This window comes from Suncus etruscus, chromosome 3 (genome assembly GCF_024139225.1).
Source record: "Suncus etruscus isolate mSunEtr1 chromosome 3, mSunEtr1.pri.cur, whole genome shotgun sequence".
Classification (NCBI taxonomy): Eukaryota; Metazoa; Chordata; class Mammalia; order Eulipotyphla; family Soricidae; genus Suncus; species Suncus etruscus.
In genome coordinates, this window is record NC_064850.1 from 9,240,863 (window position 1) to 9,384,120 (window position 143,258).

A 143,258-nucleotide genomic window follows, 5' to 3' on the forward strand; every position below is an offset into this window, starting at 1 on the left:
GCAGAGCCAGGAATAAGGCCTAGCAGTGTCAGGTGTGACCTCCAAACAGAACAAAACAAAACAAAACAAAAATAGGGGCCAGAGTGATTGCAGAGTGGTAGGGTGTTTGCCTTGCATGCTGCCAACCCAGGATAGACCTGGGTTTGGTTTCTGACATCCCATAAGGTCCCCCAAGCCTGTCAGGAGCAATTTCTCATTGCAGAGCCAGGAGTAACCCCAGAGCGTTGCCGGGTGTGGCCCAAAAACAAACAAAAATAGTGACATGTGAGACATGTTCACCCAGACAAACAGAAACCACCTCAGATCTGTAGTGCTGGTGCCTCTAATGTCCAAGGCGACGTGATGGCGCTGTACTGAGCTCTGTAGGGAAGGGAGTGACATCCCCTAAAGGAACAAAATTTTTGACATCTTGGGTTGCTGTCAGAGCTGGGCCCTGAGAATTTCAAGGACAGTTCCTGGATCTCTGATGGCCCTGTGGGCCCCGCAAACCTTGACCTAGTTCAAAGGAAAACAGACAAGTCCAATGAGGAACCAAGAGGAATGTGGAGCTTTGCTGATTTATTAGAAAAACTAGTAAATGGGTTTCCTCTGGTTGGTTTAAGCACATTTGAGCAGGTGGAGGACGAGGCCCAGTGGCCCCAGGGCCAGCCCCAGTTTGCATGGTCTGTGCCCGACAAGGCTGTGGCCCTCTGCAGCCGCCTCCTCCCAGCATCCTCCCTGAGCTTGCTTTTCCAGTGGACTGAGCCTGGAGGTCCTCTGGGATTCTCCAACCACTCCTATGGAAGAGTGGGCGTGAACCCAAGACGACCTGGGAGACCCTAGTGGCCCTCTAGGCAGGAAGGAGAAAGGTGAGGGGATGAAGAGCCCAAGAACCCTCTCTGACCCCCCCCCCCAGCTAGTAAGTAGAGGTTGGGGGGATGGAGGGAGATTGGGATGGGAATGGGGAGCGCCTGACATACCCAGGAGATGCTTCCTCTGAACTGCCCTGGGAGGAAGGCTCTTATGCTGGTGTGGACTGGAGCTCTGTCAACTTCTTTTGGGACTAGTGTTCGAGAAACAACTGCCAAGTAGAGATTGGAAAGAGACGATCCTTGCTAGCACACTGGGAAGCTTAGACCTCGCGTGGTGTGTGTCCCCAAGCCGGGCAGTTTGTCCAGCTGGCCGAGTCTGGGACCCATGTGAGGGAGGGATGCGTGGGAGCTGGCCATAGACAGTGGGCCACATGCAGCTGGCTGCCCTGTTTTGGGGACCTGGGTTGGTAAGGTCCTAGTTCCTGTCTCGGAGGCCCTTTCACCCTTAGATCTGTGGAATTGTTTGCTGTGTGTTGCTTATCATAGATGCACTTTTGCCACACACATCAGGGAAAAGATGGTCCTTTTGACCTTGGACTCCCTAAAGACTGCTTGTAGCTGTTTAGACCCACCACCATCTACTCCTCAGTGGGGACCCTGATGTCTTCTCTGATGCACCTCCCACCCTTGTGTCCACAGGTGAAGAGGGGTTTTTGGCATTGTAGAAGCTCCCTGCAGAAGCAGAGCATTGTGGGGTCAGAATTGACACCACCTGTTCTGAGGGTGTCAGACACTGCGGAACACCTCCCTCATCTCCCATGTTTCTTGATTGCCAAAGTTGGTTCACCTGAACATGGTGGTGTAAAGCCCTGCTTTCCGGGAAGGTGACATCTCTGACAAAGGCCCCTTCCCGTGTGCTGGGAAGGCAATGGGATCAGAAAAGGCAGACTTTAGGCAGACTGATTGCCCTCGGGGAGATGCCTGCAGCCCCCAACTTGACCTCTCTTTGGGCCTAACCCCAGTTAGGAAACTGAACTGGAGTTGTATTGCTTTCAGAGTGGCTAAGGAAAACCCTGTAGCACGAGGGGCTTCTTCCAGACACATGGGGAAGACTCCCAGGGAATCTGAGCAGCAGTGGAGGGTAGGGGAAACAGAGGGTGTTTGGTCACTTCACCCAATGGAAACCCCCAAGACTCAAGGTCAGGACCTTCAGGAGAAGCCAAGGTAGGTGCCACAGCTTCATGGGCTCAGGCCCTCGCTGTTGTCTCTAGTGTGAGCATGTTTGACAGCCCAGAGTGACTGGCCATAAATTGGGCATCTGTCTAGCAGATACTTTCCATTGGTGGTGACTGGACGTTTGGTTTCGGGGCTCTTCACTTCAGGCGCTGGGTTTACTTCCTGTTCTGGTCTGTCTCTCTAGGAAACCCTGGCTCTGTGGGTTTGGCAGCGACTGGAAAGAGGATTGGGAGTTTTGGTTTGGGCAGGGTGGGGCTTGCTCTGCCTCTCTGGGCTCAGTCCCGGGCCCTAAACTCACTGACCTGTATAAGAGGACCAGCTAAGGCCATCCCCACCTTCCTACCCCATGGTGACTGCCAGGGGTGCCAGAGGTAGCAGGATGACCTTTGGTCATGACTCAGGCCTTCCAAGGTGCACCCCTCCCCCAGCCCATTTTGGGGTGACAGGTGGGAAGGTTGCCCCCTGAGATGTCTTAGCTCTGAGAAAACCCGTTGGGAAGAGATGGCAAATTCCCTCAGTATGCAGCAGCACCCACAGCCAAAGCTAGACTCTCATTCCCGAAACATCCTCTTCCCTTTTGCTTTGGCCCGGAGGCATCCACTGGTACCTGGCCCCAAGCAGAACCTGCCTAGGAGGTTGGAGGACCCCCCATCAGCCTTCCTTCTCCAGCTTTCCTGGGGTGGGAGTGGGGGGCTGGCATGCCCTCAGCCCAGCAGGGATGGGGGAGGAGGAGGGCATAGTGTGCCTGGGAGAACCTGTTCCTGTTCCCAGGCCTGGGGAACCAGGAGCCACTGTGCCTGGAGCCCCCCCAAGCTAGCCCTCTGCGGTAGGACTCGGGCTGCAGGAGCAGGGCGGGCCAAGACAGCCAGTGCAGCGCAGCAGGAGCCCCCCTGGCCTGGTGGCTGGAGGCTCTTAGCAGGCAGGGGCAGGCAGTGGGCAGCCCGGGAGGCAGGCGTGAGCAGAACCGGCCAGGGCCAAACCAAGGTCGGACTGGTCAGGCCTCTCCAGGCGGCGGGAGTTGCTCCTTCCCGCAGTTCTCCACTGGCCCGGCCCAGCCTAGTCCACTGGGGGGGCCACCAGAGGCTATTTCTTCTTGGGGAAGAAGCTGAATCTCTTCTCCTTGTCCTTCTTGCCCAGGCTGGCATCCTGGCTGGTGATGGAGGGCAAGGGCAGACTCTGTGCCTTCACTCGGATGCTCTGGGACTCATTGATGGCGCTACTGACGCTCTGAAGCCACGACAGCATCTCCTCCTGCAGGACACGGGGGTCAGGCCTGCCCTGGCCATTCCACCATCACCCCCTCTTAGTCCTGTCCCTGCCCAGCCCCTTCCCAGAGAGTTCTGCTGGCTTACCTCATCCTTGCCATGGAAGAGCCACTCACTGCCATTGCTCAGCCTGGGAGGACAGACAAAGTGTTTTCCTGACTTAGCCATCTCCGGGGCCCTCTGTCCAGTCTGCACCCACAGCCCCACCCAGAAACCTCAGGATCCAACACAAACCCTGGGAGCTCACAATGGGACCATGTCACAAAGCCTGCCCCTCCATGGGGCAACATAAGTCTAGGTTCATAGTGTGGCCTTGGTAAGCCAAGGCTTGGGGAAGAGGTACTGGGCAGAGGGGGCCTTACCTCAGCTTGAAGACGTGTTTCTTCTTTTTGTAGTTGGCAGCGATCTCACAGATGGCATGCCTCAGGGCCAGGGGCTCCTCCCCATGGTAGGGCACCCCCAGTGCCAGATTCTTGGCATCCTTGTAGAAGGTCAGCTGGCTATTTCTGAGCACACAGTATAGCTGGTTCCAGGACCTGCAACAACACAGCAGAGGATCACCCATCCCACGTGGTGTTAAGAGCGACTCTGTAAGCTATTGCTAGAGGAGGGTCTGGAGAGAGAGAAACCTGGTGGCACTCAGGTTTCATCCCTGGTATCCCTTATGATTTTCTGAGACCCTTTAGGAGGGATCCCTGACCAAGGAGTACTGTATTTTTTGTACCATAAGACGCCCCCCGCCCCCTTTCCCAAGATGGTGGGAAATGTCTGTGCGTCTTACGGAGCGAATGCCGCCTGGAGCTCAAGGCTGAGTGCTGGGGAGAACATGGATTAATCACTTTGATATCTGCATCGTGATGCCCTTTATTGCACAAACGTACCACATAGGATGAGCAATCAGGTTAACACACTCTCACCATCACATTTAAGACTTTCATTTAGGACTGTTTGATCACTGCTGTTACTTTTATTTTTTCTTGTTTTCCTCATCTAAAACTATGCTCGTCTTATGGTTAGGTGTGTCTTATAGAGCAAAAAATATGGTAAGTCCTGAGCACAACTGGGTGGGATCCCAAAGGCAAAAATAAAAAACAATAGAGATTACCAGAACTCTACTAACTGAACTATCTGAGCATTAATAAGTTATAGAATTTTATATTAAAATATTAGATTTTTTATTTTATTTTATTTTTTGGTTTTTGGGCCACACCCGGCGATGCTCAGGGGTTACTTCTGGCTGTCTGCTCAGAAATAGCTCCTGGCAGGCTCAGGGGACCATATGGGACACCGGGATTCGAACCAACCACCTTTGGTCCTAGATTGCCTGCTTGCAAGGCAAACGCCGCTGTGCTATCTCTCCGGGCCCAAAATATTAGAATATTATTAAATAATAATATTAATTAACAATAATAAAAATGCTAGTACTAGCTCTACTACCGTGAATACTAGCAATCCCCCCAACCATGGACTTTTCTAGTCCTTTTTTAAAATTTTTTTATTTTTTATTTTTGGGAGGGTCACACATGGCTGCGCTCAGTGGTTACTCCTGGCTCTATGTTCAGAAATCGCTCCTGGCAGGCTCGGGGGACCAGATGGGATGCCAGGATCTGAACCACCGTCCTTCTGTGCCTAAGGCAAACACCTTACCACTGTGCTATCTCTCTGGTCCCTTTTTTCTATTCAAAGAGTCTTCTGTTCACATACATAATTAAATTTGATTAGACTATTAAACTATTAAAGTAAATTTTAGTTTAGTACTTTTTAGTTTACTATTACACAATGAGTATTCACCCATGCCAACTTTTGGCGGAGAGGTGGGGTTTGGGCCACACTTTGGTGCTCAGGGGTTATTCTTGCCTCTGCGGTCAGAAATTGCTTCTCACAGGCTTGGGGGATCAAATGGGATGCAGGGGATCAAACCCAGGATGGTCCTGGGTTGGCCATATGCAAGGCAAATGCCCTACCTCTGTGCTATTGCTACAGCTCATCAACTGTTTTTTGAAAATAATTTGAAGGAGCTATATGGTGTTTCATCATACTCAGAAATGTGCTCAGAAATCACCCCTGGCTTGGGGGGACCATATGGGACGCCGGGGGATCGAACCACTGTCCGTCCTATGCTAGCACTTGCAAGGCAGACACCTTACCTCTAGCGCCACCTTCCCGGCCCCTATTCCTGTCTCTGCGCTCAGAAATTGCTCCTACCAGGCTTGGGGGACCATCTGGGCTGCTGGGAATTGAACCTGGGCCCATCCCAGGTCTGCTGCATGTAAGGCAAACGCCCTACTGCTGTGCTACTATCACTCCAGACCTATTTCTAAAGTCTTGACTGAACCTAACACTAACACTGTAGACTTTTCCAAATATTTTAGATTTGGTTCTCAGTACGGAACCAAGCAGGGCTTGGTTCTGGACATTTCTACTGTGTCTGGGATACTGAACTAGCATCCAGGACAGATACATGTATGCATATCAAGGCTCGTTGCAAATGGTACATTTGCAGAGGGCAAGAAGAGAAGCTTAATGTGCAGCACCCAAGCTTGCTGGCAACATGCACTTCGCTAGCAAAGAGGGCTGAGAAAAATATCCCCACCCTCTGCTGCTCTGACCTCCCTCCCTCAAGAGAGCAGAACTAAAGGGGTCACAGCCGGGGAGGGGAGGATGGGAAGATCAGAGAGCTGAGCCATATAAAGCAGGTTAACCTACAAAGCAATTTTGGGAGCCCTGTTGGGGTCACCCTGAGCCTCCAGCTTCCAGTCCAAGTGGACGGCTGCTCAGGAGCTGGCTCTGGGAGTACAATCCCTCACCTTTAACAAATGGCCAAGCCTCTCCTGAGGTCTTCACCATGTTGGAAACAGACAGCTCAGTATCTCAGGATACTTGTAAAGATGGTATCGCCTAAACATAATATCTGACACATAGCTCCATAAACCAGTTTAGCCTCACTTTCTATTAGATTCTCTGAATAAACAAGAACCCTTGGGATTAAAGAGATAGCACAGCGGTAGGGCATTTGCCTTGCATGTGGCCAACTCAGGATGAGCCCGGGTTCGATTCCCAGCATCCCATATGGTCCCTCGATCCTGCCAGGAGTGACTTCTGAGACCTGAGCCAGGAGTAACATCTAAGCGCCGCTGGGTATAGTCCCCAAACCAAAACCAAACCAACAAACCAGAAAACAACAATAACCTCTTCAAATCAGCTTAACCCTTCAGTTCATCCTTGGAATTTGTTATTAGGGATACATGCATCAGTGCTTGGGGGATCACATGGTATTGGGGATCAAGCCCAGTACCCTACACATTTGAGGTATGAGTCAACATTCCAAGTGCTCCTGTTTGCCCTTTCAAAGGCTTTGATAGCTCCCCCGGACTGTCTGCCACCTGCTGGCTCTGGGCCTGACTGTCTTCATTACTGCTGCTGCTGCCTGCTGCCCTTGGACTCTGGGCACTACCTGAGGAACCTCCTCTCAGGGATGGACCCAAAGACAGAACCACTGAGGGCTAGGAGGGATCCCAGGGGCCACTGGAGGATTCCCTTGAAGGCCTTCAAGCCATGTCTACTAGATAGCTGAGGAAATGGAGACTCCCACTGCTTAAAAGTTGGGATTCATGGGGCCTAAAGTGATACCACAGCAGTAGGGCATTTGCCTTGCACGCAGACAATCCATGACTAACCCGGGTTCAATCCCGGCATCCCATATGCTGAGTCTGCCAGGAGTGATTTCTGAGTGCCATGCCAGGAGTAACCCCTGAGCACCACTGGGTATGGCCCAAAACAAAACAAAACAAATAAAAAATTGGGATTCAGCCAAGGACTGTAGGTGCAAAGATTTTTCTATCTGTCCTGAGAGAGAACAGCAGGGCTCAGAGAGTGACTCTGGGCCAGACATGTTGCCTGCTGACACAGTTCTCCCCAGAAAGAGACTGAGTGACTTGTTTGAAGGGCCAGGACTCTACTGAGGGGGTGCCTGAAACCTCAGGGCACTGGTAGAGACTCCCACCCCGACACTCCCCACACATGCTGGCCCCTGGGAGCTGCCCTTCCTCCCTCCCTCCCCACGCACACACACACCTGTTGGATGCTTTCTTGTTGGGCCCTTCGAGGTCATGTTTGCGGCCCAGGTAGCCCTCCATCTGCACGCTGTGCCCAGGGTCTCGCTGCACAGGAAGCGTAGCTGGCTCATCGCCCTCACTCAGAGGCGTGTCCAGAACCTTGTACGCAGGCTCTGTGTTCTGCCTCTCATTCCCGCCGCCTTTCTCCTCCAGACCCTGGGAAGGTGGTGGCTGTGGGTCCGGAGGCCTCTGGCTCTCTTCCCCCTGCTGCAGGGCAGAGGAAGGAGACCCACTGAGTATTGATGATTAAGTATTGATTCCAACAGAGCTGGAGTGTCAGTGCCAACTCTCACTGCCCCTGGTTTCTGATGGTTTGCTTCAGGCACCCCACCCACCTGCTCCCCTACACTGTTCCTGCTGCCACCTTCGTGCACACCCTTGATCCCGCCTCAGCCACAGAAAGTTGTAGAAGCAACCGAAGGGGTCTGTGCATGTGATGATCTCATCCAAAGGGGTGGTCAGTGCTGCTGGAGGTCCCTAGGGGGCTGCCCATGCTTCAATCAGGCTCTTTGACAGCAGGTCAGGGCCCTGACAGGACTGCAGAGCTAGAAATTCTTTTTCAGATAGGTAATGAATACTCATCTTTCCTGTTATCTCCAATTGTGTTTACATTGTTAAAGTCACTAGGTTGTGGCTGGAGAGATAGCACAATGGGTAGGGCATTTTTCATGCAATCCGCTGACCAGGGTTCAACCTCCAGCAATCCCAAATTATTCCCGGAACCCACCAGGAATGATTTCTGAGCTCAGAGCCAGAAAGTAACCCTGAGCACCCTAGATGTGCCCCTCCCCGCAAAAATCACCCAGCAGGCCCTCTACCTTCTTTTTCTTTCTTTCTTTCTTTCTTTCTTTCTTTCTTTCTTTCTTTCTTTCTTTCTTTCTTTCTTTCTTTCTTTCTTTCTTTCTTTCTTTCTTTCTTTCTTTCTTTCTTTCTTTCTTTCTTTCTTTCTTTCTTTCTTTCTTTCTTTCTCTCTCTCTCTCTCTCTCTCTCTCTGTCTTTCTTTCTTTCTTTCTTTCTTTCTTTCTTTCTTTCTTTCTTTCTTTCTTTCTTTCTTTCTCTCTCTCTCTCTCTCTCTCTCTCTTTCTTTCTTTCTTTCTTTCTTTCTTTCTTTCTTTCTCTCTCTCTCTCTCTCTCTTTCTTTCTTTCTTTCTTTCTTTCTTTCTTTCTTTCTTTCTTTCTTTCTTTCTTTCTTTCTTTCTTTCTTTCTTTCTTTCTTTCTTTCTTTCTTTCTTTCTTTCTTTCTTTCTTTCTTTCTTTCTGTTTTTGGGTCACAGCGCTCAGGGGTTACTCCTGGCTCCGTGCTCAGAAATCTCTCCTGGCAGATTCAGGGGACCATATGGAATGTTGGGATTCGAACCACAGACCTTCTGCATGCAAAGCAAATGCACTACCTCCATGCTATCTCTCTGGCCCCTACCTTATTACTTTCTAAAAGAGTTGGAAATAGAGTTTAGAGGTAAAGGTGCTCACATGTGCCTGGGTTTGATCTCCCAAGCACCGCACAGTGGGTGGGGGGAACCCAAAACACAGAGCTGCGAGTAGCCCCTAAACATTCAACCCCCTACCTCCCCAATACAGGGAGAAGCCAGCCTATTCCAGCTCACAGCAAAGGACCCTGGCCTGCTCCTATCACAGGTACTTGGTGGTACAGCTGTGAGCTGTGGTGTGGGAATGGCCTGAGGAGATTTGTGTAGACCATGTAGGTCCTGTCCTCCAGGGGTGGAGTCAGCATACCGACAACTTCCATCTCTTGTTCTGCTCTTCTGCATGGTCTTGGGTTGGGCCATTACAGGGAGAAAATGGCTCTCCCACCCTTGCACTCCCTTCAGATTAGGATGTTCCTGACTCCTGCCTAAGCCAAGTCAGGCCTCCAGAGCAGGATGATGTGTCACATGCTTGGGAAAAGAAACTGCAGTGCCCTGTGCCCAGCTGGCACTTCCTTATGCAGAGATGGCCCTTCTGCTGCAGGACAGGCAGAGATTGCTGCTGGGGTAGCACTGAGAAGTGGGTGTCTCGAAAAAGGCTTCTTGGTGGCTTCAGAACTCTAACCCAGCCTGATTGTGACAGATCAGGCTGAGGCTGAGCCTGGCAGGAGGGTCCTAAGCCCTCCTGTAGCCCCAAGCATCCCCCTCTACAAGCAAACAGGCCCAGGGCATCAGCAGTCTCAGAGGAGTTCGACACCTCTGCAATGGGGAGAGTGGCCCATTTGTTCCCTGAATCCACAGTGGAGAAATGGGGTGTTGAAGGGTACTGGCAGGGAGCTGTAGGAACAACCCCCCAGGCTCCCTGTTATGGGGTCCTCAGGCCAGGGTCAGGCATGAGAGAGGTGGGGATGGGAGGATGTCAGAATGAAGCTTTACATGAAACCTATCATGGCCCAAGAAACCTATCAGCTCACAACAGTCACTGCCTGCCTGATATGGCACCATAGCAAATGGGAGGTGGGCTGGGAGGCCTTAGCTGTGGTTGAAGGGGGTCATGCTAGTACCCACCAAATTTGAACTGACCAGTCACAGGTGATAGGCTGGAGTGTGATAAGATCTCACTTAAAGAAGGGTTGTGGAGGACCATAGGGTGTTTGCCTTGCAATTAGCCAACCCAGGATCAATGGGTGTTCGAATCCCAGCATCCCATATGGTCCCCTGTGCCTGCCAGGAGCGATTTCTGAGCAGAGAGCCAGGAGTAAGCCCTGAGCGCCACTGGGTGTGGCCAAAAACAAACTAACAAAAAAAAGAAGAGTTGTGGGGCCAGATAGAACGATGAGAGGGTGCTTACCTTGCACAGGCCAACCCAAGTTCAATCCCTGGTATCACAGGGAACACTTTTAGGAGTGATCCTTGAGCACAGAGATGGGAGTAATTCCTGAGCACAGCCTAATCTGGCCCAAAACCCACTTTCCACACCCACCAAAAAGGATTATGTAGTTGGAAATATTTGAAAATTACTGAGTCGTGTCCTCAGTCTGAACCCAGGCTCAGAGACCTAAGTGCCTCCTCACCTGAGGCTACACAGCAGTAAGAGCATTAAGAGCAAGACCACCTGAGTGTCAGTCATATTTTTGTTTGTTTGCTTGGTTTTGTTTTTGGGTCACACCCAGAAGTGCTCAGGTGTTACTCCTGGCTCAGTGCTCAGAAATCTCTCCTGGCAGGCACAGAGGACCATATGGGATGCCAGGATTTGAGCCACCATCCATCTCTGTGCAAGGCAAACGCCCTACTACTGTGCTACCTCTCCATCCCTGTCAGTCATATCTTGAAGACTCTCATCTCCTGCCTGCCCAAGGGCACCAGCTACGACCCAATCACAATTGTTTTTTGTGCATTTGACAGGCTCTTACCTCTCCTAGTGTCTGGGTTTTGTTTGTTTGTTTATTTTTTTTTGTTTTGGTCATACCTGGTGGTACTCAGGGGTTACTCCTGGATCTGTGTTTAGAAATCACTCCAGGCAGACTCAGGGAACCATATGGGATGCTGGGGATCAAACCACCATCCATCCTGGGTCAGCCGCGTGCAAGGCAAATGCCCTACCGCTGTACTATCTCTCTGGCCCCTTGAGAGGCAAATTTTGAATGCAAGGGGTGCCTCTTGATCCCCTACTTCTCAAACTCAAGTCCAGAGTCACTCTTTCCCCAGGAGGGCATGGGCCAGAGACCCACATGTCATCCCAGGGTCTGTGAGAAGAGAACCCACCCATCTTGGGTGGCCAGGGCTGTGGTTGCCTCACTTGTTCAGCCTTTACCTCCTGGCACAGGTTTTGTTAAAAACTCTTTTTATTTTTATTTTAATTTTTTGTTTTTTGTGCTCACTTTGGCAGCACATATACTAAAATTGGAACGATGCAGAGATTACATGGCGCTTGCTCAAGGATAACACGCAAATTCATGAAGCATTCCATTATTTTTGGGCCACACCTGTGACACTCAGGGGTTACTTCTGGCTCTGCACTCCAAAATTGTTCCTGGCTTGAGGGAGCATATAGGAGCCAGGGGATCAAACTGCGGTCCATCCTAGGTCAGCCGCGTGCAAAGCAAACACCTTACCACTGCACCACCGCTCTGACCCGTTAAAGACTTTCTTGTCTTGTCCATTGCCTTCCTTTGGGGAATTAATTACCCTTGGAAGAGAAGGCAGGATTTGGCCAGGACCAACACGCAGCTTACTCTCACCTTCCTTCTGCTTCTCCCTAATAGTGTCTGACCCACATGTGCCAACAACCTGAGGTTTTTGAAGTACGGAATCAGATGGTGATAAGGTCATGGGATGGCTTTGGAAAATGGGATTTTCCAGTAGTGTAAAGATTTCTCCTGTTGGGGCCGGAGAGATAGCACAGTGGTATGGTGTTTTCCTTGTACATGGCCGACCTAGGACAGACCCAGGTTCTAGTCCTAGCATCCCATATAGTCCCCCAAGCCTGCCAGGGGCAATTTCTGAGTGCAGAGTCAGGAGTACTTTTGAGTGCTCCTGGGTATGGCCCCAACAAAAACAAATAAAAAATTTCTTCTCCACCCTGGAGATGTCTGAAAGCACAATACAGGACTCTCCTTTATACTAAGGGCAAGGCCTGAAGAGCAGCAAAAGAGTGAGGACAGAAACCAGATATGAGAGGCCGGAGCAGTGGCACAGGGCGTGAGGCCTTGTGCCTGCTAGCCTAGGGTGGACTGCGGTTCTATCCTGGCATTCCATATGGTCCCCTAAGCCAGGAGCAATTTCTGAGAGCATAGCCAGGAGTAACCCCTGAACATCACAGGCGTGGCCCAAAAACAAAAAAAAACAAAATAAACAAAAAGAAACCAGATATGGCTGGCAGGATTCCTGGGCTGGGGTAGGGGACATGGATGCAAAGGAAAGGAGGTGACAGGGAGTGGCATCAAGAGGACTAGAGGGGTCAGAGAGATAGCATGGAGGTAGGGCATTTGCCTTGCATGCAGAAGAAAGGTGGTTCGAATCCCTGCATTCCATATGGTCCCCCTAGCCTGCAAGAAGCAATTTCTGAGAGTAGATCCAGGAGTAACCCCTGAACGCTGCCGGGTGTGACCCCAAAATAAAATTAAAAAAGAAAATAGGAGCAGAGGTTAGGGGTTTAGGTTCTGGGGGAAGCTGGTGGGGTCCACAGTGTGAGCAGGGAATGGGGGAGGACAAGGTATTTCTACAGGTTCTGTGAGTTCCAGACACCCTAGAAGCCCCCTTGGTGTCCTCCCACTTGGGACCACCACGGAAAACTCTGAAGTTGCTCCTTCCTGGTGTCACGATGAGCTTGTGCACACACCCTATAGGGGTCAGAGCCCACCTGTGGGGAGTTTCCTTGCCAACTGACTATTATGACATCTCCCCTTCCTGCCCCAGCTCAGGGACTTCGTGGTGATCAGGGGGAGGGAGGGAGGGAGGGAGGGAAGATAGGAAGGAAGGAAGGAAGGAAGGAAGGAAGGAAGGAAGGAAGGAAGGAAGGAAGGAAGGAAGGAAGGAAAGGGAAGGAAGGAAGGAAGGAAAGGGAAGGGAAGGGAAGGGAAGGGAAGGGAAGGGAAGGGAAGGGAAGGGAAGGGAAGGGAAGAAAAGGGAAAAGAAGGGAAGGGAAGGGAAAAGAAGGGAAGGGAAGGGAAGGGAAGGGAAGGGAAGGGAAGGGAAAAGAAGGGAAGGGAAGGGAAGGGAAGGGAAAAGAAGGGAAGGGAAGGGAAGGGAAGGGAAAAGAAGAGAAGGGAAGGGAAGGGAAGGGAAGGGAAGGGAAGGGAAGGGAAAAGAAGGGAAGGGAAGGGAAGGGAAAAGAAGGGAAGGGAAGGGAAGGGAAGGGAAAAGAAGGGAAGGGAAGGGAAGGGAGGGAAGGGAAGGGAAAAGAAGGGAAGGGAAGGGAAAAGAAGGGAAGGGAAGGGAAGGGAAGGGAAAAGAAGGGAAGGGAAGGGAAGGGAAAAGAAGGGAAGGGAAGGGAAGGGAAGGGAAGGGAAGGGAAGGGAAAAGAAGGGAAGGGAAGGGAAAAGAAGGGAAGGGAAGGGAAGGGAAGAGAAAAGAAGGGAAGGGAAGGAAGGAAGGGAAGGAAGGGAAGGGAAGGGAAAAGAAGGGAAGGGAAGGGAAGGGAAGGGAAGGGAAAAGAAGGGAAGGGAAGGGAAGGGAAGGGAAAAGAAGGGAAGGGAAGGGAAGGGAAGGGAAAAGAAGGGAAGGGAAGGGAGGGAAGGGAAGGGAAGGGAAGGGAAGGGAAGGGAAAAGAAGGGAAGGGAAGGGAAGGGAAGGAAGGGAAGGGAAAAGAAGGGAAGGGAAGGGAAGGGAAGGGAAAAGAAGGGAAGGGAAGGGAAGGGAAGGGAAGGGAAAAGAAGGGAAGGGAAGGGAAGGGAAAAGAAGGGAAGGGAAGGGAAAAGAAGGGAAGGGAAGGGAAAAGAAGGGAAGGGAAAAGAAGGGAAGGGAAGGGAAGTGTAAAGGGAAAGGAAGGGAAGGGAAGGGAAGGGAAGGGAAGAGAAGGGAAGGGAAGGGAAGGGAAGGGAAAAGAAGGGAAGGGAAGGGAAGGGAAGGGAAGGGAAAAGAAGAGAAGGGAAGGGAAGGGAAGGGAAGGGAAAAGAAGGGAAGGGAAGGGAAGGGAAAAGAAGAGAAGGGAAGGGAAGGGAAGGGAAGGGAAGGGAAAAGAAGGGAAGGGAAGGGAAGGGAAGGGAAAAGAAGGGAAGGGAAGGGAAGGGAAGGGAAAAGAAGGGAAGGGAAGGGAAGGGAAGGGAAGGGAAGGGAAAAGAAGGGAAGGGAAGGGAAGGGAAGGGAAAAGAAGGGAAGGGAAGGGAAGGGAAGGGAAAAGAAGGGAAGGGAAGGGAAGGGAAGGGAAGGGAAGGGAAAAGAAGGGAAGGGAAGGGAAGGGAAGGGAAGGGAAGGGAAAAGAAGGGAAGGGAAGGAAGGAAGGGAAGGGAAGGGAAAAGAAGGAAGGGAAGGGAAGGGAAGGGAAGGGAAGGGAAAAGAAGGGAAGGGAAGGGAAGGGAAGGGAAAAGAAGGGAAGGGAAGGGAAGGGAAGGGAAGGGAAGGGAAAAGAAGGGAGGAAGGGAAGGGAGGAAAGAAAGGGAGGGAAGGGGAAAAGAAGGGAAGGGAAGGGAAAAGAAGGGGAAGGGAAGGGAAAGGAAGGGAAGGGAAAGGAAAGGAAGGGAAGGGAAGGGAAAGGAAGGGAAGGGAAGGGAAAGGAAGGGAAGGGAAGGGAAAGGAAGGGAAGGGAAGGGAAAAGAAGGAAAGGGAAGGGAAAAGAAGGGAAGGGAAGGGAAAAGAAGGGAAGGGAAGGGAAAAGAAGGGAAGGGAAGGGAAGGGAAGGGAAGGGAAAAGAAGGGAAGGGAAAAGAAGGGAAGGGAAAAGAAGGGAAGGGAAGGGAAGGGAAGGGAAGGGAAGGGAAAAGAAGGGAAGGGAAGGGAAGGGAAGGGAAAAGAAGGGAAAAGAAGGGAAGGGAAGGGAAGGGAAGGGAAGGGAAGGGAAGGGAAGGGAAGGGAAAAGAAGGGAAGGGAAAGGAAGGGAAGGGAAGGGAAAAGAAGGGAAGGGAAGGGAAAAGAAGGAAAGGGAAGGGAAAAGAAGGGAAGGGAAGGGAAAAGAAGGGAAGGGAAGGGAAAAGAAGGGAAGGGAAGGGAAAAGAAGGGAAGGGAAGGGAAAAGAAGGGAAGGGAAAAGAAGGGAAGGGAAAAGAAGGGAAGGGAAGGGAAGGGAAGGGAAGGGAAGGGAAAAGAAGGGAAGGGAAGGGAAGGGAAGGGAAAAGAAGGGAAAAGAAGGGAAGGGAAGGGAAGGGAAGGGAAGGGAAGGGAAGGGAAGGGAAAAGAAGGGAAGGGAAGGGAAGGGAAGGGAAGGGAAGGGAAGGGAAAAGAAGGGAAGGGAAGGGAAGGGAAAAGAAGGGAAGGGAAAAGAAGGGAAGGGAAGGGAAAAGAAGGGAAGGGAAAAGAAGGGAAGGGAAGGGAAAAGAAGGGAAGGGAAGGGAAGGGAAGGGAAAAGAAGGGAAGGGAAAAGAAGGGAAGGGAAGGGAAGGGAAGGGAAGGGAAAAGAAGGGAAGGGAAGGGAAGGGAAAAGAAGGGAAGGAAAGGGAAGGGAAGGGAAAATAAGGGAAGGAAAGGGAAGGAAAGGGAAAAGAAGGGAAGGGAAGGGAAAAGAAGGGAAGGGAAGGGAAGGGAAGGGAAGGGAAGGGAAGGGAAGGGAAAAGAAGGGAAGGGAAGGGAAGGGAAGGGAAGGGAAGGGAAAAGAAGGGAAGGGAAGGGAAGGGAAGGGAAGGGAAGGGAAGGGAAGGGAAGGGAAGGGAAAAGAAGGGAAGGGAAGGGAAAAGAAGGAAAGGGAAGGGAAGGGAAAAGAAGGGAAGGGAAGGGAAAAGAAGGGAAGGGAAGGGAAAAGAAGGGAAGGGAAGGGAAAAGAAGGAAGGGAAGGGAAAAGAAGGGAAGGGAAGGGAAAAGAAGGGAAGGGAAGTGAAAAGAAGGGAAGGGAAGGGAAAAGAAGGGAAGGGAAAAGAAGGGAAGGGAAGGGAAGGGAAAAGAAGGGAAGGGAAGGGAAGGGAAGGGAAGGGAAAAGAAGGGAAGGGAAAAGAAGGGAAGGGAAGGGAAGGGAAAAGAAGGGAAGGGAAAAGAAGGGAAGGGAAGGGATGGGAAAAGAAGGGAAGGGAAGGGAAAAGAAGGGAAGGGAAGGGAAGGGAAGGGAAGGGAAAAGAAGGGAAGGGAAGGGAAGGGAAAAGAAGGGAAGGGAAGGGAAGGGAAGGGAAAAGAAGGGAAGGGAAGGGAAGGGAAGGGAAGGGAAGGGAAGGGAAGGGAAGGGAAAAGAAGGGAAGGGAAGGGAAGGGAAAAGAAGGGAAGGGAAGGGAAGGGAAGGGAAGGGAAGGGAAAAGAAGGGAAGGGAAGGGAAGGGAAGGGAAAAGAAGGGAAGGGAAAAGAAGGGAAGGGAAGGGAAAAGAAGGGAAGGGAAAAGAAGGGAAGGGAAGGGAAGGGAAAAGAAGGGAAGGGAAGGGAAAAGAAGGGAAGGGAAGGGAAAAGAAGGGAAGGGAAGGGAAAAGAAGGGAAGAGAAGGGAAGGGAAGGGAAGGGAAGGGAAGGGAAAAGAAGGGAAGGAAAGGGAAGGGAAAGGGAAAAGAAGGGAAGGGAAAAGAAAAGAAGGGAAAGGGAAAAGAAGGGAAGGGAAAAGAAAAGAAGGGAAAGGGAAAAGAAGGGAAAAGAAAAGAAAGGGAAAGGGAAAAGAAGGGAAAAGAATAGAAAGGGAAATGGAAGGGAAGGGAAAAGAAAAGAAAGGGAAAGGGAAGGGAAGGGAAGGAAAAGAAAGGGAAAGGGAAGGGAAGGGAAGGAAAAGAAAGGGAAAGGGAAGGGAAGGGAAGGAAAAGAAAGGAAAGGAAAGGGAAGAACGAAAAAGAAAGGAAAGGAAAGGGAAAGAAAGAAAAAGAAAGGAAGGGAAAGGGAAAGAAAGAAAAAGAAAGGAAAGGAAAGGGAAAGAAAGAAAAAGAAAGGAATGGGAAGGGAAAGAAAGAAAAAGAAAGGAAAGGGAAGGGAAAGAAAGAAAAAGAAAGGAAAGGGAAGGGAAAGAAAGAAAAAGGAAGGAAAGGGAAGGGAAAGAAAGAAAAAGAAAGGAAAGGGAAGGGAAAGAAAGAAAAAGGAAGGAAAGGGAAGGGAAAGAAAGAAAAAGGAAGGAAAGGGAAGGGAAAGAAAGGAAAAGGAAGGAAAGGGAAGGGAAAGAAAGGAAAAGGAAGGAAAGGGAAAGGGAAGGGAGGAAAAGGAAGGAAAGGGAAAGGGAAGGGAGGAAAAGGAAGGAAAGGAAAGGGAAGGGAGGAAAAGGAAGGAAAGGAAAAGGAAGGAAGGAAAAGGAAGGAAAGGAAAAGGAAGGAAGGAAAAGGAAGGAAAGGAAAAGGAAGGAAGGAAAAGGAAGGAAAAGGAAGGAAGGAAAAGGAAGGAAAAGGAAGGAAAAGGAAGGAAGGAAAAGGAAGGAAAGGAAGGAAAAGGAAGGAAGGAAAAGGAAGGAAAAGGAAGGAAGGAAGGAAGGAAAAGGAAGGAAAAGGGCAGGGCGGGAGGGGAAGGGAGGGAGGAAAAGGGCAGGGCGGGAGGGGAAGGGAGGGAGGAAAAGGGAAGGGAGGGAGGGGAAGGGAGGGAGGAAAAGGGAAGGGAGGTAGGGGAAGGGAGGGAGGAAAAGGGAAGGGAGGGAGGGAAAGGGAGGGAGGGGAAGGGAGGGAGGGAAAGGGAGGGAGGGGAAGGGAGGAAGGGGAAGGGAGGGAGGGGAAGGGAGGAAAGGAAGGGAGGAAAGGAAGGAAGGAAAGGAAGGAAGGAAAGGAAGGAAGGAAGGAAGGAAGGAACTCAGGTACCAGGCAGAAGGCCCCACCTCCTTCCTCAACCATTTATTTCCAATTGGGTCCCTCAAAGCTCTGGGTGTTGTCCTGAGGCCCACTGCAATGTTTGGGAGTAAATAAGGGTTAGGATTCTGAAGTGCAAAGTTCTGCAGAAATATAAATGGATTTTTTGTTGTTGTTGTTTTGTTTTCGGGCCACACCTGGTGACAGTCAGGAGTTACTCCTGGCAATGTGCTCAGAAATGGATCCTGGCTCAGGAGCACCAGGGATTGAACTGAGGTCTGTTCTGGGTCAGTGGCATGCTAAGCAAATGCCCTACCACTGTGCTATTGCTCCAACCCCTATAAATGAATTTTTATAAAAAGATTACACTTCTTTTTTGGGGGGGGGCTCACACCAGCAGTGCTCGTATTACTCCTGGCTCTTAGCTCAGAAATGGCTTCTGGCAGGCTCAGGGAACCATATGGGATGCTGGGGATAGAACCTGGGTCAGTCTCAGGTCAGCTGCATGCAAGGCAAATGCCCTACTGCTGTGCTATTGCTCCAGCCCTGGGACTATTCTTGACTGTGCTCAGGAGACCTTCTGCAGTGCTCAGGATTCAACCTGGGTTGACCGCATGACAGATAAGCTCCTTTCTGCTGTATTTTCTCTTGTCCTAAAATTTTGTTTATTTTTGCTGGCCTTCCAAGTGGCCAACTGAGAGGCAGAAGCTGAGAAGGTATCACTAAGAGGGTCAGGGTGCTAGAGGTGGGTGGGGATTAGGGGCCCTGGGTCATGCCTTGAGATGAGTTAACATTTTTTTTAGGGGTCACACCCGGCAGCGCTCAGGGGTTACTCCTGGCTCTATGCTCAGAAATTGCTCCTGGCAGGTTCAGGGAACCATATAGGAAGCCGGGATTCGAACCACTGACCTTCTGCATGCAAGGCAAACCTCCATGCTATCTCTCTGGCCCCAAGAATTGACAATTTTTTTGGTCACACCCTGCAGTGTTCAGGGGTTACTCCTGGCTCTGTGCTCAGAAATCACTCCTGGCAGGCTCGGGGGACCATATGGGATTCCGAGATTCGAACCACTGTCCATCCTAGGTCGGCTGCATGCAAGGCAAACCCCTACCGCTGTGCTATCTCTCTGGACCTAGGAACTCACAATTTTGTAAAGACAAGATGTTAAAGAACTCTATCTTTATATGGATCTGGATGGTCAAATCCTTTTATGAAGTAAAAATATCTGAAAAAAAAATAACCTTGGGTAGGGTCTTTGCCTTATATGCAACTGACCTGTCTGGTTCTTTGAACATCATCAGGAGTGATTCCTGAGTATACAGCCAGGGGTAATTTCTGAGCATTAGTGTGATGCTAAAAAAACTAAAAAAAAAAAAAAAAAATTGGCGTTCGAGTTCCATACTGATAGGAAGTAGGAGGAAGGTAGGGGAGAGCCATAGCACAGTCTTGTCAAGGTAGGTGTGTGTAAAGCCATTTTGAAAATGATAGAAGTTAAGGACTTTTCTGGGTGACCTTCATGCCAACCGGGTCTCCAAAGGGGCCAAAAGGGGGAAGGTGTGTAGTAACAATGGATGAAGCTGAGGGGGAAGGATTTTCAGAATTCTAGAAAGGAAAGAACCTGATGTCAGTAGGGCCAGTTCCGCTATTGAGTGTTTGGAAAAGTGTGTTCTAGAAAAGCTCAGACTTATCTGTGGCGCTCATATTATTCCCACAGCTAAGTGTGGGTTCTGAAGCAAAGTCACCACCTGCTCCCTGGTCCACAACATGCCTTTAAATCTGACAAGGAAGGATCAGAGATAAGACAGGAGGTCAGGCACTGCCTGTATGAAATATGTCTGGGTAACACAGATGGTCCTCAAACCCCGCCAGGTGGTCAGTCCTGTGCACAAAGTCAAAAATAGCCTCTGAGCACCACCAGGCATGGTACACCCCATCAATCAACCTGAAAATGGTGCATCATAGGACAGCTGGTCAGGGCTGGGCACACGAATTTCTCAAGGAGGGATCCAAGGAAACCAAGGGGCTGGGCAGAGAGCCACCAGCCACGCATCTCCAAACCTACTGTACTGCAAGTGGACGTGCACTGGGCCCCACTTTCTAGGCTAGACCCATCAAAGAATCCCCACTGAGCATGGGCTTTCAGCAGAGTCCCAGGGCCAGGCTGGCAGCATGGTTTGGGCAGTGCCCCCAGCTCTTGGCCCTATAGCTAAATCAGCCATGATGACTTTTAAGGGGGAGCTGTGGGAGGGTGGAGAAGGAGGCACCAGTTCTGGGCCTCTTAGACCTTCCTATGCACTGATACAAAAAGTTTGCTTTGGCAGACAGGCCCAGGGAATATGTACAGGCTGGGGGGGGGGGGGCGGGGAGACACAGAGTAAGGGGCCTGGGTGCACAGCTGGGGCACAATGCACAATGGGTGATGCACAATGGGTGGAATGAATGCACAGTGGGGGTCCTGGATGCACAGCAGCAGTCCAATGCATATCAGGTGGCCTAAATGTACCATGTATGGGTAGGATCCTGGATCCACAGTTTGGGGGGTGTCCTTGCACAGCAGGGATTCTGAAAGCTTGCTGGCCAAAAAGCCCAGAACTGGTGATGGTAGGGACTTACTAGTTCTGCCACAGACCTGGCTACCAAACCAGTCTCACAATCCTTTCTCTTGGCCACTGCCCTGGATCTCCACCCCTCATGAAGACACACTGATGATGCCTATGCTGCTGAGGGAAGCTGGATCCTAGCAGCTGGGGTTCACTCTAGGGAGACTGAGTTGCTTGAAGGAGTTCTGAGTACTTGGGCAGTCCAGAGTTTAGAGGAGTGAAAGCACCAGGGAGATCGACCTGACGGAGCTAAGATGTGCCAAGATGTCAGGTGGGCAGCATTTAAGAATGCATGGTTTGGAGGCTGGGACCCAGAGTCAGGAAAACAGAAGACAGAGAGCACTGGCTGTCTGGAGGAAAGTCACCAATAGGAGAACCTCTTGAAACAGGCAACTCCTGATGGAGGGAGGTGGCTGCTCCAGTTCCTGCAGAATCTTGCAAAGCAAGCCACAGTTCTGTGAGGCTGACTTTTAAGGGTGCTTGTTTCCCGGGGAACGGGCTTGTGCAGGAGAAGCAGCAGAAGTTGAAGGTCTTCTCCAATAAGAAGCGTCCAAAAACTGGAAATCGAGCTCCCATACAATCCAGCTATACCACTCCTAGGAATATACCCTACAAACACAAAAATACAATACAAAAATCCCTTCCTTACACCTATATTCATTGCAGCACTATTTACCGTAGCAAGACTCTGGAAACAACCAAGATACCCTTCAACAGATGAATGGCTAAAGAAACTGTGGTACATATACACAATGGAATATTATGCAGACATCAGGAAAGATGAAGTCATGAAATTTTCTTATACATGGATGTATATGGAATCTATTATGCTGAGTGAAATAAGTCAGAGAGAGAGAGAAAGATGCAGAATGGTCTCACTCATCTATGGGTTTTAAGAAAAATGAAAGACATTCTTGCAATAATAATGTTCAGACACAAAAGAAAGAAGGGCCGGAAGTTACAACTCACCTCATGAAGCTCACCACAAAGAGTGATGAGTTTAGTTAGAGAAATAACTACATTTTGAACTGTCCTAATATTGAGAATGTATGAGGGAAATGGAGAGCCTGTTTAGAGGCGGGGGTCGGGTGGGGAGGAGGGAGATTTGGAACATTGGTGATGGGAATGTTGCACTGGTGATGGTGGTGTTCTTTACATGACTGAAACCCAAACACAATCATGTAGGTAATCATATATAAATAAAATAAATAAATAAATAAATAAATAAATATAAATAAATAAAAATAAAATATAATAAAAAAAAATATATATATATATATAAAATAAGAAGGGTCAAGAAGCCAAAGGTAAAGTTCCAGGGCTAGCCAGTAGATGGCAAAAGGGCTCAAACATAGACTAACTGGAAGAGAAGAGTTCCAGAAGCTTCAGCAGTTCTAGAAGATGTTCAATGCATCAAGACACATCAGCTAACAAGGGACCACAGAAGAGGAGCTTCCCTCTAGATAATGCTGTGAGCAAGAACCAGAGTCTGAGGATGCACTTAGATGGATGCGGGCAGATGCTGGCATTCCCTCAGGGAAGGGGAACTGCAGTGGAGGGGGTGGAGGGCCTCCAGGAACAAGGCTTTGCCAATGGATGTGAGGTTTAATGCAGAAGGCATTTCCTCTCAGAACTGAAGGGCCAGAGTAAGGAACGGAGGAAACCGAAGACAGAGACACCCAGAGACACCAGTTCTCTCCTACATGCTCTTCCCTTCCTCATGCTCCCAAGCAGACAGACACTGTTAGTCTCCTGTTTTATAGATGAGGAAACTGGGGTTCAGCTATAATGAATCACCTTCCCCAAGCTACATGGCTCATGGGTGCACAGTTGAGGCAGAAAGGGTCTGATCCCTGAGTTTGATCTCTTCCTATTACTTCCTGCTGCAGGGGTGGGGGCAACTGCCCCAGAGGATAACGTCACCCACAGCCTGCAAAAGAGGAACCTACTGGAGTCCAAACAGCCTCCACTTGCCAGTGTCACACTGGAAAGGATCGAAAGGAAGACTGGACAGGGTCTACTGTTCCAAGTAACCTTATAGTGGTGTTGGGGGGTTGCTGGTCATTTTTGTAGTCAAAGACTGTCCCCCTCCCTTGGTGCCTGACACTGAGCTGCTCTGGGGTGATGGTGAGGACGGGGGAAGACAGACTGGGAAGGCTGCTCAGAGCACAGATATTTGCAAGAAGGGGGGGGGGAGGGAGGGAGGGAGGGAGAGAGCGAGGGAGAGAAAGAGGGAGAGAGAGAAGAGAGAGAGTGGAGAGAGGGGAGAGAGAGGGAGGAAGGAGAGAGAGGGAAGGAGAGGAGAGAAGAGAAGAGAGAGGAGAGGAGAAGAGAGGAGAGGAGAGGAGAGGAGAGGAGAGGAGAGAGGAGAGGGGAGAGGAGAGAGGAGAGGAGAAGAGAGGAGAGGAGAGAGGAGAGGAGAAGAGAGGAGAGGAGAGAGGAGAGGAGAAGAGAGGAGAGAGGAGAGGAGAGAGGAGAGGAGAGGACAGGAGAGGAGAGGAGAGAGGAGAGGAGAGGACAGGAGAGGAGAGAGGAAAGGAGAGGAGAGGAAAGAGGAGAGGAGAGGAGAAGAGAGAGGAGAGGATAGGAGAGGAGAGGAGACAGGAGAGGAGAGGAGAGGAGAGCAGAGAGGAGAGGAGAGGAGAGGAGAGGAGAGGAGAGGAGAGGAGAGAGGAGAGGAGAGGAGAGGAGAGAGGAGAGGAGAGAGGAGAGGAGAGGAGAGGAGAGGAGAGGAGAGGAGAGGAGAGGAGAGGAGAGGAGAGGAGAGGGGAGAGGAGAGGAGAGGAGAGGGGAGAGAGGAGGAGAGGAGAGGAGAGGAGAGGAGAGGAGAGGGGAGAAACAAAGAGAAGAGAGACAGAGACAGAGAGAAGAAAGAAGAGGAGAGAGAAGGAGAAAAAGAGTGAGAGAGAGGAGAGAGAGAAGAGAGAGAGGAGAGAGAGAGGAGAGATGGTGTTGTGATGAGAGTTGCCATAGGGACAAAGATGGCACTGAGTCTGCATAGAGACCAGTGAGTGCCTCTCCTGGGCACAGAAGCAGCCATGGAACACCATGGAGCATGGAGAGGGAGCATAGTGCAGGGTCCTGGGGCTGGGTGGGGCTACTGAGGGGCTCTTGAGAGAAGTGGTTGTAAGGTACAGAGGCTCCCCATGATCCACCTCTATATGAGATGCTGTGGGGGCCCAGAAAAGACAATGGGAGAGCAGGACAGAAAGCACCAGGTCTGGTGAGTGAGAGGATGTGGGGTGTATTTGTGTCCCCTCAGACAGGAGGACAGCTACTCTTCCATGCCTAAAGGGAGTCAACACAGTGGTTTTCTTGGAACTGTTCTAGAGCGAGCTAATCTGCACAGTTCCTCAGTGACACACGTGAGAGAAAGACCGGAGAGCAGAGAACTCCGTCCCTCTGAACACACCAGCCAATAACCAAGTTGTCAGCTTTTAGCCCCACTTCTGAGATTGTTAGTCGATAATAGTCTCTCTCCGAGTCTCTAAGCACCTCCGAGCACCTGAGATGATCCGAAGCACAGCTTCAAAGGAAGACATTTGGAAGAGCCGTGGAGGCAAGGCCAGAAAGCCTACATCTGAGAGATGATATATAGAGAGAGCTGGTGCCTAGCAGTGAACAGGCATCCAGAAGACAGGGACATGCCCAGGTTTGGGAAAAAAAGATGCTCTGTCCAGGTCAGATAAATCATATACCCACTCCCCTCTCACCCACACACAATGCCCGAACCAGAAGCTCAACATGGCCTCTCCATGGGAGAGGAAGGGGCACTGGTGGTGGGAATACTGCAATGTTGCACTGGTGAAGGGGGGTGTTCTTTTTATGGCAGAACCCAACTACAAACATGTTTGTAATCATTGTGCTTAAAGGTATTTTAAAAAAAATAGAATTTGGCCAAAAGGCACATGAAAAGATGCTCAACATCACTAATCGTCAGGGAGATGCAAATCAAAACTATTATGAGGTACTACCTCATGCCACTGAGATTGGCACACATCACAAAAAAGGAAAACAAGCAGTGCTGGCGGGGATGTGGAGAGAAAGGAACTCTTTTTCACTGCTGGTGGGAATGCCGTCTAGTACAACCTTTATGGAAAGTGATATGGAGATTCCTTCACAAACTGGAAATCGAGCTTCCATACGATCCAGCTATACCACTCCTAGGAATATACCCGAGGAACACAAAAATACAATACAAAAATCCCTTCCTTACACCTATATTAATTGCAGCACTATTTACAATAGCCAGACTCTGGAAACAACCAAGATGCCCTTCAACAGACGAGTGGCTAAAGAAACTGTGGTACATATACACAATGGAATACTATGCAGCCATCAGGAGAGATGAAGTCATGAAATTTTCCTATACATGGATGTACATAGAATCTATTATGCTGAGTGAAGTAAGTCAGAGGGAGAGAGAAAGACGCAGAATGGTTTCACTCATCTGTTCCAGGGTTTTTGTTTTTTTTTTTGGTTTTTGGGTCATACCTGGCAGTGCTCAGGGGTTACTCCTGGCTCTATGCTCAGAAATCGCCCCTGGCAGGCACAGGGGACTATATGGGATGCCGGGATTCAAACCACCGTTCTTCTGCATGAAAGGCAAATGCCTTACCTCCATGCTATCTCTCCGGCCCCTGGTTTCACTCATCTATGGGCTTTAAGAAAAATAAAAGACATTTTTAACAGTATCTCAGAGACAAGAGAGATGAGGGCTGGTAGGTGCAGCTCATGACATGAAGCTCATCACATAGAGTGATTAATGCAGTTGGAGAGATGACTACACTGAAAACTATCATAACAATGTGAATGAATGAGGGAAGTAGAAAGTAAAAATGTCGAGTACAGGTGTGGGGGGGTGGGGAGGAGTGAGATCTGGGAAATTGGTGGTGGGAATGTTGCACTGGTGAAGGGGGGTGTTCTTTACATGACTGTAATCATACAACTATAGTCATATTTGTAATCACGGTGTTTAAATAAAGATAATTATAAAAAAGAAAAAAGAAAAAACACAACAATATATCAGATGATCTGTTTTTAACTGAATGAACCCTCAACTACTATCTAACTAGCTTATATTTCCAGGTTCAAATAACCTGATTATTGTTCAATTGAAAATTATGTGGCTCTAGTTTTCTTAGTTCCATTATTAAAAATAAATTCATCAATAGTAAAAAAAAAAAAAGAATTAAAAGGGGTCTGAGCGGTAGTGCAGCAGTAGGGCATTTAACTTGTATGAGGCTGCCTTGTATGAGGACGGACCTGGGTTCAATACTCAGCATCTCATATGGTCCCCCAAGCGAGGAACGATTTCTTTTTTGGTATTTTTGGGCCATACCCGTTTGATGCTCAGGGGTTACTCCTGGCTAAGCGCTCAGAAATTGCCCCTGGCTTGGGGGGACCATATGGGACTCCGGGGGATCGAACCTCGGTCCTTCCTTGGCTAGCGCTTGCAAGGCAGACACCTTACCTTTAGTGCCACCTCTCCAGCCCCAGAGGAACAATTTCTTAGCACATAGCTAGGAGTATCCCTGAGCATCACAGGGTGTGGCCCCCAAACAAAAACAAACAAACAAACAAACAAAAAATAGGATTAAGATTAAAATAAGGAAAGGATGAACTGTGAACTGGTATCCCCAAGAAGATATCCAGCTCCATCTCCACACTGCCAAGCAGGAATGTTAGAGCTCACTAGCACTGAACTTGCATTTCCAAGGGGATGATGCTGCCACAGCCAGCCAAGCATTGGCTGCAAAGTGTCCAGGCCAAGCACCCAGCACTCATTCAGCCCTAGGGACTGGCCATGAACAGTCCCTGTGCTGGTCCCTTCTCTGAAGCCACTTCTGCCTCTGACAATGGGATTCAAGAACTCCGATAGTCCTTGTTCAGCTCTCATGAGTCCCCTGCCCTCTACTTTTTCTTCTTTTTTTTTTTTTTTTTTTTTTTTGGTTTTTGGCCACACTCAGTTTTACTCCTGAATGTGCTCTCAGAGGTTGCGCCTGGCTTGGGGACCATATGAGACCATATAGGGATCGAACCGAGGTCCATCTTGGGTCAGCTGCATGCAAAGCAAATACTCCACCACTGAGCTGATAGATCACTCCGGCCCCTTCCCTACCCTCTTCTAAGGCCGCCAGCAGCTGGCATCTGAAAAGGACCCATGTAAGAATGTTCTCTGGGAGCTGCTGTAGGTAAGATTGCAGGACCTGGTGGGGCATGCTCTGGTGAAAGTGCCAGGCATGTGGTGACCACACATCACCTTTGGAGTGACCGTGCCCAAGTCCTGCCTGAGCAGGGACTGGAACTGGCTTTGAGTTTTGGAGGCAGACAGGCCAGGGTGCCCCAAATGCCAACACTGAAAAGACCTTTTGCCTCAGCGTCAGAAGGCTCTGCCTCCTTCTGCTCTTAGCAGTCTTGGGGGTGGCTTCCTAGAGCACCCCAATTCCTACCCTGAAGCCAAAGATGAGAGTGTAGGGTAGAAGGTGTGACCTGAGGTAACTCAGGTCCTCTTCAAAGCCATTTCTTCTCATGAGATCAATCTCTGCCTCTCAATATGCAACAATTCCCTACAATGCTGCTCAGGGCATAGGACCCAGGGCTGACAAGTCCTTGGGTATTACTTGAGGCTCCCAAGCCCCTCCCAGCCCAGGGGGGCTGAGAAGGGGTTTGGTTCTGCATGTCACCAGAACCCCAGCAACCCAGGATGTCTTCAGAACTGAGCCCCCCCCCCCCACTTCTGCCTCACTTTCCCAAAGGCAACAAAGCCCAGTTTGTGGCCTCCTCCCCTGGTCTCATCTCACACCTGAGATCTTACTGTGGGAATGTTCTGGACTTTCTGGAGCTCTACACAAAGAGTTGTGTCTGACCAGGAACTCTTGGTGATAGTTCTAAATCCAGGCAGGAAGGTTCTAGCAGAACTGAGGACTAGAACCCAATGTACTGACTTCCATCTTGTTCCTTCAGCTAGGCCCGTCTGCACGTATGCACTTACCTGTGTGAGCATGACTTGCTTTTTCCCCAAACACACACTAATGGTCTAATGTGACAGTGAGAATGGAGGGAGGCCACAGCATCCCCAAGCATGAGCTCAAGGGAGGGAAATATGAAAGCAAGGAGTCATGTCTGCATGGAAACACGCGTGTAGACGCACCAGGAAGGGGAGGCCTGGACTGGGACCGGCAGGAGGTAGCTCTACTGGAGGGGTCTTGTAGGAAGCCGGCATGCACAGATGAAGGGCTGGATGTGAAGCGACAGCACGTGAGTAGTAGCATCTGTGGGCACCAACACCAGAGCACACATGGGGGGGGGTGGCAGGGAGCATGGCATGGGGGGTAACTTCCAAGGGGGTGCTGGGAGGCTTTTCCAGCTCATGCAGTCATGGTAGGGAACAAGCAGACTTCACAAGCTGCCCTTGGAGCTCTCTGGAGCCTTGAGAACGCCACAGAAGTGGAGGAAGGGGCAGACGCAGTAGGACGTGTGTCTCCACGAAGCCTCAGCCCGTATCCATGTCACTTGCCGTCTGGTTTCTTCCAGGCATGGGCCAGTTTTTCCATCTGGGGAGCAACTCTCAGGAAAGGTCTCCCATCTCCAGAGATTGATGCAGGTCCACGTGGGTTCCCCCTTCTCCCCATAGCCACCCACCCAATCACCGCTTTCAAGTTTGGGGTGAGGGCAGCTGTGAAATCCACATCAATTACAGGATTACATTTGCGCACAGACATGATATAGGGAGGGTGGGTGCACAGGGAGGGGGGTCGCATAGGAACCCACACACCAGGGACACCGCAGCAGGCAGACATGTGCATTACAGAGCCCAAGCACAGGTGAGGCTGGAAGGCAGGGACAGTTCCAGCCCAGGAGTCCGCAGTCCAGGCCAACCCCTGGAGTTGACGTCTCCTTCCAGGGCAGGGGCTGACGCTGCGAATAAGGAACTGAACTGAAGTCAACCAGAGACCCCAGCAGACACCAGGAGTTAGCAGGCATTTCTGAGAGGCACCACCGGACATGCAGGGCCAGTGCAACCCAGATCAGGTGGACAGCAGAGGGCTCAGTACCTGCGTGTACACGTCTGCTTGTATACAGGTATGCATGCGTGCATGTAATGTAGTGCAGGGAAAATGGAGATCTGTGGTTAGTATACAGGAAACTTACACCTGGAAAGCCAAACCTTCCTAAATCCCTGGGGGGCCTGGTAAGGTGGGGTGCATACAGTAAGATCATGCAAGGCACATGCTGAATTCTTGATTTCTTCTCAGGCAGCGGCTCCACCTGGCTTAAGCCTCCTGGGCTCCCTGGGGCCCTTTGGACTGTCCAGCCAGGTTTCCAAGCTCATGTATCATCACCAGCCTGCTCCACCGTGGGCTCTTTCTTGCCACGTTCTTGCCACCTTCTTCCCCCAAACACTGACACATCCTTCTTTTCTACACATCGAGGGTCCTTGAATCCATGACCCAAGCCTGGCCTCCCCCTTGCTCCTGCAGGCTCCTTCAAAGCTATTATTGCCAGAGAACCAGCTTCTAATGCCATTTCACTGACTCATGGGCCTGAGACCAAAAGGAGGGGCAATTCTGCCCGAGGTAGGGTATCCCCTCTGCATAGCCTCCAAAGCTGGTAGCCGTGTCAGGCCAGACTGGGAGGTCTCGGTACCTTTGTGAGGGAATATGCGGGGCTGTAGCGTGAGAAGGGGGACTGGGGTTTAGAAAATGATAGGAAGGATGGTGTAGCAAAAGGCACCATCTTGCATAGTTGATCTTTCCTGAGGGAGAGGATGAAGTATTTATACAATAAAATTTATTAAACTAGATAAAACCAAATGACAGTCATGCCAGTGCCTGGCATATCAGCTTCTTCTTTCTAGGCAGAAGGTGGAGGGTTGGATCCCAAACTAGGAGGCCCTCAGTGAACACAGAAGAGGAGTCTGCAGGAGGGGCGGGCTCAGGGGCGCCCTCCGCACTCTCCTTCTACCCTGGCTGGGCCTAGAAGGGATGCGAGGGTTCTGGTAGCAACGATTCCCAGGAACCAGACCAATGGGACAGGAAACTGACCGGGGACGTTCTCTCGGTGAGCGTGCGGTGGGGTCGGGGAGCCTCCCCTGCCGTCTCGCCTTCCTCCTCTTGAGGCCTAGGGAAGAACAGCCCCTCCTGGAAAAGCAGCCCCCACTGCCATGCCAGGGAGCCCCGATGCAGGCCTCTCTCCAATCCCAGCCATGCTCAGCAAGGAACCAACCACGAAAGGCAGATGCTACAGGAACAAGTCTGCTCTCTGAAGGGTGGTTTCGGCCTGAGCAGGGATGGTCCTGTGGGATTGTCTGCTAGTAACCCCTATTTTTCCTGCGCCAGCTACCCCTGAGAGTGACCTCTATTTCTCCTGCACTAGTCCTCAGGCACCCAGTGGCTTCGAGAATATGGGTTCCCTATGCTTTTTTTTTTTTTGGAGCCACACCCAGTGGGGTTCAGGGGATACTCCTGGTTCTGGGATCAGAAGTCACTTTTGGCAGGCTCGGGGGACCATTTGGGATGCTGGGAATCAAACCCAGGTTCATCCTGGGTTGGCTGTGTACAAGGCAAATGCCCTGCTGCTGTGTTATCTCTCTGCCTCCCTCCCATTTTTTTAGGTCTGATTCCCTTTGCTTTTGAGCTCTGACTAGTTCTGACAGGAAACCCCCCCCCCTTCCTGTTTCTTCTCTCCCTCCCACCTGGTTCCAGGTCCTCCTGTACTTACCCTGGCTCCTCGGCAGGTTTCTCAGGGGTCTTGAGTTCTTTTAGCTCTAGCTGAGGAAGGAAAAGGCCACCAGGGGTCAGAGAAATTGCAAAGGGGAACAGACTCTAGCCCTTCTCCCACTCCATTCTTTGAAGATAAACCACAAGCCTAGCCCATAGAGATTGGGAGGCTACACCTTTTCCCACCACCCCCATATCCTCTGCATTCCAAGGCCAGATTTTTCTACCTCTCCTGCTCCTTCCTCCCATTCTCACCCAACCTCAGAACTGGTATCATTCTGGCCTTGAGCTGCCAGGCCTGCCCACGGCTCACCGTAGTGGGTTTTTCCAGGGCGGCAAAGCGCTCTGCCCAGCTGGCTGTGGACTTCTCAAAAGCCTCGTGGCGTTTGATGAGCTTCTCCACGCTGTCCACGGTGTGCCCGAAGTCCTGGCTGGCCAGGTAGGGCTCTTGGGCAATCAGCCATGCTTCGGCCACCGAGGCATCACGGGAAAACTGACACACTTCCAGAACTGCCATGGAGAAAGAGCCCCAGGGCCCCCAGGGACTGTTACTCCTGGTGTCTGCTCTCACCAGGATCTGGGGGTGGCACAGAAGACAGGCAGGGAGGAGGCCTGGTGCAAGCCCTGTGGGGCCACCCCAATCCATCCACCTCACCCTGAGCTCTGTCCTTTCCAGCCATGGTTCTCCTCTGAATAGTTTTTGGTTGGCAGATTAAGGGAGCAGCCATTTGCCCTGAACATTCATCCCTACCCTTGGCAGCACCCATGTATCAGGTATGTATGGTTGTAGGACACGTATGTATCATGTATGTATCATATATATATATATATACACAGTTGTAGGACATGTTCAGTCTGCCCATTCAAAGCCCCAATCTGGAGTAGGATTTTGTCGTCTCCTGACCAAGTGTCCACAGGGAGGACACTGAGCCTTCCATGGACCCAGTGCCCTCAGAGTGCCTGTCATGCACTGCCCTAACCTCAGGAGTAGCAGCCATATGAGGTGGGGTTAGAGGGGAGGCAGGGAGTTAGAGGGGAGTTTCCAGGGGTCGGAGTAAAAGCACAGTAATAGGGCATTTGCCTTGCACGCAGCCAATCATGGACAGATCTCAGTTCAATTCCCAGCAACCCACATGGTCCCCCGAGTCTGCCAGGAGCAATTTCTGAGCTCAGAGCTAGGAGTAACCCCTGAGCGTCGCATGATGTGACCCCAAAGCAAACAAATGAGGGGGACTTCCAGCAGCTCTCTCATAGGGACTCCTGAGGCCCTTAGCCCCAGAAGTATCCTGACAGGAGACACTGTGAAGGCCTCAGAGCTCCAAGAATTTGAGTGATGGAAAAATACTCCATAGTGGTGGACAGGAGTCTCCCCATGAAACACCCAGCCCAACCCCAGACCCCCAGCTCCTAGGCGGCACTCACGAATGCGGAGCTCCTTCCAGCGTGTATCCCACTTCTCATTCATCTCTTTCCTCCTGGACGCTAACTGCTGTAGTTTCTTTTGGATCTGCAGGCAGGCAAGGAAGGGAGAAGGGCTCAAACTGGGCACCATTTTGCCTCTCACTTTGAGGGAGCAAGTAAGTATGAGGATTTGCATCTAGACCCTAGACTTGACTATGGTTGGACACATTGCATGACACTTTAGAGATGTGGTAGCTGCCCCAGAAAGAAAATGGTCCTGGCCAGCTCTGAACTGGGAGCTGTACCTGTGGGGGTGAAGTTGGGGGAGGAGAGACGCTCTCCCTCCCAGATCCTCATGGGCAGGGACAGGGGTTTGGATCCCAGGACTGGCATGAGACCCAGTGCCCCAAGTGATCGAACCTCCATGAATGCCCACAGCTCCTTCCTAGGCAGTGGGGGGCAGAAGCGAGCCCCCTGCCCAACTTGCCTCTTCCGAATCCTGATGCTGCCGCTGTAGTAGTGACTCGCCCAGTTTCTTGCAGTCACTGAAGTTCTCGTCTCGGGTTTCAATCTCGGCGCTGATGCCCTGGTGGTACTTCATGAGCAGTTCCACGGAGGAGACGTCCCTGGTGGGGCAGGAGGGACACATTGAACACTGGTTCAATGCTAGGTTTCCACCTGTGAGAGTTCCAGGAGTCTGGCCCCACTCCCTCCTTTCTGGACAGCCAGGAATACTAGAATCCTGTGTCCTTTTGAGCAGACATGGGGCATGGGGTGGGGGAAGTTGCAGGACTCTCCATGCAGTCTGGGAACACTTTGTGGCAGTCTAAAGGAACACATCTGACTCCATGAGGGACTTGGAAAGACTCTGCTACAGGAAAATGGGCAGCACACAAGAGCTTGGGGGCTCTCTCCACCAATGACTGCTGAAGTGAAGAAAGAAGCCTGTCTTGGGGGTTAAGTGGGGCTGGGCTAAAGCACCTGGGGAAAGTAACTGGTAAAGGGGTCCAAACTTTCTCGGCAGAATGATGATCTCTGAAGTTTATATTGTGGTGAAGATCTCCTGAATTTATATGTGACTTTCTTTTTGGGGGGGGAATCACATTTGGTGGTGCTCAGGGGCGAGTTACTCCTGGCTCTGAACTCAAAAATTACTTCTTGCTCTGCATTCAGAAATTGCTCCGGGCAGGCACGGGGGACCATATGGGATGCCGGGATTTGAACCACTGTCTTTCCTGGATAGATTGCATGCAAGGCAAACACCCTACAACTATGCTCTCTCTCCAGCTCCTATATGTGACTTTCATAGGAAACTTATTGCCTGATGCAATAGTTGGGCATGTGGATTTCCTCTCCAGGAGGATATTCAACACAGAAGCAGCTTGCTCAGACATAGTTCCCATGGCAGAAGGCTCCAGATGGCTATCAACACCATACTCATTTCCCAGAGAGTCCTGGGCTCCATCAGGCATAGTGAGATGTCTTTGAGTTTGAGGGGAATGCTCAATCTATCCCCCAATCCAGCACCAAGGGAAGGAAATCTCAGCTATTCAGACACACCCAGTTTTGGAGGGGTGAACTGTATAGGTGGCTTACTTCAAGGGGGATCAAGAATATTCTGGTTTGATTGGATTGGATTGGATTTGACTCAAGACCTCCCTCAGCAGTGCTTGGGGCCACCAGGATTATTTCTACATATGTGATGTAAGCATGTGATATGGGCAGTCCCATACATGCCAGGCATGTGCTTTAGTCCTGGGAATCACCACTCCTGCCCCAAATCACTCATTTTCTGTAATCATTGAGGTCGCCGGCCTTGCTGGTGAGGCTGAGTCTCTCGTGCTGCTCTCAGGATTCCCTCACTCTCTGGCCCAGGTGCCCCTCCAGTTTAGGAGAGTCCCTCTGTGGACCCATCCTTAAGTTGTCCCCACCCACCTGGGCCTCTCCTGGGTCTCGATCTGCCGGATGATGCTCTCCATCCAGGACAGGAGGTCGCGGACCATGCTAAAGAAGCGGAACTTGTCGGCTGTGTCCACCAGCTGTGTGCGGCGCCCGGCACAGGCATCGAGCAGTGCCTGCCACGCGGCCGACACCTCCTGCTCCTTGTTGTGGATTGCGTCTGCCTTCTCTCCTGCATACGCTGTCTGCAGCCGGGTGGCCACGTCCTGGAACTGCTGGACCTGGGATGGGGCAGAATTGGATACTGTACCCCAGACTGGCTGGAGTGTTCTTCTGCTCCATCTCCCACCTCAGGACACAGTGAGATCTTGTCTCTCATCCCCCCCATAGGGATGGAGGAGAAGCTGCCCTCTTCTCCATGTCCCTGTGGACCCTAAGCATCTCTCAGGACTTTGCCTGAGGAGCACTTGCAAAGAAAAGGACCAACAGTGCAATGGATACCTTTTGCATGCTGTCCATAATCCCCTCCTTGTGCTCTTGTCACCCTGTCTGAGACAAGGAAACTGAGGCACAGAGAGGAAGTGGGACTGGCTCAATTGAGGTCATTCTTGTGGCCCCATCCCCCCATTCTTCCTGTGCAACTTGATCTTACCTGCAAGACCCCTCCCATTCTTGGGAAGGTTAGATAAGGCCTTTGATTGGAAGGGATTAAGGAATTTGCCAACATGGAGGTTGGAGGAGACATGGATGAAAGAAGTTAAGATGCAGGGCAAACTAAGAATGGCAAATGCTTAAATAGGTTTATGATATAGGCCACACATGTGATGGCCAGGGCAAATAAAACTGATATTTTCTGATGCCTGTCTCTGGATGAGTTTTCTACCCCCCGCGACCACCTGAAGTTGCTGACCCGCCGGTTAATGGGAGATGGAGCCACATGGCCTGGGATGGCAGAGAAAGGTCTCACCATCCATCCACCACCATCCAAGCCCATCCTAAGGGCTGTAACTCTACAATTCTCAGAGCTGGAAGTGTGGCCCAGTCCCTTTCTACTCAATGAGGTGGCAGCAGTGTCCTCAAGCTGACCACTTCTGAATACCCCTGGAGGACGATCTAGGAAGCCCATCTTCATCTAGGAGACCCATCTTGGAGTCTAGCCCTGCACCCCACTGAGCTGGAGGAGGGCTGAGCAGCTGGGCTATGACCCCTGATCCCCTGGGAGCCCACATATCAGAGAGGGGCAGTGGGGAAGCTGGAGATGGGCTGCAGACTGTGGTCTCCTCCCAAGGGGAAACAAAGAGGCTATGGCCAAGGGCAAGATCTACAGACAGACTGACAGGTTCTGGATTCTGGTCTCCCATTTCTTGGGCAGCCCTGACCCTCGGTGCAGTGTTCTTATCACCCACAATATGGCCACAGAGAAAATCATCCACCTGGGCAAGTACAGCCTGGCTGATAGCACCTCTGCACAACCACAGCACAGCTGTGTGATGTCACTTGAAAGAAACTTGTTTGGAGGGGCTGGAGTGATAGTAAAGTGGTAGGGCGTTTGCCTTGCACGAGGCTGACCCAAGACACATCTGGGTTTGATTCTGGCATCCCATATGGTCTCCTGAGCCTTCCAGGAGTGATTTCTGAGCACAGAGCCAGGAGTAACCCCTGAGCACTGCCAGTGTGGCCCCAAAGCCAAAAATCAAACCAAACGCCAAATAACAACAAATAAAAAAGAAACTTGTTTGGAGTCACAAGCCATGCTCAGGGGTTTCTCCTAGGAGATTCAGGGGACTCTGTGATGCCTGGAATGGACCCCGTCTTTTGCATCCAAGCATGTCCTCCGGCCTATTCAGCTCTTGGGCCTTACAGAACAACTCTGGGACTTAAAACAATGTCTGGTAGTTGTCGCTCCTTAAAAGAGCCGCAGCCTCTAAGGAGGGGGTGACCTGTGCCCATCCTAGGGGTTCCCCTCGAGATGCCAGGAGAGGCCCGGCCTTCCCCCTGCTCTAGGCAGCGAAGGACAGTTTACCTGCACGCCGAGCAGGTGGAGCTCCCGCTCGAAGGCCGTGTGCACCCTGTTGAAGGACTCGGCCGTGCTGGCGTCCAGGCCCACGTCCTCAGGCAGCTCGTGGTGCTTCTCCTCGATGAGGCCCAGGATCTCAGCGCCCGTGTAGAAGTAGCGGTGCAGATCGTAGGAGGCAGCCAGCAGCTGCATGCGTGTGTCAATGAGCTCCAGCAGGTCGGCCCACATCTCGTTGAGTCCATCTTTCCACTCAGCGATGGTGGCTGCCTCGCTATGGCCAGCGTCGATGAGCCGCTCAATGATGGCATTCACATTGTCCACTCGGTCCTGCCCGATGGCGCCCGTCTCCCGGGCAAAGTCTCGGAACTTGTCCCGGAGGAGCTGGATGAGGACGGGGAGAGGTGAGGTAGGGGACAAGCATGCAGTTATGGGGCTCACAAATGTCATCACTGCAGATGAATGACTCCAGACTCGCCCCTGTGCCTGGGCTCTCACACTTTGCCTGGGGCTGCCTGAACTCACACCCCTGTGCTGGAAATTCTGTGCAACACTTTACACCTGGCATGGATATGTGTGGTTTGCGCCATGTATGAAGTGTGTAACACATGCTTGTGGTCTATGTGGTATGGGTGTGGTGCAAATGGATGACACGTATGTGGTATGTGTGGGATTCTATATGTGCTATGCATGATGTAGTATCGTGGTTTAAGCGTGCTGCATATGTGTTTAATTGTGAAATGTATACCATATCTATGATTTATGGTGTGCATTCTGTGGTGTGAGTGCGTGGTTTATATGGATGTGTGTGGTTTGTGTGGTGTGTGTATTTGTGTCAGAGGCTGTGTCTGTAGGGTAGATATGGTGCGTGTAATATGTGTGAGTGTGTGAAGTTTGTGTGTATACAAGGATGTCTCCTATGATTCCAGCATCCGTGGTTGGCAAAGGGCAAAGGTCAGGACTCACAGTAACATGGTCGAAGTCTTGCCCCATTTCCGGGGACGAGGCCACGAGCTCCTTTTCTGCAATCCACTGCTCCAAGTCATCGGCCTCCCTCTTCAGCTGGAACAGGTGGTACATGTTCTCCAGCTTCCGCTTGCGCTCCTCTGCCATGTCCTTCAGTCCTGCATACTGCTTGTCCACTTGCCCCTGCAGCCTGATGATCTGTTCTCTAGCACAGATCAAGACGTGTATGAGCACCAGACCAAGGAACCTAGCTTAAGCAGCTCACGCCGACCTTTAGACATGGGCTGGGAAAGCAAAGGCAGGAGATGGGGGTGGCTGGGGGAGAGACAGGGAGAAAGGAGCCATCTATTCAACCACAAGGCCTCAAAGGGGACAGCTACATATCCTTCCAGAGGTGATGCCCCCTCACTTTGGGAACAGAAACAAAGGGGGACCTCCCCATCGTGCTTGCAGAGAGGTGATTGTACACAGCTATGTTTAGCGCTTCCTGGAGGTGTGAAGTAGCTGCTGAGAACCCATAACTATGGGTTCCCTAAAGGTAGCTAGAAACAGGGCATATCTGAGGGGGGTGTAGTCAGGTGTCTGGCACAGTGGCAGATGTGCAATCCAGAGGGACATGGCCTTAGCAGCTTTGCTCCAGAATAAAGATTTTGCTAAGACCCAGTGAGAGCCCAAGATAACTTCTGGGCCATAAGAAGAAAAGCAGAATTTGCCTTCAGTGTCTTTTTAGCATGTTGGAAATTCTCAAAGGATTAGAGTTTGCACTTTATTAAGAGGGTCACTCTGCTATTCCTTGATCTCTGCAAAGTAGCTCTGAGCTGGCCCTGTCTGAAGTTGCTCACATGCAAACAAGGCCTGAGGTTGCTGGGCTGATAGGCATAGTGGAAAGTAGGACCCTCCGCCCCACCCTGTCCCCTTTCCCTCCCAGAGAGAAAGGGACACTGGGGATCCCTGGGCTCATTAGCACACACACCCCTCAGGGTGGCCTGCAGCCAGCAGACTCTGGGCACGGCCAGCCAAGTGCTTGATGCTCCTGCCATATTCCTCCACAGCACGCTGCTGCCTCAGGTGTCTCTTCAGCATCACAATGGCGCTCTCTTCATCCTAGCGAGGACAGACAGATGAGCGAGTGATGGCAGTGAGTACAGCTGGGCCTCAGATAGACCTGTTGCCCCAAAAGCCCAAAATGGACAGGGGACACCCCAAGATATACTAGTATTTCTTGTCCTGCCCTCCTGTTCCCCATGTCTTCCCACACCCCCAATTTGATCTGATCCAGGCCCAGAAGCCACCTCCTGGGACCAAGACATTTTTCTCTCATTCTGACTTTGATTCCAGCTTTAAGTGTCCCTTCTCCACATTTCACCTCTTCCAAGCCCCCACAGAAGGTCTCAGGCAAGAGGAGGTGAAATTGGGGCCAGAGAGATAGCACAGTGGCGTTTGCCTTGCAAGCAGCCGATCCGGGACCTAAGGTGGTTGGTTTGAATCCTGGCGTCCCATATGGTCCCCATGCCTGCCAGGAGCTGTTTCTGAGCAGATAGCCAGGAGTAACCCCTGAGCGCCCCCCCCCCCCCAAAAAAAAAAGAGGAGGTGAAGTCCCCTTGAGTTACGCAGCAGTGGAACACCCGAATTAGGTCTTGTGTATGCCTCAGGCAGGTTCTCTCCAGTGGGAGCATCTCTTTATTTATTTATTTATATTTTTGGTTTTTGGACCACACCTGGTGGCACTCAGGTGTTATTCCTGGCTCTGCACTCAGAAATTGCTCCTGGCAGGCTCAGGGGACCAAATGGGATGCTGAAGATCAAACCTGAGTATATCCCAGCTCAGCTGTGTGCAAAGCAAACACACTATCACTGTGCTATCACTCTGGCTCCCCCAGGGGGAGCATCTGGAACAGGATGAAGCTGGGAGAACTTTGAGACCTTGACCCTACCCTCCTATCCTCATTCCTAACATGCTTGCAAGTCCTGCCACTGACAACCCACTGACACCCAAACTCTTTTGTTTTTTATTTTATCTTATTAAAATAACTATGATCAACAGAATCCTTCATAGCTGAATCTGAGATATACAAGTCAGGGCCCTTCCCACCACCAGTGGACCCAGAGTGCATCCTACACCACCATCCTTTGCCCCCTGGCCTGCCAGAATAACAAGCTCATTTAAATGTAGATTGTTAAAGTTTAGTTCTCTTGATTCTAGTGTTCTTGACTTTGACTTAGATATTTAGTTCTTCTGTCCTTATTTATTTCCCTGTCAATGCATCCGAGACCACTTGGCCCCTGGCCCCCAACCTTTCTTTGATCCTTCTTAATTTTATAGAAAAATGCAGAGATATGTGGTAAAATAATATGTGATAAAGTAATCCATATCCCAAAGTTCTACGAAAAAGGCAGGAGCCCCAATTTTAAAGATAAGAAATTAAAAAAAAAATCCAATTTAAAAAAAGGTGGCAGGTTTTTCATTGGTTTGTTTTTTGGTTTTTGTTGGTTTGTTTGTTTGCATAGGCACAGCAAAATATGGGGAAAATAGGTGGGAAAAACCTTTGGCCTAAAACCAGGGAGACCCTACCCATGAAGCATGCTGGCATAAGACCGACTATAGGCTCCAGGTATACTAAATTGTCTAACCCCAAAGTCTTTCTCTGTTGAACCCCAAACTCTTATCCTCAGCCTGAGTACCCTGCCTGCCCGCCCCCAGCCCAAGCCCACCTTGGGAGTCTCATCAGAGATGACATAGAGTTCCTGCTCACTGATCCAGGCCTCGGCCTCCCCTGCATCCAGGTAGTACTGCTGGGCCTCGCTGGCGTCTCGCAGGCGCTGCAACCGCCCGGCTGCTGCCTCCCGCAGCGTGTCCCAGGAGCCCTGCAGGTGACCCAGGCGCTCCTCGATGTCCTGGCAGTCGATCTCCGCCGCCTCCACCAGCTGCCGCCCCTTCTGCAGCACGCCCTCCACCCGTGGCGCGTGGCCTTGGATCTCATTCTGCAGCGTCTGTGTCCACCAGAGAAAAAGGAAGGGCTCAGAGACAGGGCTCCCCACCAAGGGGCCAGCTTGGGCCAACATCCCTTACCTCTTGTCATTTTCCGTCCAGAGCCAGTGGGTGTCATGACAATGACCAGAGCACACCCATCCTTATTCCTTTTATTTTGAGGGGGGTCATATCCGGCTGTGCTCAGGGATTACTCTTGCCCCTGCACTCTGAAATCACCCCTGGCAGGCTCGGAAGAACATATGGAATGCCAGGAATTGAACCAGGGTCGGTCCAGGGTTGGCTGTGTGCAATGCAAACACCTACCGCTGTGCTATTGCTCTGGCCCCCAATGATCCGATCCGTGATAAGCTTTCAGAAACCAGCAGTGAGCTGCTAACTGGAGAGTGGCAGGGAGTAGTAGCTGAGCTAGAATCTGATCTCAGCTTTCCTGATTCCAGGGCCTCTGTTCTCGATGTCTGCCTGATTTTTTTAATTTATATATTAGTAGAGTCTGATGTCTGCGCTATATGTGGAAAAGGAGGGGATGGTCTTATGATTCTGTGTTTTCACAGCTTTCTTATCAAGCCAAACGACCATGAGCAATGGCTTGTAGATCATTGTTTCAGGTTTGCTTTGGTTTTTCCCACTTTTCTTCCTCCAATCTTTCATGAGCTTTGCATTATGTTCATGTAAGTCTTTAGTGACCAAAGTGGACCTCTCCTTGCACTCTAGGGACTGTGCCCATAGGTCTTGGGGGACTGTGACCCATATGTGACTATCTAAAGGCATGACGGGGAGCAGTATGGCCAGAGTGCTAGAGAGGACAGAAGTGAGAAGATGCCAGACTCAGAGGTAGGCAGGGAACAGGCCCAGCAGGACAGTGGTTCTTTTCTTTTGTTTGTTTTCGGGCCACACTCAGCGGTGCTCAGGGGTTACTCCTGGCTTTTCGCTCAGAATTCACTCCTGGCTGGCTCAGGGAACCATATGCAATGCTGGGATTCGAACCAGGGTCTGTCCTGTGTTGGGCACGTATAAGGCAAATGCTTTACTACTGTGCTATCGCTCCAGCCCCACAACAGTGGTTTATTTATTTAGTCATTTATTTATTTTACTTTCTTTTTTTTAACAGTGGTTCTTAACCCTAGTGGCACATTGAATAATCTGGGGGAAATGAATAGAGCCAGGGCTGACCCCACAGAGTCCAATTTGTGGATGAGACTGTGGCAGAGCGCTCAGTGGCCTATATATAGCCAAGGTTGAAAACAGAAGGATTGCTTTTGGCTGTAATAAAAAGTCTTTGGTGGCAGTAGGTGTCTCAATTCTGGGGCCCAGAGCAGCAGCAGCTCAGATGCTCTCAGATAAAGGCCAGTTCTCAGGCTCCGCTTGCAGAGCTAGAGAGTAAGCACCTGGGGGGAGCCTGGGCTGCTGAAGTCTCACAAACAGTCAGGAGGAATCAATGCAAAATCAAGTGTGAGAACCACCAGGCTGGAGGCCAGGGCGGGATGTGAGGGACCATCTCCCTAGGCTTGCTGGAAACAATCTCTCTCTGCTCAGCCACTCACCCAAACGTCCCCTTCCCTTCTGAATGAGGGGAACTCCACCTGACCCTAGGACACGTGTTGTTGAAGAGAGCGCATAAGAGCTCATTCAAACCTCTCTGAAGAAAGCAATTTCAAAGAGGCAAGCCGGGACTCAGTGGGCCCAACACTTTCTGAGGTCAAACCCAGCTGAAAGTCTTATGAAAAAACAAGCCTAGAGGTGGTTCACTTCATCACAGAGGAACCTGACACCCACTTTGTTCCTGTCACATGCCTGTTTCCGTCTTTTTTTTGGGGGGGGGGTCACATCCGGCAGTGCTCAGGGGCTACTCCTAGCTCTATGCTCAGAAATCGCTCCTGGCAGGCTCAGGGGACCATATGGGGTGCGGGGATTCAAACCACCATGAACCACCATCCTTTTGCATGCGAGGCAAACACCTTGCAACTGTGCTATCTCTCCAGCACCCCTGTTTCCCTCTTCTAATGGGATCCCCTGCCTTTACTTGCTGCTCTTGTAGCTCGGGGCCCTGATCACATCACCTGCAAACAAAGGGCCCAAGAATCTTAGGAAGCCTCTGGCCGGCATCTAGCTGCCCGCCAAACTGTCCCACCTGGATTCAGAGGATTCCAGAATTCTGCCCCAGGTCACAGAAACTGTCAGGCCCTAGGGGGGAAATGGGGGTGGCTCAGCTGTTCAAGGTTATGGCTTTCCTAGTGCGGTTTAAATCCCACTAGCAGCCTCTCACGTCTCCAGCGAAAAATGCCTTCCTCACACCCAGGACATCCAATAGGCCCAATTCAAGCTGGGAAGAAGCACAAGGCAGGAGCAGAGGGTGCATGAGGAAGGGTCTCTTCAGGAAGGACACAGGAGGCAGAGTGTGATGATCAGGAGCCTTGGGCTCCTGCACTCACTTAAAACTCTTGCACTGGTGGAGGGGGGTGTTCTTTACATGACTGAAACCCAACTACAATCATATTTGTAATCAAGGAGTAAAAAGAAAAAAACCCACAAAACTTGATGGGGTCTGAAGGTCCCCAATCCCAAAGCACCTGGGTCCTTCTCAACTGTGCTGATCTCAGAGTTCTCTGCCATCGCCAAGGTTCTCTTTCTGCTCCGGCCCCATAAACATGGTCCAGAGACCCCATGGCTACTAACAAAGAGAATAAATAATCTGATATTTTTGCCCTTCCTGGGGATGCAGAGTGGGCGGGGGGATTGAGGGGAGGACTGGACCCCAGAGAAAGGACTCACCTGGTTTTTCTTCATAAAAAGCTGCACAGTTTGCAGGTTCGTGCCATAGTCAGCCGACTGGGCCAGAGGCAGTCTCTCCTCCACCCACAGCTGTAGAGACCAGAAGGCAGGGGACAGTTGGTGACCATTGTGGCCATGCTGCCGAGAGCAATCAGCTCTGTGTTCCAATATCCCACGATAGATACTTTCAGTCCCCATTTATAGATGGGATTGTACTGATATATATATTTTTGTTTGGTTGGGTTTTTTGGGGCCATACCCGGTGACACTCAGGGGTGACTCCTAGCTATGCGCTCAGAAATCGCTCCTGGCTTGGGGGACCATATGGAACGCCAGGATTCAAACCACCATCCGTCCTGGATCAGTTAGCGTGCAAGGCAAACACCCTACCCCTTTGCTATCTCTTCGACCCCGAATGAAGTTTCCAAAGAACTCATTTCTGCTCACCCCTGGGGTGGGCAGAAATGGAGAATTATTAGGAAAGAATCTTGCCCTAGAGTCTATGACAGAGTTTGAAACATTTGCAATCTTTGCTTGTATGACTCATGGACTCCTTCCAACCACCCTGGGAGATAAGGAGCAAGGGGACCAGACCCAGAAGACAAGTGGGCCCCAGCCAGCCCTACTGTCTTCCTGGGGTGGCTGCAGGGAACAGAGGCAGCTCTTAGTACACACCGTCTCATCCTCCAAGTCCCGGCTGATTTGCAGCTTGGCTCTGGAAGATTCCAGCTGCCTCTTCCTCCTCCCCAGGGGCTCCAGGAGGTCCAGGAACCGCTTCTCGATGCTCAAGTCCTCTTCTCCTGCCTCCTCTCCCAGCGAGGGCATCTGGGCAAACAACTCCCCCAGCTCCTCCTTCCGCACGTTCACTTGGTCCTCCACACGCTGGGACAGAAGGGACAGTGTTGGTACCAGACTCACAGCCTGGGCAGCCCACTGGTCTTTTTTATCACCTGCTCCTACTCATTCTTAAAGCCACTTTGTTTTTTGTTTGATTTGTTTTTGTTTGTTTTGGGGCCACATCCAGTGGTGCTCAGGATTTACTCCTGGCTCTGCACTTAGAAATTGCTTCTGGCAGGCTCTGAGGACTATAGGGGATGCTGGGGCTCAAACTTGGGTCCGTCCTAGGTTGGCAGCATGCAAGGCAAACGCCCTACTGCTGTGCTATCACTCCAGCCCCTCTTAAAGCCCCTTTGAACTAAGCTTCCCCCACTAGGTAGTTTCCAGGGATGCTCCACTCATCTCTCCTGCCCCAAGGGGCTTTTAGTGACCCACTAGGACCCTGGATCCTACAAGATCCACTGTAAGATCAGAGTGGTGAAGTAAGAACCATGTTTGCTCAAATAAAACCAGTCCAGCTAAGAAAAACAGCCCTCACTTTCAGGTTTGCTCCCAAGACTCTCTCTATGCCAGCACCCCCAGTCTACCACCCACTCACGTGCCTTCAGCTTAGCCAACATCCGGTTGACGCTGGTCAAGTCCTTGCCGGGGTCATCTGAGCGTAGCTGCTCCTCCATGGCACTGATCCACTTGTTGAGGTCAGCTTGGGTCTGTGAGCGCAGGTCAGAGCTCCTGGCGGCCGAGAGGTGCTTGGCTTTCTCCTGCGTGGTGGCTTGAAGCTCATCCCAGAGCTGGTGCAAGGCGTCTAGCCTCTGGGATACCAGAGCCAAAAACTGGGGCTTTTCTTCCATCAGCTGCTTTCCTTCCTGTGGGAGACATGATGGCCACCCTGAGACCAGGAGCCGCAGGGCAGCTCTGCCCAGGTAGTTGCAAAGAGCTATGAAGTGGAGCTCTGCAAGGCCAAGAAACCGCCTTGAATTCAAGCCAGGTTGGTCTTATGCATATGGAGAGATATCTGTATGCATGTGAAGCAAGGAAGCTATGTCTGGGAGCTTGTACTCTCTCTGACAAGTCCCACAGGACCAACTGAGACTGACAGAAGGAAACAAAAGATCCAGGAGCTGTGCAGGTGCCATGCCATGCAGTCTCACCACCCCCTGATTCTCTTCTCTAAGGCTGAACACAAACTTTCAGAGAAATCTTTTCCTCCCTGAGTTCGCCTTCTATGCCACTCACCTGCATAAATGTCCCTTTTTTGAGGAGGTGGACAGAGGGAGCACAGTGTAGCAAGACTTGGGCTTACTATTACTATATTACTGTAATTTAGTAATTTAATATAATGCAATCTAGTATAAATATATCATATGTGTATATAATGTATATATGTATATGCAATGTAATGTAATCTAGTATCATATATTATATGTACATATGTATATATATTGTATATGTAATGTAATCTAGTATAATATATAATAGCCTAATATAATATATACCGTATTTTCCGGTGTATAAGACGACCCCCTAATTTTGCAGTTAAAACATAGGTTTAGGCCTCTATTCGCTGTATCAGACAGAATGTTCCTGTGCTGCAACTGTATGTACCACAGTGAGCCAATCACAACAACAAAGGTTCAAAGGTCATACTGTAATAGACTTGCTCTCTGACTCTGGGCAATCTGAGCAGGTTTTTGACAGTGTAGATTTGGGTCAGAACATTGTCTAATTTGCATGCATAAAAAGCCTACTTGGATTGGCTGAGTCAGAGAGGCGGTCCGAGCAGCCTGGCAGTGATTGGTGCAGAATCGAGTTGGAAAATTCGTTTTGTGGCAATATTCAGACAATTTTCGTTTAGCAGCATATTGAAACATTTTTCGGGATATACTTGGCGTATAAGACGACCCCTGATTTTCGGTTGACTTTTTTTTTGTTTCAAAAGTTGTCTTATACGCCAGAAAATACTGTAGTATAATTATATAATGTAATATATCTAGTAATATTAAATTACTATAATCTAGTTAAAGTAAGGGCTTTTGCTAAAGTATTTTAAGCAATTCTCATAGCTCCAACAAATAGGTACTCATCTTTGTTTTACTGATGAGAAAATAGGCACAGAGAAATTGAGGAGAAGTCATACATCATACTTTAGGATTTGGGGCTTCTGTTTTTTTAGAGGGACCACACCTGGCAGTATTCAGAGTTCTTTCTGGCTCTGTACTCAGGGATCACTACTAGATCCATATTTGGAGTTGGGGATCCAACTTACTTCAGCTGTGTACCAATCAAACTATCTCTCCAGCCCCAGATCCTGTCCCCTTGACCCGTATGAACATAACCTGCTTCTTTTTGGAAGCTGGCACAGAAAGGGCCAGAGTCCCCGGCTAGGTCCTGTCATCTGACTGAGTCCCTGAGCCAACATGGGGTCTGGACAACCACCTCCACCTAAATGGTAAGGGCCAGGGGTCCCTGGACCTCTCTGCCCAGTTCACATACTCTCCTGCCCCTGGTGAGAGATCCACGCTTGCCTGTACACATCGTTGTAGCTCTAATATGGAGATCCCCAGTATTCAAGACTCCCCCAGAATCAGGGAACCCAAAGGCGACACTGACTCTGACCAGGAATATTAGGTGCTCTGAAGTTTTCGCCACTAAGCCAAGAAGCTTTTCCACCTTCGGGTTCCGGGAAGACCCTTCAGTCTGGTAGGGCTGAGCTGCAGGCCCTGCCTTAAGCTTGACTTACTGCATCGATGCTCTCCAGCCAGCCCTGGTGGGAAGCCAGTTCTGCCATGAAGGCCTGATGCTTCAGCCATTTGTTGTGAAGGTTTCGCGCCTCGTCAAAGGAGATGTCCTGGGAGGTGAGCAACTTGTCGTTGATCCAGAGTGTGAGCTGTGGATGGAAATGAACACAATCGTTCTTGAGTATACACTTCGTGTTGTTTTGTATTTTTGGTGGGGGGGCACACCCAGTGAATCTCAGGGGTTACTCTTGGCTATGCACTCAGAAATGGCTTCTGGCTTGAGGGACAATATGGGACACCAGGGATCGAACCCAGGTCTGTCCTGGGTCAGCCCCATGCCAGGCAAACGCGAGACTGCTGCACTATCTCTGGGGCCCCTGAGTATACACTTCTTTAGCCAAGGGTGTAAGCACTTCTGGCCATGGGAGAAGGTTAAGTAGGAGATACAGCAGGGCGTAGTGATAGTACAGTGGGTAGGGCATTTGCCTGGCAAATGTTTGGCCAAACCTGGCAAGGTTTGATCCCTGGTATCCCACATGATCTTCTGAGTACCTCCAGGAGTGATTCCTGAGTGCAGAGCCAGGAATAATCCCTGAGCATCATCAGGTGTGGCCCCCAAGACAAATAAAAATAAAATAAAAAATAAATAGACATGGGAGCACAGCAATTTCATCCTCTGACTTCAGATCCTCAGCTCTCAGCATTGGCCTATGAGCCAGGCTGAAATACCAATGTCTGCTGAAAGAGATCTCAACGGAAGCCCCACACCCAGACATGCAGCCTCTTGCCTGCCCACGGTCTTCCCTTACCTCCTGGCAGTTCTGCAGGAAGTTCTGGAGCTCCAGGTTGTCTCTCAGCAGAACCGAAGCGTCTTCAGCCTTCTCATCATTCTTCCTGTACCTGGAAGAGAAGCCGGGAAGTGCAGCCAGCCACAAATGGTGCCCGTGTCCCCACACAGCACTGCTGTTTCCAGCCAGGGCCCCGGGCACCGGGAGTACCTGTCCTCAATCAGCTGCACCTTCTCCCTGATTTTGTCTGCGTAGAGATTGCCTTCAGCAACCAGCTTATTTCCAGAGTCCACAGGACTCAAGACCTTGTCCCGGTTATTCTCCATGGACAACAAGAAGTCCTCAAACTTCCGGATGCCGGCCTCTGCAGCTTCCAGGGAGTCGGGGGGCTCCAAATGAGCCAGGGTATATTCCTGTTAAGGCAAGTTTCCATGCAGAAATGAAGCCCAGCTGGAGTGGGGGAAGAGAGCACCTACCAGGCATGAGCGCCACATGCTTCTACCAGGGGTCTTCAAACTACAGCCCTCGGGCCACATATTGCATTTATTCCCATTTTGTTTCTTCACTTCTAAATAAGATATATGCAGCGTGCATAGAAATTTGTTCATAATTTTTGTTTTTACTATAATCTGGCCCTCCAACAGTCTGAAGGACAGTGAACTGGCCCCCTGTTTAAAAAGTTTGAGGACCCCTGATTCTAGACAGTCTACAGGATAAGTGGTGCCCCCTAGAGTTGTGCAAGAAAGAGACTCCCTAGGTCTTGCCACCACCATCCCAGGAGCACCCAATGAAGGTGTTTCTAATGTTTTTTTTTTCTTCTTTTCTTTCTTTCTTTCTTTTTTTTGGGGGGGTGGAGTTTGGGTTTTGGGTCACACCTGGCGGTGCTCAGGAGTTCCTCCTGGCTCTATGCTCAGAAATCACTCCTAGCAGGCTCAGGGGACCATATGGGATGCTGGGATTTGAACCACCGTCCTTCTGCATGCAAGGCAAATGCCTTACCTCCATGCTATCTCTCCGGCCTCTAAAGTTTCAATTTTTTAAAAAAATTATTATATTATATATATGTACATATATATAATAAAACCTGGGTTGGCCTCATGCAAGGCAAATGCCCTACCACTGTGCTATTGCTTCGGCCCTAATTATTATTATTATTAGTTTTTTGGGGCTACACCTGATGGCACTCAGGAGTTACTCCTGGATCTATGCTCAGAAATCACTCCTGGCAGCTCAGGGGACCATAAAAGATGCTGGGAATTAAACCCGGTTCCGTCCCAGGTTGGCTGCATACAAGGCATACAAATTTCTCAGAGGAAATTTAGCCACAGTTTGAGACAAGCCTAAAAAAAGGCACAGAGAAAACTAGGCCCACTCACTAGTGCCCAGAAAGCATCCAAGAAAAGCATTGTTTGAGCCCCAAAGACTTGCCTGTGTTGTAGCCCTGACACTCTCCAACCTCGTAGCCCTGAAAATCTTTCCCTACCTGGTTGCTGAGGATGGTTTCCGCCTGCTTCGCATCTTTCTGGAACTCCTGGAAGCCGAGGCACTGGGCGAGGGAGCGGCCTCGGCTCTCCCACATCCGTTGCAGGGCGTCCCAGCCGGTGTCCAGGCCCTCCAGCCGCTGACCCAGGAGGAGGTACTCTGGGTCCGTTTGGCCCTGAATCACCTTCTCCCCAGAGGCCTTGACATTCTGGTAGCTCCCCTGGCGTCCGTCGATCTCCTCCTTGATGGCCGCATGCTGCTGGAGGAGCTGCTCGGCCTCAGGGAGAGACTCGGGCATGTCCTCCGAGGCCACGGCCTTCTGTGCCATGGCCAGCCAGGCCTGGAAGTCATCGAGGTTCTGCAGGAAGGCCTGCAGCTGGCTGGCTTCTCCCAGAGAGGCCTCCTGGCCACGCAGGGCTTGCTGCAGGCCCTGCCACAGTTCTTCCACGTAGGCCTGCCGCCGGCCGATGTCCTCCTTCAGCTCAGGGTGAGACTGCATCAATCTCTGCGACTCTCGTTCCAGGGCCCCCACGCGGGCCTGAATGGCAGCCACGTCTCGCTCCAGACCTGACAACTTTCGCTGGATGGCGATGACACCTGCCAGGTCCCGGCCCAAGTCCTTGGTGGACTCCACCACTTTTGTCTTGTCCTCAATCCACTTGCTGGTCTCCTCACAGTCCACGCAGTAGTTGTGCACCCGGAGGGCCGAGTCCACGGCCTCCCGCTGCTTGGACACCATGGCTTGGAATGCCTGCCACCTGTGTGTACACGGACACATGTTTCCATCACACTTCTCAACCTACCACCCAAGTCTCTCCCCCAGACTCTGGGTATCAGGAAATTGTCAGCTCTCCTACACCTCAGGGCTAGTGACATTCATCCTGGACAATTTGTTGTTGTTTGGGGGACACATTCAACTGTGCTCAGAGCTTACTCCTGGCTCTGGGCTCAGAGATTACTCCTCACCTTCCTGGAATGTCATGGATAAATGTGAGCTCAACCATAAGCAAGGCAAGCACCTAATCCTCTGCACTATCTCTCTGGCCCCACAGCCAATTTTACGTGTGGCCTGTAGAAAGTGCCTGTAAACCCCTTTTTTATCAGTTAGGGGTAAGCAGTAGTGACCTCACCCTCATTCAGAAGACAGATGTTTCAGCTCTATAAGGGTTGAATTTCAGGCAAATATCCAGTTTCCCATAATTTTTAATGTTTATTAAAAATAATTTTGGGAGGGTTCTGAACACCTAATGGTGTTCAGAGTTTACTCCTGGCTCTGCATTCAAGGACCACTGCTGGCAGTCTCAGGGGACTCTACAGATGCCAGAGATCAAATTCAGGTTGGCTATGTGCCAGGCAAATGCCCTACAAATTGTACTATCTCTCTGGCCCTTCCCTGAATTTTTTTTTTTTTTTTTTGGTTTTTGGGCCACACCCGTTTGACGCTCAGGGGTTACTCCTGGCTATGCACTCAGAAATTGCCCCTGGCTTGGGAGGACCATATGGGACGCCGGGGGATCGAACCACGGTCCGTCCTATGCTAGCGCTTGCAAGGCAGACACTTTACCTCTAGCGCCACCTTCCCGGCCCCTGAATTTTTTTTTTTTTTTTTTTTTTTTTTTTTTTTTTATAATTTTTTATTATGAATTATGAGAACAAAAGATGCAAAGAAAGAGGATAAGGTAAAGTTACAGTGGAAGGACAATCACCCATAACATAATTATCAGAAGAAGTCCCCTTGCTGATATCTTAACTTTGAATTTTCACCAAAAAAAGTTAAGATAAATAAAACAGAATCCATGTGCAATTACTTTTTCCCTCAAGTCCCCAGATTGTAGCACATTATAATATTTCTTAACAGCACACAAGGCAATCTAAAGCCATCAAGCTTACGTAACTCCTTAAACATTAGAGGCATAGTGTTTTTTACATTTCCATGTACATGCATATTAGCTTAAGTTAACCTCAAATTTTAAGTGGGTGTGTTTTAAGGATTAGAGTCAAAGGAGCACAGTAAAAACGGTGTTAGAGTGGCAATTGTTGTTTGCATAGGCCCACCAAAATATGAGAGGCATGGAAAGGAATAGCCTTGGCCTAAATACAAAGAGATCCTACCCCTGAAGTTTCCTGGCATAAGACCAGCTCTAGGCCTCAGGAAAGTTATCGTTCGCTCCAAGACATTGTCCGTAGCGCCAACACACTTATCACAGAGTCTCTGTTGTTGGTCTCATGTTTCTGTATTAAAGATTCTGGAATCTGCATGTCCTACATTGAAGTCATGATGAGGAGTGCCTTCTCGTTTCACTTCACCATGAAAGGGGAATGCAGGAAGCCCTGTCCTATAAGCAGGTTGTTGTTGTTGTTAAGTCTTCTCAGTGTTAAAGGAAGTCTCTTTTGAGCAGGACGATGTCTGAGCAGTGGTAGGGTCTTCCGTGGTAGAGGATTGCTTCCAGGTGATGTTATAGACAAACCTCACCATAAATGGGCAATACAGCAAGCCCTGTCCAGTAAACAGGTCATTGTTCTTGTTGTCTTCTCAGTGCTAAGGGATGTCTCTTTTGAGTAGATCGATGTCAGAGCAGCTGTAGGGTCGTCCCTGGTACAGGAATGCCTCCGGGTGATGTTATATACAACCTTGGATGTTTTGTAAATGTCTTCTGTAGATCAAGGGGTAAATGGAGAATGTCCATTCTTCTGAGGCCTGTGCCAGGTCTTTATGTCAATGTTCAGGGTGTAAGGTCTCATTGTACTACAAGATTTGTGTGTTCCCCTTTCTATTAGATAAGAACTTATTGGTATGTATAGTATTTTCCCATGTCAGTGTGCCTACGCAAACAAGATATAAAGCCACGTGGTGCTATCAGATATATGGGGGCATAAGAACATTTCCAACAAGACCCATGACTTGGTTCAAACATAAGTATTAAACTGAGGGATTCTTTCACACCAAATTCCATATTGAGCAGTTCACAAAGAGAAGATAAAAAAAAATGGGGGGGGATCATCACTGTATAAGAAAGTATTTAGCAAAAGTTATAGCCGTCAAAGAAAACACGCATAAAATGTTGAAAAGATATGTGTCCTTTTTATGCCTTTTAAAATAGTTGTGTGGGTGTTAACTCTAGGGCACCACTTTGGTCTGTGAATTAGGACTCAAGAGTACTTAAGTTAGAAAGGGTAAAAAAGGAGTAATGATGATAGGAGTTAAAGAAGTTAAAGAGAAATATGAACTTATGAAGGGGTATGCAAAAGGGCAGAGTACAAAATGGACATTCTGCACACATAAAAACATAATTCAATGATAGTGAGTACTAGTAATGTTTCTTGTGAGAGTACTATTAATGTTTCTTGTGCGCGCGGGGGCAATAGCCCCCGCGCGATTTTGAAAATGTAGACTGGACAGAGATTACCAGTGCCAGCCAAACCTCCTCCTGCCTGACTCCCGGCTCCCAGGAAGGAGAGATCCTTCAAGAAGCTGGGAGAACAGAAGTTCAGAGCCCCACCCAGACCCTCCCTAAGGAGCCGCATGGATAGTGGGGGAAGGCCTAGGGTCCTTCAAGCTCCACCAAGGGACCCAACTCACCGGCTTGCCCAGGGGTGTGGCCCGGGGAAGCCCTGGAGATCTGGAGCAAGGCGGCAGAGGGGTGCTGGGGTTACCCAAATCCCGCACCCCCCCTAGGCCTGGCCAAGCAGGCCTCCGGCATGGCGTGGGCCTGCCAAACCTCCTCCTGCCTGACTCCCGGCTCCCAGGAAGGAGAGATCCTTCAAGAAGCTGGGAGAACAGAAGTTCAGAGCCCCACCCAGACCCTCCCTAAGGAGCCGCATGGATAGTGGGGGAAGGCCTAGGGTCCTTCAAGCTCCACCAAGGGACCCAACTCACCGGCTTGCCCAGGGGTGTGGCCCGGGGAAGCCCTGGAGATCTGGAGCAAGGCGGCAGAGGGGTGCTGGGGTTACCCAAATCCCGCACCCCCCCTAGGCCTGGCCAAGCAGGCCACCGGCATGGCGTGGGCCTGCCAAACCTCCTCCTGCCTGACTCCCGGCTCCCAGGAAGGAGAGATCCTTCAAGAAGCTGGGAGAACAGAAGTTCAGAGCCCCACCCAGACCCTCCCTAAGGAGCCGCATGGATAGTGGGGGAAGGCCTAGGGTCCTTCAAGCTCCACCAAGGGACCCAACTCACCGGCTTGCCCAGGGGTGTGGCCCGGGGAAGCCCTGGAGATCTGGAGCAAGGCGGCAGAGGGGTGCTGGGGTTACCCAAATCCCGCACCCCCCCTAGGCCTGGCCAAGCAGGCCTCCGGCATGGCGTGGGCCTGCCAAACCTCCTCCTGCCTGACTCCCGGCTCCCAGGAAGGAGAGATCCTTCAAGAAGCTGGGAGAACAGAAGTTCAGAGCCCCACCCAGACCCTCCCTAAGTAGCCGCATGGATAGTGGGGGAAGGCCTAGGGTCCTTCAAGCTCCACCAAGGGACCCAACTCACCGGCTTGCCCAGGGGTGTGGCCCGGGGAAGCCCTGGAGATCTGGAGCAAGGCGGCAGAGGGGTGCTGGGGTTACCCAAATCCCGCACCCCCCGTAGGCCTGGCCAAGCAGGCCACCGGCATGGCGTGGGCCTGCCAAACCTCCTCCTACCTGACTCCCGGCTCCCAGAAAGGAGAGATCCTTCAAGAAGCTGGGAGAACAGAAGTTCAGAGCCCCACCCAGACCCTCCCTAAGGAGCCGCATGGATAGTGGGGGAAGGCCTAGGGTCCTTCAAGCTCCACCAAGGGACCCAACTCACCGGCTTGCCCAGGGGTGTGGCCCGGGGAAGCCCTGGAGATCTGGAGCAAGGCGGCAGAGGGGTGCTGGGGTTACCCAAATCCTGCACCCCCCCTAGGCCTGGCCAAGCAGGCCTCCGGCATGGCGTGGGCCTGCCAAACCTCCTCCTGCCTGACTCCCGGCTCCCAGGAAGGAGAGATCCTTCAAGAAGCTGGGAGAACAGAAGTTCAGAGCCCCACCCAGACCCTCCCTAAGGAGCCGCATGGTTAGTGGGGGAAGGCCTAGGGACTTCAAGCTCCACCAAGGGACCCAACTCACCGGCTTGCCCAGGGGTGTGGCCCGGGGAAGCCCTGGAGATCTGGAGCAAGGCGGCAGAGGGGTGCTGGGGTTACCCAAATCCCGCACCCCCCCTAGGCCTGGCCAAGCAGGCCACCGGCATGGCGTGGGCCTGCCAAACCTCCTCCTGCCTGACTCCCGGCTCCCAGGAAGGAGAGATCCTTCAAGAAGCTGGGAGAACAGAAGTTCAGAGCCCCACCCAGACCCTCCCTAAGGAGCCGCATGGATAGTGGGGGAAGGCCTAGGGTCCTTCAAGCTCCACCAAGGGACCCAACTCACCGGCTTGCCCAGGGGTGTGGCCCGGGGAAGCCCTGGAGATCTGGAGCAAGGCGGCAGAGGGGTGCTGGGGTTACCCAAATCCCGCACCCCCCCTAGGCCTGGCCAAGCAGGCCACCGGCATGGCGTGGGCCTGCCAAACCTCCTCCTGCCTGACTCCCGGCTCCCAGGAAGGAGAGATCCTTCAAGAAGCTGGGAGAACAGAAGTTCAGAGCCCCACCCAGACCCTCCCTAAGGAGCCGCATGGATAGTGGGGGAAGGCCTAGGGTCCTTCAAGCTCCACCAAGGGACCCAACTCACCGGCTTGCCCAGGGGTGTGGCCCGGGGAAGCCCTGGAGATCTGGAGCAAGGCGGCAGAGGGGTGCTGGGGTTACCCAAATCCCGCACCCCCCCTAGGCCTGGCCAAGCAGGCCTCCGGCATGGCGTGGGCCTGCCAAACCTCCTCCTGCCTGACTCCCGGCTCCCAGGAAGGAGAGATCCTTCAAGAAGCTGGGAGAACAGAAGTTCAGAGCCCCACCCAGACCCTCCCTAAGGAGCCGCATGGATAGTGGGGGAAGGCCTAGGGTCCTTCAAGCTCCACCAAGGGACCCAACTCACCGGCTTGCCCAGGGGTGTGGCCCGGGGAAGCCCTGGAGATCTGGAGCAAGGCGGCAGAGGGGTGCTGGGGTTACCCAAATCCCGCACCCCCCCTAGGCCTGGCCAAGCAGGCTACCGGCATGGCGTGGGCCTGCCAAACCTCCTCCTGCCTGACTCCCGGCTCCCAGGAAGGAGAGATCCTTCAAGAAGCTGGGAGAACAGAAGTTCAGAGCCCCACCCAGACCCTCCCTAAGGAGCCGCATGGATAGTGGGGGAAGGCCTAGGGTCCTTCAAGCTCCACCAAGGGACCCAACTCACCGGCTTGCCCAGGGGTGTGGCCCGGGGAAGCCCTGGAGATCTGGAGCAAGGCGGCAGAGGGGTGCTGGGGTTACCCAAATCCCGCACCCCCCCTAGGCCTGGCCAAGCAGGCCTCCGGCATGGCGTGGGCCTGCCAAACCTCCTCCTGCCTGACTCCCGGCTCCCAGGAAGGAGAGATCCTTCAAGAAGCTGGGAGAACAGAAGTTCAGAGCCCCACCCAGACCCTCCCTAAGGAGCCGCATGGATAGTGGGGGAAGGCCTAGGGTCCTTCAAGCTCCACCAAGGGACCCAACTCACCGGCTTGCCCAGGGGTGTGGCCCGGGGAAGCCCTGGAGATCTGGAGCAAGGCGGCAGAGGGGTGCTGGGGTTACCCAAATCCCGCACCCCCCCTAGGCCTGGCCAAGCAGGCCTCCGGCATGGCGTGGGCCTGCCAAACCTCCTCCTGCCTGACTCCCGGCTCCCAGGAAGGAGAGATCCTTCAAGAAGCTGGGAGAACAGAAGTTCAGAGCCCCACCCAGACCCTCCCTAAGGAGCCGCATGGATAGTGGGGGAAGGCCTAGGGTCCTTCAAACTCCACCAAGGGACCCAACTCACCGGCTTGCCCAGGGGTGTGGCCCGGGGAAGCCCTGGAGATCTGGAGCAAGGCGGCAGAGGGGTGCTGGGGTTACCCAAATCCCGCACCCCCCCTAGGCCTGGCCAAGCAGGCCTCCGGCATGGCGTGGGCCTGCCAAACCTCCTCCTGCCTGACTCCCGGCTCCCAGGAAGGAGAGATCCTTCAAGAAGCTGGGAGAACAGAAGTTCAGAGCCCCACCCAGACCCTCCCTAAGGAGCCGCATGGATAGTGGGGGAAGGCCTAGGGTCCTTCAAGCTCCACCAAGGGACCCAACTCACCGGCTTGCCCAGGGGTGTGGCCCGGGGAAGCCCTGGAGATCTGGAGCAAGGCGGCAGAGGGGTGCTGGGGTTACCCACATCCCGCACCCCCCCTAGGCCTGGCCAAGCAGGCCTCCGGCATGGCGTGGGCCTGCCAAACCTCCTCCTGCCTGACTCCCGGCTCCCAGGAAGGAGAGATCCTTCAAGAAGCTGGGAGAACAGAAGTTCAGAGCCCCACCCAGACCCTCCCTAAGGAGCCGCATGGATAGTGGGGGAAGGCCTAGGGTCCTTCAAGCTCCACCAAGGGACCCAACTCACCGGCTTGCCCAGGGGTGTGGCCCGGGGAAGCCCTGGAGATCTGGAGCAAGGCGGCAGAGGGGTGCTGGGGTTACCCAAATCCCGCACCCCCCCTAGGCCTGGCCAAGCAGGCCTCCGGCATGGCGTGGGCCTGCCAAACCTCCTCCTGCCTGACTCCCGGCTCCCAGGAAGGAGAGCCCCTGAATTTTTTAAATATCAGAAAGAATCAGAAATATCAAAGAACCTGTCCGAAGCATTTAGGGTCTAAAAAAATGACACTTTGGTTCTAAAAGAAAAGTAGTCTTGTCTGGAGAGCACAGCATGAGATCACCTGCCTATCCTGGGTGGAGTCTTGTCCTATCCCACATTGCTGAGTATGATCACTCTGGCATTGAGTTATGGTCCTTGGGGATGCACCTCAGCATAGCAGGACAGTCTTGGTCATCCTAATAGTAATGGAAGGGGGAAAGAGTCTCATGAAGGGGCCCGGACGATGGCGCTAAAGGTAAGGTGCCTGCCTTGCCTGCGCTAGCCTTGGACGGACCGCGGTTCGATCCCCCGGTGTCCCATATGGTCCCCCAAGCCAGGAGCAACTTCTGAGCGCATAGCCAGGAGTAACCCCTGAGCGTTACCGGGTGTGGCCCAAAAAAAAAAAAAAAAAAAAAGAGTCTCATGAAGAAGGGAAGAAGGCAGGGAAAGAGTGGAGGGAAGACTCATTTGTGGAGCACACACCCTTCTAGGGAAGGACTGCAGTGGGAAATACTGCTGTGGCAGGAATGTTTCAGTCTGGACCCAGCCTGGACCATCTCAGACCTCTTCAGACCTGGTTGACTCATTCTTTGCCATTGAGCTACTTACTCTTACAAGAGGATGCTGAAAGCTCACTGACTAATGGAACTCCTCTTTCCTTAACACCCATAGCATTCTATTAGCTTTTGAGAGACTACAGCCACAGGAGACTTAGAGCAACTGCAGTAGAAAGCCAGGGTCTGCAAGCACTGGTGTGGAGATGAGATGAGATGTAGGTGTGAAAGGTGGCAAAGTAACTGAATCAAGTCTGCATGTTCAGCATGTCAGGCAGAGAGATTTGGGAGCTGTGAGGAGCCCCAGAAATCAGTGACAAGTTCAGTGGGGGCCATTTGGGCAATCTTTCAAGGGCTGGGTCTCAGTGCCTCCACCAAGGGATCCACTTAAGGTCCTGAGTCTCACTGTCTTTGTTCCCCCTGCAGCTGTGTTTAGGGGTAGAGGAAGGAAAGTACAAGGCAGAGGACCTGGGGGGGTGCATGATGGGTATTTCCAAAGTGGAAAAGCAGCTAGTGGAAAGTAGGCATGGAGGATGGACAAGCAGAGAGAAGGAAGGAAACCAAGCAAAGGCTTAGATCCTTTTTAGACTTACTGCTAAGTGCCTGAGCTCTGGGTGTTCTGTTCCTATACTTAGATAAATGGTACAGGGCAAAGGAGCTGAATATGTTCTTCAAGTTGGTCCCACAGCACTGCAAAAAATGCTCCACATCACTAATCATCAGGGAGATGCAAATCAAAACAACGATGAGATACCACCTCACACCCCAGAGAATGGCACACATCACAAAGAATGAGAATAAACAGTGTTGGCGGGGATGTGGAGAGAAAGGAACTCTTATCCACTGCTGGTGGTAATGCCGTCTAGTTCAACCTTTATGGAAAGCAATATGGAGATTCCTCCAAAAACTGGAAATCGAGCTCCCATACAATCCAGCTATACCACTCTTAGGAATATACCCTAGGAACATAAAAATACAATACAAAAACCCCTTCCTTACACCTATATTCATTGCAGCACTATTTACCATAGCAAGACTATGGAAACAACCAAGATGCCCTTCAACAGACGAATGGCTAAAGAAACTGTGGTACATATACACAATGGAATATTATGCAGCTGTCAGGAGAGATGAAGTCATGAAAATTTCCTATACATGGATGTACACAGAATCTATTATGCTGAGTGAAATAAGTCAGAGAGAGAGAGAAAAATGCAGAATGGTCTCACTCATCTATGGGTTTTAAGAAAAATGAAAGACATTCTTGCAATAATAATTTTCAGACACAAAAGAGAAAAGAGCTGGAAGTTCCAGCTCACCTCAGGAAGCTCACCACAAATAGTGATGAATTTAGTTAGAGAAATAACTACATTTTGAACTGTCCTAATAATGAGAATGTATGAGGGAAATGGAGAGCCTATTTAGAGTACAGGCGGGGGTCGGGTGGGGAGGAGGGAAACTTGGGACATTGGTGATGGAAATGTTGCACTGGTGATGGGTGGTGTTCTTTACATGACTGAAACTCAAACACAATCATGTATGTAATCAAGGTGTTTAAATAAAAAAAAAAGATCATTAAAAAACAAAAACAAAAACAGTGAAACTCTCCAGGACTGGGAATTCCTCCAGCTTCATCCAGAGGTCACTGGAGGAGTTGACTGTGCCCCCCAGGCTAGAAGCCTCTGGGAGCCTCCTCGCCCTTTTCTATCTGGGCTCACTCCAGGGCACAAGAGGAGGTCACAAAGAGAACAGGCTGTGGTTTGGGACTCATTCACTTGCCAAACCCACTTTTCCCTCTGCTCCATCCTTCATGAAGGAGGGTGCTATAATGACAAAATTTCAACTTAGCACATGGACCAGGCAAAAGATTTTGACTTAGAAACTGGAGCAATAGTACAGCATGTAGGGGGCTTGCCTTGCATGCAGCCAATCTGGGTTTGATCCCCTGGATTCCATTTGGTCCCCTGAGCTTGCTAGGTGTAATTCCTGAGTACACAGCCAGGTATCATCCCTGAGCATAACCGGATGTGGCCCCATCAAAAGAAAAAGGGGTTCTGATTTGGTCTAGAGCTCAAGTTATAAGGAAAATATGTGCCAGCTGAAATGCTCAGCGTAAGATCATCACACATGAAGCAAGTGTTAGAATAACTTACTTGTGCTTAGGTAATTAGAAACTATTTTAGTTTTGCCCTGTTCACTCATTCCTCATGCAATGATCATGTGACACATGGCAGGCATCATGGTAGATTCTGGGTAAACCACAATGAACAAAGAAAAGAGCTTGCCCCTGCTTGATTTGTCAGGGACTTACATCTATGATCCATCAAGTGGTGATAGATCAATAAAGAATAAAGCATAAAATAATAAATAAAAAATAAAGAATAAACAGAACAGAAGTGGAGGGCCGGTGGAGAGGTACGATGCATAATACTTTCAATGGGGTGTTAAGTGACATTTGAACTAAAATAGGAATAAAACATGAAACAATATGAGCCAAGTGAATATATGGTGAAAGGATTCTTAAACAAAAGGAAGCTTAAACAATATAACACTTATTGCTAAAAGCACCAAGAGTGACATAGAAAGAAAGAGCTCTTCATTTGCTAACACCATAGCAGAAAAGGTCTTTATAACATAATTGATTCTTATACAAGGTACAATAGGAGGCTCTAAACCAGTTCAAAAGAGGCAAAGAGAGCTTTTCAGCTGGGATCCCAGGAGGAACAGCCCTTGGCACTATGGAACTGAAGGAGCGTGAGCACTGACAGCTGAGCAGCAGGTATGGAGGTGGGTTTGGTGCTGAGGTGAAGAATGATCACTCCTGTTTTATTATCTTCTTTGTTTTGGAGTCATAACAGGTAGTGTTTAGGATTGATTCACAGCTCCAGAGGTGAAATTATTTTATTTTACTCTTTTTACTTCTTGTTGTTTTTCTGTTTGGGGGCCACACCGCTAGTACTCAGGGGTTACTCCTGTCTTATTTTTTTTGTTTTGTTTTGTTTTGTTTTTGTTTTTGTTTTGTTTTTTGTTTTTGGGCCACACCCGGCGGTGCTCAGGAGTTACTCCTGGCTGTCTGCTCAGAAATAGCTTCTGGCAGGCACGGGGGACCATATGGAACACCGGGATTCGAACCAACCACCTTTGGTCCTGGATAGGCTGCTTGCAATGCAAACGCCGCTGTGCTATCTCTCCGGGCCCACTCCTGTCTTTATGCTCAGAAATCACTCCTGGCAGACTTGGGGGACTATATGGGTCCATCCCTGGTTGGCCACATGCAAGGCAAATGCCCTACCTCTGTACTATCACTCTGCTCCGGTCCTACTCTTTTCACTTTACTCAAGGGTCCTGAGTTCAAACCACAGTGGGCTCCTGAATACCCCAGATAGAGCTCAGGTGGCACTGGCACCTCTTCGTGTGGTCCTAGTGACCCCCAAGTACCACTGGCATGGTCAATGTCTGCCCAAAATGGCTCCAAGTCACTGATATGGCTGAGTATGGCCCTGTAAAGATTTTACATCAATACAAGTGTATATTTAAAGAATATAATAAGAAGCAGAATAAGTTTTTGTCTAGTTAAGATCAGCATATATTTTTCAGACCTTAAATGCATCCCCCCCCCAAAAAAGTGGGGGGAAATGTCTGTACGTCTTATGGAGTGAATGCCTCCTGGAGCTGAAGCCTAAGTATTTAAAAACATGTTTTTGTTTTTGTTTTTTTTTACTTTCTGATGTAAAAAAAATGTTAAGTAAATGTGTTTAACCAGCTGTGGACTGGCATATTGTAAATATACTTCAGCCTCACAGGCTGGTTATTCCCAGCCGCCATCTCCTGACGGCGTCTCGTGTTGCACAATTTGGTTTAGAATATTTTTTTCTTCTTTTCCTTGTCCAAAATCTATGTGTATATTATAGAGGCAAAAATACAGTATATATAAAAGGGCAACACTTTTGTACTTAATATGAACTCAACCTTTTTTTTTATTTTTTGTTTTTTTGGGCCACACCGTTTGATGCTCAGGGGTTACTCCTGGCTAAGCGCTCAGAAATTGCCTCTGGCTTGGGGGGACCATATGGGACACCAGGGGATCGAACCTCGGTCTCGATCTTTCCTTGGCTAGCGCTTGCAAGGCAGACACCTTACCTCTAGCGCCACCTCGCAGGCCCCAAACTCAACCTTTCTAAGAAAGATGGGATGTGTGAGGTCTGGAAAGCAGTGAGCCTCCCTCTCCCGCCCCCACATCAAGAGTTTGTTTGGCTAGGCTAGATGACTTCTAGAAAGGCACCTTTCTCTTTCTTTCTTTCTTTCTTTCTTTCTTTCTTTCTTTCTTTCTTTCTTTCTTTCTTTCTTTCTTTCTTTCTTTCTTTCTTTCTTTCTTTCTTTCTTTCTTTCTTTCTTTCTTTCTTTCTTTCTTTCTTTCTTTCTTTCTTTCTTTCTCTTTCTTTCTTTCTTTCTCTTTCTTTCTTTCTCTTTCTTTCTTTCTTTCTTTCTTTCTTTCTTTCTTTCTTTCTTTCTTTCTTTCTTTCTTTCTTTCTTTCTTTCTTTCTTTCTTTCTTTCTTTCTTTCTTTCTTTCTTCCTCCTCCCCTTCCTTCCTTCCTTCCTTCCTTCCTTCTTTCTTTCTTTCTTTCTTTCTTTCTTTCTTTCTTTCTTTCTTTCTTTCTTTCTTTCTTTCTTTCTTTCTTTCTTTCTTTCTTTCTTTCTCTTTCTTTCTCTTTCTTTCTTTCTTTCTTTCTTTCTTTCTTTCTTTCTTTCTTTCTTTCTTTCTTTCTTTCTTTCTTTCTTTCTTCCTTCCTTCCTTCCTTCCTTCCTTCCTTCCTTCCTTCCTTCCTTCCTTCCTTCCTTCCTTCCTTCCTTCCTTCCTTCCTTCCTTCCTTCCTTCCTTCCTTCCTTCCTTCCTTCCTTCCTTCCTTCCTCCTGGCTCTGTGCTCAGAAATCACTCCTGGCAGGCTCAGGGGACCATGTGGGATGCCAGGATTTGAACCACCATCCTTCTGCATGCAAGGCAAACACTCTACCTCCATGCTATCTCTCCAGCCCTCTCAGGCACCTTTCAACTCTCTTTCCCCTGCAGACCTTGGGTGGTCTCTCACTTGCCCTGTACAAGTACCTTGACCTGTTTCACTCGGGCTGGCTGCAAGGTGTGGCTTGTAGAAAGATCAACCTTCTTTTTTCCTTTCTTTCTTTTTTTTTTTTTTTAAGATCAACCTTCTTAAACGCTCATGGAGGCAGCACAGGCAGAGCTAACTAGCTCATCCCAGCTGTCACACACACCACCCCCAGCACATGTTGAGGTCTCCAAAGAGAGCAGCCATCTCCTCCTGCTCCGCACAGACTCAGTTGTGCGGGCTGAGACAGGCAGCAGTCCTGTTGGCTCCAAAGTAGCTTGCTCACCACTTTATCCCTGAGCTGACCATTTCCTTCCCTAAGGACACCTTTTAGAAGGCCTCAGGTAGGGCAAGTGTCAAATCCCAGTGTGGGGAGAGGGACAGGCCAGCGGTAGGTGACAACCAGCTGAGCAAGGATCTGGCTGTGGGCAGGGAATGGAGGTGCATTCTGTGTCCTTAAAGACTGCAGGGAGCTCAGGGACCATCATTGATGCTGTATTTTGGTGCATACAGGCAGGAGATTTTATTTTATGGATAGTACTTAAAAATTCTCAGAAAGCATTATTCCCTGCTGAAGAACGTAGAGGGAGATACGCCGGGAGTCCTGCATGACCTGATTCTGATTAGGGGAACTCCATAATGTTCCCCAAAAGTCCTCACGACTAGGATGTCCCTTTCCTAGGCATAGTGTTTGAGCTGTGAAAAAGGCCCTACTCTCCCTAGGCCAGCCATCCCACATGACCTTCCCTTTGGTTGCCAAACACCTGAGTCAGAGGGAGACTGAGGCTGGGAAAGAGGAGCACTGAAGGTACCAGTGAAACAACTACCCACTGCCCACTCCCTACCCAAATTCTGTGAGATGTCCCCACCCCTACCCTACCCCTTACCCACCTGGTATTCAGGTGGTCCTGGCATTGCTTCACTTCTGCACTGCGTGGGTGTCCACTCTCTACCAGGCTGTTGGCAGCTAGGTTCACGCCGTCAATCTGAGTCATCAAGGTCTTCATCTCCTGGTCCAAGATGTCAAACCTGGCATGCCAGGAAAGCGAAGATTAGTGGGGCAGTGCAAGCAATATATAGACCTTGTTTTTCTTTATCATTTCCAGAATACATTGGCTAAATAAGTGGGACACAGGGGTGGGATGTATGTGAGGCAGGTATGCCGACATACCTATTTTCTGGTTCATGGGTTCAATTTCATGGATTAGTTTTTCTGAAACCAATCTCAGAGGACTGGTTATTCACATCAAAGCCTCCAAACTAATAGAGGGGCAGCAGGGAAAAGGGTGTGTGTGTGTGTGTGTGTGTGTGTGTGTGTGTGTGTGTGTGTTTCTGCTAAGAGACCACCTGCAAGGCTTCTATGGGACCTGAATTTAACCCCCTGACACCTCTATCTGGAGGATGCTCTTTCCCTTATCCTCTTTCCTCTTCTACTACTTCATGGCACTAGCTGCCCATCCCCAGGCAGAAGCAGAGAGACCCAGGAGAAGACTGTAGACTATAAAATTGCCCTTCAGGGTTAGAGCCCAGGCTCCCAGTGGGCAAGGTCTTGCCTTTGCAACTCTAGATTCTGTGCCAAGGAGACTGGGTGCACATGAGGGGTGTGTGTGTGTGTGTGTGTGTGTGTGTGTGTGTGTGTGTGTGTGTGTGTGTGTGTGTGTGTAGGAATGTCCCACTGAGTCCTGCTGAAATCAGAGTACTAGGAATGAGATGGCCAACAGCTTACAATTTGATTCAGTAGACCTGAGGCTTCTGTGTCAGAGCTGCTGGATCTGGGTCCCTCTGTCCCTCACCCTTCTCTTCAACAGACCACTCCCCTTTCCTCTGAGTTCTATGCCAGGGGTTTCACGTCAATTATTCGAGGTGACAATAGCTGCAAAGTAGCTGAGTGAATGGGATACGAAGACAAGGGCTGGAGGACTCAGCATCAAGATATCAAGATTTGAATCTGTGACTCGCGTGGCCTCTGTGTGAAGGGGCAGCATGAGGTCTTACAGCCGGAACCCTACAACCTAGAGGCTGTGATCTAGAAATTCAGGGGTCTCAAGTGACCTGAAGATTTGGGGGGGGGTTCGGGTGACTCAGAGAGTCATTGATCTGGGAGCTAGAATCAACTGGATGAGCGCAGGTGCCTCAGTTACCCAGAGAGTCAAGAGGGGCCACTCTCACCTATGCTGCACAACTTCCAGGTCCTCTAGCGTGTCTGGAATTTCCATCTGCTCCAGCCACTTCTCCTTCTCCCCCATCCAGAGCTCGCAGGCGTCCGTTTCCCCAAACACGGTGTACAGATCCAGAGCATCTTGCAACCTCTGCCGGCGCAGGTCGGCCTGAGCCACCACCTGCTGGTAGAGCTCCCTGAGGGCCTGCAGCCTACTGGTCACATCTGGCGAATCCCGGAATTCTTGGGGGAAGTCCTGGGCCTGCTGCTCCAGATGTTCCATCACTCCTCGACTCTCCTCCAGCTCCTCCAGGAAGTCCTTGTGCTTCTTCCCCAGGGCTCGAGTGGCACCTTCGTCCTGGCCCACATCTTCCCCGGAGAGCAGCTTGTGAGCATCCTGGAGCCAGGCCTTCAGGTCATCCGCATCGCCCTGGAACTGGAAGAAACTCTCCGCATCCTGGAGGTTCTTCTTGCGAAAGGCAGCCAGCTCCTTTAGCTGGTCCCATTGGGCGGCCACCTCCTTAACCCGAGCTTCAATCTGAGGATGCCCGAACTGCTTTCGGGCCACCATGCCCTCGGCCTCCTGGAAGATGTTCTCCAGGTGGGTGTCCAGGCCTCGGAGCTCATCCTCGAAGGCTTTGTGCTTGCGCTGTAGGATGAGCACGCTGGTCAGGTCCTTGCCGTAGTCCAGGGAGGAGTAGATCTGCTCTTTCTCCTTGATCCAGCTCTCAGCCTCGTCCATCTCCCAGAAAAACTTCCAGAGCCGCTTCGACTGCTCCAGTTGGGCCTTGCGCCCCGCTGCCATGTTGCTCAGCTCCCCAAAGCACTGCTCTAGGTGGCTGACCCGATCCTGGATCACCTGGGGGTCACAAGGCTGGTACCCTGCAAGGAGGAAGGAAGGCCGAGAGATAAGGAAGTGCTTCTGATTGGTTGCAAGGCTCGATATGTGTGATCTAGAACTTGTTAGGAGGGACTTTGGGTCACAATGAATGACCACGAAAACTTCAGGAATTAGAGAAATAAAAAGTTGGGTGAGTGCTCAGTTGAAAAGCACATTTATTTTAAGTCCCAGATGCCAATTTTGATTTATTTTTATTTTATATTTTTGGTTTTAGGGTCACACCCAGCGGTGCTCAGGGGTTACTCCTGGCTCTGTGCTCAGAAATTGCTCCTAGAAGGCAGGCACGGGGACCATTTAAAATCCCATATAATGGGATTTGAACCACCATCCGTCTTGGATTGACTGCGTGCAAGGCAAATGACTTACCACTGTGCTATCTCTCCAGCCCTTTTGTTTTTAATTTTTTAAACATTTATTTAGGTTTGAGGCCACATAAGAAGGCACTCAGGGGTTACTACTGTCTCTGTGCTCAGAAATTGCTCCTAGCAGGCTCTAGGGACCATATGGGATGCTGGGGGATTGAACCTGGGTCCATCCTGGGTTGGCCGTGTGCAAGGCAAATGTCCTACCGCTGTGCTATCACTCCAGCCCAGATTCCAGTTTTGAGATGATGCTTCAAGAAGTGTCTTGTTTAAGACCTAAAGCTACAAACCCACATGGGTTGGTTGTGCTGACATGGGAACTGACTGACTGGAAGAACAATGCTTCCTTGCTGCCTGTAAAAGGCCAGAGCAGAGCACCGGGCCTTCACTCTTTCTCAAGCTCCTTTCTTGTAGGAGGTTTCCCCAAGTAAGGGGTGTCTCAGTACTTGTCCGAGGACGGGGCATTACTTCAGAGTTGTACAGCGGTGTCGCAACCTCACCTTTGCCCTCAGTGAACTGGGCAGTGGCTGCGGTGATGGCCTTCACCTTGTCCCCTTGGATGGCAATGTCAGCCTCCATCAGCTTGTGTTTCTGAAGCAGGTCCTCAACCTCCAGCAGATGCTTCCCGAATTCGGCAGATAAAAGGTGGGCCTGGAAAAGAGAAGACAGATGGGGTAGAAGAGTGAAGAGACGCTACTATCTTCCAAAGAGGAGGTACACATGGTAGCCAGAAAGAGCTGCTGCTGAGCATGCAGAAGCTCAGGACAAGGGTCCTGTAGGCCATGCACAGCCATGTGTCACAGAGCATAAGCCCCACACTCAATGACCTGCAGGAGCCCAGTGGGGCGAGGAGCTGGGATAGGGACTTTGAGGAGGAAGCTGCATGACCAATCTGGGGTGTATTCTCAAATGGAGAGTCATTGGGAAAAGAACGAAGAAATTTAGACTTTTGTTTCTTGCCGTAGAGGCTACTCCTGATTCAGTGCTTGGGAGTCATTCCTGGTGGCGCTCAGGGAACCAGGCAGTGCCAGGGGTCGAACCCTGACCTGGATGCAAATCATAGGCTCCTCGCTTTGAGCGATCTCGCCAGCCTCCCTGAGATTCAGGTTCCTTGATCACCCCTATTCTGGGTAGGCTGGACTCTAAGCAGAGTCAAATCATGGTTCTGCAGAGCCTGGTTCTCCAGCCTCCTGGTCATCTGCATCTCTTTTAGTCTTTGAGAGAGAGCACAAAGGCCACCTTGAATGCAGGGCCCTCGCTGAGAGCCGAGCTAGGGGCTGAGGGGGCCCACCTTGATCTCATCCATCCAGTCAATGCTGTGAAGCATGTCCTGGAAGAGTTTCTGCAGCGCCAGAGTTGTCTCGAGTCTCTGGCGCCGGGCCCTCAGCAACTCCTGCAGGTAGTTCCACAGGCGGAGGATGTTGTCCTTCCGGGCAATGATGCGCTTCTGGTCGTGGTAGTTCTCCTTCTCCAGCTCCTGGGCCAGGTCCTCCAGGGCCCTCACCCGCTCCTCGTAGGCGGCCGTGTCTGTCTCAATGGCCTCATGCTTCTTCTTAGCGGCCTCCACGGCTGCGAGATCGTAGCCGAAGTTGTCCTATCCCACAGGGAGAGAGAAAGGCAGCTCAGTCAGGCTACCCCTGGCCGGACCTCTAAAGCGAGAAGCCCGGATCCTGTGGGAAGGACTTCTGAGGAGTTAGTTCTGCCCTCTGTCCTTAGTCTTTTGCAGCCGAGCTGTTTGAGACTAAATGTCTTGCAATAATTTTTTTTTTTTATTTTGGACCATACCCAGAGGCGCTCAGGGGTTACTCCTGAACTCTGCACTCAGAAATCACTCCTGGTAGGCTCAGGAGACCATATGAAATACCGGGGATCGAATTCTGGTCCATCCCGGGTTGGCTGTGTGCAAGGCAAATGCCCTGCCACTGTGCTATTGCTCTAGCCCCCCTTGCAAGAACTTTTAACAGCAGCTGCAGGCTTCACTGACTGTGTCACATACAGGGGTGAGACTGTATGCATAGCAATAACACTGCCCATTCATAGTCTGCTGGCGCTCAGGAAGGTGCACATGGCAGTTCTACAGAGACTCAGTAGCTTGCTAGTCAGGCACAGGCTGACTCTCCAATGGGCCCACACCTGCATTCCTGTTTCTGGATGCTGCTAAATTGGATTCCAAACTCCAGTGGGAAACAGCAGATGTTTGGAGAGTGAGCCCCGGGTCAGATTTAAGTGAATAAAGCACAGTTCTAGAGGCCGGAGTGCAAAAGGACAGCGGAAACACAGTTTCTTAGAATCCTGGACTACCCTCCATTTAAGAAGCTGTCTCAAAACCACATAGCAGTTGATGTCATAATGTCATATATGTCATATATGATGTCATATGTAGCCCCTATAAGATCACTTGAGGATCGTTTTGGAACTGAATTTCTTTCTTTCTTTTTTTGGTTTTGGGTCACACCCAGCGGTGCTCAGGGGTTCTTCCTGGCTCTATGCTCAGAAATCACTTCTGGTAGGCACGGGGAACCATATGGGATGCCGGAATTTGAACCACCATTCATCCTGGATTGGCTGCTTGCAAGGCAAATGCCCTATCACTGTGCTATCTCTTTGGCCCCCTGAACTCATTTCTTAAAATGAGGCCCAACAAATCCTAATGGGTTCTTGTCTCTCTTTTTGGTCATTTTACCCTTCCTGTCCAGAGACCCAAAATCCTGAGTTTCAACCTTTTCACACCTGCATCAGTTAATAACCACAGCACGGAATCTATCTGTGTTTTTCCATTTTTTTTTTCTGCCTGAGGACCAGCAGGTGGGGGAGCAGTAGATGAGAACCACTGATACAGTCACTATATGGTTGGGAAGAAAATATTTGGCTGACCACCAGGAAATGTTCACAGCCCAGCACTAATTTCCAGATTCCCAGGTTGAAGAACAAGACCTTAGGCTAACAGGGTGAATGATCCACGAGGCACTTGCAGGACACTGGGGGTTAATCTCAGGGCCTCATGCTTGCCCTGGGCACGACCTAAGCCACTGAGCCATCAGCAGGGCCTCTCCAGTGAGAAACTTAAGCCACATGCTCAGAGCCATGTCTGCTCCTGCAACACCAGTGCTGTCTGTTACCTGGGCCACGAGGCGTTGGTTTTCATTAAGCCAAGTCTCTCTCATTGCTGCCTTTCTGTCGAAGCGCCGTGCCAACTGCTCCAACTTTTCCTGCCGAATGAGCTCGTTTCTCAGGGCCAGCTCCCGCCGATACTCTGCTTCCTCCAGGCTTTCCCAAGCCTGCATGAAGGAGACAGAGAACTCTTGGGACACAAGAGCAACCCTGGGAATTGGCGGTATCCCATCTTGTTAGTTGGATATTGAGAGATTTCCAGAATCTGGACAGAGCTTTGTAGTCTCAAAAGGTGGTAGCAGATTACGACTTACTATTCTTTGACTTTCATGTCTGAGTCAGCCAAAGATTTGGTAGCACTAACTATCACAATTCCCTGCCTCTGACTGTGGGTTTAATATTATGATATTTCCCTGGGAAGCAGCAAATTGTTTTTTTATTTTTGTTTTGGTTTCTGGGCCATATTGGCAATGTTCTAGAGTTCTATGTTTAAAAGTTGCTTCCAATAGTGTTTAAAGGTCCATATATTTGGTTTTGGTTTTGGTTTTTGGGTCACACCCGGCAGCACTCAGGGGTTACTCCTGGCTCTATGCTCAGAAATCGCTCCTGGCAGGCTCAGGGGATCTTGGGATGTCGGGATTCAAACCACCGTCTTTCTGCATGCAAGGCAAATGCCCTATCTCCATGCTATCTCTCTAGATATCAACTGGCACTTGAAAATAGGCTCTAGGGGCGTAAAGGGGGATAGAAATGATGAATGGTGGGTGGAATTTGCCTTTTCAGGTCTAGGTTCAGAGGGAACTCCCTTGAGTGACCAGTAGGTGTCAGTAATGACATCATATATGTGCCATGGGTTAGATCTGTTGAGTGGACACTTATCCACTACCCATCTGGCCACAGGTGATTGGAAGGCTCCGTACCCTATTGATGTCAGACACGAGTTTTCCATCATGGGGTGTGTACACTTTCTGATTGTTGGCTCTCATGCGAGACTGGATGGTAAACAGTAGAACTTCCAGATTTCCCTTCTCCTGGAACCTGCCAGGAACACAAAGATAGGAAGGTTAGTTTCTAAATGCCCAGAGCTGAACTTTGAGTTCAACTCAGAGTCCTGAGATCTTGGAGCCTGGGGAACAAAGTATATTTCCTTTACAACCAAAAACTAAAAAAGTAACGAGGGACAAGGATCCTTACTTAGTTTACTAAGCAGCCAGGCTCCTGTCCCTGCTCCAGCAGCTGCTGTCCCAGCTGAGACCAGCGGAGCGGGGCCTTTGCAGTCCTAATCAACACAAGCTCTAAGCCAGCTTTGCTTATCTCTTATTTGCTGACACAGAGGAAAGGTTGATTATTCTGGTAATTTTTAGCAATAATGAGTTTTGCTAATCAATGCAAAGGACATGTTTTCCATGTTCTGTAAATCCCAGAAATCTCAGACAGGTTCTTAAGCACTTTTTTTTTGAGTGAGTCCCTGGCAGTAGCATTTATATAAGAGTGTGCAGCCTGAAAGCAGCTTTCATCTGAGGCCCAAGGAGATGGGGCCTCTAATATGAGCAAAAGGCTGGATGCTTCTGAGCACGGAGGGAGGTAGAGCCCCAAGTGGTCTTAGATATGGAGTTATGGGAATGGCCAAGGATGGATGTTTGAACCCAGTTTCAAACGTCAGGTTTCTTGGTGTTTGCAAATCAAACAAGTACCCAACTGTCTAACCTCGGTGCTTGCTGGGGGATACAAATGGGCTAAAAGCAAAGTGTCAAGTTTAAGGCCCATGCCTACACATCTAACTACATGTAAGGTCTTCGACAGCCCATGCTGGCACCATCTGCACAGCCAGGAGCTTGCAACTCTATGCAGAGCCTGGTGGAGTCATAGGGAATCTTCTCTGTGCTGAATTGAAAACTTTAAAAGTGGGTAAACGTCAGACCAGAAATTAGACACCTCTTATGGTACATTCTAGACTCTGTGTCTTACCTGTCTTTCTCTAAGAGTCATAGAAAAAGAGTGTAGGAGATAGGGATGGGAATCAGGCAGTGAAGGGTACCACCAACTTGATAGAAAGTGTCTCTTAGGTCAGCTGGCACACCCTGTGCATATGGAATGGACGGTTATGAACAGATGTTCCTAGATGTTTGTGGGTGGGTGTGCACTGGGGGCTGAAGCAGAGATCCTGAGAAGGTTAAGAGCTCTACTGATGAGCAAGACAAAAGAGGATGTACTTGGTGGCCCAGGCTTTTTGCAGAGTTTTCTAGACTTAGCAGATAGTGGTTCTATATGGATGAAAGAGGAATTTCCAAGCACAGTTTCTTTGATGAAAGAACCCTCAGGGATTTTGGGAAAGTATTTTTTGGTGAGGGGCCTGGGCTTACTCATAAGTGCCCATTATGGTTTGGGAGCAGGGAGGCAAAGTGGGAACAGAGGAGAAACCTTTAACCTGTATCATAGGTTCCTGCGCACGTTTCACATGGTCCAGGATCTGCCCCTGTGTTTTGGAAATGAGTGTCTCAGCCACTGGACATCCCAGCACCAGCAGGGCACTTACTTGGGTGGCTTCTCCACGGTGCGGTAGGTGCTGAAGGCCTGCAGCTGCTGCTGGACGCCCGCCAGCGAATTGGCAAACTTGCGGCTGTTCAGGACAGTGATGGTCTGCTCGATCCACGTGAGCAGGTCGGAGGCCAGCCCACTGTACTTCTCAATCATCTTTTCCGTCTCAATGGCATGGTCGATCACCTAGTCAACACCACACCGGTTATTTTCCACAAGTGGGACACCAGGCTGATGGCCACCCAAGGGGAGCATGAATAGGGTGCTTTGAATGGGGGTCCCCTTCCTCTCACACTCTGTCATAGTCAGTGCTGAGACACTGAGTCAGTGTAGCAAAGGAGTAGATTAAAACAATGTTTCCCAGCGCCAAATTGGTAGCAGAGCAATAGGGCATTTGCCTTGCACGATGCTAACTGGGACAGACCAGGTTCGGTTCTTGGCATCCCCTATGGTCACTTGAGCCTGCCAGGAGCAATTTCTGAGTGTAGAGTCAGGAGTAACCCCTGAGCGCCACTGGATGTGGCCTCAAACCAAGACCAAACAAACAAACAAACAAATAAAAACAACACCAATGTTTCTCAGAGTGGTGCTGGAGGGATTCTGAGGTTGGGAGTAGCCTTGGGTGCAATTGAACAGTATTTTTTGTTGACTCGAGAAAGGTGGATTTCCAGGGGGACCTTGAGTGAGTTTTTATTTTTGAAAAGGGGAGGCAGACCGAATAAATTGGGAAGCTCTGCTACAAAAGAGGAAGTGTGCTGCATCAGCTCCCCAGAGAGGCTGAAGACTTGCTTATTTTCAAATGTCTATTAGCAGCTGAGGGCTTCCGGGCACTCTCTCAGCTAAGTACCAGGCTCACAGAGATAAGAGAGAAGTGGCCACCTGGCCTGGATGAGCAAAGGACCCAGAGGGAGAGAGGAACTTGGCACAGGGGCTATTCAGAGTAAGAGAGCCTCAAACCTTCAGAAAACAGACTGAATGAAGCCCATTTTGTTCTTCTGAGCCAGTCGTAAGACATCAGTTCACAGGCAGAAGACAGCTGAGAGCTGCAGGCCTGGTCTCACATCCATTGGCATGGCCTTCAGCTCGGGAACCATGAGTTTGGAATGGTTGACTCAGAGAAAGCTGGTGGGGGGATCGCTATTGGGGTCTCCTCAGGAGTTTTGCACACTGAGCTCCCACATTCAATACTGTGTGCAAGGCCTGAAAGTTGTCTTCTGACCTCAGTCATGAAGCTCTTAGAATGGAGTGTTCAGTCCGGCCCGACAGGCAGGAAAACAGGGTAAGGGGGGACAATGGTGGGAAGGAAATGGCTCCTCAGTACCTTGCCAACGCGCTTGCCCTCCACCGCCAACACCTTCATCTTGGAGAAGTAATGATAGAATGCCACCACGTAGGTGATAATGGATTTCTCGTCAGGGTTTTCTGTGAAGACATCTGCAAGGAGGAAGGGGATGCCCTCAGGACAGCTGGAAACCATAATGGTAGGGCTCAGGTGTCTGTGTGTGTGTGTGTGTGTGTGTGTGTGTGTGTGTGTGTGTGTGTGTGTGTGTGTAGGGGGGTGTCCTTCCTCTAGCAAACAAATTCAATACGGGCATCTAGAAAAGCAACAGGATGAGAATGGGAAAGTAACAGGTCCTGGAATTTAGTTAGAGGATAAAATTCCTATTAGAACCACAGAAAAAGAAAGATATATGAGAAAGGAAGCAGAGAGAGAAAAGAGAGAGAGAAGAGCAGAAACAGGAGAGAAAGAGGGAGACAGAGGTTAATGGTCCTCTCTCAGACAAGCCAGGGCAAGTGCTGGCAACTAAGACAGAGCTGAGGCCAGCTCTTGCTCTGGCCTCTATACTCCTCTTGGGGGGGGGGTCCTGTCAGGATGTCATCTCCCCTCACTGAGGCAGTCGGTGTGGCTGCTGGCTCACCTTCGGGGTCCAGCAGTGGGATGATGCCCAGCTGGCGCTCAGCCACATCAAATGCATGTTCCAGGTTGTGCCGGGCATTGGAGTCCTTCAGTTTATCAAAGTCGATCAGGTCGGGCCTGGGGAAAAAGGCAAAAGGATCCAGGGAGAGTGTCTATAGCATCCCCCCTCAACAGGGCAGATCCCAGGAGAGAGGAGTAAGAGGTGGGCAGCCATGAGCAGCAGGTGAAAAGGGGGTGGCAAACGTGGAGGGAGGCAGGGATGCTGAGGGGGCAGGAGAAGCAGCCACCAAGCCAGAACAGCAGCTGCAGAATAGCAGCAGTGCCCCAGCCTGTGGGTCGTACCCCAACTTTCTCTACTCTTACCGGTGCTTGTGAATCAGGGCGTTAAAGGCCAGGCCATCCTTCCAGCTCGACGTAAAGTTGGTGACGTTGACGTGGGGATACCTGCACCCAAGAACATTAAGAAATGAATTCTTTGGGGGGTTCTGAACAATATTCCAGCAAGGGAATTCATCTGTGCCTTCCCAAGCTGCCTGAATACGGGGACCTACTCAGTCACAGACAAATGCTCCGCCATAAGGAGGAGCCCAAGAGACACACACTCAACAGCCTTTGTGGTTGGATCCTGGGCCCCTGGGAAAAACTCTGGTGTTCCCGATCTCCCAACATCAGAACAGAAGACTCTGCTTAGTGATGCCAAAGCATCTAGAGCTCTGCACAGTGGTATTGTACCCCTTGGGGGACAGCAGCACTGACGGCAGTGAGTGGGCATTAAAGGGGTTCGGGTCGTACCCTGCAGTCTTCATCTGACACCATAACAGCAACGCATCCTTGGCCGAGCGTGTCTCGCGGCCTTCCTGAGTCTGGACAACAATGTCCTGGATCTGGGGTGTAGGAACAAGAAAGCAAAAGATGAGCCTCACAATTGACCTGGGGCTGTCCTGCTCTCCTGGCTTCACCCTCTTTTCCGTGGGGGCCTCCGAGGCACGGCCTGGTGGAAGCACCGCATCCTCTGAGGCCTTGTGCCCTGGGGTCTACCTTCTGCCTCTGCCTGCTGCAATGGCACAGGGACAGTGGCTTGGGGTCAGAGGAAATGAAGGCATATGACAGCAGGCAGGCCCCAATGCCTGCCCAGGAGGAAAATCAAGCAAATCCAGTCAGTAAAACAATGTGAAATTTGGAAGTCCTGCATCTTGACTCGTCACTCCTATCATGCCTCCCTTCTCCTCAATTCTGCAGATATGACTAATATAATCGTCTCTGCAGCTCAGGAGGAAGGGGCAGGCAGGGTCACTGAATGATGTCCTCGGTCCTTGTTAGCACCATCTCTTCCGTGCCTGTCTCTCTTCCTGCTTGTTCTATTCTGTCTCCAAACAGAAGGGTAAGCCCCCATCCCTGCCTCATGGAGTCCCAGGTTCCTTATGAAAAAGCTGCATTTTGAATTCAGGATGAGGAGAGAAAAGTTTCTGAATAAAAACCATATGTTTTATTTTTATGGTTTTTATTTTTAATTTTATGCTTAGAATTTTATGTTCTGTATTCTTTTGGGGGGATTTGTTTTATAGTTTTTTAATCTATCTATTAAAAATTAAAAAACTAGGAGCCGAGTTTGCCTTGCATGAGGATGACCTGGAACAGACCTGGGTTTATCCAGGGCATCCCATATAGTCCCTCAAGCCTGCCAGGAGGGACTTCTGAGTGCAGAGCCAGGAGTGGCCTCCTCCCCCAAAAGAAAACAAAAAATTAAAAATCTAAAGTGTGATTGGGGGTGGGACAAAATCGTGGAGTTAGGACCAGAGAGCTAGTACAAAGTGAAAAGTTATATATGTGGCAGACCAGGGTTTGATCTCCAGCACCCCATATTATCCCTCAAGTAACAGAAGCTATTGACCGCCTAACACAGAGCCAACAGTAAGCCCTGAGTGCAGCCCAATCTCCACTTCCTCTCTCCCCCAAAGATGGTGCAGCCAGAGCTCTGCTCATCTATTACTTCCTGTTTCCCATCCAAAGCACACAACCCCAGGAGAACAACTCATCCTCAACTTCAGCACTGAGGGGATGGCACAGGGAACTGTTACTCCTTTCTACAGGCACTGCCTTAGCGCCAGGCTGCACACTCCCACATTTTTTTCCATCTCTGATGAGCCCTTCTTTGTGTCTGGTAGACCCCTCCTCCTCTCCTTTCCCCCCTTCCCACTGCATCCCCCGGCCCACCTGGAAGCGCAGGATGATGGTCCAGATGAGGCCGAGGACCAGGCGGTGGTTGCCATCCACGATGTCGTGGGAGCCCATGTTCTCCAGGTGCACGCGCTGCTCCTTGAGGAACTGCAGGGCCTTGTCCACGTTCTCCAGGCAGTGGATGCGCATCTTCCCCTTCGTGGGCTTTGGCTGGCGACAGAAAAGCCTTGTGAGCATGGGAGAGCTTTGGCAGTCAGTCCCCCAAAGGTGGGTGTAGCATGGGCCAGCTCCTGGTTACCAGCACCTACCTACACCAGCTCACCCCCTAATACCTTTCTTTGCTTTTTTGGTTTTTGGGTCACACCCGGCTGCGCTCAGGGAATACTCTTGGTTCTACGCTCAGAAATCACTCCTGGTAGGCTCAGGGAACCATATGGGATGCCGGGATTTGAACCACCTTCCTTCTGCTTGGAAGGCAAACACCTTACCTTCATGCTATCTCTCTGGTCCCCCCAATACTTTTCAGTTCTACTTTTTGGGTCAAGTTTTGAGGTTTTCCTTCTCTCTAGCACCCATAATTCTGCTGTGCACACCACTGTGTGTATGTTGGTTTGTACAAAGCCTGCCGAGTGATCCACGCCTTTGCAAAGCAATGCAGGGCTGAGGAGACAGCTCAGTAACCAGGGGTCCATTCAAACCCTTGGCACTGTGTTCATGGCTCTCAGCACCACATCACTGGGTTTAGTCTAGGAGTCCCCCAATCCCCTCACCAAAGATGGCCCTGGTGACTCTGAGTATGTCAGGGCCAGAACAGTACCATATGCCTCTGGAGCATATATTCAGACTCTAGCATTGAAGCTTCTGGCCTAGTTGACAGTCTTCCTAAGAAGGGTCTTTGGGCCCCCTGTAAGTTGACTGGGAACAACCACCCCAAATACAACTACAAAAAATTAACTTTAAAAATACAAATACAACAGTTAACTGAGCATTTATTATGCTAGGTACAGTGTTAAGAACTATTTATTGATGTTTGGAGCTTGAGAAAGGAACCATTCAGCCCCTGAAGCCCAGATGTACCAACTTCATAAGGATTGTAGCTTAAAGGTAAAGCAATCCCCCTACACTGTGATGAGTAAATACTTCCTGCTGTAGGGCAGATTCTAGGGTGCATGGTAAGGGGTTCAACTCCAGCCTGGGGTCAAGCAAGCAAAAGAAGGACTGGAGATATAATACAGTGGGCAGAGCACTTGTCTTGCATGTGCTGACCGTAGTTTGATCTCTGGGACCACATATGGTGCCCTGAGCTTTGTTAGGAATAATTCCTGAGTGTGGAGCCCAGAATAAGACCTAAGTATCAATGGGTGTTTCCCATCACTTCCTACCAAAACAAAACCAAATAAAAATGGAGAGAGAGAGAACAAGAGTTACATTTTCTTTAAGATCCCATATTTTAGAATACTTTCTAGGGATTAGGTATAATTTCCTTCATGTACACAGGAAGAGGGTTCTGTGAGAGGCCCAGATCACAAGGATGGAAACAAGTGATGAGCCTTAATATACTTCTCCTTGGAGGTGACATTATAGCTGATGTGACACTAAGTGGTTCCTCTAGGTGATGGCATCCACACTACCTGTGCAGGGAGGTGAGATGTGGGAGCATGCTGGTGCCCAGGCCCCCAGCCAAGAGAGTCCAAGCCTCTGCCTGGGTCTTGGGAATATCATGAAGGAGCAGAAGTGGCCTGAGGTATTCTGGGAAGAGGTCAGAGGTCAGAGGTCAGAGAACCCAAGGACCCCATGACTGTCTCATACTCCAAAGAACCAAAACTTCCCCAAAGACGAGGGCAAAGCCCCAGAGGGCTGTGGGCAGAGTGAGCCTCCCAGGCCGTGTCTTCTTTCCCAGAAAAGCGCCTCACCAGCATTTCTCCAGAGAGCACCTCCAGAAGTTTGATGAGCATCCGGCCATCCCGCAAGTCCTTGTAGAGGTCGCTGATCCGGCAGGACACTCGGGCCAGGTGGGAGTTCACCCATTTTGTGAAGGTCTTCTTCTGCACCACTTCCCGCTCATCTGGGGAGGGGAGGGGAAAGCTGGGAGTGAGGAGGTAGGGGTTGCCACCATTGGGATGAAAAATGACATGGGGCTGAAGGGGTTTTACCTTAGTTCCAGGGTCACCCTCCATGCCTGGCAGGGGAGGGTTTGTATCTATCCCTTCCCAGGGGCACTTGTGATCAGGATGGACCCTTTTAGCAATATAAGTCTATGGTCAGTGATGATGTGGGGATTCTGCCACAGTTTTAACAAACCCCTCAGCTGACTATCTACCGTCCTGGCAAGTACGGGCTGCCCCTCTGTGTCAATGTGCAGTGCCAAAATCACCCACCCACTCATGCAACAAATACCCTCTACCCAGAATAGCCTCTCCTTCCATGCGCCCCTTCACCTAATTCCTGTCTGTCTCTTAGGGGTCAGCAAAACCAGTGCTTCTCTTTCATATTTTCTTAGGGTGGTGACAAAGCTGGCTGGGCTCAGGGTCTGGCCTTACTCCTGGTTCTGTCACACTCAGTGGTACTTGGGGGACCATCATTGGTGGCAAGGATTGAACCTCGGTTGGCTGCATGCTAAGCAAGTGCTTTACTGCTGTATTATTGCTCTGTCCCCCTGCTTTCCTTGACATTATACCAAGTTTAGTCTCCACGTGTGCCTTGAGTCTGCAGGGACTAAGGTGATGGCTCAAAGAGCCAGGGCACATGCTTTCCATGCTGGAAACCTGGACTTGATCCCTGCCCCACTTGATCCCCCAAATCACCACCTAGCATGGTCCTTAACCACAGAGTCAAGAGTATTCCCTGATACTCATGGATGAGGCCCTAAAATCAACCAAAAGAGGGTCTACGGGTTCCTAAATCCAGCCAGGCTAGCTTGCCGTCCTTGAGACCTATTGTTTCCCACACAATGTATTCTCCAGAGCATACTGAAAGCTGACCATTCCCACACCTATTTTGTTGTCAACTATTGTTACAGGTCTATCCATCAGATTACAACAAATGACCTTTTCTTTAAAAGTCTGGGTAGTTGGGCCCGGAGAGACAGCACAGCGGTGTTTGCCTTGCAAGCAGCCGATCCAGGACTAAAGGTGGTTGGTTCGAATCCTGGTGTCCCATATGGTCCCCCATGCCTGCCAGGAGCTATATCTGAGCAGACAGCCAGGAGTAACCCCTGAGCACCGCTGGGTGTGGCCCAAAAACCAAAAAAAAATAACCCCCCCCCCCAAAAAAAGTCTGGGTAGGGAGAGGAGAATGAGAGAGGGAACTGAGTATATGATCCATGTGGAATTAGGGATTGAGATAAAGAAGTGGGGAGATGGTAGTCGTTGCATTTTTTTTTAGCTCATTCCTGAAGGGCAGACAGGGACTATCATTCTTAGTCTTGGGAAGCTGACATGACACCCCTACTCTCAATCACCACCATCCTTAATCTGGCTTTTGATTTGTACTGGTTCCGGTGGAAAACCTCTTAGCACCTCACTACCCCTACAAATAAGTGCAGGGAACCTGTGCAGGGGTATGTATCGGGGGGAAGCTTGCATGAGAAGTGGAAGAGAGGACAAGAGGCTATGAGGTGCAGAAAAGGAGACAAAGATGTGCAGAAAAGATAAAAACAGGAAGAGCAGAAGATTGCACCCTCGGGTGTAGGAGACAGTCTGTGGTGACTGGCTCCTAAACACGAGGGCTAAACCCCCCAGCAGGAGCTGAGTTGGCTCTGTGCCAGCCTCTTTGAGCACTGAGGCTCCCCTGGGAGGAGTCACAGGAGCTGTAAACTCAGAGCAGCCTGCAGGGAGAGAGAATGCTGGTGGGAAGCAGAGCCCTAACTGGCAGGGGAAGCTTCTTCAGTGATTAAATATCTGATTTAACAGCAACAAACAGAGGAGCCGGGCCAGCAGGGCCTCTGGGTGCAGTCCTGGCAGCTCCCAGGACTCACAGCATCTGGTTTCTTCCTGCTGTAGGGCTATTTTAGTTTGAGCATCTCAGGCCTTTGTGCATATTGTCATTCCTTCGGCAAATGTGCCCCAGACAGTCACCGGGTGCCAGGCTCTGGGCAGAGGTAGGGAATTCAGGGACAGGAAAGAAAACTGCTCCTGGAGCCCGAGGCAGATCACTCTCCTAATATGACAACGCACAGAAGCCACAGACAAAGAATTCTAAGGCGGCCATCAAAATAAGACTCTCAGGAAGGGAGAAAATAGAACTCCTGGTGATAAATATAAACGTCAAGGATCCCTCACTCATTCTGGGCCTCCAGGCAGAGTTTCGAATGGAAAATTCCCCCCTTACCATTTCATCCTCAGCAAATCAAACCACTTTCCCAATGTCAAGGACTGACTCAGGAGACTGCAGTTTTGGGTATCATACTGGGTGCCAGACTGGAAGCAATGAGGTCCCATTTATTATCTGTCAGCTTCTGGGTCCACGGAGCAGACACAGTCCCGCAGCCCTTTCTTTCCCTAGAAGCCAAGTTTGCCCTTGAAGTGGCCTCTTTTTTTCCCCATCAGTTGTGGAACTATGAGCAAGGGGCTGACAAATGTCAGCCCCATTAGAGGTGTCGCAAAAAGCTAAAGTCGTTTCTTTCTGTCTCCTTACCAAGAAGCCAAAAATGTCATTGCATCCATGGTGCTGAGTCCCTTTATTTATGCTTGGCCCAAGGGAATGTCGAATTTCATTCCACACTGCTGGGTTGGGATCTGCAATGGTATGACCTGACCTTTTATAAATTACCCTTATCCCAGTTTTATGTGTTTCTGGACTCTGGGCTGCGTTTCTAACCCAGAGGCTGGTAATAGGGGGGCAACTGCCCAGAATCTCCAGCACCCTAAACCCTGTTGAGGTGGAGAAAGATGCTGAGAAGCTAATGATGGTCAGACGGAGAGGAAGGCCCAGGGGTGGGGATTAACTTCCATTAGCTGGTTTGCTCGGCTGCAACACAGTACCATGATCAGCACATTTACTCCTGGCGGGCCAGCTAGAGCTGACGGCACCCCAGGAGCCTGCAGGCAAAGGAGAGGAGGGTGGCCAACAGCCAGCAGAGTTGGGCACTGGGTGAAACTGCCAGGCTGGGGGCAGCATGCATGGACCTGTAGCCCACCCTGGCTACCTGCGGGGACCCACTGTAAAAGGAAGCATCAGCTGGGGCCACCCCAAAACTTGCAAGAGTGCCACTATAGCTAGATTCTAAGCCAATAAAGTTGCAGAAAAGTCTCGGGCTTCTTTTCATACTCATTCTGGGGCCTCTCCATTTCTGTTCGCCTCTTTCTCTTTCTTCCCTTCCCAGGTTGTGGAGCTCTCATTCCTCCCTATATCTTAGGGCTCTTCTAGAAAACTCACCCCTTTCTCTTTTATGCCCCACCTCAAAAGGCTTGGTTTGAGGTCCAGAAAACTTACACTGCCAAAACTCCTGATTGCTTACCCACTTACAAGTGTGTTCAGAGGTGGGCAATGCTCAGAAGCAGACTGGCACATAGGAAGTTCACTGTCATGTACCTCATGAAGTGGAAACAAGACACATGTCCATAGTTAATGACAAAACCCAGCTAATTGCATAACCACACACATTATACAGAGCAGAAGATCATGCTGTTGACTTAATTTGTTTTTTGTTTGTTTGTTTGTTTGTTTTATTTTTTGTTTTTGAGATGAGGCACATCTGGTACTGCTTAGAAACTATTGGCTTGGTGCTCAAGGGCCCATATGGTGTTAAGGATTAAACCCATCTCCACATGTAAAACAAAAGAGCAGATCATGCTACAAGTACAAGAACTGCTTCAAGGTAACAGTGCATAAATTAAGATAAATGGCACATGTGTTAATGGTCAGGGCACCCAGGAGGACAAGTTAGAGCAGTGAGGGAGGCCTCCAGGGGAAGAGTAGGAAAGGAGGAAAGGAAGAGTGAATGTTTGCCTTCAGGGAGGCCTGAAAGTACAGGGCCTGTGCAGGCTGCTGAGAAGCTACAGGTGAGAAGACAATGTGTGGGAGGGAGGTTTAGCAAGGAGCAAGGACAGCCGGGAACAAAGCTCCAAGTTTATTCCCAGAGGCAACAGGAACCACTGAAGGTGTGGCAGGAACATTTGCCAAGAAAGAGATTTGTCAGGTTCCCAATTAGAATGAAAAGCCAAAACATTTCAGCTTCAAGTTAAAGAGGAATGTGCAAAATATATAAAGAAAAGCTTTAAAAAGTCACACAAAAGAGGTGAGCTGGAAGGCATGCCCAGTCCTGAAACAAGAAAACTCAGTGTCCTAAAGTCATCAGTTTACCCTAAATTCAACTATGCATTCAACACCCTTTAAATAGCTTTCTGAGGCCAGGAGAGAAAACACAGCTGTAGGGCATTTGCTTTGCATTCGGCCAACCCAGGAGGAACCTGGTTCGATTCCCAGCATCCCATATGATCCCCCAGCCTGCCAGGGCATTTTCTGAGTGCAGAGCCAGGAGTAACCCCTGAACATCACTGGAAGTGGCCCAACAACCAACAAATCAATAAATAAAATAAAAGTTAAAAAAATTAAAATTAGGGGCCGGGTGGTGGCGCTAGAGGTAAGGTGCCTGCCTTGCCTGTGCTAGCCTAGGATGGACTGCGGTTCGATCCCCCAGTGTCCCATATGATCCCCCAAGCCAGGAGCAACTTCTGAGCGCATAGCCAGGAGTAACCCCTGAGCGTCACTGGGTGTGGCCCAAAAACCAAAAAAAAAAAAAAAAAAAAAAATTAAAATAAAAAAGTGTTGGGAGAAAAGTCATCCATTATGTTCTCATCCTGACCTCTAAAGGGCAAAATAATCAATATTAGGTAAATTATGAAGAGATAAATTGTGAGTGGTGAAATTTTATAAGCTACTACTTAACAGTTTGAAATGAATGTATCCTATTACAGATTCTGTGTGTTCATATTTATACAGGGCCTATCAGAGACCATGGGCTCTACTGCAGTAGATCCTGCTTAAATGGAGACCATAGCTAGTCAGTTGAGGGTCAGTTTTGCCCTAGATTGACTCACTGGGGCTGGCTTCTAGCTGGGCCTAGGAGTCCACTGAAGGAGAATCCTATATGGTCTTGTGAAGACAGCCTTGTTTTTTCTGACCCAAGCTAGCTGGGTCCTAGGGGCATTTGAAGCCCTAAGAACTTAGACTTGGGCCTCACTTCCTACATGGGGTCTACTAATGATCTTGTGCTTTTAAAAGGATAGTGTTCAGTGGTTGTATTGATGAGGCAAATAAAATCAAATGTCCAAAATAAAATAAAATCTTTATCCAATATGCATCTTAAATTTTGGGTGGAGGCTAGACCACCCTGTTTCTAACCATGGGTCTTTCCAACTTTCTTTGATGTGTCTCCCATTTATTTTATTTATTTTTTATTTTTATTTTTTGATTTTTGGGTCACACCCAGCAGCACTCAGGGGTTACTCCTGGTTCTGTGCTCAGAAATTGCTCCTGCCAGGCTCGGGGGACCATATGGGATGCCAGGATTCAAACCACTATCCTGCATGCAAGGCAAATGCCTTACCTCCATCTATCTCTTCAGCCACATGTCTCCCATTTATGGGACTTGAGATCTCCTTGAAATATAGTCCCTGATTAAGAAACATTGAGCTAGATAATTAGAAAATTAACTGGATCAATAGCTACAAATTTTCCCAAAAAGAAGAGTGATGAGAAAGATGAATAGCTATGTATTTTTTCTCTTTGCGTGTAAAGGAGGCCAGGGAAGAACATGACACCCCTTAATATACAAAGAATATTTTATACTACTGAGGCATATGCTAAGTAAGCCCTTAGAAGGTGCTTTTCTACCAAATAATAAACATAGTCTGAAGTTATGATAAAACAGGATAGTGCTATCTTATGTAGACACATCAATAGAATAAAAATAGAACCAAGAACACAAGAGTATAACATCTGATAATAATGGTATTTCAACTATGAAAGGGAAAGATGATTAATTGAGTAAAGGGTGTAGACATTCTAGAGAGCCATCCAAGAACACTTAAGTTCAATTCATAACTCATACTCCCGGATACATTTTATTTGGGTCAAACATTTCAGTGTAAACATTAAAACCATGGGGGTCAAAGAGAGAACACAGCATTAGAACGTTTGCCTTGCACATGGCCAACACAGGATGGACGGTGGTTCAAATCAACCAGGAGTGATTTCTGAACACAGAGTCAGGAGTAATCCCTGAGCGCCACCAGATGTGATCCAAATACCAAAACAAATAAATAAATAAATAAATAAAATTATGGGACCAAGTGGTGGCCCAGCCCTAAGGCTTTTTGCCTTGGACACGGCTGACCTAGGACTGACCACGGTTCGATCCCCTGGTGTCCCATATGGCCCCCCAAGGCAGGAGCAATTTCTGAGTGCATAGCCAGTAGTAACCCCTGAGCATCACCGGGTATGGCTTCCCTCACCCCCTCAAAAAATTAAAACCATGAAAATATCAAAATCAGGGGGCCAGATAGATAGTACAATGACTACAGCACTTGCCTTGCATGTGGCCCACCATTTTCTTTTAAGTGTGATAGAAAATAAAAAATCCTGAAAAAAAATGATTCAGGCTCAAGCACATTTTCTAAAAAGTTAAAAAGGAAAAGGAAATTACCAAGATTTCACTTATCAAACAGGCAAAGATGAAAAGTCTGATAAAAGATTATGTTGGCAAGAAAGGGAAGAAAAAGCATTCGTATGTTGCTGGAGAGAATACAGAAGCAGGTTGGCAAGACACCCACCAGATTACAAATGCACATTCCACTTCTAGGAATTCACCCTACAGATAACTTGCAAATCTATGCACAAGATTATACATTGCATATTTTAAAATAGCAAGTGAGTAGAAATAACAGGGGGTGGCTCCACAGCTACAAATACTGCCTTGCAACCATGAGAACATGAGTTTGATGTCCAATACTGCCCATGGTTTGGACAGCTCTGCCAGTGGGAACCTCAGTACCACAACAGAGGATTAGATCCTGGTTCATAGCCAGGTATGGGCAAGCACCATAATTACAGTAACCCAGCCCTCAGCAAGCAGCACAGCTAAAAAGATGTGTGCACTGGCAGATCAAAGTGTAGCCAAAGGCGAATGCAGTTAGTAATGCCTCCCTCACTGTACAGCCAGACACACAAGAGTACCACAAATTGAATGAGTGCGCCCCCTGTTGAGCATATGTGAGCATGAGCTCCGTGAAAAAGTATGTGATTCCCAGGCCTGCGTGTGGAGCATCACAACCAGAGGTGTGGCTTTTATGAGCACCCAAGCCAAACACCCAAATCTCCCCCTGTCCCCATCATATCAACAAAACAGCCACAAAAGGAAGAGAAGGGACGGAGGGGGAGATCTGCCAGCAAGCATAGAGAATAGCAATGGAAATATTCGACAACAGGGACTATTTCATAATAAGATCATAGCAAGAAAGGATCTTACAAACCCATTTTAAGAAACATTTAGGTTACAAAAACATATACACATATGATACCCATTTGGGGGACCTAAATTCATGGCAAACAATTAAAGTTGGCAGTTATTATAGCTGAATGGAAAGACAGTGAGCTTTTATTTACTTATTTATTTGCTTACCTATGCTCTATAAAAATTTCTGCAATGAACATGCATTATTTTATAATAAAATGATAAAATTTTATACTGTATTATCATATGCTAGTATTATATGTTAATATATTCATAAATCATTCATAAGTCACCAATGATTAATTATTATTAATTTATATTTATTTATAAATTATTATAAATTATTTGTAAATTTTTTAAAACTTTTTTCTCTTTATTTAGACATCTTGATTACAAATGTGATTGTGATTAGGTTTCAGTCATGGAAAGAACACCCCCCTTCATCAGTGCAACATTCCCACCACCAATGTCCCAAATCTCCCTTCATTCCACCCCACCCCCACCTGTACTCCAGACAGGCTTTCCAGTTCCCTCATTCATTCACATGATTATGGTAGTTCTCTGTGTAGTTATTTCTATAATTGCACTCACCACTCTTTGTGGTGAGCTTCATGAAGTGAGCTGGTGTTCCAGCCCTCCTCTCATTGTCTCTGAGGATTGTTTCAAAAATGACTTTTATTTTTCTTAAAACCCATATATGAGTGAGACTATTCTGCATCTCTCTCTCTCTCTGACTTATTTTACTCAGCATGATAGATCCATGTACATCCATGTATAGGAAAATTTCATGACTTCATCTCTCCTGACGGCTGCATAATATTCCATTGTGTATATGTACCACAGTTACTTTAGTCATTTGTCTGTTGAAGGGCATCTTGGTTGTTTCTAGAGCCTGGCTATTGTGAATAGTGCTGCAATAAATATAGGTGTGAGGAAGGGGTTTTGTGTTGTATGCTTGTGTTCTTAGGGTATATCCCTAGGAGTAGAATAGCTGGGTCGAATGGGAGCTCAATTTCCAGATTTTGGAGGAATCTCCATATCGCTTTCCATAGAGGTTGGACTAGACGGCATTCCCACCAGCAGTGGATAAGAGTTCCTTTCTCTCCACATCCCGGCCAGCACTGATTGTTCTCATTCTTTGTGATGTATGCCAATCTCTGTGGTGTGAAATGGTATCTCATCGTTGTTTTGATTTGCATCTCCCTGATGATTAGTAATGAGGAGCATTTTTTTCATGTGCCTTTTGGCCATTTGTATTTCTTTTTTATCAAAGTGTCTATTCATTTCTTCTCCCCATTTTTTGATGGGATTAGATGTTTTTTTCTTGTAAAGTTCTGTCAGTGCCCTGTATATTTTGGATATTAGCCCCTTATCTGATGGGTGTTGGGTGAATAGTTTCTCCCACACGGTGGGTGGCTCTTGTTTCCTGGGCACTATTTCTTTTGAGGTGCAGAAGCTTCTCAGCTTAATGTATTCCCATCTGTTGATCTCTGCTTCCACTTGTTTGGAAAGTGCAGTTTCCTCCTTAAAGATGCCTTTACTCTCAATGTCATGGAGTGTTCTATATACCTTATGGTATCAGGTCTGATATCAAGGTCTTTAATCCATTTAGATTTTACCTTCATACATGATGTTAACTGAGGGTCTATGTTCGCTTTTTTGCAAGTGGCTAAACAGTTCTGCCAGCACCACTTGTTGAAGAGGTTTTGCCTGCTCCACTTAGGATTTCTTGCTCCTTTGTCAAAAATTAGGTGATTGTATGTCTGGGGAACATTGTCTGAGAACTCAAGCCTATTCCACTGATCTGAGGGTCTGTCTTTATTTCAATACCATGCTGTTTTGATAACTATTGCTTTGTAGTACAGTTTAAAGTTGGGGAAAGTAATGCCTCCCATTTTCTTTTTCCCTAGGAGTGCTTTAGCTATTAGAGGGTGTTTATTGTTCTAGATGAATTTCATAAGTGTTTGATCCACTTCTTTGAATAATGTCATGGGTATTTTTAAGGGGATCACATTAAATCTGTATAAAGCTTTGGGGAGTATTGCCATTTTAATGATATTAATCCTGCCAATCCATGAGCAGGGTATGTGTTTCCATTTCCGTGTGTCCTCTAAATATAAATATTTAGACATTGGGGAGATGGGATAGAGGACAGAAGTGTTTGTTTTGCATGCAGCAGTTCCAAGTTCAGTCACCAGCACTACATGATCATCCACACCTCTAAGATTGATCCCAAATTCTGAACCGGAGTACACCTCAAGGTATCACCAGAAGTGGCACAACAACACCTCAAAAGAGAAGTAAAAGAAATGAAAAACTGGATGGCATAAAGAAAATAGAATACCAAACTCATAAACCCAGAGGAGCAAATAACTGATGAAAGTCGGAAAGATAATCTCCATAAAGAGTCTGCATTCATATTAGACCACATCCACAGGTTCTGAAGGAAATTCTCAGCCAGAAAGACAAGTGGGAGAAAAGGTATCAGAGTCCAGGCCTATCCTGGGCCTGAAATCAATCCTTTTATGTCATACCTTTTGCAAGTTTACAACTTATGGTTTCTTTCTTCCTCATGACAGGAAGCCAAGAGTTCAGGGATCCTGAATGAGTGTTCCTTGAATACTTGTAGACTTGTGACAAGCTTCAATGAAACAGAGGCCAATCTAGTATGAAGGTTAGCAAGGGGCAGACACCAGGGAGCAATCCTAAGTGAGGTAGAGGGCATGAATCCTATTTTCTGCTTAATATTTAGGGGAGAAACTTTTCTTTAGACCAATCAACTTTTATCTCACTGGTACTGGGAACACCTAGAACATATTTCCCCTGCCCTGAAGGATTTAGAATCTAGTTAGGGTTGATTCTGCTAACTTTAGAATGCTTACTCTATATTTGCAAATGCAAAAATAAAGTAGATAAGATTTTTAAAGTGAGCAGCACTGAATACTAAGATGCAGGATAACTGGGTACATTGATACAAAGGAAGAAAATAAGGAACAAGAGAGTACAGAAGGTTCCTTAACTTAAGGACAGATGTTCTCTAAATTGCTTTGCATGCTTCAATCCTGGTTAGAATTCCTAGAACTGCTTATGGTTCCTTAGGAAGAACTCTCTCCCCAATGGATATATAGCAAATATAGCCAAGACAATGATTATCTGCATTTTGCTGATATGAACAAACGGACATTGTACATGCTAAGTTATAAACAGCCTAAGATGATAATATTTTAATATAGTTACATATATGCATAATCTCATCATAGGCATTAATATATATGCTATTAGCAATATCTCTAATTTTCCTTTATGACTTTTCCAATAATTTGTATGCCATGTATTTATATATTTTGGGAGGGGAGAGCCACACCCAGTGGTGCTCATGGGTAACGCATGGCTTTGCACTCAGTGATCTTGGGGGAGTGACCATATGAGATGCTGAGGATTGAACCTGGGTCAACTCTGTACAAGGCAAGCGACTTGCCCACTAGACTATCTCTCCAGCCCCACTAAGTATAAATTTTATATAATAAAATATTAAAGATATAGAAAGAATCATCCTGTTGATTTGAAAAATAAAAAAAAGGTTTTCAGATTTTAGAGAGATAGAGTTAGCATAGACCAGTTTCAATCAAAAGACCTCTATTTCCTTTCCTTCCTTCCTTCCTTCCTTCCTTTCTTCCTTCCTTCCTTCCTTCCTTCCTTTCTTCCTTCCTTCCTTCCTTCCTTCCTTCCTACCTTCCTTCCTTCCTTCCTTCCTTCCTACCTTCCTTCCTTCCTTCCTTCCTTCCTTCCTTCCTTCCTTCCTTCCTTTCTCCTTTCTTCCTTCCTTCCTTCTTCTCTTTCATTCTTCTTTCTTCACCTTTATTAGTAATCAGATACATGCAAATGATATACCTCTTTTTATTAATTCAACTGGTAAAAATTAGAATACTATATTTTAGTAAGACTGACACAATTAGATTTTGAGGGGGGATTTTGAGCCACACCCGGCAGTGCTCAGGGATTACTCCTGGCTCTATGCTCAGAAATCACTCCTGGCAGACTCAGGGCAGGGAATCGAACCCCTGTTCGTCCCAAGTAGGCCAGGTGCAAGGCAGATGTCCTACTGCTATGCTATCTCTAGGCCCCTCAATTAGATCTTTTATAATTTGCTTGTGGAAGTGTAAATTGCTTCTAGTATTTTGAAAAACAGTTTGGCTATATCACAAAGTTGCATTTTTTAGACTCAATTCTCTGCTCTGGTTGGTGTATAGAAATATAAATGACCTTTTCCAGAAAAACTCAAAAAGATTTATATGGTTTGTTTTCTATAAAGAAGGCTAGTAGTTTTTTGTATACTTGCTTGCTTGCTTTATTTGGTTTTGATTTTGGGTTTTTTGTTTGTTTGTTTTTGTTTTTGGACCACACCTGGTGATGCTCAGGGATTACTCCTGGCTATTCGCTCAGAAATCACTCCTGGCTTGGGGACCATATGGGACTCGGGGAGATTGAATCATGGTTCATCCTAGGTTAGTGCATACTAACTGATTTTACCACCGCTCCAGCCCCGGTTTTGGTTTTGGTTTTAGTTTTGGCACCACACCTAGTTGTGATGGGGCTTACTCCTGGCTCTGAGCTTATGGATTACTTCTGTTGGGCCCAGGGGATCATATTTGGTGCCAGAGATTGAACCTGGGTTGGCTAAATACACAGAAAGTACTTTACTCTGGCCCTAACAAGACTACTTTTGACCTGAGGTTTGAAAGATTTTAGAGTGGCAGGGAAGAAAGGGTTTGTTCAAAGGCCCTCTAGTGAAAACTGGCAAAGGTAAATTTGTGTATGCACAAGTGTACATGAGGATGAATATATGAGAGTTTTGGGGTGAGTATGAGAAACTCTTTTTTTTTTTGAGTATGAGAAACTCTTAACTGCCCATAACAAAGAAGCTGAAGGACAGTCTAGAAAATTAGAAGTTGATTTTCCAGGTAAAGAGCTTAGAGATACACCCTCTACTAACCTATTTGTTGAGCACAATTACCCCGACTGAAGGTGCAGAAAGGGGATGGAGTGATCAGAGGCAAGGCTGAGCCTCAGAGCTTTTTGCTCTGAGGCAGCTGCAGGATCTTTGTGTCCAGCTGTGTGAACTATAAAAATGAGATGATGGGCACAATCTGGACAATAGCATCCAACCATGAAGGTGCTGAAGCTGCTAGTATTCAGAGGCTGTATTATTTGCCAAGATGAGGTCAAACCTTTTGGGAGGTATTTGGTGAATATTGGTCACATGCAGAGGTGCTCTGGGCTTACTCCTGACTGTGCTCAGGGATTTCTCCTGGTGATACTTGGGGCACAATGCGCCATGCTGGGCAATGAACTGAGGTGGCCCACATGCCAGGCAAGAGCTCTCTGGTCTATTGAGCTCTATTTTTTTCTGTTTTCATTGTTGTTGGTGGTGGTTTTGAGCCCATACCCAGTTCTCAGAGATAATAAGCTCAAGCGTCACTCTTGGTGGGGTCAACAATAGAACCTGGGTTGGCTGCATACAAGGCAAAAGCCCTACCCACTGCACTATTGCTCTGGCCCCATGTTGTCAGTAATATAAGGAACCCTGTTCATGATCTGTTGTGCTGTATATAATGTCTCTATAGAAATAGACATGCATGGTTATTCAGCTACTTCCTTCTCACTAGACTATATTCCTGACTGATCTAGTTTCCAGGATGTGCAGGCTGAAGGGTTTGGGGGCAGAATGCTCCCAGAAACTCAGCTGCTGCCAGCCTCCCTGTCACACCCTCCAGTGACATGATAAAAGGGAAAAAGAGCAATTGCTAGAGATGTTGGGAAAACAACACCCAGGGCTCCTCTTCCATCCAGCAGCATGCTGGAGAGTTGTGTGGGGGTAGGAGGAGTGGGGACTGCTCACTATCACAGTGGAGGCCCAGAGTCACAGAATGCCCTTGGGGATGGAGCTGACAACCCACAGGAAGGAACCAAGATAGAGGAGACCATTAACAGGGCTCACTCACTCCCACCATACCGCACCAGGAAAGAACAGAGTCTTATTATTAATCCCAGTGAATGAATATTTGATAAAGCATCTTCATGATGATGGATAGAGGAGAGCAGCCTCGACTCTAACAGCATTTTCGAAGAGGAAGAGAGTTTTCATGGAGAGGGCAGAGGGACAGTAGTGGTATCTGGATAAGGAATTGGCTGGGCTGCCTGGCACAGGTGGCTTGTGGTTTGTCTGTCCAGGGGCCTGTCCTAGGGGAGGGAGGGACACTCATGATGGCTGAACTCCAAGAGGAAGCTGCTGAGTCAAAGATTTTTCTTCTGACTGTACATTAAAATGATTGCTGATGATTATATTTACTTCCATGAATAGAAATTTTTCCCAATATGTGGCCTCAAAAGCAAGCTCCATTTTAGCTTCTGGAATTGGAGAAGACTTTTTTGGGTCTCTCAAGTGGTGCTCAGGAAGTGGAAGGACCCACTGGTAGGTCAAGGTAAGGATGTACCATCTCTTGCCCCCTGAGGAGACTTTGTTATAATTTATTTATTTATTTATTTGTTTGTTTGTTTGTTTTGGCTTTGGGGCCACAGTCGGTGATGCCCAGGGGTTACTCCTGGCTATGGGCTTAGAAATCGCTTCTGGCTTGGGGGACCATATGGGACGCTGGGGGATTGAACCACAGTTCATCCTAGTTTAGAGCATGAGAGGCAAACACCCTACTGCTTGTGCCACTGCTCTGGCCTTGTTAGAAATTCTTATTAATTACACCATCTTTCTCTCTCAAATAGTTTAACAGAGACATTTAGACAATGAGCATTTGATGCTTTGGTCTCTAGCAGCTTCATTGGAATTTGTTCATATAATGGCGTCAAGGGATGGTAGGTTACACCCATATGTGAAAGGTTGTTCTATATATGGAAGGAAATCATCCACTCTTCAGACACTAAGTTCTATTTGGGCAATGGGATGCCAGGCATAGTGTCAACAGTAGAGGAATAGAAGGGGTGGAGGGTGAGGGCAAACTTGCTCCTCCCTCTTTGCCCCTTAAGCTGGGAAGGACTCTATATAGGGTGTTCGGGGAAAGCTATGGAGAATGGGGCCAGATACAGAGGAGTCTGGAGGCTTTGATGAGTATTTGCATTGCAGGAAATCTCAGGGCTGTGCTCAAAGCATCTGGAGCTGGAAGATATTCTAGGTGCAAAACAGCAGCAGTGAAATGCTCTGGAGCCCAGACAGGAAGCCAGCAGACCTCCTGCTGCCCCGCTCAGTCTTCCCACTGTCCTCAGCCAACCTCACCACAGGCCTCCTCTGACTCCTGTCACAAGGCTCATACCCAGACAACGGAAAAGAAACACATTTCGTGTGAAACATTGCTTGGTTGAAAGACCAAGCCAGAAAGATTGACACAATGTGGGCATAATGTTGGAAACCCCTGAGGAATTGTTCCATAGGTCAAAGAACAAGAAAGAGCATGGAGGCCTCTCCTCATGAGACTTCTCAGGAAGCTCTGGGCTGGTCTCTGTATTGGAACCTTCCAGATGCCTCTACATACTAAGGAGTAGAAAACCATGTACATGGAGTGACATCTGAGAGGCCACATTGCATGCCTGGGAGGCAGGAAGGCTGAGGGAAAAGGGGGAGAGAGGAGTCACTGGGTTTCTCTTTGAGGGCATTTTTTTTTTTTGTTACATTTCTTTACCATCTCTTCCTGGATGAGATACATTTGTCCTGAGACAGTAACCTGACTGGAGTTACCGGGGTGCACAGCCAGATATGGGGGGTGTACAGGCAGGTAGGGTCTGAGAGTGTGGGGGCAGGCATCTTGGCTGGTGAAATTCCTACAACTCTTCTTCCTCTCCCACAGATTCATCAGATGTCTCCAAGTAGGTAAAGATAAAGGACAGGAAAATGGAACATGAGACCATGATGGTGGACCAAAGAGAACCAAGATAAAGGACAGGAAATGGAACATGAGAGGCCATGATGGTGGACCAAAGAGAGCCTTCAAATACTTACTTCTACAGACACCTGATATTGGGGGGACCCTTTTGGAGAGAAAGAATGTAGACTTTTCAGCAGATCCCCTTCCTCTCAGATTCAAGAGGAGGCAGAAACCTGAGTACTCATCACAGAGACTGGGCCCCAATTCAGGAAGAAGCTTCCTACCACTGACCCCATGAACTGTTGCTGACTTCAGTGGCTGACACAAAACTAAGCTCTTCTTGTGCCCATCAGAAAAATATTCCTGCTACTCCCTGCCTTATCATTATTGCCCAGATTTAAACCCTTAAGCTTGTGAGGTTGTTAAAAATATTTTTGTTTGATTTCTTACAGGGTTTCTGTGGGATTTCAGTGAACCCCTCCCCTTCTTTCTAGGTAAAATGAATTATACTCTCAAATCCAGAGTCACTCATTCTGAAAAGAGGTCAGGGTAGTACAAACCAGTAAGACAGTTTCAACACAGAGCAGCCAAATGGTTTATTCTGGCCTGAAGTGATCTGGGAAAGGCAGAATAGAGAGGATTTTCTCTGGAGTTAGAGGATGAAGACATGGCAGTAAAGAGTGCAGCTGACCAATGGCAAGTCTCTAGTCTCTAGGCTCTTGATGCTGAGAAAGCCCACCAAGAATAACATCTAAGGAAGTTGGATTGTCTCTTGTTTTCTTAGCCTACTTAGGTCACACAGCCAGTGACAGTCACACCTGGGATCCTGGCAGGAGAATCCTTTTGGAGAAAGAGCAGCAGGATGAGGAACTTTGTTCACCCCCATTAGGTCTCCAGAAAGAGCCAAAAGACTTCAGCATTAGCTTAATCCCTTCACCCCTGGCTCTTTCTTCCAAACCAACCTTAATACCGAGAAGGGTGTGCTTAAGCAGGAAGACACTAGGAACCTGCTCAGGTTAGCAAGTCAAAAACTGAGCCTAAGATGTGAGTGTCTGAGATTGAGAACAGAGGAAGGACAGCAAGATCAATGTTACGAGTAGGCCCTTCTTTGTGAAAGTTCACCCTACACATCTTTACTTTTGCAAAACAAACAACTACATTCACGCATGGTTTTGATAGTTGAAAGAAATCCAGAGGAGGATGTTTGTTTTCATTACCAACAGCGATCAACAAAAAATGATATCCAGTGATGTTTTTTAGAGCTAGTGTTCTAGAGGCCACGTGCACCTTAAGCTTCAAGAGTGGCTTTCCTCTGCTCCTTCTCTAAAGAACAACTTCCTGCAGTCTTTCCCACATGGCTCTTGCTTTTACTATATGCTGATGCTAGTTTACATTCGAGTCTTCTTTGAGATAATTTGGGAATACAAAACAAATTTACATAAACTTGTAGTAATTATTTTACTTCATGCTGTTTCAGCTTATGAAAGGATTCATAAGAGCATTCCACTTGGGCTGGGGTTGGAGCTCAGCTCTTGCCTTTATGGGTGAGGCCTGGGTTTGGTCCCCAGCAAACCACAAACCACAAACCACACACACACACACACACACACACACACACACACACACACACACACACACACACACACACACACACACGAGCTTGCATGCACAAACACTCTACTCTCTGTCTCCCGGCTGAGCTGCAATTCTAGGTGTGGAGGCCAACACTGAGTTAAACACTGCTGGGAGAGATCAGGGCAATATCTGACATCAAACATCACACCAGGATCACATCACCAGTGCCGGAGTGTCATTTGGTACTGAGAATCAAACTCGGCCTTGTGAATGAAAGGAAGGCATGTTATCCCTAACTCCTAAATCCCTAACTTCTGACTCCAACCTCAATAATATTCCACTTTGGGGAGGGTGGAAGAGGGAACCTGTATTTCTAAGAAAATTTTCCATAAATACAAACATTATCTAACATTTTATTAAGCATTTAAAAAAAAACTTTTATAAGCTTTAATCTTTCTTTTCTTCTCAAGCACCTTGGGAAAGTACTACTGTCCCCATTTATTAATATAAAATGTACCCAGCAGGTGTTGAATTTGCATTTTGAGACAGTTTTCCCCTCACCCTTGAGGACCTTCAATTTTGGAAAAAAAATAATGCCAGGCCAATTTGAAGCCCTGCCCCCAACACCCAGCAAGCTGGTCACCATGTTATTGGGAACAGAGGTTCTAATGCCTCTATTTTGGAGTACTAGGAGTGGAAAGTACTTGCATAAGTGAGGCCATTACTGGATTTGATGCTTGATATTTCAAGGCCCCTAAGCACCATGTAGCAGCACCCCCCCCACACACACACACACTTGCTAGGTGTGATCAAATCCCAAAGGGCCACAGCTAGGTACCATTCTGATGTAGTGGGGACCAAAGGTAGCTTCTGCTTCGTAATCCTCTTATGAAAGGCTGACCTACACCTCAGCAGCCAATTGAGCCCCCCCCTCCAGATGATTCGGAGGAGAAAAACATCTGCAAGCTAAAGTAGGAAAGCTGCTCTCCCTCTCCATTCCGCCTTCCTACCAGAAAGAGTAAAGTAGGCCACTTGCCTTAGAACTTTCTCCAAGCTTTTGCCTCAAGAAAGTCAGCAAACAATTTTTGTGTTTATTTTTTAAAAAAAATTCCTGAATGGACAGGGAATATGCTCAAATGATTCAGCACATACCCTGTATGTGAGAGGCCCCTGAGGACAATCGCTGGTATTGAGTGGCCCCCAGAACCACTATGTGAACTGGGACCAAAGATGGCAGCAAAAACAACTCCCAAAAATCTTGAGCCTATCTCAAGCATTCACATTTACATGCTATTTATACCATTCTAGAATTCTAGAATCTAGAATTCTAGAATCCCAAGACCCAGGCATGAACCTTGACATGCTCTGGCTCCTGGCCCCTCTGGCACATTCAGATGTGCCATAGATGAGCTACACATTCTTGATGAGGATGGATCAGTGGTGTCACAGCCTAGGCTTACGAACCTCAAATCCAACATTGCCTCACCAATCCATTCTCACTGCTTTTCCAGGCCTTTCCACACACACTGTGGTCAGCTAGAAGAACTCACTGTCTACCCACCACTTTCTGACATCAACCAGTGACTCATTACTCCTGATCCCCTCGACCCCTACCCCTCATGTGCTTTCCTACAGCTCCCTGATTCTGTATAGGCTAATTAATTGTGAGAATCAGTTATTCATCATAATAGAGTCGAAATCCTTTAGAGACAGAGACTTGTGGCTTCATGTCTATGGCTTTCCCCTTCCCCACGTTCCCATGGTGGGGGCAGTGTCTCACTTGGAAGGAGAGCAACAGACCATGATTAAAGGAAAATTTACAGGGCTAGAGCAATAGTACAGCTGGTAAGGTACTTGCCTTACATGAGGTTCACCCGGGTTCAATTTCTGGTACCCTATCTAGTCTGTTGAGCACTGCCAGAGGTAATTGCTGATCACAGAGCCAGAAGTAACCCTTGAGCATCACTGAGTGTGGCTCCAAAACCAAAATAAATGAACAAAGTGAAAATTTCTCTTGTTTCCTAAAACATGAAGTAGTTAAAGTAGGATCAGGGTTCCCTGTACAGATGGCATTTCCACCCCTCACTGTTCTCTGGCAATCTCCTGGGACTGCTGTCCCCTTCTTCACTGGCATCATCATGGGCACCAACAGCCAGATGCTGTTAGCACAGAACTATAAAGAAGGGAAAAGCAGACAGGCCAGGGCAAGGCTTCCAAGTTTGTGTATTTAAAGAGATTAAAATTACATAAGCATAAGCAGAAGGGTTGGTGCTATTATTTTCTGTCCCCAAGGAAAGCTAAGACAAGATTTTGTAAGGAAAGAGGTGATGAGAGGAGATGAAGGAAGAAGGCCCAGGATTTACTGTAAAGACGGAGAGCTGAGACCGGAATGGACTGGACCCCCATCATAACAAGGAAACACGAGGTCACCTTTGCCCAGGATGCCCAGACACTGCAAGGGCAATGAATGGTCAGCTTGGGCCTCGAGACTCTGAGGAGCTCATGCCCTGTTCCTGCCTCAAGGTCAGACAGAGACCTGAACAACAGGGAGAAGAGTATCAGGGCAAAAGGTGGAAGAGAATTCTCTTGCCCGGCATTCCCAAGAAGCATTGCATCACTGTGCCCTTGCATTGGGCCATCCTACCTGGTGAACTGAATGTCCTCGAGAATGACTACTGGATTCCCAGAGTATGACTTAGGAATATCCCCCCTTCCCCCCAAAAGTACAAATATAAATGTCAGGGCCTTGATTCCTGGGGATAGGAAGGAAATCACTCCAGGAAGAGTTCATGGAAAATTTACCCCCATTCACAAGGTAGGAGGAGAGGCATTACTGATGGGAAAATGAATGTTCTGGGACCACTGCACAGAGGCCAGGTGAGGAATCAGCCCTACACCCCCAAGAATGCATATCCTGTGAATCTAGTAACTCTACGTAGACTCCAGAGGTAGTGCCCTCAAGGATTGGTGGGGGAAGTATAAAAAAAAAAAAAAAAATCTCTGAATTAGATTTCAGCCAGCAGAGGGAGGAGAAGCCATTTCTAGGAGGGATTTTAAGATTCTCTCTCTCTCTCTCTCTCTCTCTCTCTCTCTCTCTCTCTCTCTCTCTCTCTCTTTCTCTCTTTCTCTCTCTCTCCCTCTCTCACTCTGTCTTTCTCCCTCTCCTCTTTCTCTCTCACTCTCTCTCTTTCTCTCACTCTCTCTTTTCTCTCTACTTCTCACTCCACTCTCCTCTCTCACTCCTCTCTCTTCTCTTTCTAGTCTCTCCCCTCTCTCTCTTCTCTCACTCTTCTCACTCTCTCTCTCTCTTCTCTCTCTCTCTCTCTCTCTTTCTCTCCCCTCATCACAAAACTGGGAAGATGCCAGCTCCCCCACTTTCTGAACACATCCCTCTCCTCTTTGGGGACCACAGAGTGGAGGAAGTGGGTACTTCTCTGTGATAACCAGGTTGGAATCAAGGTCCACATGGAGGTCCCATGTCCACCCCTGCCCGGACCAGCAGGCCCAGGTTCCTCAGTGGCACCTTCACCCCAGATTCTATCCAACTTCTGACTCTGGCCACAGGTCATGCTGGGCAGAGGGAGGCCAGGCCCACATGGCCCCAGTCCCCACCTGGGAGAGACGAGGGGAGCCTAGGGCACAGTCATACACACCTGCCCTGGCTGCCCAGCCCCTAAGCCCTGCAACATGTCCCCAGCACTGCTCATACCACAACACACAGGGACTCTGAATCAGGAGGAGGGGAATGAAGCTGGCAAGAGTAAGACTAGCTCCCCACAGACCCCCCCTTGCATGGTACCTGCCAAGGCCTTGATCCGGGACCGCTCAAAGAGCCGGGCCGAGCTGTTGTCATTATCTAGCTCGTCGTCTGGGGCATCCCAGCGAGCGTTGATCCGGCTGTAGGGTGGCTGGTTGCCCACGTTTTCAAACTCTGTGGCCGATGTCATGTCAGCAGGCTCTCAGCAGCTGCGATGCCGGCCTCAGTCTTCATGGAAGGGTCCCTGGAGGCACAGTCACACAGTCAGGGTTAGCTCCCACCCCTCTGACTTTTTCTCAGGGGAAACTTATTTGGAGCAGCCAACGGCTATGGATCCTGGTGGGAGCAGCACCCGAGGCCATCCACCTGGCCATGCTCTGGCCGGGGTCTCTGGGTGGCTGTTTGGAAGATATTGCAGCTGCAGCAAGCATCAGCAGCAGCAACAGTAGCGGCGGCGGCAGCAGTGGCAGTGGCGGCGGGGACAGAGCTGACTGCAGCAAGGGTCAGGACGGCCAGCAGGTGGAGACGTCAGTCAGCAAACGGCTTCCTACCAGCTGGCCACCGCCACTGCCAACACCGGGAGCACCCTGGCCTGGCAGATCTCTGGAGCCAGCCCAAGAGAGTAGCCTTGCCCGGGACCAGCCTGGAAGGGGAGATGGGGGCCAGGAAGGAGAGGGCAGAGCTGGAAGTTGGTGGACTCAGACTTGAGCAGACTCTGTGGGGTTAGGGGGCAAGGTTGGGTTGGAGGGTAAGGAATGAATGTGAACTTGAAGATGTGCCCAGTTCTACACCCCAGCAATGGTGCTGAGACAGATGTCCCCAGTTCTATCAATCCAGCAATGGTGCCGGGACAAAAGGAGCATCTCCTCCCCCGACTCTGTAGTGATCTCTGAAAGCTGAGCTCTTGATTGTGAAGGAATATGGACAGAGTCTCCTGTTGGAGCTCGAGATAGAGCAAGGGGCCCAGATGAAACTTGTCATATTGGCCATCAGTGGGGAAGCGGTGAGGGGACCCCATAGTCAATGAAGCTGTGGTTATTCTAGGCAATGAACATAGTATTGGCACTCATGGACCCTTTATTTACCATGTTTTCTCACCTATCTGCCCATCCATCCATTCATCTATCCATCCACCCACCCACCCATCTATGCATCTACCCACCCATCCACGCATCCATCCATCCATCCATCTATCCATCCATGCATCCATCCACCCATCTACCCACCCACCCATCCATTCATCCATCCATCCATTAATTCACCCGTAAGTCATTCAGCTATATGCCATGTCAGAGTGACAGTATAACAAGTAGGGAGTAAGGTCATTACATGTGCTAATCCAGGTTCAGTCTTCTGTACCCCATATAGTACTTCGAACCTACCAAGAGTGATCACTGAGTACAGACCTAGGTGTGACCCCAAAACAACAACAAACAAACTAAAACCATACGAAGCCCCAAATGGCAGATGGCATGTCAGGCAACTATGAGTTAGACAGGAAGGCCCACTTGCAGCCACTAAGCAATGGCAGCAGTGATGGGAGTGAACAGAAAAGGGTGGGGAATGACAGTGTCAGGAGAGGGAAGTCTCAAACAACTCTTAAGGAAGTTTCAAGGGTCCTGAAAAGGGACAGATGTGCAGGGATGAGTCCAATCACAGGCAATAAAGAGCAGGTGCAAAAATTCAAATATCACAGAAAATCACAATTTAAGGCTCTTATAAGAGTGAGGGCACAGTTGGGAAGATAAAATGGCGGGGAGAGGCCAGACCCCAGACTAGGTCCTCATGTCCTGGGTCTTGAAAAAATGACCAGCTTCCTTTAGGTTTCGGTGTCCTCACCTGTACCTGCCTTTCAGTCATTTTCCCAGGAGAGAAACCTAAGAGAACATGAGAGGACTTGGCTGAGGAGAAGGCAAAGCAGGACAATGCCCATGCTGTCCACTAGTGAGTCCTAAAGTAAGCCACTCCCTCTGTATGTACACACACCACATTCATGTAGAATTAAATAATTAACGATGGTTGCTGGATGGAGGTGGATGGATGGAGGTATCTTTGTCTGCCATCCTAGGCCACGTGGCTCCGCAATCCCCATTCAGCTTGCGGGTCCCAGGTTTAGGTGAACGGCAGAATCAGACTCATCCAGAGACAGGCATCAGGAAGCATCAACTTTATTCATGCCCTATCCACCACATGTGTGTGGCCTATATCATAACCTTTCAAGCACAGCCATTCTTTTTTTTTTTTTTTTTTTTTTTTTTTTTGTGGTTTTTGGGTCACACCTGGCAGTGCTCAGGGGTTATTCCTGGCTCCAGGCTCAGAAATTGCTCCTGGCAGGCACAGGGGACCATATGGGACTCCGGGATTTTAACCGATGACCTCCTGCATGAAAGGCAAACACCTTATCTCCATGCTATCTCTCCTGCCCCAAAGCACAGCCATTCTTAGCTAGCCCTGCATTTAACTCCTTTCAGCCATCTTCCCTTTGACCTCCATGCTGGCCAAAGACCAAAAGGGCAGAGAACTAATCCCCTGGGTCAAAGGCCTTATCTCCCTTTTCCAAGACCCCTCCCAGGAATGGGCGGGGTCTTGCAGGTAAGGTCAAGAATAAAGGCCTCCATCCTTCACCATACAGATCCATCGTTAATTATTTAATGCTACAATTCACACGTGCATATATGCAATATCCCAGCCCCTCAACCCCCTCTTCAGAACCTATGCCCCTAAATGTCCAGATACAAAGTTGAAGAAAAAGTGGGCATTCAACCTAACTCCAGCACAGAGATCCTGGCACCAGAGACAGAAGAAGCATTGCTAGTGCCTCCTCCCATTTTGATCAATCAATCCCACCACATCCCTTTGAGGTGAGAGAGAGGAGCCCAAATTATCCATCTAAATTGCACAAGGGAGGAAAAATCAAAGCCTGGGACCGAATAAGTCATCCCCAAGGGCACTGAGGAGTCACTCTATGAAGTTCAAAGACCAAAATACAGTTCAACTCAATCCCCTGACCGGATGGACTTTGGGACACAGGTAGGAAAAAGAACATGCACATGGGGACAAGGACTATTTCCATCTCTCAGAACTTGGCCAAGCTGCCTTCTATCTGAGAAAAGAGAAAGAAAATGGGGTTCCAATTTCTAATAATACCAGGCCTTATGCCTTCTTAGACCTTCCTGTCCTCTGGAAAACCTGTCTTCCACTAATGGCCACTGTCATTAGGGCTTAGGTTTCCTCTCCTCTGCCTGGGCAAAGACACCCCACCTCCTTCCATCCCACCCCAGCTGGCTGCTGTCGCCTCAAGCTGACCACGTCTCAAGAGCCACCACCTTGCATGGGCCGAGAAGATGAGAGCAGCCAGACCCGGGAGGCGAGATCAGATCCTGCGTACAGGAGGTAACTGGACCCTGCTCTCCTTGTCTTGAGCTATTTTTAAGAGTGGATGAGAGAGGCCGGCCGGGGGAGTGAGATTACCTTCACAGAGGCTCTGTAAATAAGTCTGCCCCAGAAAGATGAGCCTGAGCACGTAGATCAGCAAGCCTTACGCTCAGGACAAGATTGATGGCCCTGGGTGCAGAGGCACAGCCACGCGAGAGCAATCTATCCTGCTTAAGAGCGCCATTCCTCCTGCGGCCACCCCGGCCCAGGGCGGCATGAGCACATGCGTGCCTCTGAACACATGACTCTAGGTGGTATCTGAGGGGTCAGGTTGGCTGAAAACAAACACGAAGGAGAGAAAATCCAGCAAGCAAAGGAATGCCCTCTTCCTCCTGCTCTCCCAAGCTGTGCCTACCCCCAGAGGCCTGCCCAGATGGCATGTTCCTGTCATAGCCAAAGGGGTGGTTTGTGTGGGGGGTGGGGTGGGGGGAAGGCTGTGCACTCAACAACGAGGAAAGAAATCTTGGAGAATCAGCTCTAAGAAGCGCAAGAGAAGAAAATAAGAAAACAAGAAAGCTACAGATGGTTATTCCAGGAAAACAAAAACAAAACTCCAAGATTCCTAAAACCTATTTCAACTCAGCTTACATATGGAGGGGCAGGGATGGGGGCGGTGCAGAGAAACCTTCCAAGTGCTACTCAAGGACCCTGGGACCTCTCCCCTAAATTCTTCCCCCCAAAGCCCCTGGCTGTGTTTATGGACATCCAGGCCCACACCTGGCAGTGCTGGCTCAACTCAGCCATTTTTGCCCTACAGTTACCCAGGCCTGTTTCCCGTACTGTTCGAATGCCCCTTACAAGACCTGATTATAGGGGTTAGGGATATGGCTCAGAGCTCTAGCATTTGCCTGGCATATACAAGGGTGCTGAGTTCAATTCCCTGTACCACATGGATCCCTGAGAACCGCCAGGAGCATCCCCTGAGTACCAAGCTGGGATTAGCCCCTGAGCAAATCATCAAGTATGCCTTCCCCTCTCAAACAAATGAAAACAAACACCAAAGCCTGGCCACCATGATGGAAAAGAGCTGGATATGTTGGGGGCTCATGGCAGGGACACTCAGCCAACATAGGGAAGGCAGGGAAATGACATTTAAATGTGGGTCTGAGGGGAACATGAAGATGAGGCACATTCTTGGTTTGGGGGCCACACCGGTGATGCTCAGGGGTTACTCTTGGCTATGCGCACAGAAATCGCTTCTGGCTTGGGGGACTCTATGGGACACTAGGGTATGGAACCACGGTTCGTTCTAGGCTAGCGCGCGCAAGGCAGACTCCTTACGGATTGCGCCACCGCTCCGGCTCCAGAGATGAGGCACATTCTGAGAAGGAGCAAGGTCACCTATGTGCTGTGAGTGGTCCTTCATGAGTTGGGTGGCAAGTATGCACTAAAATTAGATCCAAGCTGTCCTTTGTATCACAGCCAGAAACCCAGTAAGATAGACATATGAAGTAGATCCTTGTCCACTCACTTTGGCTATTTAACTCATCAGATATTCCTCAAACAGGCATATTTTTACCAGCCCAAGTGACTCTTGTCCATACACCTCTCTGTCTAGCAGCTGGGCAGACCCATATCCAAATAAACTATCCAGAAATCACACTGGCACACATTTTCAAAACGAGGGCTCTAGATGACTGACCTCAGTCCTGGAATGCTCATTTGATGTCATAGAACAGACTTAAAATACTGGTCTGGGGCCAGAGAGACAGCACAGGGGTTAGGCATTTGCCTTGCATGCGGCTGATCCAGGACAGACCCGAGTTTGATTCTTGGCATCCCATAAGGTCCCCTGAGTCTGCCAGGAGTGATTTCTGAGTGCAGGGCCAGGAGTAACCACTGAGCGCTGCCGGGTGTGGCCCAAAAACCAATAAAATAAAATAAATAAAATAAAATAAAATAGTAGTATTTCTCATATTATGGGTTTTGTTTTGTTTTTGTATCCTACAGATGAGTGTAACCATTCTATAACTAGACAGTATCTTCCTTACAGAAAAATATAGACCCATTCTGCACACCAATGTCTGTCAGGCGGAAGTTTCTGCTAGTCCATGAGAAAGCTACTGCCCTTAACTGACAGTGCTTTTAAGCTTCTGGCCTGAAGATAGTAGTGGTCCTCAGCTGTAAAAAGACCAGAAAACTCTGGGGCAGACTGGAGCAGAGTGCCCACTTGCAGGAGGAACACCCAATTGGTAAATCACGATGCAAATGCCTAGCTCCACCCTAGGAACCCATCTACACCTGCTGTCAGATCCAGGCCTGGCTGCCCCAATGTCACATTCTGCACACAGCGGGGCCCAGGGACAGTTTGGAGCCAAAGAAGTGGACATAGCACAGCTCCTCCCAGGCCCAGGATGAAGACAGCTTTCTGGGCTCTAGCCAGCACCTGTACAGAAGAGTGGGGTGTACTGCTCTTTTCTTCCCCTCCTGTGCTGCCACCTCTCCTTCCAGTGCCACCAAATATGAGGAGCGCCAAAGCTCAAAGTCTGCTTCAGGGGGCAAGAGGCACAGGTGGCTATGGCCACACCTCTAGCAGTCACAGGTGGAGGTGTTGCAACAGTGTAGACAATGTTTTTTTTTTTTTTTTTGGATGGCTGAGGGAGGGGAGTGGTAAGGAGGGAGAGAAGAGGGAGATGGGAGCAGGGAGGAGAGAGAGGTGGAGGGAAAGGGAGAAGCCATGTCTTCCTTTTTTTTAAAAAAAATATTAAATCAGCATGAGATACAGAGTTAAAAAGTTGTTGATAATGGTACAATGGTCCAACACTCATCCCTTCACCAGTGTTCATTGCTCGCCACCAATTTCCCTTCCTGTCCTCCACCCTCAGTCCCTATGACAGATACTTTTCTGATCTCTCTGTCTCTGTCTCTGTCTCTGTCTCTCTCTCTGTCTCTCTGTCTCTCTGTCTCTCTCTCTGTCTCTCTGTCTCTCTCTCTCTCTCTCTCTCTCTCTGTCTGTCTCTCTCTCTCTCTCTCTCCCCCCCCCCCCCGTTTTCCATTCAGGAATCATGGTTTGCAATAGTGTCAATGAAAGGGCACTATACATACCACTTAATCTACTCAATTGCCAATTCTTGGGCAGAGGGATCATTAGTAGTCCCTTCTCATTCTTAACTGCATTTCCGACCCAACATTTCTATTGTCTTTAAGTAATATTTCTCATATTATGGGTTTTGTTTTGTTTTTTGTATCCTACAGATGAGTGTAACCATTCTAAAACTAGACAGTATCTTCCTTAAAGAAAAATATAGACCCATTCTGCATTTTTATTCCCTCAACCCTAAGGTTTGACCCTTTACCTGACACTTTTTTTGCCCCCCCACCATGCTATATCTTAAACCCCATTTTGAATGTACTTTGGTGGTACAGTAACCCAGATTACAGCCTTAAATTCCCGGTAACTTTTTTTTTGGGGGGGGGGGCAACACCTGGCGATGCTCAGGGGTTACTCCTGGCTATGTGCTCAGAAATAGCTCCTGGCTCGGGGGACCATATGGGATGCTGGGGGATTGAACTGTGGTCCGTTCTAAGTCAGCCCTGTGCAAGGCAAACGCCCTAGCCCTATCATTGCGTCACCGCTCCAGCCCCATAAATTCCTGGTAACTTTCTGCCAGCACATCTAGCAAAAGAAATCTCTTTATCTTTTCCTCTTGCAGTGTCCTTGGTTATTCGCAGGCTTTAAATAGTCAAATACAAATGCACAAGTGTGTGCATACACACTTGCTAAAACAGCCCGAGAACAATGAGATGCTCAGTGCAGAGAACTCTAAATCTATCTCCAGCACTAACCTCCTCCTCACCCTTAAGTCTGGCACCTCCATCTGTCTACTAGATATCTTCACGAAGAAATTACAGCCTCGCTTCCATATGGCTAAGACGAGCTCATGGTTCCCAGGAAGGGGAGAACGGGCCCTGGGGGTGCATTGAGGCCCAGGAAAGCATGCTACCGCCGGGTGACATTCCCAGCAGTGCTTGCGCCAAGCTGAGCCCTCCCCAGAACACTTTGCTCTTCCCATTACTTTTCATCCTAAGCCAGCCCAGCCTCTGAGTCCCTTGCAGGCAAGCTAGCATCAGGCTTCTAATGTCTCAAGATTCTTTCCAGGCCCGCCACTCTCAAGGTCTCTGTGCATTCACTCTGTACTGGTCATTCCAGTCTGCTATTATTTGGGGAGGCCTTACCCATAGATGCCCTTCTGCTCCAGACCCTGTCCCCAGGCAGGGACTTGAGGCCCACATGTTACAACTTGTCCGCCCTTATCATGGAAAAAATGTCCTGCTACAAACTGGCTTCAGTTATACTGCAGCTGCTGGAATGGGGGAGGGTGGTGAGATCATGGCACTAGCGTTGTCTGAGAGGGATTTGGTTGGGGGAACAGGTGCTGCTCAGCTCTGAGACGGGGGCTGGCTCATCAGTACCCTACCCAAGTGTCTCTATCAGCACCTCACATCCAACACAGAGCTAGTTGTCCACTGGGAATAGTTAAAGGAGAGGGGAGAGATAATTGCTATTCATATTAAGATATTAATATTAAACTGTATTAAGATTGCTCTTGCAGTTTTCATAGACTGTCCTCTATTCTGATTCCTTGGCTCAATGTAAACCCTACCAACAACAGTACTGTACACTACAGTGCAAAAACATACGTACATATGTACTATAGAAACAAATATATAGTGCCTCTCATTGAAGCGGACTGGTAGGTGAGAGGCAAATGGCTCAATGGGGGGGGGCAAAGGTAGAGGGAAATGTACACTAGTAGAAAGGATCAGTGTTGAAATATTGATGTCCAAAACCCAATCATGAATAACTTTGTAATTTCACAGTGACTAAATTAAAAAATAAATATATGTATGTTTACAGAAAGTGGCAATAGCCTAGACTGACTTCTTACTTCACTCAGCTCCTTCCACAACCACGACTAGCCTTCTCTCCTAGAAGAGTTAACGTTCTATGGTAACTGAATTGTGAAGTTAAATGCCCAATTTAATTTTCCTATGAAGGCTTTTGCAGAAGAACCTCCATGACCTCTTTTTCCTCTGATGGAAACTAGGGAGATTGTGAAGCCTCAGCCTTAGACTTTATTAAAAGGTAGAACAAAATAACTAATTTGAAAAAAATGATCACTCAGACAATTCTTGTGAAATCACTCATTCAGAAAGGACCTCTTAGGAAACCATTAGAGAACAGATTGATGGGGAATTACACAACAGGATCAAGTACTCCATATTTGAACTCAGGATAATTTAATACCCCTAATAACAAATGGACAATCGGTGACTCTCGAAACTATGCAATATAATAGAGAGCATGGTCACGCACATATTTGCCAAAAATCGTTGAACCTCAATCTGACCATGTCTTTAGAGTTAACATCCTGTTTACAAAAATCAGAGGCTATCAAGGTTAAGTTTAATGACAACAGAAAAAAACAGAGAAACCTACAAAATGGACCACTCTTCAAACAAAGGATTCATTTCTTCAACAAGCATCAACAGAGAGAGAGAGAGAGAGAGAGAGAGAGAGAGAGAGAGAGAGAGAGAGAGAGAGGACTAGTGTAGATCAGCAGACTTAGAGGCAGTGAAAACAAATGTAGTATGTACTTTGGCTCTTAAACAGCTATCACAACACATTTTTGCGATAACCATATATACCTGAATTACAGGCTCAAAGTTGAATTATAGTCAATTATGTTAGGTATGATAATGGCATGGGGTTATGTAAGAACATCAACAAAAACTTTTAAAGATGCTGAAAACTGAAGTTGGTGGTGGCGGAAGGGGAGAGTTGATATCTGATATGGGGGTGTAGTTTAGGCCAGTCTTGTCGGTGCTCAGACATTACTCCTAGTTCTGCATCCAGGGATCACTTCTGGCAGAGTTTAGGGAACAAACTGTTGTCAGTCATATGCAAGGCAAGTGCTCTACTCCCAATATTATCTCTCTAATCCCTGGAATTTGTTTTAAAAGTTTTAGTAAAAAAAAAAAAAGGAAAGATTAAAAAAAATAAAAGAAACCATTAATAACTTGATTTGGGTGATCCACACAGCAGGGTTTTGATATCCTTCTCTATTTTATATTTGAAAATATTGAAGGTATATTTGAAAATGTGTATAGAGTAAATATAAATTTAATATTAAAATTTCATTAACTGAAAAAAGTCACAACTGAAGTTACAACTAATGTCTAGAAGAAAAATCAATCCTAATTTTAGGCATGTGTGCTTTAGACTACCTCCCTCTCCAGGTTCAGTTCATGAGACCTCACGTGTGCAGCCTGTAGTCCTTTAGCCTGTAGCCTTTAGTCCTTCCAACTCGTTATTTCTTCCTCAGCTCTGGTTTTTATAGGGATTGTGCCCTCATCCTGGGTCACTTGCTGGAACATCTTGGTTTGGGACTCCTTGGGGCTCCTTAGGTCTTCCTTTTGTTATCTCCTCCATGTAGAGTCTTTTTCCATATCTAAGGTCTTTTTCCCATATCCCTACTTGGCTTTCATCATAATCTGCTTGCTCTCTTTATAGCATTCATCTTTTATATATATGTATGTATATATATACATATACATATATATATATAATGTCAATTATTTTTTTCTTAGGGCAGGACACACCCAGCAGTATTTAAGGATTACTCCTGACTCTGCATTTAGGGATTACTTCTGGCGGTACTCAGAGGACAATATGAGATGCAGGAGATTGAAACCTGGTTGGCTGTGTGCAAGGCAAATGCCCTCCCTACCCACTCTACTATCTCTCTAGCTCCATTGGCAATTATTCTTTATCAGTTGGCATACTACTGAATTTGTCTCTTCCTGTCCTGATTATAGACTACTCACAGGCAGCAACCCTGTCTGTCTGGTTTATTATTGTATTTCTTAGCACTACGCTAGGGACATGACAGTACATGCTAAATATTCTCCATCCTCTAAGTTCAAATTCTCCTTATCTTTCTTCTATAGGGATCCCACATGGCAGCACTCAGGAATCTGGAGTCATATCCAGCAGTGATCAGAATCCATAAAAGGTAGGACTGGCATTTGTAGGGTCCAGGCAACACTGGGGATCAAACTCAGGGTCTTCCTCATTCATGCAAAGCACAGGCTCTATCATGTGTTATCTCCCTGGCCCCTCTGGGACCCCCTTAAGCCACTCTGGGGTCTCTATAAACCCCTTTATCTACCATATTTCTTAATCCATTACACTGCTCATCCAGCTATCTTGAATATGTGTATTAAGCACTTACTCTCATATGCACTTTGATTACTCATTATTTATTCAGCATCAAAGCCAGTCATTCTGCCTGTCAGTGTCATTCCGCCATGTTCTAAAGCTTCTGTTTCTCTTCAGGCTTGAGGAACTTCAAACCCTTCCCACCTTGACTTGTATTGTTCAACTACTTGGGCTAGCCCCTTCAATTCCTCCTTCCCATGTCAACACACCTCTTGACTGAGAGCTTCCGCGGCTCCACAACAAATAGTCAAATACAAAACCCTACACTCTTTGGTACTGAACCCTAACTCTCTTGTAGGCTATTTCTGCACAAACCTGTCCCTTCTCCATCACTGTTTCATTCATACGCCATATATCCCAATATCCCATACTCTGCAATGTGGGCACTTCTCTTTTTCCTTTGCAATTTAAAACAAATACAGTTTTCATACATTGAGAAACACAATAATCTAACACTTTCACAGAATCTGAGATGAGAGGGCCTTGGTTAGCTCTAATTTCATAGATCCTCCACTGCCTCTCCCCTCATGTGGAAGGGCCTATGAAGGACTTCAGGGAAAGCTGGGCTGGCTCTTTTATAGCTGTTCCACCTCAGTCCCACCCTCTCCTTCTGTTCCCAGTCTCACTGTCATAGCCAGTGAAACCAGATTCCCACAGAGCTGCCTTTCATCTGACCCTCATATCTTGAGGGAAAAGTCACTTTATTTTAGCATACTCCAATCTTTCCCATCTTAAACACCTCCTGTCATCCTTGTTCCTCTTCCTTTCAGAATCAAAGTTGTTTTTTTTTTTTGGGGGGGGGGGTCACTCCCAACAGTGCTCAGAGTTTATTCCTTACTCTGCACTCAGGAATCACTCCTGGTAGGCTCAGGGGACTATATGGGAGGCCAAGAGCGGAATTTGAGGATCAAACCTGGGTCAACCACCAGGTAAACACCCTATCTGCTGTACTATAATTTGGGCCCCATAGAAGCAAACTTTTTGAGAAAGTTCTTGTATAAAATATGAAAAATGATGTAAAAAAAAAAAAAAGAGGAAATCTAAAATTCCATGAAGAGAGAGTCAAGTACGTTACTCAAGAGGTGCCGATGAAAACAACGGAATGACACCACCTACAAATATTAGCACCTAGTAGTATAGTTGCTGATCTGCAGAGCAGGAACCCCATGTTCCAATGGGAAGTATGAATGTAATATCATGGTTCAGTCCTCTGGTTCTGCCAGGCTAGCCAGGGTTCAGGCACGCTCTCTACCACAACTCTCTCTTGGGAATGGACAGAAGATGCATACAAGTCTGAAAGGTCACATACAAGGATGCTTATTGTGACAATGACTGTGAAAAGGTGGTGATGACCTCCTGTAATGAAGTATTCTTCACTGGTGATGAGTGTGCATGTGAAGGATGACTAGCAGCACTGAGAATGTTAAAAAAAATATAGCACTGGGACCCAAAGAGATAGTACTGATGTTAAAGCACTTGCCTTGCATGGAATCAACCCAGGTTGATTCCTAGCTCCTCATATGGTTCTTTAAACCTCCCACACACAGCTTTGAAGACTTGTCAGCACCAATAGTTGTGGTTCATGGTCCTGAGCATTGCCAGCATGACAAGGTTCAAGCAGCATTGCATCCTGTGGCCCTTACATTGAACTCCCAGCCTGGCTGACTAGTACCACTTAGGTACCACTGCTCAGACACTCCCAATAAAATGAAGTTCTGGATAAGATAAATGAAAAAAATAGTGCTGATATCTCCTATAAACAATATACATAAAGTCACATACAAACTTTAAGAAAATGGTGTGTGTTTGTGTGTGTATCATATCCAGGGCCCCATACATGTAAGGCAAGTAAGTGCTCAACTGTAGAGCTATATCTTGACCTAAAAGGAAAAAAAAATCTAACTAGATTCTTGAAAATAGTTAACAAGAGGTAGAATGAGGTAGAATAACTTGAAAAATAAAAAAAGAAGATAAAAGGAACTCTATCAACTAACTGACCAACAGAAAAGGGTCTTTGCCTAGGAAATGATTATTTCAGTTCTGTTTCTAAGGTAAAAAGTTTTATTTATCTATCTATATTCATAAAAACCTTCTCACAATATCTAGTTTGCTCTTCATTGACATCTAGATTCCCCATTCTTCATGAAATTATTGCTCCAGAGGATACGACACCTCCCCTTCTGCGGCTTACAAGCACTGATTCTTTTCAGATCTTGACTGCCCAGCAGTATTGAGCTCCATTAGTTATTTCAAAATTCCCTGAGATCACTTCCTTTATCTTCTAGGACTCGTTTCTTGTTCTCTCAACTTTCTGGCTCTTTCTCTTTAGCCTATTCCTCGCACAACTCTTCCTGCCCCTTAAAAGGTGGTGCTGCCCAAACCTTTTTCCTGGGCCCTGTCTATTTCTTCCCCTCTCTCCTCACTCTTCTTAGTTCATCGCCCTCACTTCCAAAACTTAAACTACCAACTCATTCTCAAAAGTTTCTAGCACCGCAAATTCAATAATGTCTCAGTATCTTCTTCTTCTTTTTTTTTGGGGGGCGGGGGGGCGCACACCTGGTGATACTCAGGAGTTACTCCTGGCTATGTGCTCAGAAATCACTCCTGGCTTGGAGGAACATATGGAACACCGGGGGATTGAACTGTGGCCTGTCCTAGATCAACCGTGTGCAAGGCAAATGCCTACTGCTTGTGCCACTGCTCTGGCCTCAGTGTCTAAGTATATTCTGAACTAACATCAATTTGGAAGATCCACAGGTCCCTTATGCATATCATGACCCCCCTCCCAAATGAATCTTTCACTATCCCAGTCCCAGTTCTTTCTGTCATGTTTCCTCAAACAAGTATTTTACTGGTCCAAATCAAAAATGGGAGCCATGCTCTACTGGTTTCTTTCTTCTCAGTATTTCATTAATTCAGTTTCCTTATTGTCCCTCAGTTCTCTAAAATGGAGACAGAGGTCCACATATGTGAGGTGTGTGCTCTGCCATGAAGCCACATCCTGAATCTTGTGCTTTTTCCTGTCTTCACTGTTCCCCTTCACTTTTCAACATCTCAAGCAACTCAAGTCTTGCAATTTCTGGCTGATTTCTTTGCATCCATATTTGTTCTTTCATATATCATCCCACTCATACTCTATTTTGTAGCCAAAAAGATCATCTCAGATATATTTACAAATATTGCCCAAACTCAGTCATCATTAAAGTCCTCAGTGATCCACCCAATGCTTGGACACACTACTAACTTCCAATCCTTCTCTCCAACTTCTCCAATTCTATATCTCCACCATAATGGAATCTATTCAGATTTCTGGTTCTCTCTGGGTATGTTCATGGCAATACCATTCCTTGAGCCAAGAAAAGCCTCTTTTTTTTTTATCAAAATAATTTTTTTTTGATTTTTGGGTCACACCCAGCGGTGCTCAGGGGTTACTCCTGGCTGTCTGCTCAGAAATAGCTCCTGGCAGGCACGGGGGACCATATGGGACACCGGGATTCGAACCAACCACCTTTGGTCCTGGATTGGCTGCTTGCAAGGCAAACGCCACTGTGCTATCTCTCCGGGCCCCAGAATAATTTCTTACCCTTCAGAATTCATAGGAGCCTTGCTAACTGCCCACCTCTATCACTCTCCCCTTAAGTGGCAGAAAGTGGGGGTGCAGATTTTAGGTTCACAATCAGACTTAGTACTCATTTCCATTAAAGCACTTGGCATAATAACCCATTTCTTTGCCTTTCCCATGAGACTGTGAATTACTTGAAGTCAGGGACATCCCCATTCATTCATTTCTTCCCCAGGGTCCAACGTAAGACAGGCACATGAAATGGATCACAGATTTTGAACAAATGGCTGAGATCTGGGACATGCAGAACACATGCCTAATGAGGATGAGCTTTCCTTCAGAGACACAATCTGGAGGCCTCTTCCAAGGTCAAGGTGCCAAAGAAGTTGAATGTGTGGGCTGAAACAGCAGCACCCTAGATCAGCTAGACTTCTGTCTTTGTCCATAAACCCTGCTGCCTCAATCTCCCAGTATTGGACAAGGGTCAAAGTCCCACATGCCCACAAATTTTTTTTAATTGGTAATATCTTTATTTAAGCACCAGGGTTATAAACATGTTTGTAGTTGGGTTTCTCTCATAAAGAGAACACCCCTCTTCACCAGTGCAACATTCCCATCACCAATGACCCCCATCTTCCTCCTCCCCCACCCCCTGAAAACTCCTCAGAGCAGCTCGTCCTCAGCCTATGTCCTGGTTTATTCAGCTGATTCATGGAAAAAAATAGCAACATCTTCGCAAGAACCTTCAAGTCAGGGAGCCTGACCCCACACCACCATGCAGCTTTTCTACCCTTCCTCATGTCACTGACATGTCAGCTGTAGAACAGTTTCTTCGTGCATCTCTGCTGTGCAAACAAACAGAGCTATTTTAAACGCCAAGCCTAGAAATAATATGTTATGGGTGCCAATTTAGTTACTAATTCAGGCCAAAGCTTTAAAAATAATGAAATAAGGAGCCGGAGCAGTAGTACAGCGGGTAGGGTATTTGCCTTGCATGCGGCCCATCTGGGTTCATTCACTGGCAGCCCATATGGTTCCCCAAGCCTGCCAAGAGTGATTTTTGAATGCGTAACCCCTGCGCACTACCTGTTGTGGACCACCCCCCCAAATAAAATCAAATGACTCCTTGGGAAGTTGCTTGGACACATAAGGACTCATAAGGAGTCGGCTAGAAGGTTCCCCCTCTGAGATGAGCCTCACTAATGGAACTGGCCTTTCCATATAGTGGGAAGAAACTTGCAAGGGCCAGTTTCCTGCTGTCAAAGATACATGTCACCCTAAGGTGCCTGCAAAGCCCCTTTTTGCTCCCAGGTTCCCAGGCCTTCAGAAAAAATATCTGTGGGCTATGAAAGTCTATTTGATCTCTTTTCCCTGAGTTCCACTGGTGGGAAATGCCATGCTGGCTTCATAGTCTCTTTTTACCCCCAGTCTTTAGGAAAAAATATTCACCTTTTCATAGGACTGCACCCAACAATAGGAAGGGAATCAGGACACACTAAATTCTCAATATATTGTTCCATTTAACTACACTTGTACCCACACTGACAGACTGTTAGCTTTTATTACTAAACTGTCATTATTGTTTCCAAGGTTTCCTTTCTATGAAACAGAAGACTTGTGTGAAAATCCTACTCCTATTCTTTGTAGTTGTATGTTCTTCAAAATCACTTAACTACTTTGTACCTGTTTACCCATCTGTACCATTGGGGGAAACCCCATGCTTCTGCGGCAGAGACTTCCCCCAAATCTACAATGTCTGAACTCTATTCTCTCACCACACATGGCTTGAAGGTTTCTTTCAGTCCCCCTGAAAGTGGTTAGGGGTGGTGTGGCCTGAATTAGCAACAGAGATGTGCCTCACAATAGATCTTAGCCATCAACACCTTCCCTGCAAGGGTCTAATTCTTGCCTCTAGAGTCCCAGAATCCAGAGCATAGGACAACATGGTGAAAGGAAGCTGATCTTCAGGATAACTTAGGGAAACAAAATCACTCCAATGTATACCCTTTTACTTGTCTATACATTTTTAAAATTTTATTTGAAAGTCCTCAACAAGACAGGGTACTTTAGTTTATATACACGTAGCACTTATCACACTAAGCTGTTATTCAGAGTGGAGCAAGTAACACCAAGAATGACATCTAGCCACACCACAACAAATAATATACCATTATCTCTCAGGACCCCATTTATGGAGTTCAACAGGCACATTCTTAGAGCACAAAAAGGATGGAGCCAATTGTCATTAGCTTCCTATCTTAGCTAAAATTTTCTTGCTGTCCTCTCTCCCTCATATAGTTTGGGTCCCAGACTCCCTTATCCCAGATTCCTCCACTGGTGGTGTGTCAACTTTGACTCTGTTATGTGATCCCTATTTCTTACCAAAATTTTATGACTTAATTCCTTGCCATTTAAAACTATTTCAAGGGAAGAATGCCATTTTTACCTTGGAGGTCTTTACAACTCCAGTGGTAGCCAGTTAATTAATACCTGTTTACTGAATGGTACAAATATGAGTATCTACTTCCCAGGAATACATCTTTAGAAGGGTCTTATGGAGACATATATCTTAATCAAGGAAAGGACATATATGAGTAAGTTTAGGAGCTAAACTGAATAAGAAATTGGTCAAACAGGATACTAAGCTTGTTCAAATCATGCAAGAAAAGCAATTGCATTATACCTAGAGAAAATTATCTTTGCCTCCAGAATCCTAAAAATTATATATACTTAACCCCATGTACAGTTTTCACTAGGAGGCAGGCCCTAAGCAGGGCAGAGGAAAGTCCAAGTTCAAAGGAGCATTTTAGAATGAAGCCTTCCACTCATACCTCTTAGCCCCACTGCTGAGCTGGTCATAACCAGAAACTTAGATAATTTTCCAACCTTATTCCAGCATTTCATATTAAATGATAGAACCCAATCAAACATTTATAAGTAGGATAACCCTGATTTAAAAGCTTCGAAGTAACATTTATGAACATTAAAAAAATTAGAAAAGCTTTGGGCCAAAGAGACAATACAGGGTTTAAGGAGCTTGCGTTGCCCATGGCTGATCCTGGCTTGATACCTATCACCACATATTCTTCCAAGCTTTTGAGCACTGAAATAGTAGTAGCCACAGAAGCATTACCATGTGTAGACCCAAACCAAAAAAACACAAGTCAACAAAAGCAAAAAACCTTCAAAGTTACAAGAAAAAGTCAACCGTCTCAAATATATGGTCACACATAGACCCTTGAACTGGTTCTCAGACCTGTGGGGTGAGTTAAGAAAACTTGGGACTGGAGTAATAGTTTAGTGGGGAGGGCATTTGCCTTGCACACAGTCTACCAGAGTTGGATTCCCAACAGCCTATATAGTCCCCTGAACAACATCAGGTATGGCCAAAAAGCTAAAACAAACACACACACGAAATAGCTGTACTTATTCTAGGAAGCATCAGTTTCCAAAAAGAATGCAAAACTACTTCAAGTAGCTTCCTAGTTGGGGCCGGAGTGGTGGTACTAGAGTAAGACATCTGCCTTGCAAGCACTAGTCTAGGACAGACCATCCCTGGTGTCCCCTACATGGTCCCCCCAAGACAGGAGCGATTTCTGAGCGCATAGGCAGGAGTAACCCCTGAGTGTCAAACAGCTGTGGCCACAAAACAAAAACAAAAACAAGTAACTTCCTAGTGACTAGAAGAACACCCGAACATACATCTCAGATGGCTTAGCTGTAGCCCAACTGAACATTTCTTCACTGAACATTATGTTCTTGCGAGTTCTGCCAGCTCCCACAAACTTAGTCTGCCTCCACCTTAATCATTGTGCAGGTGGTCCCCTTTATCTCCAGAGGATACATATATGGTCACTACTACAATCTTCATTCTTTTTTGTCTTTTGCCAAAAAAAAGGAAACAATGCCCTGTGAACATCAGCAGAATGGCCCAACTTTATATGAAGGGATATAATGCCTGAGCTCATAATTTGAGGGAAGGCACTCGCCCTAAAAGAGTTTTTGTCAGACAGGTAAGAAACACTCCATCCCCCTTTCTGTGCTCAGGTTTTCTCAACTAGGTAACAGGGCATAAATGTCTCCTGCTGGTAAGCTGTCTTCATTAAATATTTACTGATAACTTAAAACACCATCACACAGAATCCACAGAACAACTCTGTGAGGTGACAGTTCTCACTACCCCCATTGTATAGGTGAAGACACCTATAAAACTCTGTGGGTGCAGACTATCAGGCTTCAAACAATGGCAGCCTCCACTCTGCACCTTGGTGTTCCCATCCTGGCTGGACCAGCCCTCTGCAGGAAGGAATGTGGGGAGCAAAGAGGTGGGCAAACAACTTCTAAATAATCCAACACAGCTTCACATCCAGCTCAACTCCAGGCAACAGAAACAAGAAAGGCAACAGGAAAGAAAGATGATCTGTGTTGGGAGATCCAAGAGGCCCATTAGGGTCATAGTTAAAGCAACCCTGTGATTTCAGGACACAACCATTCCAGGCACAAAGACCCACACTTCCTCAGAGATCTAACCCTAACCTTCCACCCCAAATCCACAGAGAAACAGAGAAGCAAGACCAGGCGACTTCCCAAGGACAGACCAGAGGCAGCATTCATGGGGAAATGTTTCTGTTTGATCTTCCCACTTTCTCGTATTTTTCTCTATTTTTAGGGTGGGTCCTGTTAACACAGCACTTGTCTATTTTCAGAAAAGGGAAACCCCACTGTATGGAGTTAGAGGAGGGTTTCTCACAGGAGTTTCAAGGTGCTGCTGTTGATAACACTCTCCTCCCATCTGTTAAAGAGCGCGGGCAAATGTTATCATCTAAAAGCACCCGCGGCCAGGGTACCTCCAGTTCTGAGCACTGTCAGTGGGCTACCTAGAAGCTCCCAAGTGAATGCAAGTCACTGCTGCTTGCAAAGTATCTTCCACCTTCCTCTTTTTAAGCTCCCTGATTAAAGAGCTTGGCTAGGACCAGGAGGAGCATAGTCACCAAGTATCTGTGCTTCCTGGGGAGGTGGGTGGAAGGGGAACACAGCATGGTGGGGGATATGTAAGCAGGGTCAGGTCATCTCTAAGGTGGTCGGAGTGGCCACAACTACAACTGTCTTCAAGCAATTCCAACAATGTGTGATGATTCAATGTTCTCCAGTGTGCGGTGTTGCATTATGTAGGCCTCCATGCAGCAAAGACTCAGAGGACTTGAGGAGATAAACACACAGTTTGGTGCTAGAAACAGCACGTGGAGGCAACTTCAAGCAAGGGCAGAGGATGGGGAGGTGTGGTGCAATGGTTAGGGATATTTGGCCTGAGACAGCCAAGGAAGACTCCGCCGCACTTGGCTACTCACCAGTTGATTGTGGCCTCAGGTCATTTACTTAAATCCTCCGAGCCTGTTTCTGCATCTTCAAAGTGGACTTAATAATAGTCATCACCTCACCACACTGCTATTTGGATCAAATGCGATAATGTATTTAGAGTCCTGAATGAGGCGTCTGGTGTGGGGAGCAGGCCTGCATATGCGTGGGTACCAAGGGTGCTCATTGCTATAGCTCCCATAATGCACAAGCATAGCCCCTCTTGGGCTTGGTTGCCCCAGAAACTTAAAGAGCAAGTTCAGTAAATAAAGCAATAGCTATTCCCTACTCTGTTTTTGGCATTTTAAAAACTGTGGACATTGGGGCTGGAGTGGTGGCACAAGCCGTAAGGCATCTGCCTTGCCCGTGCTAACCTAGGATAGACCCTGGTTCAATCCCCCGGTGTCCCATATGGTCCCCCAAGCCAGGAGCGATTTCTGAGCGCATACCCAGGAGTAGCCCCTGAGCGTCATCGGGTATGGCCCAAAAAAAAAACAAAATAAAACCAAAAAAACTGTGGACATTAAATGCTGAAGTGGGTGGAAAAGTGGCTAGGTCGGAGAACACACCCCTCATCTCTGGCTTTAGTCCTGGCACTGCACTTAATTCAAATGCTGGGGTCGAAGAGATAGTACAATGGGTAAGGCGCTTTCCTTGCATCCAATCTGGTCCCTGAGCACTTCCAGGAGTGGTTCCTAAGTGCAGAGCCAGGAGTAGGTCCTGAGCATTGCTGGATGTGACACCCAAAACAAACAACAACAACCAAAAATTCAAACACTGACAAAATATTTTAGAAATCATCACTCTATGCAATGTTTCTATGGCATTTGTATAGGTGCTTGCCATTTTACCCTTTGGAGTTTCCTATAGCTCCTATAAATTTAACCAATAAATAAACTGATTTTAGATGAAAACAAGAATGCCCACATTGGCATTTCTTGCGGTTGGAAGGTCACAAATTGTGTGCACACACACACACATATGCATCCACAGACACACATGTACACATGACCCAGGTGCTCTGCAGAATGGTGTTGGGAGAAGGGTGAGAAGCAGCTGAACCATTCCCACTACAATTTTTGAAATGACCTCACCACTTTCCCTCCAACACGAGGGAGGAAGGAAGGAAGGAAGGAAGGAAGGAAGGAAGGAAGGAAGGAAGGAAGGAAGGAAGGAAGGAAGGAAGGAAGGAAGGAAGGAAAGAAGGAAGGAAGGAAGGAAGGAAGGAAGGGAGGGAGGGAGGGGAGGAAGGGAGGGAGGAAGGGAGGGAGGGAGGGAGGGAGGAAGGGAGGGAGGGAGGGAAGGAGGGAGGGAGGGAGGGAGGGAGGGAGGAGGGAGGGAGGGAGGGAGGGAGAAGGAAGGGAGGGAGGGAGGGAGAAGGGAGGGAGGGAGGAAGAAAGGAGGGAGGGAGGGAGGAAGAAAGGGAGGGAGGGAGGGAGGGAGGGAGGGAGGGAGGAAAAAGGGAGGGAGGGAGGGAGGGAGGAAGAAGGGAGGGAGGAAGAAGGGAGGGAGGGAGGAAGAAGGAAGGAAGGGAGGGAGGGAGGGAGAAGGATGAAGGGAAGGAAGAAAGAAAGGAAGGGAGGATGGGAGGAAGAAAAGAAAAAAGAAGGGAAGGAATGGAGAAAGAAAGAAAAAGAAAGAAAGAAAGAAAGAAAGAAAGAAAGAAAGAAAGAAAGAAAGAAAGAAAGAAAGAAAGAAAGAAAGAAAGAAAGAAAGAAAGAAAGAAAGAAAGAAAGAAAGAATAAGAAAGAAAGAAAAGAAAGAAGAAAAGAAAGAAAGAAAGAAAGAAAGAAAGAAAGAAAGAGAGAGAGAAAGAGAGAAAGAGAGAGAGAGGGAGGGAGGGAGGGAGGGAGGGAGGGAGGGAGGGAGAAAAGAAGGAAGGAAGGAAGGAGGGAGGGAGGGAAGGAAGGGAGAAAGGAAGGGAGCAAGAAAAGAATGAAAGGAAGGAGGAAAGGAAGAGAGGGAGAGGGAGGAAGGGAGGGAGGAAGAAAGGAAGGAAGGAAGGGAGGAAGGGAGGGAGGAAAGAAGGGAAGGAGGGACAGAGGGAGAAAGGAGGGAGGGAGGAAGAGAGGGAGGAAGGAAGGGAGGAGGGAAGGAAGGGAGGGAGGGAGGAATGGAGAGAAGAAAGAAAAGAAAGAGAAGAAAAAAGAAAAATAAATTAGAAGAAAGAAAAAAAGAGAGGTTTTGACTCCAAAAGGATAAAAATGCAGTCAACCAACATTTACATGTTTTCCACAGATATTCACAAGAAACAAACTGTAGCTTGCTACATCCTCACTTCTCCTTGGTGACATCCTTCACATCTCCCTTATTCTAGCACAACCCGACGCTTCTCAAGCTAGATATAAAAGGCTCACAGTGACAGTCGGTCCCAAGTTAGCACAGGTTTCCGACATGCTTGGGTGGCTGCCTCCTCAGGATGAAGCTGTCAGGCCACTTGGGCACTGGGCTTGGAGACCAGAGCAGGTCTATATGGCATGATCTCTGCAGCTAACCCCACTCCTGCCCCTCAGGGCCAGAGAGAGGACTCAGAGACGATCCATACTTCCAGATCCTCTTTCTCTTAGGTGAGTATTTGTGCCTTAACTCAAACCACTCTCTCTCTCTGTCACACACACACAGAACAGAGATATATTTTAAACTAGATCAGACAACTTTAAAATAATTTTATTGAATTAAACAACTGTGATTTATGAGTTATTAATAGTTGAGTTTTAGGCATATAACATTTCAGCACCAATCCCACCACATGTCAACTTCTCTCCCCCAGTGTTCCCATACTCCATCCCACCATCCCAAACACACACACCTTGCCTGTCACCTGGACAAGGATATTACAAAGTTCCAGTGGTTGCAGCCTAGATCTCATGATTTCAGTGTAGTTGAGTTTGTATTCTGGATAATTAGCTAGATGACTCTCCCACATTCACTGGTATAATCAAAGCCCTGACCCCTATTGGCCCATCACTTCCCTTTCTCATCTTTGTCCTTCCACCCTTGACTTCTTTCCTTCTTTATCCGCTATTAATTAAAATGGTTTCTTTCAGCCAAATGAGCATGTTTTATAAGATTGCTTTTCATGATGAAAATGAAGTCTTTTCATATAATGTTTCATATAAACAAATGAAATTTGTTTATACATGGATGGATATGGCGAGTATTTGCCGAGCAAAATGAGTCTGAGGGAGAGGGATAGACATAGAATGATCACACTCATTTGTGGGATAGTAAAATAAAAAAGATAGTATGGTAATAATTTCTAAGACAATAGAGATAAGGATCAGGAAGACCAGACCATGGTAGAAAGCTTGTTACAAATAGCAGGGGAATGCAATTAGGGCAGAGGAAGGACCATTAAGATAATGACAGTTGGAAATGGTCACTCTGGACAAGAACTGGATGCTGAAAGGAGATAAAGTGATATGCATGATACCCCTTCAGTAATAATATTGGAAACCACATTATCTAAAGTGAAGTAAGGAAAACAGAGAGAAAGAAGAAAGAGTCTTCCATAGAGGTAAGGGAGGGGAGAGGGCAGGAATAGGGTGGGAGGGAAATAGGGACATTGATGCAGAAAATGTTCAATGTGAAGGGATGGGTGTTGGGCATTGAATGACTGAAACACTGTCATGTACAACTTTGTAACTGTACCTCATGGTGATTCAATTAAAGAATGTATTGTTTTATTTTCTTGAAGCAATTGTGATCTACAGAGTCCATGTTGAATTTCAGATATACAGTGAGCCAGGGCCCTTCCCACCACTGGTGTCGACCTCCCTCCATCAATGTTTCCAAAGTGCATCCTATACCACCACCCTTTGCTCCCTGGCCTGCCAATATAACAGGCCCATTTAAGTTTAGATTGTTAAAGTTTAGGTCCCTTGATTCTAGTGTCTTTATTTATTGACTTTGGCTTGGATATTTAGTTCTGTCCTTATTTTTTTTTCCCCCACCAATGCATTCGAGACCACTTGGCCCTTTAAAGAATGTATTTTATAAAGAAAGAAAATAATGTATTCCATGTCATTAGAAAAGACCCTCCCCCATCTCCTATCCTCCAAGAAAACATCTTGACATGCTGTGTGTGACATCTAACCAGAGCAAAATCTGATGAATCTCAAAAATGGTACACCAGGCTGAAGAGTAGATCCTTGGGAGAATTCACACTAGCTGAGCTTACCAAGAGCTGCTTAGCAGGATTCTCAGTATGCTGAAAACCTCAACTGTTCTTTGTTTCTATGCTTCCCTTCATTAGCAGTGAATGAATGACCCCAGATGCAAGCTGTCTACAATGATTTCCCTCCAAACCTTCTCCCTGCATGTCAGACTACTGGCTCTCCTCTGTGATGGGCTCCAGGCCTAACGGAAAAGAATGTGGCTCTCATGGCAGACATGTGTAGAATGCCGGCACAGAAAACAACTAAAATAGCCTAACCAAAGTAGTAGCAGTCCTATTTGAGGGAGCCCTGAGGATATGGGAGTTTCTCTTAAGGCACCAGTAAGTTGTTCCTAAGGTACAAAGCATGTTTCATGATCAATATGCATTCATGAAGGATTTCACTTTTCCACTTTATAAAGGAAGAAATCAAAGTTTGCAGAGGTTAAGAAACAGGACCAAACTCAACTGGGAACCAAGTGGGGAAACAAGACTAGGCCTGCTGAACTCTGGCCTGAAAAATCTAACTTTTGGTGGAACCTGCATGATAGCTGTCAACTTCATTAAATGTTCATATTTAGCAGGACATCTTTAACTGAAGAAAAACAGGAAGAAGATGCCAGGGATGCCCAGATACCTTTTCAATGTGGACAATTCTGATTTACTATTCATGCCTCCCTCAGCCCTGTTTCATTTCTAGCCCAAATAGCCAAATATTTCCATATGATGTGTAAAGCCCATTTCTGTCATAGGGTTTAAAGAGCTGCTCATGCCCCTGATAGCCACAGTATCCTACTTCCAATAGCAAAAGGAAATTACTGTTCCTAAGGGGCCTGACCAATCAACCACACTAACCCAACCAGAATGAGTCTCAGTCCTTGAGCTCCTGTACTCACCACATACATGACTCCTTTGGGTAGAGGAATGTCAGGTGGAAGGACATGGAAAACTAGGAAGTTCCAGATGCAAAGCAATTCACCACCAAACCAGTGTGGGACAGTCTCTGTATGCTGTCACTCCTCCTAATTATCTAGACATGGCAGCACCGGCCCACTTCCCTGGCTTATCTTTCTTTGTGCCCTACACAGTTTGCTACACCCACCACATGCAGTCCTCCTTATCAGAAAATGCTCAAGAAGTGTTTGCTTTTGAACAGAAGAAGCTGTTCAGCCCGCCAAATCTTGAGAACTTCGTATGCCCCTATTGGTTCCTCAATTTAGAACACATTTAAAGCTCACGAATTACAGAAGAGATGCCAGTAGCTCTGTGACTTTAGGAACTGCCAACCTGTTTAGAGAATAGTCTTAGCCCTCCAGCTAAATATTTGTCACTCCTTTTCTCAATCAGCTAAAGACAAGAAAACCAAAAGTGCTTGGGGAATCATGCATTCATCTTGCAAATAATTTCTGGGTACTGTGCTGTTCTTTTAGACTAAGTTTTACCAAGTGCTTACAAAACTTACCAAACTAAGTTTTGCCAATAGAACTTGAGAGATGAAAATAAAAACTATGATCTCTCGATCTTAGAGCTTCTGAAATGATGGGATTGCATAATTAAATAAGGGGTGATCATGAAAAAAAAAAAAAGCTGGCAATGAGAAAGGTTAATGAATGCAACAACAACCAAAAGACTATTCAAAAGAGACCACCTAATGAATCTGAGGTATTTTGGGCAGCACTTGCTGTGTTGCATTTCCTGGGTGGAAAGGTCACCAGGGGAAAAGCTTTAAGAAGCCCTGGGTAGATGTTTCTGACTCCTGTAGTAGGAGACAACAAGACCACTCAGACCAACTGAGGGTTACCCCCTTTTGATGATGTAAAATTGCCATTTCTTTTTAGGGATCACAGGTTCCCCTGCGTGTTTGACACAGTTGAAATGATACACTTCTACAACAGGCTTGTTAACTGTACATATTTCAGAGGCAAGTTATCAAAAGTTTATCTTTGGGATTTGAATATACATGTCATTTGTTGAATATATTTTATGAAATAGAGAGAGATCAATATTGTGGTTAGCTGGTTGGTTTTTTTGTTTGTTTGTTAGTTGTTTTCTTAAAAATACTTTTCAGGCTTCTAGGAGGTAGACCTTACAGCTGAGATAAAAAGTTGACTGGCTTCACTGGAAAGTACTATAGCCAGCATAGCCTAAAGCACCGAGTGAAATATGAGCTACTACCTTCCTGTATCACCTGCTGTGATCAGAATGAAAGCAGAGAACTGTTAGCCTTGACTTGTGGTAAGCAACTTGATCAGACTGCATCAGGATGACTGGAATTCCCTTCTCCCTACACAGAGAAGCCTGATCTCAACAACAGAACAAAGCCTACACAGTAATTAAAAACCCTGCCCCAGAAGTAGAGAGGGGAGTGGACCTCATTCTCTTAATGCCCTTGGGAGGGTCAGGCAGCGGTTGAGAAGGGCCAGGAAGGGGAGTGGTAAAGGCCCCTTAAAGCTGGGAGAATGTTACCTAGGCAGCTGGCACAAGAATTAATGGCTTCATCCTTGGAAGAACATATTTGTTTATTGGAGACATTGTCCAGCTGCAGAAATTCCACATGGACTCCAGAAGAGACACCTGGCACTGGCTCTATTTGTATCTGGATGCAAGCACAAGACAGAGCGATGTGTACACCTGTGTGACAACAGCTATTCACTCAATTAATATTTATTGAGCACCTGTAGGCTCAGGGCATGTGCAGCTGGAGATAGACTTCAAAGAGCCCAAGATCTCCTTACAATGAGACAGCAACAGGGAGATGATACAACAAGTACTACGTGAACCATCAACATGCAATTTATTTAATTTATTTATTTAAATTAGGTTCTCATCCATCCAGCACATTCTTGGATACTGACAGCAAGAAAGAAGGCAATAAAAATTAATGAACCAATTACAACCTGCACTAGCATTGATATGGTGAAGGGGGACAAAAGGAACTCAGGCCATAGTCTTAGGTTAAGGAAGATGTGTGTATAGATAAGTGTTCATAAAAAGCATAGACACAATGATCCAGGGTGATATGCAGCCAGCCCAGCACCTTCCTTCTCTTGGAAATATAGAAACAACACTTGTCTATGTGCAGAATCACCTTAGGGTGTGATTCCCTAGTATTTTTTTTCATAAATTTTACAGCCCCAAGCAAGATCAGTTTTTGGACAAGCACCCAGTCCCTAAAGTCTTCAAAAATGGAAATGGAATTTACTAGGAAACAGTGACCTGACAGACCTGCAGCAAGGTGGCTTTGATTGTCTTTCCTAAAACCATCAAAGGCCAAATCTCGCTACATAGTGTGACCCTCACATGAAACCCCCACATTTCTAAGTTAAAGCAGCTTGCTAGATTCAAGCTAGAGAGCATGAGATGAGAGCATTTGCCAGGAGAAACCCAGCCAGCTGATAGGAAATATTGACATATTCTCTTCCCTTCCTTTTCCAGCCAGATATGCTATGAACCACTTGGTACTTGCTGAGGAGCCCAGGCCTCACAGGGTACCCCTCCCCTTTGCTGCCATGTCAACTGGCATAGATCAGATCACAGACAAGCAGGGTGGCATGATTCTCTGCCTGCAACCTTGGGAGCCCTGGGAAGGTTCCTTAGCAACCTCAGCAACCTCACTCCCTCCCTCCACATTCTGATCAGGGAGCTCATGGCCTTTATCTCGAAAGTGCTTTATCCCTCACATCTGTATCTGACTTATATTGAGCAGGATCTTGGAGGGAGACCTCAAAGGTCTGAAAATAGAAACTTTCATGCCCCTTTTCATCCTCTCTTCTGGTGACTCATAACTGCAGGATTTATTATCTCAATATTTTGCTTTCATTCCTCCAGTCATTTATTCATTCTTTGGCCATTTAAAACTCCCTTTGGAAAAATGACAGTCAAAAACTGGTTCTTCCTATTTAATTTCCAATACAAAGATAGAAATATAGGGAGGACCTGGAGAGATAGCACAGTGGCGTTTGCCTTGCAAGCAGCCGATCCAGGACCAAAGGTGGTTGGTTCAAATCCCGGTGTCCCATATGGTCCCCCGTGCCTGCTAGGAGCTATTTCTGAGTAGACAGCCAGGAGTAACCCCTGAGCACCACCTGGTGTGGCCCAAAAACCAAACCAAAGCAAAACAAAACAAAACAAAACAAAAAAAGAAATATAGGGAGCTGTAGAGATGATTACAGTAGGTAGGCTCACCTGGGTTTGATCCTAGGCACCCCAGATGGCTCCCCCAAGTCCTACCAGGAGTAAGCCCTAAGTACTGCTGGTTGTGGCTAAGAAAGCACACAAACGAAAAATGAAATAAATATCACAAGAAATATCTCCTTAAAGAGTTTATTCTTACTCTTTTTGCTTTCTAGTATCATGATCCAAATCTTCTCTGTCTTTATTTTGTATGCCAGGGGAAAACCACCGGTTAACAGCCATTCCAAATTTCATTCATTTCCCTCTAAAAGCTCTCATAAAAGACCCAACCCTCTAGGAATTGCTGGTCAGATGAGACTGACCTCATCTCTCCTCTCCAGCTGATAAAAACGTTTTTTAATATCGTTAAGGCATTACTTAACAATTAATCATTTCAAGTTCATGGTGGGAATTAGCAGTTAAGACTCACACACAATAGACCTTCCCTAATATTAAATTTCATAATATTGTTAAGGAGTCACTTATTGTGCATATCAGTTATTGAATTACAAAATTATAAAACAGATTCCATAAATGAACCGGTTTATCACCTGCCATCTTCTCCCCGCCCCCAACTGCTTTTTAATTTATGATTTATCAAGGCAGATTGAAGTTTAATTAGAGCTTCTGGAATATTCAAACATTTCTTTTCTTTTTGTTTTTTTGTTTGTTTTTTCGGGCCACACCCATTTGATGCTCAGGGGTTACTCCTGGCTATGCGCTCAGAAATCGCTCCTGGCTTGGGAGGACCATATGGGACGCGGGGAGATCGAACCAGGTCCGTCCTACGCTAGTGCTTGCAAGGCAGACACCTTAACTTTAGTGCCACCTTCCCGGCCCCTCAAACATTTCTTTATTGGGGTCCTTGAGGATCCTTGTGGTCTTCAGAGGCTACCAGGGAAAAACCTGGCAGTGCAGGTGAGAGATCAAACTTAAGGCTTTGCACATACCAGATATATTTTAGCACTAAAGGGACTTCTCTGAACCCAGAATTCCAAGATTTTGAAATGATATTCAAAAATCAGAAAAATGGAAATAATAAGGGATAGTTGTTTCTAGCTGCACAGCAACTGACTTACATTTATATTTAGTTTTGAATTAACCTTTAGGACTTGGGAGATAGTAACAGGGGTTAAGGTGCCTGCCACACAACACAGGACCTTGTTTGAGCCCCAGTACCATATGTCACAATGCCCAAGCATCACTGAGTGAGGCCTCCAGGGCCTTTTTGAATAGTCTGGTCAATCCATTGGCATCACAAGGCCTGCATAATTCCACATCCTTGGGGACAATTTCACTGTCAACCCAGCTGACTGAGTTTTGCAGGAATGGCCTCCCAACCTCCTGAGCACCACCTAAAAGACCTCCCAAATAAATCAAATATGTAAAAGTTTACTTTTAATAAACTCCTGCTATGTACATGCACCATGCTAGGCTTAGAGGAAGCTATATACCCTGTAAGCCAGAGGCCCAGTCTAAAGGACAACATATGAACCCTAAACCCATGTCTGCAACAGGCTCTGAATACAAAGACTCTGAAGCATAATTATATGTGTAATAGTGTAAACATGCTGTGGGAAACCTTCTCTGAACTGAGACCACATTAATTCATTTATACTTCATTATGCAAAGAAAAGTTTTTGTTTTGTTTTTTTTTTTGGGCCACACCCGGTGACGCTCAGGGGTTACTCCTGGCTATGCGCTCAGAAGTCGCTCCTGGCTTGGGGGACCATATGGGATGCCGGGGGGATCGAACCGCGGTCCGTCCTAGGCTAGCGCAGGTAAGGCAGGCACCTTACCTTTAGCGCCACCGCCCGGCCCGCAAAGAAAAGTTTTACTGTAAGGATAACAATATGTTAGATCATTGGACATTTTCCCAAATATGTTTCTGAATCATAAATTTTGAATTTCAAACATATATGCCTAATGGTTTCAAGTAACTTTGATATACATGAATCTGAAAAAGCTACATGTAAATGTCAAATTCACTCATCCAAAGGACAAATACTGGAGGATCTCACTCATCTGTGGCATATAGAGAAGAAGGGGGGGGGGGAGGAACTATATAGTATCAAATGATGACAAGCCCTAGACTTTTGACTACAAAAATGAGCTACCAAGAAGTGGTGGGTGGAGGTATGGAGGAAAGGAAGAGATAGAATTGAGTGACGGTAGTAGAAAGTTTTGGTTACTTTGTTGGTGATGAAGATACACTAGTTTTGTACATCAAAATCATAAAATTTAATACCACTGTAACTGTGCAACATAAACTGCAATTAAATATTTATTAAAACAAAGTAGCCCAAGCACAGAGTGAGGGGATTAAGCATATTATGGGTTACCTTTGTTCCTCTATTAGTCTAATTTTTCTAGATATTTTCAAAAGCTATGTGATAAACACATGGTATAGATCTTTACTTTAATTGAGTCCCTTAAATTAAAAGGCAATAGCAACAATGAAATTAGAAATTATGGCTCTATTTTATGAAAAACTGGATGCCTGGATCTAACAATTCAGACAACACAATATTGGTGAGTAGAACTTTGGTGACACAGAAATAGTACAGTAGGTAAGATGCTTGCCTTGCATGCATCACTGGAATGATCTCTGGCACCATATATAGTCCCCTGAGCACTGAGCCCTGGCAAGAGTGATCCCTGACTACAGAACCAGGAATGAGCTCTGAGCACTGCGAAGTGTGCATCTCCTCCCAACCCAAACCCAAACAAAATGTAGAACGTTGCTTTTGCCTACTGAATGGAATTGTTTTCATTTCAGGTCATTCTCTATGTCCCATGGCAAGAACTCTCTTACTTGCTAAGGTGAGAGTCATTCCTAGAATAAAGTTTCCATTAGACTAACATAGGGCATTTGCTGCTTTTACTAACGAGTACTTGCTTTGGCTGCCATTGTAATCAGGAAGCCTGGAAGCAGCCGAATGCCTATGAGGTGTTGTAGGTGGCAGGCCTCTGCTCTAGACCAATAATTCTCAATCTTTCTCCAACCAGAGCCCCTTTACTGCCTTGTTGCTTTTTATTATGACCCCTTCAACCTCCCATTTGGTTCCCTTGTTTCATACCATGACCCTTCCATTTACATGTTGTTGTTTTTGTAGTTTACCTGTGTCCCATTCAGGATATCATGATTGAGAAACACTGGCCTAGAATATTAAGTCATAGCATGTCATAAGTTGGCTGTACAACTCAAAGACAAAGTTTATCAGAACCTAGTGTCTTTGCAGGTGCCTGAAACTACAGTTTGGCTTGTTCCTCTAGAAACCAGAATACATCAAACATTTCTAGTTTTATTTTTTGTTCACTTTATAAACTAAGAATAGAGATTACATTTAAAGGAAAGTGTACAAGTATGTGTGAGAGAGACTGTAAGTGGTTACATAAAGTAAAAATATTACTTAAAAAAGCAACTACAGAAGTTTGCTAATCCCCTTGTTTACCATGTCGAGAGCAGGAGGAAGGATTACCTATTTGAATGACCACTATACTTCATACAGTTTCACTGCTTCTAGAGGCAGAATAAGGGCCTCTCTAACCCCTGCCCATGCATACCCATAATAGTTCCTTTCTATCTTGGAACTTCCCAGCAGATTTTAGAACTTGTGCAGTCTCAGAGTTATTTCATCAACAACTGCCTTTCCCTCACTATGCCTTGATCTCCATATCACCTATGGAGATACACTGGCAAGCATCTTCAGATTTCAACCTTAACATACAAAAGGCTCACAAACCCCAGTCAATTGCAGAGTCCAGACCTGTGCTGGCATCATAAACTGGGCAAAAGCATTTCTAAATTCCCCTCCCCTAAATAAAGGATCTAATTGTTGGGAGATACCAAAACAGTAGACTATCAGCTCTTTGTATCCTTTTACATTATCATTCTGCTTGAAATTATTAATCAGGGGGGATAGAAGGTATTTCAAGCCATGCCTATTGGTTGCTCCCAATACTTGGGGGCCCATGAGATGCTACAGATCAAACTCAGGGTTTCTGCATGCAAAACACAAACCTCAGCTATTGGAGCCATTATCTCATCCCAGATGACTTATTTTTATGGTGACCTAGCCTTTCCTTCTTCTCTATGGCCTCTTTTTCCCAATGATGCCACAATTCTCTCTGTTCTTTCTCTCCTGTTCCATTTCTCCTATCAAGCAATGTTCTGGAGTACTGATGGTAACTAGAGGCAAATGTGTTCTCAAACTCATTCAACAGGGTGTTGTTAGGCAGAGAACCAGATAGATAAGCCTTGTCTGCCCCCCTACACTCTTTCTCCCATCAATGTTGCTGTGATTATTGGGGCTGCACACTTATTTGCTTATGATGCACACATACATCAGGATGCAGTAAATGTATACACAGAGTTTTCCAGGGACCCCGCTCTTTTAGTTGTATTACTAAACATGTAGTACACATGTTCTGTTCATGCTCGCTGCAGAGCACAGTGATGGTCACCCATGTGGTTACCTGGGGTTACACTCATGGTCATAATACGCACACATTTTAGTTGGGTTGCTCATACACATCTGAATGTGATGCAGCTAGAAATTGCTTGCAGCTTGTAGTTTGCAGTACACACAGAGCAGAGCTGCCAGGTACAAACTAGAGATGGCAGGATCATGCTTGGTACATGAGACAGGACCAGGATTAAAGTGCTTACAAGGTAGGCACTTTAGCTTCTGCACCAATCATGATCTTTTGACATATTAGAGATAGAAGCATTGTACATGCAGCTAAGCTGGCCTTGATCAGTCTTCATAATATACTATATTCTTCATGAACCTGGCACAACATTCATGGTAATAATCAACTTCCCATAGATATATCCAGAGAGGAGCTGGAGTGGTAATACAGTGGGGAGAGCTTTTGCCTTGCATGCTACCATCCCAGATTTGATTCCTGGCATGTCAATGGTTCCCAGAGTCCTCATGAGAAGTTCACATAACAAAAGAAGCAAAACAAAGTAAAAAAGATAGTTCCATACTTGGAAAAGTATATCTGTAAACCGATGTTTGTAATGAGTAAATATCAAAAGCCTTTAAGAACTCATATAACTCAATAGCAGTAAATAAATAACCAACTTAAAAATAGACAAAATGATCTATATAGATACCTTCTCAAAGAAGATACTAAAAAAATAAGCAGGTACTTGAAAAGATTCTCAGAAACACTAATAAATAGAGAACTGCAAACTAAAACCTATAGATATACCCCATACCTGTGAGATGGTCATGATGAAAAAGAAAAAAGAGAACTTTGGCAAGGATGTAAAGAAGAGGAATCTTATGCACTGCTGGTGGGACTGTGAACTAGAGAAGCCCACTGTGAAAAACAGTACAGTGCAGCTTCAAAAGTTTAAATAGCACTGCCATGTGGCCCAGCAATCTCATTTCTTCGAATATTTTCAAGAGAAATTAAAAAATTCACTCAAAAAGATACCTACGAGGACCAGCTCTGTGGATGAGCAGCAGTATGATTGCCTTATGAATGGGAGGCCATGAAGTGGTACCCTAGGTCTGACCCACAATGTCCAGTGTCAACTCTTTCATGGCTGTTGTGATCATGGTATTGCAATAAGTGTGTGACTCACAGTACAACACAACAACAATGATGATGATGATGATGATGATGATGATGATGATGATAACAATAAACAAGAAAGGGTGGGGGAAAACACCTGGACCCCTGGACTCATTGCAGTATTTAATTTAAAAGAACCAAGATATTGGCGTGCACATCAATAGACGAAAGGATCAAGTTGTAAGATATAAACCAATCCACCATAAAACAAGGACATCTTACCATTGCCAACAACAGAAAAAGGTCCTGAAGACTCTATGCTCAGTGAAAATAAGTTAAGCAAAGAAATATAACTACTGTATGACTTCACTTTTATGTGGGAATAAAAGCAACCACCACCAAATTTACTGAAATAGAAATTAGAGCTATGATTCCCAGAGGCAGAGGTGGGATGAGAAGAGATTAAAGAAAGGTAATAAAACCCCCACAAACTAGTTTTAAGATAAGTATTAGGAAAAAAAAGATAAGTATTAGGAGTGAAATATGACAAACATGACAAAGATAGCTAACAATGCTGTATGAAATATAGGGAGGCTTACCGAAAGAGAAAAATCCTAAGAGTTTTCATCACAAAATATTCATCACATATTTCCTATTGTCTTTTCAGTGTTATTGTAAAAGAGGAGAAGGGTGTTCATTGTACATATTATGGGCATCATTTCACAATATGTGTAAATTGAACCATCCTTCTGTATGCCTTAAATGTACCCAGTTATATAGTGTATTAATAATTTGTCAGTAAAACTGGCAGGGGACACTTCATATATGTAAAGTATCTAGGACAGTGCCTAGCACCTAGAAAAAGTGCAAAAATATTGTCAATGTAGTGGTAGTAATAAAAATTTGTTGCTCTATTCTATTGTCTTGAGCTATTCAGTTGTTTCCTTTAAAATCTAATATATCAGGCACTGTGCCAGGCACAGAGATAACAAATAACCTAAAACTAGTCTCTGTGATCAGGAGCTGCAGTTGAATATTATATAATACAAAAAGGGAGTGCAAGATACGTGGGGCTTTGTGGGAGCACAGAAGAAGCCCACAGAAGGTGAGTACAAGTGATAGAACAACAGGTAGAGCATTTGTCTTGCATGTGTTTGACCTGATTCAATTCTCAGCACCACATATGGTCCTCTGAGCCTGACAGAAGTGATCCCTAAGTGCAGAACCAAGAGTAAGCCCTGAGCACAGCCAGGTATGCCCCAAGAACCAAAGAGAAAGAAAGAAAATAATAGCAACTGAAAGAAAGGGAAGAGGGGGCCAGAGAGGTGGTGCAAGTGGTAAGGCATTTCTTTTTTTTTTTTTTTTTTTTTTTTTGGTTTTTCGGCCCACACCTGTTTGATGCTCAGGGGTTACTCCTGGCTAAGCACTCAGAAATTGCCCCTGGCTTGGGGGGACCATATGGGACACTGGGGGATCAAACCAAGGTCCTTCCTTGGCTAGTGCTTGCAAGGCAGACACCTTACCTCTAGCGCCACCTCGCTGGCCCCAAGTAGGGCATTTCTTGTATGACCTAGTTAGACCATGGTTAGATCCCCGGCATCCCATATGGTCCCCCAAGCCAGGAGTGATTTCTGAGTGCATAGCCAGGAGTAACCTCTGAGCATCACCAGGTGTGGCCCAAAAACCAAAAAAAGGAAAAAGAAAGGAAGAGTCATGAACAACTTCTCCATCTTAGATGATAGGTGGAAAGTAGTCAATTAACTGGAAGAGGATTTTAAGGAAAGGCGTAAATTGGGAAGACAGTAAATTGAGAAGTTTAGAAATAAAAATCAAGTCTTCACTCTAAACCATGACATTAGGCATTGGGTTTGCAATGACACAGAAAAATAGAGAGACTCTTTGTTCTTCTGGTGCAGTCAGTCCATGGGGAAAGGCCACTAGTCATTGAATATTGCAAGGAATTTATACTGACAAATTGCAGAGTTCTGTTGAGAAATATAGGACACTAGGAAAATGCTGATCGAGAGACCCCCCATTCCCTAGGGGATGGAAGGTTTCCCTGGTTAAATTGCCTTTAAACTGCTATGTGGGAGATAAATAAAATCTTAGTCAAAGAAGGGGGAAAAAGATCATGGGCAAAAGCAGCAGCTGGAGACTCTGAGATCCCAGGAGAAGTGCAGGGGAAGTAAGTGATAAGCCCAAGACTGGGTACTTAGTCCAATGGAAACAGTCGAGCTGAAGATATTGAATCATCAATAAATAGGAGGCAGCAGAAACATTAAAAGTAGAAAGGATTGGGGCCGGGTAGGTGGCGCTGGAGGTAAGGTGTCTGCCTTGCAAGCGCTAGCCAAGGAAGGACCGTGGTTCGATCCCCCGGTGTCCCATATGGTCCCCCCAAGCCAGGGGCGATTTCTGAGCACATAGCCAGGAGTAACCCCTGAGCGTCAAACGGGTGTGGTCCAAAAACCCAAAAAAAAAAAAAAGTAGAAAGGATTGGGGTCGAAGCCATAGCACAGCAATAGGGCATTTGCCTTGCACATGGCCAACACCAGACAGACTCTGGTTCGATTCCTAGCAGCCCATATGGTCCCCAAAGCTTGCCAGGAGCAATTTCTGAGCACAGAGCCAGGAAACCCTTAAGCTCTACCAGGTGTGCACCCCCTCAAAAAAATGGTAGGAATTGGTTCCAATTGGGTATAAATTTTCAAGAGTGAGATCTGAGGACAGACCTAGAGGACTCTTCTTTAGGTGGTAGGCGAAGGATGAGGAGACATCAAATGCCAAAGTGAGTCGGAGATAAAGACATCTGGTGGTCTTGAGGAGGAAATTTCCCCACAGTAGAAAGCAAACAACAACACCTGATATCCCAGTGAGTTTTTACTAAAAACACAACTGGAGAACCACAGTAAGTACTTTCTGCAAAGTTGTGGGGACCAGAGCCCAAAGGCAGTGGAATAAAGAAGCAAAATAATAGTTGTCCCCATTGCTTCAAAATGTTTAATGAGGGACCAAGAAGGCGCTCTGCAGCTTAACGCATTTATCCTGTTAGCATTAGGTCAAAATCCAAACCCCAGTTCTGCTAGATGTGCTGAAGCAATTATAACAGTCTTGGTGTTTGTGATCCCTGGAGAAAAGGGCCTGGAAGATGGCTCAGTGGCCTAAAATAAAAAAAACAAAAACAAAAATGTGTCCCAAAGACAGTCTAGAAACTTCAGCTTAATACCCTTTGCCGGGTGCCACTGTCTGCTCAGATTTTCCTGATAGCCCCACACCCCAGGGTCTCCAGTGAGGGCAAATATTTGATGGGAGAAGATATGTGCGTGGTCAAAGGACAGCTTATCCAGTGTGGATGAGAAATCCCAGCTTGCTATAAGCTGCAGGAAAATGCCAGAGAGAGGAAGGGACTGAAGAAAAAAGCGAATCAAAGCCTTTGGGAGGGGCTGAAGTGGTGGTACAGCAGTAGGGTGTTAGCCTTGCATGCGTCTGACCTAGGATTGACTGCAGTTTGATCCCAGGGTGTCCCATATAGTCCCCCAAGCCAAGAGCAATATCTGAACACATAGCCAGGAGTAACCTCTGAGTGTTACCAAGTGTGCCCCCCCCCCAAATAATGAAAAACAAAACAAAATTCTTTGGGATCTCACAAAGAGAAAATTTATCAGAATTGAACCTTACCATTGAGACCAAAACATTCACCAACTTTCTAGACTCTTGTCAGATAGGGCTCCTTCTTTCCTCACTCAACTGTAGACCCTCCAACATATTCCCCATATTAGCCATACCTCAGCTAATCTCAAGGAAACTCTCCTAGCTATGTCAGGTTCAAGGAGCCATATGGGTGAGAAGAAAACTTCTCCAATGACATCACCCAAGTCCCCTTGACCTCATCCTTCAAGATGACACAGACTTTATTCCTGCTCTAGACATGTCAGGGAGGAGAACACAGACAGCCTTAGGGTTATTTCTTTTCTTTTCTTTTTTTTTTTTTTTTTTGGTTTTTGGGCCACACCCATTTGACGCTCAGGGGTTACTCCTGGCTTAGCACTCAGAAATCGCCCCTGGCTTGGGGGGACCATATGGGACACCGGGGGGATTGAACCGCGGTCCATCCTATGCTAGCGCTTGCAAGGCAGACACCTTACCTCTAGTGCCACCTTCCTGGCCCCAGGGTTATTTCTTGTGCATAAAGCACAGCTCTCCCCACAACCTTTCCTCCCTCCCAGTGCAATCTCTGTGCAGAGACTGGCTGTGCAAGGCTGTATCGAGGCTCAGGAAGGCCTGGCTCTGTGACCATCTCTTTCGGGAGTTGGCACCTGAATGAGTTTATGTTTGGGACCTGTGCCCTTCATTGAGAGCAGTTCTCTTGAAGCAGGCACCTTTGCTAACCACTTTGTGGCCAAATGACAGCAGGGACTCCTGCAACCAGTTGGCTGAGGAGGATCTGGTTCTATTACCAAGCAAATGCTTCTTCCCAACCCTTTGGAGAGCAATGAGCAAAACAAAAACAGTAGCAGCAGGGACTGAATGGATAAAGCAAAAAGAGAGGGATGAAATGTGACAGTCCACAAGATTCTGAGAAGAAAAGTCTGGCAAGAAACATTCTCCTGGCCCGAGGGAGTTGCGGCAGAGCTATGCCCGCCCGGCTGCTTCTGAGGGGAAAGCAGACTGAATACTGCTCTTGGCAAAATAGGAAAATAACCCTCGAAAGATTAGCATTTTTGTTTTGAGCCATGAAACAGGAGGGCTAGATTGTATTAGATAAAATATCTTTATCGCCAGACATCATGGCCCTTGTGTTTTAAACTAACCTATCTGGCTGAAGAAAGAGAATGGAAGGGTTTAGAAAGTGGCCTCCATACTAGTATTTTCCACACCAATTCTCTTGCAGCCAACCGGGTCCTGAAATCCATGAAAGACAAAACCCAAAGCGAGAATCCAGAGGAGGAGGAGGAGGGCTGTGGGGAGTGTGTGAAAGCAGCCCAAGGGAGCATTAGAGCTCTACCACGACGAGCTCTGAGGGAACTCGCTCAAACTGCAGCCTTCCTAACCTCAGCAACACAGCAAAGTAGGGAGAAGGGCTGGAAGAGGCTCCAAGGAGAATGGATACATGTCCAATCCTCCTGGGGTAGGTAGGGCTGGGATGCTGGGCAGAGCTGTGGAAATGCTGGCCAAAGCCCAGGCTCTTGGCCCGAGGAGTAAAGCCTGGCAGATGGCGAGGTCACACATAGCCCAGCTGGCCGCAGAGCCTCTTTGCTGGCTCAGGGTAAGCAAGGAAAGAGCAATATGTTAGTGGGGTCCAACTCTCCCACCAACTTAAGCAGGCAGAGTCCCAGCAGAGAAGCCCCACCGGCAGTAAGTATGTCTGGGCCTGTTGCTTCAGAAGAGCACAGGGCCACTGTTGTCTGTTGCCTCACCGAGCAGCTTGGCTCCTGGGAACAGAGCTTCCTGAAGCTCATGTTACAAGGTCCTGCCGGAGCCCTTCCTGAAGCTGCTGACTGCTCACGAGGACTGTTCACAGCCACCACCAGAGAGGAAGCATCCGGTGGGAGGCAGGGACAGGGGAGCCTACAGCCGAGTTTCTGGCTCTTAGCATCAGACCACCCCACTTTCTCAGCATCACTGACCTGCCTCAGAGCTATCTGCCAAGCAGGCGCCACATGAAGCCCCACCCGAAGCTTTGCCAAGTTCAGCCAGGGAGCCAGAGTTGCCAGGCTTCAAAGGAAAAATTCAGTGCTGATAATAATTTGGGGGACCCTGAGTTAGTCATTTCTCTTATTCACAAAGCCTTCTTCCACTTGAAATGGAAACAGCAGACCATCCAACCAGCTACCTGAGGAATGATGTATAGGGGTGAACTTTGAAAGTTGAATATGTTGAGTTTACTACCCAGGGCCATGAAAGATTGCCACTAGTTATGAAAAGGATGACCACAGACAAGTTAAAAACACTTCAAAAATATTATCCCTGTAAGCAGGTGTCCTCAAGAATTCACTCCCCAGAGAGATAGCACAGTGGGTAGGGCATTTGCCTACACGCCACTCAACCCAGGTTTGATCTCTAGCACCATATATGGTCCTCTGAGAATGAGCAAAACACTAGGAGTAAGTCCTTAGCACATCAGGGATAGCTCCCAAACAGACAAATTATTCAAAAGAACTTATTCCCTTATGAGACCAATGGAGAGACCATTTGGCCCTAAATACAGGAAAGTAACTTTGGAGAATCCACAAGAGTTCCTGGCACAGGAAAGAGAAAGCAATCAGAGACCAAGAGATAGCTCAATGGGTTGGAACACACACTTTGCATGTGGGAGCCCTGGGACCAGTCCTGGCACCACATGGTTCCCAAGGACATCTGGGAACCGGTGCCTGAGCACTGTTCAGGGAGCCATCTGTTCAGGATTGCAGCTGTTGCTGATAAGCTGTGGAAACTTAGATAAATTCACTTTAGGGTTTTTTTTTTGTTTTTTTTTTTTTTGTTTTTTTTGATATCTAAAAAAAAATGAAGCCTATGTTTTCATTCTCTTATCACTGACCCACATAGTCTGGGACTTGATTTGAGAGACTGGCACCAGAAATAAGTGAATGGAGAGAATGGCCACCACGCCAAGGGGACTCCTGAGTGTGAAACTCAAAATACTACAGCTTTCAGCAAGCAAAGAGAGTCCAAGAGTTTAACAGTGAGGATAGCAGCATTTTAACTTAACAACCTCTATTTTAATTCGTGACAAACCCAAATGCAAGACTTTGCTTAAAAGTCCTTTGGTGCATATCTGTGGTGACGACCAGACCACAAAGGATACCCTTCAACTCAATTGCTAGACCTCAGAGAAAAAAATTCTCTAAATTCTGGGAACCATTTGGGGCAAATTAAAGCAGCTATTCTCTGGTAGATAAAAATTATTTCTAGCATAAATGACTTCAAAGAGACCTCTAGGTTCTTGTCCTAAATTTTGATTTTACTGTTTCTAAGAATAAGAGAGCCATTAGTTGGCAAGTGTTATGCTCAAAGCTTTATATTATATAGGAGCCATGCCTAATCAAATCTTGGACACATTGATCCTTAACCCCGTTCTAACACATTAAAAAACACGTTAAATATTGGGGCCAGAGGGGCTGGAGAGAAAGCATGGAGGTAAGGCGTTTGCCTTTCATGCAGGAGGTCATCGTTTCGAATCCCGGCATCCCATATGGTCCCCCGTGCCTGCCAGGAGCAATTTCTGAGCCTGGAGCCAGGAATAACCCCTGAGCACTGCTGGGTGTGACCCAAGAACCACCAAAAAAAAAAAATTGGGGCCAGAGAAATAACACAGCGGTAAGGTGTTTGCCTTGCATTCTACTGACCCAGGATCAACCCGGGTTTGATTCCCAGCATCTCATATGGTCCTCTGAACCTGCCAGGAGTGATTTCTGAATGCAGAGCAAGGAGTTACCCATGAGCACTGCTGGGTGTAGCCCAAAAACCAATAAGTAAATAAATTAATTAATTAACATGCTAAAAATAAAATAATTAGCTAAAGAAAAACTAAGCTATAAAGACAAAAGTTACTATCACTTTTTCTGAACTTCCAATCTGCCCGACATCTAATGAATTTTTTGTGTAGCCCACAGCACAATCTACCTGCCAATGATATCAGTGTGCCCATTTTACTTAAGAGAAAAATAAAGATGAAAAAGATGAAGTTACCCACTGAAGCCACATTAGCTAGTAAAGGCTGAAACCTAGATTTGAAGCCAGGTCAGACCACAGAGAAAGCTTGTACGTTATCACCCTGAAGAGCAGGAGTTTCCACTAGAATTGGAGTCTCCTCACAGGGAATGGAAATTTACTCTGCCCGGTACAAAAGGTGAAGATAAGTGCCAGGTGACATCAGGTAAAGGGGCAGCTGTGTTAAGTTAGATTTGAGTTGAAATCCTTTAAAGGGCAAGTGATTTTGGGGGGGACGCTATAGATGGAATATATTTTGCAGAAGAAACTACAGAGATAGCCAGCAGATACTAACAGGGGCACCATCTCGAGAAACTGGAAACTCAAGCAGGGGATAAAATGAGATCAAAGAAGGGAGTGTTCCTGGGGACAAGAAGACTTGCAGAGCCCAGACTGTCACCAGGTGACTGTAAGAGAGGAGAACCAGAGGGGAAACTGCAATTAGATACCGGTTGGTAAGAGGAAGGAAGGAGGGAGGGAGAGAGGAAGGAAGGAAAGGGGGAAAGCAAAACAAAATGGTAGTACGTAATCTGGTCTAAATTTGCTTCACAACAAAGGGCAGGTGCCTGGCACTGCCTGGTGAAGGGACAAGGGATCAGGTGGGCTACAGGAGAGATCTTTCACTGCTAGATCAGGATCCAGTGGAGGCAACTGTGGAAACCAGCCTTCCATTTCGTCACAGACTGGCTTCATGTTAGTAGTCCCTTAGCTTGAATAAACCACCCATTTCTCTCGGTTTAAAACTAGCTCGACATTATTAGTTAAAGCACAAACAAGACAAAAGAACATACAAATAGAAAAAGCTAATTTGGCATCATTTAACAATTGGTTAAATAAACTAGGTTTCTTCCATCCAATTGAACTATATTGATTTAGTGTTTTGCTTTGATTTTGTTTGTTTGTTTGAGGGCTACATTTAACCATGCTTAGGGCTTTATCTTGGTTTTGTCTTTAGGGATCAATCCTAACAATGCTCAAAGGATCCTCTGTGGTGCCTGGGCCTCGAACCAGGGTTGGACACATGTAAGGTATGTTCCTTACCTCCTATACTATCTCTCTGACTCACAATGGAACCATTTGGAATGAAGAAAATTTATAGGTATGTACATGTGGAAAGATGATTTTGTGTATGATGTTTTAAGTAATGAACTGTCAAATAGTATGCATAATCACACGTTTTCCTGTAAAATTTATTAGCAATCATATCTATTCATATATCATTAAAGAGTGGGAGAAATATCTTTGAATTGCAGTGAAAAATTAGACATAAGGAAGGTAGATGATGAGGAAATTTCGTTTTTATGGCCTATTTTTCTATAACAGTTTACACTAGTAACAATCATATCATGTCTGTAAATAGGTGGGGGGGGGGGAGAACTCCTCCTGAAAAATGAGTTAACAATTAGGTCCCTACTTGATCTCTGTAACAATAAAATTGCCAAAAAGGCAAGTCATATATTTTTTCACTAAATACAATACATCTTGTTCCTAGAGCCTAGAAGAATTTGAGCAAATGTTTCTTGAGCTTTTGCCCTCCCCCCAAAAAACAGAGTTGGGGACGTCAAGAGCTAGAATTCCTAGCAAAGCGCCCTCTTGTTCATTTGTGATGAAGGAAATGCCCCAGTGACATGAACCAAGCAAAAAAAGTGCCTTCACACCCAGGGTGCTTTCAGGAAACAAGATCCTTCCTTATCACCAGCAATAGGGAGACTCACCTTTCACCAACTTATGAAAGAGAGTCCCTTGGTTTTCCCCTACAGAATCACCACATATTCTTTCCCTGCTTCAACAGGAAGTCCAGGGGCTTCAGAATCACAGAAGATGCAAATGCAGGAGTCCCAGACAGACCTGCCCACATTCTTAAGAGAAAGAGAAGCTGAGAAGTCAGGGTGCCAAGAAGAATGGGAAGGCACCCATGCAGGCAGGAGTTTTGGGGCATGGATGTGAGCTATATGACGATAGTGCACGTGTTTCCCATCCACCCTGTACCCCAAAACAATCATTAATAAAAGAACACACAAACATATTCAAGATGTGGCAAGACAGAAGCATTTGCCCCCAGTATATTGACAAATACATTCTCTCTGTTGGCCACTGTGCCAGGCACTGCCTGCAGCCAGAGAACAATGGTAAGCACAAAGTTCCTGTCCTGTGGAAGACAGTCTCTCAGCGCTGCAATATGGCACTATGTCACCTATTGCTGTTCATCTGTGCCATGGCCATGATGATGGGTGTTTTCCCATGTCACGCTTCAGGCCTACAACTTCCCAGAAACTTCCATCAGCCACCAACCCTTCTCCACCCTCCTGGCCTAGCATTCCGCCTTCCTTTCCAGGGCTTCTTTCTTGCTTAGTCCCCAAACTGTGTTCTTCAGCAGCAGCAACTTCTGACCTGTCTCAATTTTTTATTTCCATCAAGTTCTCAGAAAAGCATGCCACCACATGCTTTCCTCTAATTTCCTATAACCTGCATTTTGCTCTTCCACTGAAATTGCCTTCTTGAGGGTCTCTCAGGCTTCTCACAGTGCCACATGTTCCTTCTCCAGCAAAAGACACTATTAACTATCTTTTTCTCAAAGCTAGATTTCCACACTGTTGTGTGTGTGTGTGTGTGTGTGTGTTGTGTTGTGTGTTGCCTGATATCTAACCCACAAGCAAAGCAAATGCTCCATAGCCAAGCTATGTCCTCAGCTTTGACTCTGCATTCCCTAAGTTTTTCGACCACAAAGTGTTCTTTCAGGGGGGCAGGAGACCTGGAGTCATTCCCACTGATACTCACTTAGCCAACCAAGCTAATGGTTAATTCCTTAATGGTCTAGGGAAAAGGTTTTGCTTTAGCATTGCGATGCTGATAATTGCCCGGGTCACCCCTCCACAGCTGGAGGGCCTCCAAGGCTATATCCAGAGATGCCTGGGAAAGCATGTGATGCTGAGGATCGAACACACATTGGACTTGTGACAGTGCCCTAGCCCTTGCTCTAGCTCCCTAGCCCTGTCATCAATATGTTACTTCATTATAATCACATTCTTAGATCTTCTTCCTCTAAAACAACCTAAATCCAGCCCTAAAGCACAAGCAAGGACACATGTTAATGTGTCACTATGTTAAAGATTGTCAAATCCATTCCCATTCTAATCTATCTCCAAAGCTCCATATTTCCAACAGCAGCTTCCTGAAACATGCCACTGAACTTCTCAGTTGATGGATGACTCCTGAATCCTTGCTCTGTACTTTTCTACTCACAGTTGTAGATTTAGACATCAGTAAACTAGAGGCATGAATTTTCCAGATGTCTGAGCTAGAAATATTCAGTAGCTCCCCTCAACCCTTTCCCTATCATTTCAGTGTCACTGAGTCTGATGTACCTAATAGCTCATTGTAAGGACATTTATAAATGCTTTCAGACTTGAAAAGAACTATACACTAAAGTATAAAATCAAAAGGATAATGTCAAAAAGACTTTCAAATAGTTTTGACAACAAAAACATGTTAACTGGCAGTAAATTCTAATACAGCTGGTTCTTTATCTAACAGAGCCAAAGATAGTGGGTTCTGCTGAGAGAATGTTAGATGGTTTGATTTCTTGGAATCTCTTCACCATTTTCCTTCTATTCCATGCCTCTGGCTTAGGTCTTTTTTTATAGCATTCTAATATATTCCTGTAGGTCATCCTAAAGCATACATGATAAGTCTTCAATTCTAAAATATTGATAGTACCTGACATAAAAACTCCAAGTTCTGGCCTGCAGCAATAGTACAGTGGGTAGGGCACTTCCCTTGCACACACCCAACCTGGGTTTGATTATTGGCATTCCATATAGTCCCCTGAGCATGCCAGGTGTAGTTCCTGAGTGCAGAACCAGGAGTAACCCCTGAGCATCACTGGTTGTGGCAGAAAAACCAAAAACCAAAAAACTTCAAGTTCTTTATATGGCATTTCAGGTTGACTGCAATCTAGAACTCCAAAATCCCTGCCACTTTATTCTCTTACTTGTCCTATCTCATAGCCATGAAGACTCATCATGTGCCCAGACCCCCATTTGCCTGGTAAAAAAGTCCATTCTCTTACTTTGCCTTTGGACACATGGCAGAGGTTTATGTAGTGAGTTTCTCCTGCCCAAAACAATCTTGGCTGCCTCTAGACTCTAGAACAGACGTGACTCCACAGTAGCACCTCCTCTTTCCATGTGACACCCATCCCATACACTTCTTGAAAGCTCAGAATGGGATCTTCACAATTCCCTTTGTGTTTCCACACATGACAAACAAGAAGGCATCCTTAAGAGCAGCTGCCTCTTGCCCTTCCCAGCATCATTCTGGCCATGTCAATAATAATGTGGTCCTTCAGATCATAGTTTCTTAATTGAGTTGAAATTGAGAAGCACAGAAGCTACAGAAAACATTTCACTTCAACCCTATCATAAGTATGTTATGATACCTCTAGCTGAGGTAGGCCCCAATCTGGAGTTTAGCACTAAATTGAGTCAGTGGATTTAAGCAACTTGGCAAGCCTTAGCTTGTCAAGAAAATGGGAATTCTATCTAGTTCTAGCCATTGAAGTATTGAATAAAATCATTTAAAGCTCTTAGCATGTGTCCAACTTAGGAGAAGTGCCTTCAGGAGATAGGAGGGTCTCAGGTTTCTCAAGTCATTTGGGCAATGTGATCTTGTCAAAGGTTATTCTCCCCAAATGCTCCTATAAACTATAGTTATTTATTGTAAATTCAGGATTATAATTCTATGGAACTACTTAGAATTCTGAAGCTCATCTTAGAAAAACAAGAGTGGCATTAGATATTATGCAGCTATTTAAAATGAAAGAGAAGGCACAAGTAAGACATTTTCTAACTAATCACTGAATCTGGGAGAGTGAGGGGGCCACCCACATTTGGAGGCAGTTTATGCAAGTATGAGTAGCCTCTGAGATGAGGGCTATCTCCTCAAGGACCACATGTCTATTCTGGAGAAACCAACACTAATTCTTGGGGATGGTATCAGAACTCACTGGTACATTGCCAAAGTCGGGCACAAATTTTTTTCTTTTTCTTTTAGGGGTGGGGGGAAATTTGGGGGGCAGGAGGGGGAGGTAGGGTAGAGGTGCCAAGGGGTGGA

The 143,258-nt window shown here is 47.5% G+C and overlaps 1 protein-coding gene and 1 non-coding gene across 2 annotated transcripts; one reads left to right on the plus strand and one right to left on the minus strand.

Annotated features, from left to right (window-relative positions):
- Positions 1–1,348: 1,348 nt before the first annotated feature.
- Positions 1,349–97,449, minus strand: SPTB (spectrin beta, erythrocytic). Its single transcript, XM_049770532.1, has 35 exons — positions 97,047–97,449; positions 76,261–76,412; positions 74,384–74,557; positions 72,962–73,053; positions 72,533–72,613; positions 72,171–72,286; positions 71,573–71,685; positions 70,250–70,437; positions 68,634–68,751; positions 67,722–67,880; positions 65,894–66,196; positions 65,103–65,253; positions 63,351–64,221; positions 62,073–62,210; positions 47,858–48,614; positions 46,585–46,787; positions 46,396–46,486; positions 45,589–45,735; positions 43,451–43,714; positions 42,687–42,893; positions 42,012–42,101; positions 38,963–39,241; positions 37,224–37,354; positions 36,251–36,455; positions 35,294–35,668; positions 33,307–33,551; positions 31,859–31,997; positions 31,393–31,477; positions 30,284–30,480; positions 29,972–30,021; positions 29,296–29,371; positions 7,367–7,611; positions 3,655–3,828; positions 3,380–3,422; positions 1,349–3,278 (listed from the first exon to the last, which is right to left on the minus strand). Exons 1-35 carry the CDS (start codon positions 97,192–97,194, stop codon positions 3,111–3,113), a joined length of 6,975 nt encoding a protein of 2,324 aa, XP_049626489.1. The 5' UTR covers positions 97,195–97,449; the 3' UTR covers positions 1,349–3,110.
- Positions 11,205–11,307, plus strand: LOC126004860 (U6 spliceosomal RNA). Its single transcript, XR_007494096.1, has one exon. It is a non-coding gene; the product is annotated as a U6 spliceosomal RNA (small nuclear RNA).
- Positions 97,450–143,258: the final 45,809 nt, after the last annotated feature.

Excerpts from the sequence above, each read along its gene's own strand:
- SPTB (XM_049770532.1), bottom strand. The coding sequence starts at position 97,194 with ATGACATCGGCCACAGAGTTTGAAAACGTGGGCAACCAGCCACCCTAC. Across the intron at positions 36,456-37,223 it reads GCTGCAGGCCACCCTGAGGG|AGAACAGATCATCAGGCTGC; the intron begins GTGTGTGTGCTA and ends GATCTGTGCTAG. Across the intron at positions 3,279-3,379 it reads TCTTCCATGGCAAGGATGAG|GAGGAGATGCTGTCGTGGCT; the intron begins GTAAGCCAGCAG and ends CGTGTCCTGCAG.